Source organism: Nothoprocta perdicaria, unplaced genomic scaffold (genome assembly GCF_003342845.1).
Source record: "Nothoprocta perdicaria isolate Ctin4 unplaced genomic scaffold, notPer1 scaffold_131, whole genome shotgun sequence".
Classification (NCBI taxonomy): Eukaryota; Metazoa; Chordata; class Aves; order Tinamiformes; family Tinamidae; genus Nothoprocta; species Nothoprocta perdicaria.
In genome coordinates, this window is record NW_020454439.1 from 708,636 (window position 1) to 852,814 (window position 144,179).

At 37.6% G+C, this 144,179-nt stretch overlaps 1 protein-coding gene across 2 annotated transcripts; it reads left to right on the forward strand.

Annotated features, from left to right (window-relative positions):
- The first annotated feature begins 24,497 nt into the window (after positions 1–24,497).
- RAMP3 (receptor activity modifying protein 3) lies at positions 24,498–77,193 on the forward strand. 2 transcript variants are annotated; one of them, XM_026033702.1, is made up of 4 exons: positions 24,498–24,524; positions 43,532–43,561; positions 46,503–46,635; positions 75,886–77,193. In XM_026033702.1, exons 2-4 carry the CDS (start codon positions 43,543–43,545, stop codon positions 76,139–76,141), a joined length of 408 nt encoding a protein of 135 aa, XP_025889487.1. In that variant the 5' UTR covers positions 24,498–24,524; positions 43,532–43,542; the 3' UTR covers positions 76,142–77,193. The 2 variants fall into 2 exon arrangements, with proteins under 2 accessions (XP_025889487.1, XP_025889486.1); XM_026033701.1 differs by lacking the exon at positions 24,498–24,524 and adding an exon at positions 27,783–27,837.
- Positions 77,194–144,179: the final 66,986 nt, after the last annotated feature.

The following is a 144,179-nucleotide window of genomic DNA, read 5'->3' on the forward strand; positions in this document are numbered from 1 at the left end:
TTCACAGCTAAAGACCTGTAGCAGTCCTGTGACTTTCAGTGGCAAGTCAATGACCAGAGTTTCTGCTCTAGTTTTAGGTTCCAGTCCTCAGAATTATGGCGATTTCTGTCTGAATTAATCCCTTTAGTCTAAGATGAGTAACTTCTCTTTTGACAGACAGTCCATCACAACTAAATGTGAGGGCAATGGTTGGTGGTCTGATCGGTGGTCCAAGTCCAAAACCTCTAGGTCACCCTATGCCCCTTTTCGAATAGGACTCTATGTGGACTGAACTGACAATTTGAGGGCTCCATTGGCTTTTAAATCCCAGAACATTCACTAAGTTCAAACCACAGGAACATCCCAAGATGTAATATCGTTCCCCAATGTGGGCCGCAGTGCAGTATCAGCACAAAGTGGGCAAGAGAGGAGTCTGCAGCGCTGCCTAAATAAGATGGCTGTAACAAAACACATGAGCTTCTATTTATAGATATTGTGAAGTTTATTTCCTCATTCTTTACTGTTTGCAAGTGTGCAGTAGTAGTTTGCATATTACCAACACAAATAAGAGGCAAAATAGCATATAAAATGTACTATTGAACCTAGAAAATGCAAATTTGCTTCATAAAATAACAAGGTGAGGAAGCTGGATTATTTGTGAGCATCCTATTGAAATTAACCTTAATCATTACCCTAATCATATCTATTTACCTTTATAATGTTAATCTCACTTTGGGGTATTTTTTTCTTCCATATTTGTGGTTTCATTCTTCTGCCTTGCACTTCTGAATTACTTGAAAGAACCCAAATATTTTAAAGAGAAGATTATTGCTTCACTTTGCCAACTTGTTTTACTCTTAAAAGTTACAGAGTTTTAATATATATTATTTTTAACAGCATATTAATAGCTCAAGCAAACAGCAAAACCACTTAAATATTCAGTATTAATTCACAAGTAAAATTAAGAATAATTCTCTCCAAATTGTTATCATATAACTCAACCTCCAATGCTTCAGAAAAAGTTTGGGATTTAATTTGAAAAAAAAAATCTATAGAGAAGTAATTATATTCAGCATGTCATTGTAAAAATACAATACACTCAAAATTCTACTTTATTCATGTATTTAAAAATACTGGCAGTAGGCTTTCTGTGAAGTGAATTTGTCAAGTGGTTTGGAATAATCAAGATTTTCTGCAGAACTGCTTCCAACAGATAAGTAGTTAAAGCAGTTAAATGACGTTATGGTATGATCAAATAAGATTAAATGATAGAATAAATTCTGATGCTTCAGTTGTAAAATAAATCAGTTGAAGAATTAATTAGATAATTTAAAGAGAAGAAGAACAATAAAACTTAAAGATCTTTTCCTTTAGAGCTTTAGAGAGAAAAGCACTTTTAAGATTATCTGTGACAGGAAGACTATGTAACACACAATACCATAATATATGCAGGCTTTTTTTTTTTAAGAAGTATAGAAACTAAACAGATTTTTAAACCTACCGATTAAGTCATTTCAAAATCAAAAACACCGTGAAAAGGTTGTGTATGCACAGAAAGGAAATGTAAATGTTTGGCATAGTACTTACATACTCAAATATACATGAATGGAGTTTGCAGAAACAAAATGAATATAGGGAAAGCGCAAGTCCTTTGGGAGGAGTTGTGGAAAAGAGTTATTGTCAGATGATATTTGCATCTGCAGGCCCAAGAATATAAGCATTGAACTTAGAACAGGCTGGTGTGACAGCTCATTCTCTGCATGGCAAAAGAGAGTTAGAAGGATAGGCAAAGGCAAGCTATTTTGAGAGTTGCATATGTTCTTATTCCTATTCCTCATGAAATACTTGCCAAAACTAAATCAGATGTTTAGGTGAGAACTGTTGCTTTTTTTAATCTGCTTGAGCGTCTCATTTTAAGGCATTACGTGCCAACCTTGACATCAGGGGCTTAAGTGCAAATGTGAATGATATGCATTTTAACAATAGCAAATAGCTCTGTTTGGCCCTTTTTATTCATTCTCAAAGCTGATATGGGTCTGGATAACCCCTCTTGTCTTTTTCCTTCAATAGGCAAATCCCTAATTTATGGGGCAACATGAAAAAAGTCAAGGTACTGCTCTGTTTTTCTGCACTGATTCCTTAGTTGTTTTGTTGGAGGTACCAGGCCATTATCATACAGCCTCTCCCACAAGTCTTTATTACTCCAATCCTGAACACGGGCTAAATTCAGTAACAAGCTCTTGTAGGTCTTTCATTTCTCTTCAGGAATATTATGCCTTTACCAGCTGGTCAATGAACAGTCACCAGCTGGTAAATGAACAAAGTTGAGAGCAAAGGATAGTGGTTTTTTTTTTGGTTTTTTTTTTTTTTTTTTTAATGGAACAGACATATTTATGGTGTTATGATAATGTGAGATTCAGTTTTGATCACTGCACTTCGACATTCATGGGCCAAAGATGAATTCAGTTTATTTCTGTGATACAAAATCACCACTAGATGGTACTTTCTAACAAACTAAGCTAACTTGTAACAATTGAATCTATTTATAATTGCCTTCAGGCATGAGGAAAGACACAAAAAGGACAAATTATTTATAGACATCAAAATAACTGCACTTGTTTATATATATAAGTGTGTGTGTGTGTATGTGTGTGTGTGTATGTGGTTTTTTTTTTTTCCTGTAAGACATCTTTTTATCAGTATTGACTCTTGGGAGAATGGGGGAAAGGATATTTTATCCAATGCATGCAAAAGGTATGCCTGGTGTATTTTAAATCCCTAATGTTTTGAATTCAAATAAACAAACACTTAGCAGCCACTGCAACCACTTACTTCCAAATATGCATAACTTCCTTACAAGAGCAATATTTTGTGCTTATATGTTAACTTTGCGTTAAGCTAATAGATACTCAGATAGAGAAACTTGAAAAGTAAGGACGCAATAGCTGTACTGAAATAAATTATTTTATACTATACATTACTTAGCATTTTCCTCTGTGGTTCACAGTGCTTTGCAAAAATTGAAGTACTTTCTTCACTTCCATTGGACAAATGTACAAAAGAGCTAAGGATCTGTATTCTTAAAACTGTGATTTTCCAACTTGAGTAGATTTTGTTTATTTTTTTTCTGGGAAATTATGGAAAATACTGGTGCAGATTTACTCTAGGAAGGAGTGGAAGTGCTCATCAAGCTGTAACCAAAGAGGGTAGTACTAAATAGGACTTGCACCAGAGTTCTTTCTGATATCAGGAAGTGTTTTGAGGAAAAAAGTTGCTTCTTAGGACTGAAAGAAAGAGAACTGGGCATCCAAAATTGGTGCTGATTGAAGATAATGCACTCCCCAAGCTGTTTACACTTATATTTTATTCTGGCAGACAAACTTTGCAAAAAAAAAAAAAAAAAAAAAAAAAAAGTGTTTATACTATTGCATCTTTGATTAATCAACTCTCGTTGTTTCCCTGGTCAAAGAATCTCCTTTTTTTTTTTGTTCTTCTATTTTCATATTTTTTTTTTAATTTTTCCTTTTATTTTTAAATGAAGGTTCTATCATCTTTTGTTTCCTTTTTTCCTGTGAATTACTCTGTTCTGATATATATTTTGTGCTTTCAAAATATTGATCCTTTGAAGCACAGCTTGTCCTATAATTTTAAACCAGAGAGAATAACTTCTAAGGAGTATTAAACTATCATCCCACTAATCTTAACTTACCTTTCTGTTTCTATTAAATGTACTTTAGTATAAGAATAACTAAATTTGCTATACTTTGAATCTCTTCTAAATCTGAGTTGTAGCCCTCCACAGGCCTATTTCACCCCTCCAAAATGGCTAAGAACTTCACAATATAAGCTCTGTTCCAGAGCTTCTGGATCCCACATACGAATGCTATATTGTACCAAGTTTTCAGAATACTAATACATTAATGCCATCTGAACATGGTGAAAGTATTTTTATTTTTTATCTTAAGTCTATTCTATATTCCTTCATCTAGAGTAGAATTTAGTAAAAGATGGAGGATAGCAATCATTTGAGCTTCAATGTATGTTCACTAACAAAGCTGGGGTGGAGGGAAAGCTTATCTATATTAATATCTCTTAAAGCATGGATATTTTGAACAGAACAGAACATTGCATTCAGAAAGTAAACATTCCTGCCAAATTCAGCATGTGTGCTGTAGGCTAGGCAGTTCATCATCTTTGAGTACTTTCCATAGTGTGACTTCTACTGCTTTTTATTAACTCCTGTATGAGAGGAAATTCAGAAAGCAGCTTATAGCTATAGCTGTGGCAGACAGTTTATGTTTTTCTATGGCTGTGGTCATCCGAGGCTAACCAACAAATGTCACTAATCTTAGAGCTGGGCTTCCTGCACTCCAAACCCATCCCTGTGTTGTAGTATATTCCAGTGTCAACTGATTTACCTCACAGCAGGGCTTGCAAAACATTTTGGGAGCAATTGCAGAGAGAGAAAGCACACTGCAGTTTTAAGTGCAACTGTCTTGTTATGCTTTTGTATGGAGTTAAGTTTCACCTGAATAAATGAAATAGATATAAATCATAACCTTTTTCTGTATTTCTGATTTCATATGTTGAAGGCCATGACTTAAGCATATTTACTTTTATGAAAGGGCAGGAAATTATACATAAGTCTTCACTCTGCTTTGTGCTACACAAACAAATAGAAGTTGTTGCAGTCTTTAAATGGTATTCATTTATGTTTTCAAATAATATGAACCATATTTTTCATTATTATTCTATTTTATTTTCACTGGAACTGCCTTCTAAAAACAAAGGAATTTATGAAATTACTTCTGTTTATATGCTATGTTGGAATTTTATGAAAAAGCCCAGTTGAACATAACATCATATAATAGGCCATCAATACTCTTTATCACATTTTAGAATACATATTTAAAGATTGATTCCACAGCACACATGATTTATTATTCATTGCCTGTGGAAAAGAGCGTTCCTCAAATTGGAAAAAGAGTAACATAGAGAATATAATCTGCACTCTAAAGAAACTCCCCAAAATATTGTCTAAAAGCAAAATAGAGCAAAAATTAAATCATACCTTTAGATCTATAGATACCCACTTAATACTATTACAAGAGTACTATAAAAATGATATGCAAGTGTTTGTGGGACATTCATAAAAAATTAATCTTTGTAATTTAAGTGACTTATTAAAAATATATTTTACTTCTAATAGCAGTCTTTAAGAATTATATTTTTACTAACTGAACAAAAATATTTTTTGCTTGAATCCCACTTAAGGGAAAATCTTTCAGTGTATTGTTTAACTGAACTAATTAAAAAAATAAATAGCCTTAGTTATAACAGCTAATAAAACGGATAATTTATTCAATAACATATACACAAGATCTCTTTCTTTTTCTGTTCAAAATTACATAATCAAATTAAAATCCTAATGGCAAAGGAAGTAGCCAAAGTTGGTTCATAGACAATATGGGTCTATAAGCAGGAGATTTTGGAGTAATGCTTCAGGAGTTAAACATCACTGTTTTGAAGCAAAGAAATTATCTACTTTATTCACTGTGTGTGGGAAACCAAGGTTCTATGTCCATTATTTGTCAATAATGTTACTATCAGCGTCTAAAAATTGATTTGTTTCAGTACAAATGGCCCTGAGTGTTGGCTAACTGCTCCATGTAAAACACAATGAAGAACATGCTTATTATGAGTTTCCCTTGTTGCATTCTCTTCCTTGTTTCCTGTGTACCTTTAACTCTCTTCTGGTTTGGATTTTAAATTGTTTTAATAGTGATGTTACTGTATTTTAAACTATGTTTTTATTAGATTTTGTCAAGCCTTGGAGTCAGGGAAAGCAGATAAGATACTTTATAAACATGCTTAGATATACCAAATAAGCAGAATCAAATGAGAAGCACATGAATGAAAGAATATAACATTAACTGTATAAAACTTTAATTTTTGGAAGCTTCATTTTTTTCTCTATCCTGTAAATGCTGTTGTTATTGAATCACTATTTCTGTCATCTTCATCAGCAGACACATGCCAAGTTTTTTAGAGGTAGGGACGAGATACCAATGTCAGTGTCTGGCCTCATCTTTTGGTGTCAGAAAATGGTGATCATATGGAAGCTTGTGTCTGTATATGGAGTTTACTTATCCTTGCATTTAACTCTGTCCATACGTTGAAATGAATAATTTATTTTTCTTTTTTGGGGTTTCTGCATGGGGATGAGGAGAGAGGAAGACCATGATGTTAAGTATTCTCAACATCATGTTTATTTTCATCCTGTGTTCTTAGCTTCCTCTGGCCAAGTCTAAGGCAAAAGTCATGAGAGAGGTCGTATTCGTCCCTCCGTGGACTCAATAGTCTGCCTGTGAGTGCCAAAGGGGACTATGTGTCAAACAGAGTTTTTTTGTGCAGCCAACATTTCAGCATTGCTGAAATCTTAATGTTTTTACTCTTTCTGACCTGTGGTAAGTTGCTGCCATAGCTCTCACATGAAATGACTCCAGACACATCAGATGAGCTAAAAATATTACTGATTCACTGCTTAGACATATAAATATCTTTTAATTTTTCTTGTGTGCACTTTCATTACAGACACTAATTGTGTAAGATAAAGCTACCTGTAGCAGATATATCTGTAAACCCAATGCCAATCAAAGTCATAACAGAATATACTAAGGACTTACATATGCTTTTAAATAGCGGCACATTACAAAGATCAATCTTAGAAATCATATAATTGAATAATAATACCAGGTTTGCCAGCCTGTTCCGAGCTCACCTGGCACATCTACTTAAATTAAAATTATCACCTACAAACTGGTGATAACTTCTATGGATTAGAATTTAAAGTGTTTGTGTGTGGACGTTTTAAAACATTTTTTTTTTTCCTGCTGAGGTATATAACACGTTTCTCTGATCTTTTCAATACTGAACATAAGTGAAACGAACCCTGAAGCGCTCACTGCCCTGTTCAGCCTTCTTGACACTTCAGCTTCCTACTACTTATTTATCTAAAATTGAAGAGATTTGAAAGCATTAGAGGTCTGAGCATAGAAACTTTTGACCCTAACTCTGGTTTATTGTTCTAAAATATGATTTTAGGAATATTGAGGGAATATCTAATTTTATCTGTCAAAAATGACTAGAAAATGGTAGCCCTTTTGCACTTAGTTCTGAAAAAAAAGGTGTCCTTACTAAGACAGGGTCTTCTGCCTGCTTTTCACTTCTTTTTCTTTCCTTCTCCCCTGAAACCAACCTTTCCACATGCATGCGCGTGGTGTGTGCTGTCTTCCAAGCACTGACATTTGCTGAGCTGGGGCTGCCAGCCATTCTGGTTTCATGAAAAATCTTTCTTTCAGTTGTGTAAAATGCAGGAAGGAGTTATCTCTACAGATTCATGTCTCTGAATTTTAAATAAACCCGTGAGGACCTGGATTTTAGGCATTTGTTTTCTAGCATTCAGTATTAGCATCAGTATTTTAAATCCAGGAAATCCATCACCAAGACAAAGAGGGTGAAGAATCCTTTTGCAAACCTATATTACCCACATCAGCATAGCAATTTTAATATCTGATGGACAGAATACCCTATATTTGCAGTTTGCATACTGTAAAAGTTGGAATATAAACACCAAATTTCTACTTGAAATTTGGATTTGTGCTTAAGTTTATGAACCATCTAAATATTCCCTCTTAAAACTAGTTGAGGAATGTTTCTTGCTGTGAGTGTTTTGGCTGACTATTTCCTACAAGAAACTCAGTATTTCTGGTTTGCGCTTTGTACAGCCTCCTCTGATCTCCCTTGACTTTCTGATTCCCCTTTGCCATTTTCATGGCTGTTTCAAGGGCAAAATAATCAGGCCATTAGTGTCAATGCTGGGGGCACTAATCTAGGAAAGAGCAATCCTATGTATTTAATTCAATACATAGGAGAGAGAGAGGAAGAAGTGAAAGGTCTAATGTATTTACCAGAAAAATAAAAGTCTTATTAAATGAGGCAGTAGACTCCTTCAAAAATTACACACAAACATTAGATGGTTGAAGCTAGCATAATATTTATTGCACTTGAGCTAAATATATATTATTCTTTAGTATGGCCACTTGTAGACACCATTTTCATTCAAAGAGTTACAACATTCCAAGCAAGAGGTAAAGAACAACAATAATGCACATGTTTTTGATGATGCTTTTCCTTCTCAGGGTCTGTTTTTCAATTAATTTTTCATTTGGACACACATTTTGCACTATCACTTTCCTACTTCAAATGAGTTTATACTAACAGAAATAAGTATCACAAACTGCATTTCCCTGTACAAATGCATTTGACTAATTTATACCACACTTCTCAAAAAAGCCATCATCTTATTCCTATAGTATAGGAGTCAAGAAGTCAAACTGCATGCTGATATCAAGCCTTGCTTTAAACATCCATTTATTTAGATAACTACAGAGCTGTGCATTTTTTTTATGTTTGACCTTCACCTACCTCCCCATCAAACAGAACACTATTTTTAAGAGTTTTTTTTCCCCAAAATCTGTTCATTTCAATATGGAATGGGCACCTCACTTGTGACAAGAATGAAACTGTCATTACAAACTTCCAAATATGCTACAACTCAGTTGTTACCCATTTCTGGCGGTAAGAGACTGCAACAAGTTGGTTTGTGCTCAGTTTTCTCACAGGGAATTTTTGTACTGTGTTTGAGTCAGGAAGCATTTTATGAGCTTTTTTAATCTACAGTTTACCAAGAAGTAGGAATGGTGAGGTATTCCATGGAAAATGTTCACAACCTCATCTAAAGTGACCTTAACTTCCTCACACCCATTTCTTACCACTAACATTGTCAGTGACACGGTTTTATAACATGTTTGTGACATATTTTTGTGGGGCTTCTGCTGGAGTTTCAAAAGACTGAGTAATCTTAATTTTGTCCCTCATGACATATTGCTTGCTATTATGCTTACAAAATTCTGTCAGGAATAAGCACATTCCACCGAGTTTTACACTTTACAGGAATTACAGATATTCTGAAGCTTTTCAATTGAAAACAACATCATTGCATATTCACCTATGAATACAGGCATAACTTTACAGGAGATGTTTTGTTTTTGAGATGGTTTTAGGTAGACCAAGTCCAGAGAAATGAGATTTTGCTCAACAATATCAAAAAATCAGTAAAACCTCCTTGAGTAACAAGAGCACCATCTTCTGGAAATAAAGAAGAGAGGTAGTAAAAAACTACAAGTGGCCTTAGTACCTCCTGAAGGTAATATCCAAAGACTGCTCCTTTTCTTGCATGCAGAATCTTTTTTTTTTTCTTTTTCTCTAATCAAAATAAAGATAAAAGGCAGGATTGGAGAAAAAAATGATGAGCCATATTTGCGTAAGAGAAAAAGGGAAGAAGGAAAACAAGAAGATAAAACCCAATTGGGCTTGGGGGATGCCAGTAGAGATGTGAAAACTTCACATGACAAGGTCTGCAAGGGTCTACAGTTGAGATGACTTGTTTAGAGGGGCTGTGAAAGCAGCAGAGCCTCACAACAAGTGAGAAAGAAAAGACATTTATTATATTGCTCTTCTCTTTCTAAAATGGTTCCTCTGCAGAGCTGTGAGAATTTTAAAAACTCCTTGTGACATTCTTCTCACCCTGCCACTCTAGTAACAATTCGGTTTATATGAACCCTGGATACATACCGATGTCGATGTGTTTATACTTTGTCTAGGACTGCTATATACACATTTAGTCTGTCATGTTCTGGCTTTTAAAATAATTCCTTATCCTTTTATGTAGGTGTGATATACAGCATTTAGCAACCCAGTTTGCAGATCAGTCACACCTGTTGAGACTACTTGATTGGCCCTCCATAATTTGTGCTTCGTTGCAGCAGTTCCACTTCTAAAATATTGTTTTGTTTGTTTAAAGTATCTTTATTGCTTATATTGTCTCACACAAAACTTTTTCTTTTTTTACCACAGCCATATCTGTGTGGATGGATGTCACCATGACATTTTGCTATTAAAACCACAAATAATGAAGAAAACAATGCTGATGTTAGTAGCTGAGCAACTGCATCTCAGTTTTCTATTGTACTTTCTTGGGTTCTTAGTACATGTTTATTTTTCTGTCTTAAGGCAAGCTCAGTTTTTACAGGATTGCAGAATTTCCAGGCTATGTAATTTCTGCATTCTCGTCATATTTTTCCCCTATTGCTTCAGTACTTTCTCAGCCAACACTTCTGTAATGCTTAACCCCATATGTTTTGTGTTCTGAAGCCCTGTAGAAAATGAGGTCCCTAAGCCAATTCACTGCCCTTGAATTCTGTGATTATATACATGGTGTTTTTAGGAAGATGCAGACAAAATGCCATACTTAGTGTAGTTGTACGGCTTCGTGATTGCCTTGGAGCTTGAGCAGAGCAAATTCATGTCTGCTTGCAGAAGATATCTTGCAGAAGACTTGCAGAAGACTGCAGATCTACAGGTTGGATCAGCCTTCCACAGGATCTGGAGACAGTTTCTTCTAAACTTCCAGCCCAGGCTTTACTGTACAACTTGTTCTAACAAATAATTTTAAAAAAAATCATGTGGACTATTTGTAACAAAGGCTTTCTTCTTCTACTTTTGTCTGCTTTATCAGCTTTTCCCCATGCTTAAGATGTTGTCTCCTTAGTCTCTTTTGAAAATCTGTGTGGTCACTATCCCAGAATGTCCAGCACTTCTATGTTCAGTATGTACCAGCTTTTGGAGATCTTTAAAAAAAAAACACAGTATCACCTAGGAATGATGTAAGTATTGTGGGTCCTGCCTTTGGGCAGAGAATGAGTTAGATCACCTCTGAATTCCAGAACTGTGATTTTACTGCTTTTTAGAAACAAAATTTCTGTCTTGTTTTTGTTTTTAAGCAGTTAGTAGTTTTACAAGGAAAAGAAGGAGACAAGACTGTGTTCACTGAAATTAGGTTAACTGTATGAGTGCTGCATAACAACCTGTCCTAGCCATGTTACGCAAGTTATTTTCAAAAGCAGGTTAGAAAAAGGTTTGAGACTTCATGCTGGTCATTTTGAGGTCATAATCTGTAAAACAATGTTTGAAAAGAGCATTTTGACCGTTTTCTCAGGATGCAGCACTCTTTGACAGCTGGCCAGAGCTAAGCTCTTCCTAAGTATGCACTCTCTGGATGTATCTGTGTTATGAAAAAACTCTGGAGCAGATTTTGCTTACAGAAAAAAGTCTGAAGTCTTCCCTGTCAACCAAAAAACATATGCTCCATCTTGCAAATAGGTCTGCTTTTCTTCCACTGCAAGAACTAACCATACTGAAAGTAAAACAGTATTTTTTTCTTTCATTTACCTTATATCAAGGTTTACTTTTACTTTGCACATTATTAATGGGATGTTTAAAATGCATTTTTAAACATACTTGATCTTTATGGCTAGAGTGAAGCAGATGAGAAAGAAGAGAGTAAGTCTACTTGTTGACAAATGTGGTGGTAAAGTTGTTTGGGTCAGATCTTCAAGGTGGTCTAATAATTATTTAATGTAAGTGCATCACTTCCTAATGTAAGCTTGTTTTCTTATTTGGATTTATTGGAATCAAGTGTTTATTTTGTGGAGCTTTTTTTGTGTTTTTTTAATCTGCTTATCCGTACTAGGTGAGCAAATCTTGCTCAACTAGAATAAACAGGTAAAAATACCTTCAAGTATTTCTTCTTGCAAAGTGCAGTGAGCTGCTAAGTCCTACAAATAAATCATGATTTTTACCCTTTTCTCCTTGTAAGCAAAGCCTGAACTCCCTCTGTTGAACACTGCATTTTTTTTTCTGCCTCCTGCCGTATTTGATTCTTACTAACATTCAAGGCTGAGGTCAAGCTCTGCAACAACTAAACAACTCTTTAGTCAGATGTTTTTAGAGATGTAACAGAAAGCATTTTCCATCAAGAGGAAAAGGAGTTCTGAGATGCCACCCTAGACCACATTTTAAGAACTGTGCTTGAGGTAGGGAACATACATTTGTCGGGTGTGTATATTAAGCTTATATTGTTAGCTACCTTTCTTCTAAGCCCTTCCCTGGTGTTTAGTAGAAAATATCCTTGGCTCTATTTAGGAATGTATTTCATTATCCACTTCTTCGTAACGCTAATGTAAATGTGACGTTTGGGTTTTGAGAGGAGAAGCCAAAGTGGCTGTGAAAATGCAAAAGTTGAGTAACCTTGGCTTAGCGCTTCAAGACTGACACTGGCAGCCAACAGGAAGCAAGAACTTAGACAAGTTTGTGGTAACTCAAATACCAGACAAGTGAGTTTCTTAGAACTTTAGTTCCCCACAGAGACATAAACTCTCTTGGTTCCCAAGTGAAAAAAAGAAAATGCATTGTTTTATTTTTAACTGTGGGAGGCAGGGATGAGTTTATTGAGGAAGGTTATAAGATGGCCATGTTGTATTTAAAATTTCAGTTGTCATTGCTTATATATTGATCATATTTTTGCACTAAAAGTAGAGATTATTTGAAGAACCACTAGGTCTAGGTCTCTGAAGCTGCTTAGAAGGAAGGCTTTCGACTCTCACCATCTTCAATTTTAAAGATTTGCTGTATGACTCAAGGACAGTTGTATGACTCGTCTGTCAGAAAAATGGATGTAACATTAAACTGTAAGAACATAATATTAATTTGAAGCTCAATCACTCTTTTTATTAAATGTCTTATGTATTTATTAAAGTATTTTGAAGGAGCTGTACTTCCAAATAAAAATGGTCCATTATTGTCAGAATTCTTATATCACTAGAGGGTTTTTTTGTAATACATTTTTTGTCCTGTTAGGAGAGTTGTAGCTTTAACTGCAGCATGAGTTTTCAGATCATAAAACTGTTCCTTAAATAATTTATATCCTTACCTTAATCTCTTTTACTTTTTGTTCTCCTTTCAATATACTCTTTTCAAATTTGAAATTACATAAGATTTCAAGATCTCTAGGTTTCTGGCCATCTGTGAATGTACTGTTTGATAATACATGGGATTGAATCCTTTCAGTTCTGTCTTCCAGTGCTCTACAGACTGATTACTTCACTGATTTCTAGCATTCTTTCAGTTTGAAACAGATCAAACAAAAAATGAGTACCTTCCTGTTTTAGCCACTGAATGGTACAGAATAGTTCTGGCATTCATCACCTTGACAGCTATTTTTTGGCTTGTGTAATTAAGTATTGATAGGACCTCCAGACATGTCACAGGAAACAATCATATATGTTTTCTGTGATAAAATTCTTTTTTTTTCTGTCATTTAGTTAAGGGAAATTTTTCTTTTTTTAGAACTCTTGGTAATTCTGTTTGGTTTTACTTCTTTCTATTAAATTTGCTGAGGGGTTATTTTGACCTACTTCACTGCATAGCTAATTCTTTCAAGCTTTGATCACAATGCTTTTTAATGTAGTAGGTATTTTCCTACACTTATTCTTGCTTTCATTGTTATCTTTTCAGCTTTCTTTCTGAAATCCAGGCAACATTTCCTAGCCACTTGCTCTACTACATGTCAGGATGCCCGTGAACATCAGTTAAACAGAAAAACACATTGAATAATTTTACCAGCTAAGAGAAGAAGAATATAGGCCACCTGTGAAAAGAAGCACTTTTTGCTCTTCCTTTACAAGCCACATGATGTTGTTGCTCCAAATTCACTTCTTCAGTTAATTATGGTTATTTATTCCAGATGGATGTGCAGTGCCGGCTGTTGGAAATAATGTTCCCATAGAACACAGAAATCAAAACTCCAATTTCAAACGAAGTCTTAAGACATCTTAAAACTAAGTCTTAAGATATGTTTCCAAATGTGCACAGTTATTAATAATGATTTAAAAATGAAAGAAAAAAGTGAAATAAAAATATTTTTGCTGCTATTGAATGCTAAGATGTAACTTATGCTTAACATAAGTTATGAATTTAGTCTGAGTCTCAAGTCAGTCTGAGACAGTGACTAACATGCTCAAACTCCTAGAGACAATAATTCAAAATTTATTCTGTTTTGGTTCATTTCTTTTTTTTTCTATTCTGTTATTTTGTTTATAAAACCATTAGAGTTACCATAGTTTAGTCAGTTTTGAAAATCCATCAATTTTACATCAACTCACTTGTTTCCATTATATTGATTTGTAAGGCACACATAATAGCTTCCACTGCCTTCTGCTCTTAACGCATGATTTCTGTTGACTCTCTTCAACAGTTTGTATGGTTTTTTTAAGATATGAGTACAGCCTTTTTTCTAGCTCTGACCTTCTTGCTCTTACCTTCTGTATCCTGCATATTCTTCCTGCCAGACTCTGTTCAGAGTAACCTTGGCTTTTATTAAAATGCGTATCACAAAAAAGAATAGAAGTCACCTAGATCAAATTCCATTTGACTATTGTGGACTCATTTCCTACCCAATATTTTTCAATACTTTCAGTCTATTTTTAAACATCATAAGATAAAAAGATGTTAGCACTTTTTACTAGAGACTTATAGAGTAACTTTATAAATCTCCATCTTACAATCTTCATACTCAGTCACTTTTTGTCTCATTAGTGCCATTGGTATGCAGTACTTTCCAATTTGTAAGAATGGCAAAAATCTCTTTTTTCTTCCATGAAGTTAAAAATGCTCTTCCTTGACCTTTACGCTATAGTCATGATGTCATGTCTGTTTCTTACTTCTCACTTGCTTTAAAGTAAGTGCTTTAAAGTCTCTTATCCCCGTAGAATCTCACTTCTCATTTTAACTGGAGCCTATTATCTATTCCCTTCCTGCTATCTAATAAAATATCCTTCTTTTCAAAATAATTCTTTATCCAGAGTCTTTGCTCAGTAGTTCTTAGGCTTCCTTCTGGTGCTTTCCTCCTACAAGGGCACAAGGAATGCCCAGGATGGGGAAGATCTGCAAATAGTCGGCACTGTTTATTCTTAGCAGCACTGGACTGAAGTGGTAGGAACTCGGTTGTGATAGAATGTGTATATATTGAGATGCATTATTGAAGATTTCTTCTATTATTAAAGTAGCTTTAAGCCTTTGTAAGATTCTATCATAGGACATTAACAAATGATATTCTTGCAGGTTGGCCTGTGTTTAGTATTCTTTAGTGTCTTGGCTTAAACTAATTTTGTTGTTTGGCATAGTTAAATTTCTGCTCTATTGCACTTTAAAGGAGGCTGGATTTCACGTCATACATAGTAACTGATCATGAAATTAAGTTGACTTAATGGGAAGAAAGATGTTCTGAAATGGGATATGTGAATTCAGAATAATGAAATTGTTCATTTCTGTGGGGAAAAAGAACAATAATGAAAAAGAACAGGAAGGAAGAGAAACTTTGGTATGTCCCCAATACACATGAAATTTGACTTGTGTGCTTTATCTAAGGTCTAGTGTTCGGTCCACAGAATTTTTGGAAATGAGAAGACTTGTCTTTGACTAGAAAAATACCTTGCCAAAAATTGTCTTGCTACTTGGCTCCAGACAGCATTTCACAGTGTAAAATGTGGTTCTCTCAAGGAATTTGTACACCCACTTATTGTGTAAGGTCCCCAAAAGAATCCACTTGTAGAAACTATAATTACTTTGGAGATGAAATAGCTGAAAAAAGAGAGAACTTCCATGACTTCGCTTTTATAGGATTAAAAAGATTAGAAATTATTGATTCATCAGCCACTTGGTGGACTTTTAGGGGAAGAGATGCAATAACACAAGCACTTCAGAGCAGGTGAGGTCCGTAAGCCGTGTGTCACATTCTGCTCTCAAGTAATGCCAAACTGGCTAAAGGTGCTGAAGGTGGCATTGCAAATGGGTTGGGACAGGGACCTAAAGTTAAGTCAACTTGCACTTCTTGATTTTTCTTCACACATCCTTCACTTTGCTATTTGAAAGCAGTAGTGATGGGCCCTACCTGAGCCTACCTGAAAGGCTTTGGGATTACATTTGGATATTTATCAGAAGCTCTCATCTTTAATATTGTCTCTGTCACTTATATGGCTTACTATACCCTAAACAACTACGCGTCTGCCTGTTTTAACCTCTTTCATGCAATTTACAGGTGGTAATTTTTAAGTAATAGCTTCCTGACCTCTTTTTCTTGCCTTATTTGTCTCTTTGATTTCATCATAGACACGACATCTTCATCTTTAGATGACTGAAGAGATGGTTTTTCAGCAAATTCTTGATTTCTTTAAAAGGTAAATGAATAGTTTATCCATCTTTCAAACATTCTCTTCTTGGACCATACATTTTTATGAATCATCCACTTGAACAGAGATGTTTTGGCTTTTCATTTCTGAAGCAATGATGTAATTAATGTTCATTAGCAAACAAACTCTGAAATGTTTATTTCTCTGTGGGATTGTCTCCATTTGGAGCTATTTGGTTTTTGTTTTGGAGTTTTATTTTATTTTGGAGTTATTTGTTGCAGCAGAAGGTTAGTTCTGCTCCTCTCTTATTCTACCTTAATTATTTGTTCAGCAAGAAGAAAATAAAGGAAAAGTACATTAAAGCTAGTGTGTCTGAGACAGTACTGCACAGATGCCCAAGAGTTTTTCCAGAAAAAAAAAATCTTAAGGACAATTTAGAAATTGAGACTTTATGCAGTAATACCACAAGAAGGTAAGCATGATTGTTCACCCAGAGCAAAGATTAGTTTTGCTCCTTTGCACAAAAGATGAACCAATGTCTATTTCCTTCCGAAATTATAATGGAAAGAAGATGGTGACAGTTTTTTTAGTTTATTTAATTTTTAGTCTTTTTTTTTTTACATTTCTAGATTAAGTGTATCCAATCTGAAATATCATTTCTCCTAATGCCCCCTCTGTGGATTGTGCAAATCACTCACAGAGTCAGTCCCTTCTCTTTTATTCCTTTGTATTTTTCACTTTTTCATTGGGTTGAAAATTCTTCTGGGGTCTGAGATTCAGAATTGCTTTAACTTTTTGGAGATCCTTTTTTTTGGTAGGAGTTTTTGCAGAATAGTTTTGCTTCTGATTATTGTTGTTCTTTTTCAGTGTGAAATAACCCACTCTGAATGAAGCAGAACCACAGGTCTCATTGATGCTCAGTAAAAAGTATATTCATTTTTCTTTTCCTAAGTGATTTGATACGTAGTACTACTATAGCTAACGTAGCTGATTGCATATACAGTGAGTGTGTTCATGTTTTCCATGAAGATACTTTAATACTGTTTTTCAGGGTTAAAGTCTGAAGTTATGTTTCTCACAGGCTTTCTATTTGAAGTGGAAAACAACAAGGAACAGAAGATTTTTGACTTGCTCAAATTTGTTTTTACACCCAGTAATTTTAAAATAAGATTCTATATTTTATGCACGCCTATTCAAGCAGAAACTTTAAACATTTCAAGGATCACTTACCTGTAACTGTAAAAGCTCCTTGATTTGACCCATTTCTGATGGTTCCCAGGATAATTTCCCTTTTAATGGATTTGGGTTTTCTCTGATCAGTATCAGTTTCAGACACTGCACACAAAACTCCTCCAAGCAAAAAGGTAGAATAAAGAATAACGCAAGAGATTGCTGATAATATATTTAAGTGTTAAAAAGCCTATGAATTTCCTTCAATGCCATAATACTTCAAATACTTCTTTTTCTGCTATATTGGCAGAAAAAAATATGCAAAGGAAAGGTAGGCATGCCAACCACTCTGCAGACTGATAGAAAAAACAAATGAAATATAAAGATAGTAAATATTACTATTTTTAGTAACTTATCGCATTGCTATCTTCTTAAAATTTTTGTATCTCTATAACAGATGTTGGGAGGGAAGGAATAAAGAGAGGTGGTTTGTGATCAGAAAAATTAATGATACCTAATAAACTCCCCAAAATGCAGCCTATGTTGCTGGAACATCATAGTCCCTCCTTTTGTTAAAATTTGTGGATTAAATCAGTGTACAGATATAATAGGGACAGGTGATTTAGGAATTAGGGGTTTCAAGACTCATGAGATGGACGAAATAGTTTTGGCATTAGTGGCCATTATTGGTTATTCTAGCCCAAAGGATCCGTGTCCTTAGCCAAGCAAAGGAAAGCTTATCAGTACTGGACTTTTCTTAGTCTGTAATTCTCTAACACAGAAAACACGTTCATCCCACCCCTTCTTTCCCCTCCCAGACTGTCTCTTCTCCCAGCCTGGGAGGTCACTATTTCTGGACCCTTCCCTTTTGGTATTAGCTCAGGACACTGCATTAATCAGGTACAGACTGTTCCTTCACTGCTTCCCCCAGCTGCTTCCTATCTTATTTGCTTGTTAACATCTCTTCCAGCAATATTTCTTCTGCTATTTCTAGTCTGTCATTGCTGTACTCAGACTGTAGATATGCTGTTTCTAACTTGTTTCTTAGTCATATGCAGTACAGGATGTATATACGCAAGACATATGTGTGTAGATATAAATATATATATATATAGTGTGTATATATATATAAATATATTCCCCCACCTGGTCTTCTCTGAGAGGCGATTAGGCTTGTTTTGTAATAGAAGTGGGCAGAAATAGTAGCATTTTCTACTGTTGTTGTTTTTAATGTGCACAATGATGTTTTTACTAAAAGAACAGTTTGTTCAGATAAACACCAAGAAATTCTCATTTCAGATAGGAACACAGCTGGGTCTGTCTTCTACAGCCTACAGTAATATCTATAATAACAAACTCAACAAATTCCCCTTTCCTGTTATACACCACCCAAGAAATGAGCCTTATAGTAAAAAAAAAAAAAAGGGGGGGGGGGGCGTTATTCTGAATTTCATAGACATGAACTGATTTTTCATGATCGTTGTATCTCCTTTAAATTTGACTTCTGCTTTGTTATCATTGTTTTCTTTGCCATGATCAGTTTTTAGCAAACACTCGCTTAGCATTTTTTTTTAATTTTGATCTAAATTGATGCCCCACTTCTGGGGAAGAAAAATTTAATAAAGTGGCTAAAAGTAATGCTTGCTCATTCTCCTATGCTGATGGCTAAAAGATATCTGAAGGCCCATTGTGTCTTTAAGGAACTTTAGTGCATGAAGCAACCTGCTCTGTATTTGCTTATTCTGTTTGGCACCAGGTGCCCTGCCCTGTGCAGAGCATTGTCAAAGCAGAGATGACTGCTCTAAAATAGGATTTGTACAAATGTGCAATTTTGCTCATTTTGCCCTTAACTTTTTTTAGGGAAACTCTTACACTTTCTGGAAAAGGGCTGATATCTTGCTGACGAGATGCTGTGCACTGTACAAGAATATATCTTGATGTGCTTGCTGTCCTTCAAATAATTCTCTGTTAATAAAATACAAATGTCATGATGGTATCATATATGATTGCTGTACAAAGCACAACATTTGGGACTCAGTGTATGAAAACTTGTATTTTTTCTTGGCAGATATTTGGAGAACTCTCCTTACCCAGGAACCATAACCTAGCATGGTAGGAAGCAGCGTGTCTTCTTCTTTGTTTTCCCTTGCTTGCTCACTTCCATGTTCTCAGAGGTGGCCCCGGCACAGCACAATTCCTACCTGCAGCTTCTCTAGGTACTGATGGCTGCTTTCTGTGAATGCGGTTTTAAAGATGTATTCACAGGCACTAATGAGTCTTGGCTTGTTCCTGTGGTAGGATGGTCTGCTCTGGATTAATCGGAGATTAATAATCCCTATTTGCTGGATATTACGCACAAAATAAACTCAAAATCCAGCTGTTCAATGCAAGAAAAAAAAAAGTGAGAAAATAGTTCTGTTTTTTATATACATATATGTTTTGTTGTAAATCAGAAAACTTGAGATTTAAACTCACTCTAACATTATTTTAAATAATGAAACATTGTGTTTCTATTTTTTAAATGCTTTGCACAGTAGAGGGAGCTGGAAGTTAAGATATATATTCAGTGTGGTGTCACCTGAAAAAAATAAAAATGTGAGTGGAATAATATATGCGGTTTTAATATTTCAGCTCGGAAAGATGATGGACATTTATTCCAAGCTGTTAAGAGAAGAGAGTCAAGGGATGTTGTCAGTGGTGCTAATGGTCTTACTTGGCAGTATTACCAAGGCAGAATGTAATGCAACAGAATAGAGGCAACATGCTGCTCATCTGTATGACTTGCAGTTCATTTTATTAAACTACTGCTTACCTGAATGCTGCACAAATATCCATTTAATGCAACAATGTACGATTACAAACCATTTTAGAATTAAATAATCTTTCAGATACTCTTTGTTTTGTTTTCTTATCTCGGAAAATATAACTGGCACATATGTACTATGAAAATGACCGGGTTAACCTCTCCTCCTCACAGATTTGTAACATTAAACTATCATTCTAAACCTGTCCTGATACAACTGGGCAAAGGGGAGGCTGTGTATTTAGTTGGTCTGGGTCATCTGGAAGAAAGTATGAATCAGGCTTCTCTTTTGCTTGCGTGAAGATCCTAGTAATACAGTGAGAGAGAGAGAGAGAGGCAGAAAAAGATCAATACAAACAGAAGCATGAAGACAAACCTGAAAATGGTTGGAGGATGTGCAAGGGAAGTTGGACAGCAGTGCTGCCAAGATTGGCAGAACGTAGGGGCTTGCTGCACAAGCACCCAAGAGAGGCCTTTGGAGCAAGTTCGTCTGAAGCTAGTTGTAGGAGATCTCAAAGGAGACATCAAGAGGAGAGGCTCAGAGAGACAGAGGTCAGGACCACAGAAGCAGGTTGGAGTAGAGAGAAAATATCCAGAGACTGTGGGAAATGAAGGAAGCCAAGGAAAATGAAAAGAAGAGAAAGACTCTTTAGAAGATGATAAAGTGACATTTTGAGGTGTGTAAGGAAAACTAGAAAATTTTCATGAACAGCACAAGTTGTCAAGCTCCTGGGTGCATGGACAGGCTTTAACAGCCATAATAAGCCTCATGGTGTTCCCCCTCCACAACCCTTATGGACCCACCTCAGCTCAGACCGGGGCACCTCGGGACCTGCCCTTTGAGGGCTCAGCTTGGGCACTGGAGGGGGACGCGTGTTAGAGCTTGGAGGATGAGGGAGTGCATCACAGGCAGAAGTCAGGGGTGAAAAATGACTTAGGAAAAGGATTATGAGGCAACACTCTGGAAAGAGAATTTGCTGTTTGCATCATATGTCATTTGCTCTTGTGGGTGTCACCTGTATTACTAGAATTTATTCTTTTATTATCTATTATTTAGCCATCATAAATCATTCTGTTTCATTCAAGGTAAATACAAGAGTGACAGTTTACTCTATCACCACAAGATGTCTCTCACTGGTAGCATTTGATGTCCTATACTATTTTTTTAAGACCCTCATCATCTTTGGTCTATTAATATTCTCTCATTTTGTCCAGATAATTCACTTCAAAGTTTTTCTTTTTTTTTGCTTTCTTTTTTTTTTTTCTGATTAAGAAAAATCCATTAATATTATCTCTAGAGCAAGTAAGGAAATTCATTGCTTTGCTTAAATATTCTCAGTTACCATTTGAATAGGATATCCTTCTACAGCCAGTTAAGGAAGATCACCTCTTTTGAAGTTTAATTTGAATGCAAGCCTTTCTCTCAATCAATTCATATATGCTAGGTTTCAGAATGAATAAATTTTAAAAAGTAAATGATATGTTATTATTGCCAGAAACGTCTGTGCCCACATCTTGTTCCCTTCTTCTGACCATCCATTTGTTCCTTTAACAGGCGGGATTACTGTCGCAAATCATGGAAATTCTTTTCCTCACAAGATCAATTGTAGACCCATATTTTATTGGAAAACAGCTTAGCAATTGAACAGTAACTGCAAGAGTAATAGTAAAATGAGATTCTTTCAGTGGAGAAGTAGTTGGGACACATGCACAGAAAATGCGCAGGAAAAAAAAGAGCAAATTTTAAGTATTTTGGAACAATAGTATCTTTTAAAACACTTGCCTGTATGGTGTGCAGGGGTATATGATTTTGGTTAAATACTTACAATTTTTTTTTTACACATGGCCATTAAGCTTTTTTTTTTTTCTATTATTTAGGAAAGTATCATTATATTTCTCTTTTGGGGATACTCACATTGTTTTTGAAATCTCTGATGGATGATTGAGTCAGAAGATACACTTGTGACAGCAATGCAAAAAAAGCCCACTTTACATGTGTTTGCCAATCTTGATTTTACTGCAGACTTTAAATCTTGTAAACATTTTAGCTTTTGGCCTGGGGAGATTTCATGACGCACTACCTTCTCTGGGAGTCAATGAAGTTTTCTGAGAAATCTTACTACTTTTAGTACCATGCTGTACCTTCCCCATGTAGCTCTTTTACACTGGGATTTACTTGAAGTATTCATATTATTCAAGCCAACATCAAGCAGTAAATTCCACCTGCAAGTCATTGAGCTGCAACTAATGAATCAACCAGCTGATAGAGTGGAAGGAAACCGTGTGTGTGCATGTGTGCTCCCGGTGCAGCACCTGCTGTGCCTGTCATCTACTTACTCATATCCTTTCTCTGATTTAAAAATCTCAGGAGACAATGTCAAAGATAGCTCACTTTTGAAATATTTTACATCTACATCTACCAGCAAAATAGCTCAATTAATCTAAGTTATTTGAAATATTCACGCTCATTTGTATTAACATTTCACTTCCTTTATGTGCAGGGATTTAATGTGCAGTAAAATGGTTACGGTGACTGTTACCATCTCTTGTTTCAAATCTTGCCTAAGTTGGAAAAAGGAGTGGTGAGAAGATGAGATCCTGTTTAAGACTTTGCTAATATTTCTGTAATGTGTTAATAAATATGTTAAATTACTAGATTAAATAATGTTAAATTACTAGATAGAAAACTGTGGAGATTTTTAAAGCAAATCACTTAAGAAATATGAAGGGGTGAATTTCCTTTATGAAGAATAAAACCTCTCATAGATTGTGAACATTTGAAAAGAGAATCTTCCTTCCTTTCTACTGTATTTTAAAGCAATACTTTTATTTAAGGATGGATTTTTTTTGAATATTAACTAACACATAAATACATATTATTAATTCCCTTATTAATAGTTGAAATTTCTTTAAAATGTGGAATAAGTCTCAGTGAAGCAGAGATTAAACACAGCATTTTCAGCAGCACACGCTGCTGTTTGATATAGAATGGAAGTAGCAAGTGCTACTAAAATAAACCCTGAATTCATCATTTCCGTCCATGGCCTATTCCCTTTCTGTACTTCCTGAAATGTTTGAAATGCATATTTTCTTTTAGAAGGTTAATTGTATCGTGATCTATCTTACGGCACAATAGCATAGGCACTTATGCCAGCACTTTGGAGGGGCAGCAAAAGGACAGGAACAGGTAGTGCTGCGCTAGGAGAGAGCAGGTTTTAGGTTTTGCCAGTTTTTGCCGGTTGATGAGATGCAGTAATAAATCAGCACACTTACCTGCTTAGTTGCTTGTGGCCAGAAGGACCTGGGCAGATGCTAAATTCCCTTATGTGCAGTAAATTCAGAAATGTAACTGTTGCACTAGTCAATGCAAGCAGTAGTTTCACTTCTATGTTGGGAAAATAATTGTTCTCCTTTATTTAATGCATTCAGAGGGAATCCTAATCTTTGCCAAATGGAAAATACGCCATCAAAGGATGACAGGGGAATAGTATGTTCTAGATCTGTGAAAGATCTGTGACAGGGATAGAAAATGGGAGCATTGAAATGCCTTTGTGGCTCTTGCTTTTCTCCCTTTCCCATTTTCCAATGGTACTGACAATCTCTGATATGATCTTAGGCACGCTGTCATTTTATTTTTTTCTGAATTTCCTGTTCAGAAGTAAAAGATATCCTATGTACCATTTCTTAAGCAAGGGACAAGAACGTTATGTATAATATTTATATATAACTAAACTCATGGCATTAGTAAAAGTCTCTTTAGATCTTATCTTGTCCTCAGATGATGGAGACCACAGCTTTGCACAGTTGCATGGCAAAGATCTGGGTTGCCTGGATGGCAAAATAATCTTTTTCCCTGGGCTCAAATTTTATGCCATTTTCAGCAGCTGCTCTGAGATATGCTTATGGGGAGAGGTATTATTTGTCTGTGCACAAACTGTGGTTGCCCTGGGGCTGTAAAGATTGCATGGTTAAAAGAAGATAATGTATTACAATAGAAATATAACTCTATGAATGTATTAACTAGTCAGACTTGAAGAATTCATGTGGGTTTTGTTTTCTATTTTATTTTATAAGGAGAACTGCAATAGTCCTATAGGAATTATAATGGGAGGAAAAAGAAAGTTAAATGTCCCGCCTTACACTCATTTTGTGCCTTTAAATAACCTGTCATTTACTATAGCAATATTTTACATTTTATGTAACGCTACAATTTAACCATGCTTTTTTTTTTCTTTTTTTTTTTTTTTGGAGGCGGGAGTGGAGATCTCCCATGTCAGCAGTTTTTGAGGATCTCTTATTGATTAGTCTTTCATGCACCTACAATGGATAATGAGCCCGTTTTCATACAAATATGGCGTTGGCTGAATCACAATCTTGTGGAAGAGAGTCAGAAATCCTTAGGCTGAACTAGGATAATGTCACAGGTAAGTTTATTGTTACTGTGGGCTGCTCACCAGTCACTGCAGAGTCAGCTGAATTTGAAGGATTACAAAAAGATCTTTTAATCTTTCTTTCGATTGCCATGGATAACTTGATTAGTATGAGATTTTAAGTTATAGCAGCATTATTATTTGTAACATATATATATCTCCTTCTTTTATCTTTTCTTTCCTTTCACAAGCCTTTCTTCTCTTATTCTGAGAGAAACAACCATGTATGGAGACTATGTACATATTTCCTGTTAGCATTTCCCAAGCTTCTCAGACAGCCTGTCAGGAGAGAACTTAATGCATTCGCTGTGTGTAGAAATTCAGGGCCCTTAAAACATACCTTGCAGTGAAGTGTTTAAAAGACTATAAATTAATATTGGCTTTATTTGGTCTGGAAGGAATAGAACATTGTGCGTATTTTATTAATATTTACATTGAAAATGAAGCATGATTTGTTTCCTAAGCCTGGGCCAATTTACAAAGGCTTTCTTTTACCCTAGCGCTGCTGCCCGATGTGCAAAAAGATAATGGGCAGCACGCAACAGGAAGAAAAGATCACAGTGTGTATGACATGGCTCAAGAACAATCTTAGGATGTTTCTTATGATAAGAGTTGAAAATCATGCATGTCATAGCTCAGCTACAGTTTAGCTCTATAGTCCCTTGAAGAGATCCTTTAATTACCATAGACCATAAAACAAGCCAGATCGGATGGGATAAAAGTCGGGTGAATAAGCGTGTTAGCCATCTATACCTGTCACAGCTTTGTGCCGTGAGCCGCGTCTGCGTCCTACGGCCGCTCAGGAAACCGGAGCGGGAAGAAGATAAGTCCGACAATAGCTCAGCTGCAGACCAGGGCAAGAGCCCTACGGCCCAGCTTCCAGTCACGTACTCTGAGCTGTCCTGCCGTGCTCGAGCCCCCACGTATCAACATACATGAAGGGGAGGTATCGTGGTGGAGGGCCCTTGACTCTGGAATTTCCCCTCCCATTCTTCTGCTAGAAAAGCAGAGATTGTGGTTGTTGACTTTCAAGGAATGTTTCCTACCTTCATTATGTATCTTGCGTTGGAAGTAGGGAGTAGGAGCTGGAAGGCCTCTGTCTGGAATCCTTTCTATTGCTGCCACTTACTATTTTGTGTAATTCATTAACAATACTACTTTAAAAGAATCTTTCTTGTTTCTAGAGGATAGGGTATGGTGTATGCAACCATAGAGCGAAATAGAGGGCATCACCTGTCACAGCAAATAAAATCCACATGAACTACCTTAGTTTCTGCAAGTAAATTCATTTATATGTCTACTCTACCTTGATGTCCATCATGACATTTCTGAAGCCATTTTTACTAGCCATAAAATTAATCTTGATGGTGCATGATAGTAGCTTGATCTTTTTATTTTTCCATTTCTCTCTTTTTTCCTTCTTTTCCCTTTTTTTTCATGAATGCACTTTTAAATACCAGAAAACTAATGAAATATCTGAATGTTCCAATTCCTCTAAACAGAGTACATGTTTTCTGCCCATGGGAGCGCTGCCAGGTTAAGAGCTGGATAGCTCAGCCTCTCAGAAAATGAGAGCATTTTGAAGTACCTACATATCGCTTAGATGCTTAACTGTCAGCATCAAGGATCCCTCTGAAATCACAGAGCAAACTCATGTGTGTCTTATGTATGTCTTAGGTCACATAAGTGTGTGTGTACATCGTGTGTGTACTCCTCTAATCCGTGTCTGTTCTTATGTGAAAAACAAGATCTAGTTCTAATGCTACGATTTTGTTCAGGTGTATTTGCACATCAGAATTACTAATTTTGGTACACATTGCTGAAAATACAGGCTAGTATAGTTTGCTTGTGATTTACTATCACTGGAGCTTTTCTAAATCAGTGCATTTGTCTATATATTTTCGCTATTGTTCTACCTTGAAGGTTTTATTTGCATCCTCATTTGCAACTGCCATAGATATAAAACGGGAAGTGCTGCCTGAATCTCTTTGGTAATGTACACACATCATTGTGATATACACACTTAAGCACCTATGGAGGTATTTCAACACATTGGATTCTAAACCTTCTCTGTGGTTCCTCACGCTTTCCCATTGCTTTCTGCCTAGATAAGAGAGTAAATTAGATGGCTGCTTTTAGTCTGTGCTTTGAGTACTTTGCCCTCAGATACACGTGCAAAGCATAGGATAGTTGCCAGAGAGTTTGGAAGCTGCTCTTCCATGGCGATGTTTAAAGTCAGTGCAAACAATTCAGTTAGATACAGAAAGGTGCATATGCTCTCATCTAGGCCATTAGTTTTCTTTAGAGTTTACAGTTTTGAGGTATAGCTGGCCTTTACCAACAGCAGTAACGTCATGTTGTGCTGAAACACCGTTTCTGAGGCTGAACTTTCCTGTACCTCGAACACCCTTCTGGCTTCTTGCTCAAACTTAGCAGTGCAGATATACTCAGCCCAGAAGAGGCTTCATCAGGAGCTTCTCAGTCTGGTGGTTCATTGCTGGGGAAGGTGATTCCTCGAGGGCGAGCTCCAGGAACGCAGCCCCAAATCCTGATGAAAAGCAGGAGCGGTGCCACTTTCCCACCGGACAATGCAATACAGCGCTGAAGCAGCATTGGGAAAACACACTAAGTGTTTTCTTTAAGCTCCCGGCTCTGCTGCGCTGGCATCAGCAGCAGCTTAGGAGAGCTAGAGAGCAAATACCAAGGAAGCTGCTGTGTGGGTGCCAGCACGCCCACGGGGCTGTGCATGGGGGATATGCAGAGGGGACAACCCCAGTGGCCGCCAGCCCTTCACGCGCTGGTCGCCACCGCCAGGGACACGCGTGGCAGCAGGCGAGGGGAGGCAGCGCGGGCTGCAGGGCCCGGGGGTGCGAGTGCTCCCCGGCTCCCCGCAGCGCCCGCAGGCGGGACCGGCCGCTCGGCGCGCGCGCACCTGCGCGCCTGCTCCCCGTGCCCGCGCGCGCACGCGCTTGCACGGCCACGCGCACCCGTGCAGAGCCGGCGCGCACGTGCACGCCTCGCGGGCGCGCTCCGTGCACGCGCTCGCGCGCAGCTCCCGCCCAGGCCGCTGCCCTCCGCGAGCAGCGGCGCCGGGAGCCCGGGGGCGGGCGGGCTGCGCCCCCTCCGCGCCGCCCCCGCCGCCGTGGGGGGCATGAGGAGGAGCCCCCGCGGCGGGGCCGGGCCCTGCGCGCCTGCGGAGCGGCCGCCCCATGCGGGCTCCGCGCCCCGCGGCCCCTCGCCGCCCCCCGCGCCGGGATGGAGGCGCCCGGCAGCCGCGGGCGGCAGCTCTCCGTCCTGCTGCTGTGGGGTGAGTGCCGGCACGGGGCGGAACGGGACGGAACGGGACGGGACGGGAGTCCTGGGAGCATCCCCGGAGCCGCGGCGAGAGGGGGGCTGCGCGTCCCGCGCGGGCCGTGTGGGGCACGGCGGGTTTGGAGGGTCCTCGGTCCCACATCCCGCAGGCAGACGCGGCCACGAGATGAGCCCAGAAATGCCGTGCGGTGCCTTGACAGCCTGCCGCCTGCCACGAAGAAAAATGATCTCCCCGCTTTTGGGCGTTATTTAGCAGAGGGAACCCGAACGTGCTCGTGGGAGGGCAGGTTTCGCCTTGGGGGCAGGCTGCCTTTCTGCTGCGAGTGAGGGCTTGGGGGAGCCGCGCTGCGTCCTGCTGCCACAGGCGCTGGGAGAGCGCAGGTACCGCGGGAGCTGCCGCCGTCCCCTCGGGAAGCAGCCCCGCTCTTGGGAGTACTGCGCTGTGCTCCTGCCGGGCGCCTTGCTCCGGGATGGGATGCCCCCGTCTGAGGTGCTGGAGATGGGGCTGAGGTTGCTCGGAGGAGGCTGTTCTCACTCTGCAGCAGACCCAGCGATGTGACTCACGGATGGGGAAGGGAATCAGGCCTTGTACGTTTTGGAGGGTTATCTGAGGACTCTCTGACTTTGCTTGCTAACTTAGACCCAAAGTGCAATGTTGGCAAACCTGGGACAACTTTGAATGAAAAGACCTAGAAATAAATGGAGAGTTGTTTTGAAGAGGAGACAGTGATATGGTCTGCAAAAAGATTGACATGTCTCGTGCTTACATTTTGTGATTCTCTGTGGCTCAAGGATTGCTAAAATCTTACTTTGATCACTCAGTTTTTTTGTTTGTTATTTCTTATCTTGGAAAAAAAAAAGGAATAAAAAGGCCAACACCTGGCTTGACACTTGATTTATTTCTTCAGTGTTGAATTTAAGGAACCCAGCAGTCATCTTTTTGAGTGGGGATCAAGATGCTATTGTGGCTTTTACAATACGAACCTGATTACTGAAGATTTCTTTTCAGGGGATGAGTGAAGTGAGGAGTCATGTCCCTTGTAGCTCAGAAAGCTTGGAAACATTTTTCACCAGGGAGACACTAGCCAGTAAATCACTTGTGTTTGTTAGGCACTTTTGCCTGTGCTTAGTTGGTTTCCTAACATAATGTTGCAGAAGAATGAGGTACCTGTTAACTATTGAGGGTACCTGTTAACTGATAATATATTACATTTCATTAAGTTTGAAAGAGTAGGTGCACTGAAGAACAAAATGAAATCAGACTAATTTCCTGGTGGAAAAATCATTTAGGAGTTCTGTAAGTTTTCTATGTGAAACTGATGCTTATAAAAGGAATGCTTCAAGTGGCAGAAAACTAAAATTGTTCTTTCTCAAATAATATAAACATGCTGTTATGTTGGGAAGGATTTTCTCTTGAATTGACTGCATTTTCCTCCACTTTTCCTAATGGCTTCAGTGATTAACTGGAGATCTGCCTTTAGAATGCCGCCTTTAAGGTAAAAATCTTGCCACGATTCCTCTGCTCTTACTGATTTTGGTAGGAATTCTGTGTGTGTAGCGACTGTAGTTTAGACTTCTTTCTCTAAACTCAGAATTGCTGCTTTCTGCAGATCTTTCTATCTACAAGCTCCTCAAACATTACTACTCTACAGAACCATCTGCTGAGTGTTATCACTCCTCAGCCAAGATGGCAAAGCAGGCAGCGTGTTTGCTCCCTGGGAGCTCCGTAATTGCAGCAGAAGCTGGATTTGCTGTGATGTGTGTGTGGGTAAGCTGTGAGCTGAGGCAGCTGCTGTGCAGACAGATGATCTGCGCTGATTCCCTTCTGAAGTGCTGATAACGTCCCAAATGGGGTGAGACTCTCAAATGGGGTGAGATGGAGCTGGAGACTTGAGATGTCAGATGAAAAACTCATCCTTTGCTTAGCAGAGTCTTAGGTGCTTAGAAGGTATCTGCTTCCAAATCAAACTCATAATACCATGTAAGATTCTGTTTTTATGTGTGGAAAGTGAGGCAGAGCGAAACTTCAGGGCTTGGCCGTAACATTTAATGGAGTAAGTGGTTTTCTACACAAGTGGCTGCCGTTGTGACATCCTTATCCAAACATTTGCTCCTTCATCCTTTACGTAATGTCTGCATTTCAGTGGTGCTATTGTATATAAACTGAAAGATGCTATCAGATTAGAGCTGCTTTTTGAAAAAATATTACTTTTTAATTTAAATACTGAAGGAGTTTTTCTCCATATATATATATATATATACACACACACACACACGTACACAGAGGCACAAACACACACCTCTAGAAAGAGACAGAGATTGCATGATAGATACAGTCTCAAAAAGTTTTCCTGTGAAGATTTCATAGATTTTATGTGGCTGTTCACATTCCATAATCCTGTATTTCAGAGGATGGGAAGCTTAGTAGCTCGCTCAGAGCTGGAAAACCAAGCAATCGCAAAATTAGGAATGAGATCTAGCTTCAGGTTGCCTTCTTAGCTCCTTTTTACGATCGTATCTCATCACACAAGTCATCACGGAAAAAAAAAATGAGTACTAAAATCTGGAGTCTGTAAAATCTCGTGTTCCCCCTGTGTGGAGCTGAGTGTTCGTAACTCCTGGGACGTTTGGACTCTAAAAAGAAGAAACAAATGAGAAAACAGTTTTATTAGGTTGAAGTTTGGAAACCAAAGCAAGCATTTTTTTCCTATTATTTTGTTATTGAATCTGCCATGCTGTTCTGCAGCTGCAAAGGGTGGAAAGGAGGAAGGGAAACCCAGTGTGGGAGTGCTGGCTGTGGTAGACCCCAGCGTGTGTGTATGTAAGGCAGATAAACCTTTGCAAGGCACAACATCTGATTTTGAAGCAGACCAGACAGCCGTAGCAAAGAAAGCACTCTACCAAAGCAAGGCTTTATTTTCCAAAGATGCACAAGGTTTTTAGATGCCAGACGAGTGCGAAGATGCTCAGCAGGCCCTGTCAGCATCACAGATTCTGCAGCAAAGCTACAAGTGCAAATGCAACCTCTTCTTCCAACTTGTTCCCACTATAGTTTGCTTTTTCTATTAGTCCTGAATATCCTCTTTTTGATGACCTTTCACCGAAGTCTGCCTGGACAACAGGCATTGGATTCGTGCTGTGTGCACTTGCCAGGGAGAGCGGCAGCGTTTTCTGCTGTTTCCAAGCTAATTATCGGAAATGGCCGCAAATGGACTGTAGGTGGTAGCACAGAGCATGAAATGGCCCGGAAATGGGGAAGAATGACATTCACCACCTTTGGAGTGAGCTCCAGGTTGAAGATAGGACAAAAGTGGGCTTTGTGATCCTGATTTAACTATGTCAGCACCATTTCATTAAATTCAGTGGGTTTGCTGCTGGGTCTTGCCAATGTGAGATCCAAACCTGAACCATGTGGCCGTAAGTGCTTGCTAGTACAGCAGTAAGGTTTCCCTGCCTAGAGAGCAGACTCTTTGAGGTCGTAGGTTTCAGCTTCTAGAGTTATTTTAGCCAAACGTGGAAGTTAAACTTTCAGAGGCTGCAGATGGAAGGTAGATATCTGTAAGTAGATAGAGAGGAAGTGCTACATGTGCAGATAGGTACAAACCACAGCGTTTGGGGAAGCAGCGCTGACGCTCAGCTCGAGGAAGCTGTGGGGGTTTTTGCCATTAAGCTGTATTTAAACATTGCAGCCTCAGAGGTTTTTGTGTGATTCGTTATTTCAGCTTCCCCCACCTTTACTGATAACAGAGATGATTCATGCCTTGGATTAGTGGTGAAAACATCAAATATCTGTGTCTTCTGCCATGGAAAGAAGTGCAGTGAGAGGGGCCTTTTCTAAACACATTTGCTAGCATCTGCGTCTTTGCTATTAAAAGTATTACTTGACAGAGAGCTTTGAAGAAAGCAAACTGGGTGCCCATTTAGGTTTGTAAACAGATTAATTTTCACTGTAATAATGAAGTCTGCTTTAATTTGCACCTTTTTATTTTAGCAAAAGCTCTTGCATGAACCATCTTCAGTGTAAAAGTATCTGTCTATGCAGTTTAGGAGAACAACCTATGTGTTTTTTCTAAAGTAAAAGACTTTGTGAAAAGTCTTGCATTGAGATAAACTGGAAAATGTGAAATAAAAGATAACATTATTTTAATGTGACTATATATGCAGAGTAGCCTAAAAGGCTGCATGAATAACTTTGATTAATCTGGGTGGGAGGACCGAGCAGGTAAGGAAATGTGGATATGAGGAAAGGCTTGAGCAGAAAAGTGGAGTCAGACAAAACTTTCTTTCCCAGAACTTTCTGGGCATGATCTCCATTAATATATTGACTCCCTGAAAGATTCCTGAAGAGAGGAGACAGCCTCCTTGCTGTTTTAAAGCATTAAAAGAAAGGCTGATGGTGCTATTAGAGATGGTCTGAAGGCTAGAGAAGGTCCGAGTGTTTGTCTTGAGAACAGCTTGACATGACCAATCGTACTCGCTTTGACAAGGGCCGTGCCTGAATAAGAGCTTTAGGCCTATATTTAGCCCTGGAATATTGAGTTTTATCCGTGGGAAGCCAAGATTTATGGCCTTTTACACACAGTCTTTTACAGACTTGCTCCACCTATGCTCCAAGCAGGACTCTGATCTGGAGATAATCTGAGTGTGTAGCACAGTGCTGGATAGACAGCAGCACATCTTGTTCACATCTAACCAGATTCAGCTGAGCAAGCAAGAGACTTGGTGCAGAAACACCACGTCCTGCAATAGAGCATCTGTCTTATTACTTTCACACCCTTGTAAATGTGACTTTGCCCTTCCTTGCCCTTCTTTTGGAGAGCATCATCTGGGGGAAAATGCTTTAGGCAGTGTGAGAGCCAACAATGTGATTGATATTGGCCAGTAGTGGCTGTCACTTCTCCTGGGAATTCAAAATTTTGTTTCCATATGCAATATGCATCCTTATTGATGATAAAGATTCTAATCTTCAGAAAATATTCTTGCAGTTTTGTTATCTCAGATGCATTAGATTTGGGAGGTGCAGGATGTGGTGTTCTTGGTCTGTATTGACTTCATGCCCTCATTATAAAGGAAAATTGAGTTGACAGCCATAGGACATTCTAAACAGGATGGGAGATACTTTGACAGAAACGACATCCTACAGAAGTCATTTAAGTGCACATCAGGAGGACCTGAAGTTCAGGTTTCTTGCAAGACTTAAGCTCTTGAACTTAACTTTAGGGAACTGGGATGAAAGGAACCTAAAAAAGTTAAAATGTTAGCTCTCAGCTGTACTGTTTTTCTTTTGCTCACCCTCTGTTTCTACGTCTGTGCACTAGAGAATGCTTTAAAGCTTGTGAGCAAGATGTCCTCCTGCTCTGGCAGAAGGCCTTGCAGGTGCTTGCCGTTAGTCTCATTATTGAAAGAGATTCAGAGCACACGGATGTGTTCTGTGTCAAAAGGAGAGTACCATGTACTCTAAGGTCATCTTCACATTTGCGTCAGGTTGCCACTGGCTGGTGGCAGGTCTGATGGACCTGCAGAGTGATTTTTTTTTTTTCTTCAGCAAGGCAATGGGGGCTGTACACAGCTCTTTAGCTCTTTCCCACTTGTCGAGTGTGTGAGCAATTGCAGCTTTACTCTTAATAGATCTTCACATGCTCACGTGAAAATGTAACTCATTTTGGTTTTCAGGCAGGAAAGATTGAAAACTAATGTTTGCAGGATGTCTTTGACGATTGTACAGTATGTATGACATCTATCCTAATACTAGTTTATTTTTAGAAAGGCAAATGAATGCATGGTTATATGACATGATAAATACATGCCTTGCAATAATAGTTCAAATTTAGGACTTAACTGTGCCATATTGAAAACTCTATGAAATCTCCTTCTCACTTGTGATCAGTGACTAGATTTATGTCTAGAAAAGCCAGCCAGCATCATTAGATGCTGGACACGTTTCCAGCGGTCTGTTTGCTCCAGTGTGGAAAGTGTTCTACCATTAAGTATATAGTGATACGCAATGAAGCATTGCTAGTATTGCTGCAACAGCAATGGATCTTTTTTTTTTCTTTTTTTTTTTTTTTTCTCACTTCTTTAACTAGCTCTGGTGTAAACCAGAAATACTAAGAGAATCAGAGAAACGTGAAGGAAAGGTCAAAGGAGAATAAAGCTCCTCAAAATACATATTTATTATTTTTTTTTAGAATAGCAAAATAATGTCCCAATATGTAACAATGTTAGATTTTAAGTCTGAGTCTTTTATCAGTGTTTAATTAGAATAGGTACCAACTCTATCTTTTTATTGTCTTTCTTGTGGAGCAAAATGGAACAGGAATGTTAAAATATGCATTGTAACACCATAAGAGTGTTTGATCCCTTAGAGATTTGCTCAAGTTTTTGGCCCTTGTATGCATCAGTATATTTGGGTTTATCATACTTTATGTAGTGTTTTTTTTACTTTATATATTTTATCATACTCTATCATGTAACAACATGTAATAATTGCAAAGGCCTTAGCAAAGCATTAAAAGATGCTCCAAAATGAGAGAAATTCTTCTCCACTCTCCTTCTTACAACTTTCTCTCATGAAGTCTTTCCTTACATTTCATGAGAGAGAGCAAAAAAAAAAAAAAGGTTAAAAAGGTTCAGTCCAGACATGGAAAATTTCCAGCCATGGAAAGTTTTTGAGACGGTGAAAGCAGGCAGATTGAGATAAACTGTTTTGAAATATCAACAATGGTAAACAGATTTACAGATCAATAGAGAATAACTAATATGTGTCAGATTATTTTTCTGATTCAATTTTAATTGTTTTCTGGACTGGAAGTTCTGAATAAACAAATAATTTGCTGCATGGTACATGGAATGCTCTTTTCTTTAAGCAGCAGAGAGTTAAAGCTGGACCTGGACAGACAGGAGGACTGAGCGGTGAGAAACCTCATGAGATTCAAGAGGGGCAAGTGCAGGGTCCTGCACTTGGGGAGGAATAACCCTGGACACCAGTACAGATTAGCGGTGGACCTGCTGGAGAGCAGCCCCGCAGAGAGAGACATTGGTGTCCTGGTGGATGACAAGATGACCATGAGACAGCAGTGTGCCCTGGTGGCCAAGAAGGCCAACGGGATCCTGGGGTGCATTAAGAAGAGCGTTGAGGGAGGTGATCGTCCCCCTCTACACAGCCCTGGTGAGGCCACATCTGGAATACTGTGTCCATTTCTGGGCTCCCCAGTACAAGAGGGATGTGGAGCTGCTGGAGAGAGTCCAGCGCAGGGCTACGAGGATGATCAGGGGCCTGGAACATCTGCCCTATGAGCAAAGGCTGAGAGAGCTGGGTCTGTTCAGCCTGGAGAAGAGGAGGCTGAGGGGGGACCTGATCAGCGTGTATAAATACCTCAAGGGAGGGAGAGAGGAGGAGGGGGATGACCTCTTTTCAGTGGTGGACAGGGATAGGACTAGAGGAAATGGCTTCAAACTGAAGCATTGGAAGTTCCACAGGAACTTAAGGAAGCATTTCTTCACTGTGAGGGTGACAAAGCACTGGAACAGGCTGCCCAGAGAGGTTGTGGAGTCTCCTTCTCTGGAGATCTTTAAAACCCGCTTGGATGCAGCCCTGTGCCACGTGCTCTAGGTGACCCTGCGTGTGCAGTGGGGTTGGACTCGATGACTTCTGAGGTCCCTTCCAACCTTAAGCATTCTATGATTCTATGAAAGCTCATTGCTTGCTCCTCGAGAGTATGAGTTATGAAAAGGCTATAACGATGTGATGTTAGTTTTATGTGGAACTAAGCAGTCTGCTCCAATGCCTCTGATTCACATCCCCATTACAAAACAGAACAAAACAGAAGCCCTAGCGGAGATGATGGTCACACAATAATACAGTTAGATCTGGTTCTCTTTCTGAATAACAAAATAACAAGGCATAACTACATAACTTTTTTTTTTTTTAGTAGCCAGCTTTATGTTGATGTTTATTTGTGTAACCTGCCCTCCTTGGAGGAACTTCTGCTTTATTCTCAAATTACTGAAGAAGTTTTTATTATTCATAGGGTGAAAGTATGAGGAAAAGCTTATGTGAAGAAGGCCTGGATAGTGAATTCAGGAGTGTTGCGCAGCAGAGAACTTTGTCAGAGTATCAGTCATCATGGAGCACAAACACATGCGATCTCAAGTTCTTTGTAGAAACCTGCTGTTTTGTGTGGTCTCTGTTCACTGTTTCAGTGTGTTTCCACAAGTCATGACGAGTTATTTCTTGTGTCCTCCTAAGCAGTTCTGTTATCTCAAGGGAGAAAATGGAAGATAGAGTTTATTTTCCCATACAGAGTTTACATTGTTTTTTGATTTTTCCATACTTGTTAACATATTCTTAGCACAGTCCTTGTTTTCCTACATATGTAAATATAAGTGCTGCTGATCTACTGTTATTATAACATCTTCTGATCTTAGCCCAGTCACATAGAGATTATTATTAGACTCTCTTTTTTGGAACATACTAGTAAATGCTTCATTTTTATTACTTAGGCATAATTGTAATAAACATTCAGTGTGGTGCTAATTTATGAAGATAGAAGATAGGTGATAGCACCAATAGAAGGCTTGGGATGCTTAAGTAAAATGTAACTCCACCCTCAAACATTCAGACCAATTTATTCTTTTGTAGTAGGCATAAACTAGATTCATTGAAAACATGACTCCCGTATAATCAGATTGCTGTGATGATTTGGCACTGGTTAATAATAGCAGTAGGAGCCTGAGAGAGAAGTATGTGTAGCATCAAGAGAGTAGATTTTCAGGGTAGGAATTTTTGTTGTCTAAGCAGAAAAGGAAAAAAAACCCATTTTCACATGCCTTCTGTGCTGTCATTATGTTGATTTAAAGTTTCTGCCAGTCAAGGGAAGAAGAAACTTTTAATGTCTTCAAGTATCACATGATTTTACACATTTCCTCAGGAGGGAGTGTGCTGTGACCCTTGTCTGTGAAACATTTGTGGGTCATTTCCCCTTCCCAAGATATATTTAAAAAAAAAAAAAAAAAAAGGTAATTTGACCTCCCCAAGGTTTCTCCAGATGAGCAGATTAAAGTCCTTATTTGTCTCAAAGGGCTGGAGTTGTACATCCCATTCACAAGTGGATAGGTAATAGGTATTGAGTAGAGCCAATAATGTGCTGACCTTTGGCTCCCTTAGCATAGGTAAGCCAAATGCTGTATTACAGTTTCTTGTGTCTTTTCCTGCTGCTTTGGCCAATGACAGGCAGCTGGCTTGTGGTAATGAGCACTCATTGAATCAGGTATGTGCTTTTGGGTAATCAGGTGGAGCATTAGACTCTGCGGTCCTGGATTCACTTGAACAACTTCTCTCACTTGAGTCCTGAGTTCGTGGGGCTTTCTGCCTAAGTGGTGAGCTCACAGGCCTTCAGTGGGGAGAAAACGTGAATGCTGGGGATCTGCTGATGCACCTTTCCAGTGATGTTGCCCAGCAGGTACCTTTCACCCCATGCACTGGGGTGAATACAGACAGGGGTGGTTTGTGTTTGTCTGGGTGGCTGCCCTGCTCATCTCTGCTAGATTTATACTGGAGCACCTCCTGACTGATTTAATTATCTGGAAATCTCTTCTGGCTACTTTAAATCAGACTGAGGTCTCTCTGTTATTCTTGAGTCATCTTTAAAGCTTCTAATGCTGTGACTTTTTCTTTATTCTTGAAACAAATGTATTTTTCTTCTTCAGTTCTTCTCTATGGAAGGATCTTAATTGGCTTTTCCAGCAAGGAACCCATTTGTCTGTGCCACTCTTAACAAGTGTGTAGAGAGTTTACTTCAGACAATGGATTCTGTTGTTAGAGCATTTACTTTATCCATTGTCTGAAAGTCAAGTCCGTGGTTATAATAAATGTTATATTTCAGTTATACACTGCTGTGAACAAAATATTGTTTGATAGTTCAGGTTGAACCACAGGACTTCCGCTAGAATACAGATCTAAAGGTTAGATCTAAAGGTTCAGTCAATTCCTGAATAACTGCCTAAGTTTGTGATTTAATCAGTAGGACAAATTAAAACATACTGGTCTCAAGCAAAGTAATAGAAATCTTATCCAGCAATTCTGGAGTTAGACATAAGGTGTTCAAAAATTATCAAATACTGTTTGTACACCACCAACAGTGATTTAAGTACTTTACAAAGGAATGTGGAGGACAGTAATTTGTATTCCTGCTCCGAAAGATTCGCAGTGGAAGTCTGACTTCAGGAAAAATTGACAACTTCTTTGCAGTTGCTTTAAAGTTGAGGAATTCTGAACCAACATGACACTGACCAGTCAGTGCCTTCAGTAATGTTCCCTGTTGATTTGCACTGATGGGATAAAAAAAAAAAAAGCTGAAATTGCTTCCTTTTCATGATTTTCTTGCTCTGCGGGAAGAGGACTCTAATATCCAGAGTTGTTAACCACCTTAAATTACCTTACCAGTTCAAAAGCAATAGCATAATACTTAAAACTGTAGTACAGTACAGCACTGAACTCCAGTTTTAAAGTATTAAATTTCCTTGGCTAGTATCTGTCTTGCATATACAGGAAAAAAAAATGAGAAAGTATTTAAAAGGATTCACCCTCAAAGCAGAGCATAAGCTCCAAGACGTCTTTGTGTTACTCTAGATCTCTAGAAACTTCTTGGACATAAAGAATCCTCTTTCAATTCCCAGGTTGTTCCTTAGCCTCGAACAGCCATGTCAGTTATTTGCATCTCTTCTGACTGTGCTTGTTACAGAGACACTGTTACTGTTAACTGTGATTAAAAAAAAAGGACATTTTCCAGCATTATCATCATTGTCAGCACTGAGAAAATTCATGAACTTTTGAGTTCCACTGCTGCAAAAATAACTTCCCATGCGCCGCGTTGCAAATTGATGTCCCCCATGCGTGGCCTGTTGGTGTTTCCCAGACCAGACTGCCCGGTAGCCCAGTCCTGACATGGAGCAGGAGTCCTGTGGAGCTGGGCTGATGTTACAACCCACTGATGCAACAAGAGGTCCTCACCCCTAGCCTCCAAGTCCGCCTTGCTTCTGCCTGTTGACCTTCTGATGTAGGCGTGTTTTTTCTGGGCCAGCTTTGAATGCAGGTGTAGTATTTCTATTGAGCCCTGTATTTATTGCCAGCTTCTGTTCATTCCCCGCATCCTTCCTCTCACAGGTTCCTCTCCTGTGAACTTGGGTTGCCTCATTTCCCATGCAGCTTTTGCATCGCGGCACGGTCGCGACTGCCTTCCTGCACATCCAGGCTGCTCCCACCGCCAAGGCGAGCATGGAAAGCACGGCGAGTAACGGAAGGAGGGATGACCTTCCAAGCCACGCACATTGTGGCCAGGGCTATTTAAAGAGCAGCAGGTGGGCATCGAGGTTTTGTTCCAATTATGGTATTTTTCCGTTCTGGACTTTTATGGCAGCCTTTGGAGTGGAAAGGGGGTTACTGTGCTCCTGGCTGAGGCCCCTGGCAGCGCAGCCCCCTTGTGCTGCTCCCTGTGTGAGCAGCCCCACAAACCTCCCGATGGATGAGCTCTTGCTGGGCGCTGCCCGTGACAGCTCCCATCAGAAGACACTATTGATTTCGATTTTTGCTTTCCTAAGTGCATTACAGTTTTTCTTCTTACTAGAAGTTGAGACTTTGCCTAGCTACTTAGCAATTTTATGCTAAATTAACCTTTTGTTATCTCTGTTGAGGGGTTAGTGTCCTGGTGTGATTAGTTGAAACAGGAGTTCGGCTCAGAGAAGCAATTTTAAAAAAATTACTTAGAACTACAGTTTGTAGTGATATGAAGTAGGCCTAAAAAGATGGTGAGGGTAAAAGCATCCTCAACACAGTTTGTGGCAGGGGCAGGGCCACTGAGTTTCCAAAGTCCTCGCGGAAGGTGTATGGTAACTTTGTTGGGAAGTAGATAACTTAACACTTCCAAATCCATATGTTCACCTCAAAAGTGCAACAGTAACACAGATAACCATAAAGAAAAATGGGGCAAGATTGGTGAATTTAACACAATCTTTAACACCATCTGTGCAACTAGTAGATTTATCTATGCAGCACTTAAATGCCTGCAGAAATACAGATATGGTTCGGTAAGATCAGATTTTTCAGTATCTAAGACTTACAAACGAAATGTGGGTAAATATATTTTATCAATATAGCCAAATGATATTAATAGAATTTTAATCTCTCTACTGCTTCTCCTACAAATTGTAGTATGATTGCAGAACAACAACTTCTTTTCAAACTGTGATGTTTCTTAGTAGCTTTTATGAACTGCGTGAAAACTGTGTGAATGTGAATCCTGGGTTAAGAATGGCCTTTAGATTCTGTAGAAGGACACGGGTGTCCAGGTTGTCTAACTCGGTACTGATCTGATGTCCTGATATGCCATTATTAGTTGATAGTGACTGGCAGGCCTGTTTTCAAAAGAAGATGTAATAGCTTGGGCTTGAGGGTTAACTTGAGATCACTAAACTTTCTTTTTCCTGTGAGAAATATGATTGAGAAGCATGTTTTTGGATTGGATAACACAAATTTCAAAGCTGACTGTACAAGGCAAAGTACACATGAGATTACACTGTTGTAGCTGCTGGTAAAAACTGCATGCGGAGGTCAGGTAAAAACAAGGAGACTTTCTGTCTGTGTTCTGAGGAAATTTTGCAGCCTTGCAATCTTGCCATCAATTGTAGCCTGCTGAAGAAATGGTCAGATAAGGGAAAATAGGATACCACCCTGTGCCACATGCTCTAGGTGTCCCTGCTTGAGCAGGAAGGTTGGACTAGGTGATCTCTAGAGGTCCCTTCCAACCTTGAACATTCTGTGATTCTGTGATTCTGTGAAAATAATGTTCTGGTAGTTTCTTCTGGTGTGCAGGGTTTCAAAATAGTTATTAAAAAGTGTTTTGAAGAACATGTAACAACATAATACAAAAGTAACACCTCAATCAAATGCTGTTTAGATTTATTAAGCAGGTGCAACCACTTTCAATACAACTGTTTAGCCTCTGGTGGGAAAGAAACAATAATGTGTAAAAACAATATATTAGGAAAATAAGCATTGAGGTATATTTACACATCTTACGGAAAGCAGAAGTTTCACTATACTTGAGTGAAACTTAAAGACAGTAGTTGAGTAAATTACAAAAGCTTCCTTCTCATGCATCTCAATGGTAGATTTACATATTATTGTAAGCCATTCTGAATTTCCCTTTCAATGTCAGGAGGGTTTCTGATCACAAAAGGAGAATACAGGCTAGGCAGAGGCTGCAGTAAATATCTGGATAATATTTTCCTTTTTTTTCATGCACAAGACTGTGGAGTTAGCTGATAATAAAAGCTTGATTTGTGTCTTGGTTTTCATATTTTGTGTTATTTTTTCCTCTCTTGCTTATCTTTTATTTTCATTTACAATACCTTTGCCAACCCATTTTTCCCCTTCTTGCCTTCACTGTCGTTGTACCAGTTGCTCCAGTTTTAAATTGGCTCATCCTTTAGTATCCTATTGACATGATGCTAAGGGCAGTCATTCCTGCTACTACAATGTGTATAAGATAAATAAAAGTTGAAGGCAGTTGCTCTGATCTGGTATTAAGATGCCTAAGCCTGCAGGCAATTGGCACAGTTAAATTGAGCCTCTTCTTTACCCTCAAATATTGGTTCAGATACAAATGCAGGGAAATGTAGCTTGGAAATTGCTTATTATTGAATCGGGACAGCATCTTCTAGCAGCTGTGACTGCTCTTTGCTTCACACTCATATGCTTCTTCTAATGAGATGTGATGCTGTAAACATTTCAATGGACTGGAAATACACCAGACTTGCCCCTTTTTAAAAGAGATGACCAAAAAGTCCTGCTTTTTGTGTAAACTACTATGACCAGAAATGGTTTGTTGTTAACAATCGTTTTGAGTTGAATATCTGACACCACTGTGAGGGGTGAGTGTGATATGGATGGCCTGTATGATTATCTTACCCTTATCTGAATATATTTGCACTCTTTTGGTTGCAGATAGGTAAGAAACATCCTGTGTTATTCTGTTTTGATCAGAGCAGAAAATGCAAAGAACATGTTTTCCTTTGCCTAGAAGAATTTGCGATAAGAACACCGATCTGAGAATCAAGAGTTGTTTATTCTGTATTGGCTGATCATGGCTCCCTGATCATGGAGGAGTAACTTCATCTCTTTCTCTGACATTTTTTTTTTTTTTTTTTTTGACCTCTCAGTGGTCTTGTGAGGAATAGGACAGAAATATTTACAAAGTATTTAGAGATCAGTGGCGGGAACCCATAGAATAAGAATTCCAGATGCACTCTGCAGTCATCAATGAAGCATCTGTGGTTGGGCACTCAAACTTTTCTTGGAATACGTGGTTTTAACTTCTTCATTGAATGTGTACTTTTAATCCCACCTTCAGTTTTATGGAATTAATGAAGCCGATTTTCAAGTGCAGATTAAAAAAAAAATTCTATCCAGAGACTCAAGTGTATTTATTTGTATAATAGCTAATAATTTTGAAGAAAAAGAGTTGCTTTATTTACAAGAGTATCAGAGTGTATAATGGAATTTTAGCTTTTGTTTGAATGCAATAAAATATTCTCATACACCTGTTCCTGCTCTTCGTAATTTCAGTATATTATTCAGGTTCATTACAAATAACAGAGATTAGTGCTTGACTGGAAGGAAAATATATTCTTAGGGGGATCTAAATTCTTCACAGATGTATGTACACAACAGATTGCACTTAACTCAATCAGTAGTTTGGCATATTTCACTGAAGGCAGGACTTAGATCAGTGTAATTGAGGCTGATATTTTATTCCATATATTTTGGCTTATTTTCTTGGAGTGACACATAGGGTATAAACAAGGAGCAGGAGGTACCCATCTGTGTGAAATTCCTTATTTCTGATACAATGTTAGCATTGCAAAGATTTGCCAGCATTTTTTTTTTCAATAGGAGATCAAAAAATAATTGAAGTCACATCCTTCTTAGCTGTGTTTGCAAAATGCTAAGTGTGGTTGCAGCTCCACTTGGACAGGAGGCTGCTGCTAATTTCCTCCATCTGGAGGGACTACAAACTGCTAATTAGAAGACTCCTTCTGTTGGCATATTCCATGTTTCCATTAGGAGACTGGTATAACTTCCATATCAGACATTTAAGGGTTTTGAGTTTATGGTATTCAAAATCTATGAATTCACTAAGGAAAGATGGAGGACATAAAACACACTGTATTCATTTCCAAATGAATAGAGTATACATTATTTATTTTTGATTTTGTGCTTGCTCAATTTCAATAAGAAAAGGATTTGTTTTGCACTTTAGAATGTGTAATCGACCTACATTTCATGTGAATTTGTTTACTTCTTGAACTAGGGTAAAACTTCCCTTATTTCTAATCCTTAACTTTGGAAACTACAGGAAAAAAAACAGTGATGTGGACACACCCATGAAAGTCTACATGACTCATCTGCTTAAAAGATAGATAAAAAGCAGTTTTAAAAGAAACATTTCTCTGAATGCTCTTTTTTTTCAATTCAAAAACCACATTCTACTAAAAATGAAACTAATATTCAAACAAAGTGTTTTGTTGAAACATGAGGTTTGTTCAAGTTTGCTTGTATCTGCACTAACTTTAATCATTATGGAATAAAGTGAAGATATCTAACCAATCTCTTATCTCTTTTTTCCCCCTAGTTAATGGTCTAATGACACTTGGATTAACAGGTAAGCCTGACCTCTAAAGTTCCAACATACATTGGAATATTGGTTCCAAAACATACTGTTTTGTTCATGATAGCTACTTAAAAAGCACTTCCATTCTATCTCATTTCAAATGGTCACACTTCATGCATATTTTACAATTGGTCTATCCACTAGTTATTTGAACAGAAAGTGGTTAAGAGAGTGTTTGTAAAGAGAAGTCTCAATAGTGTTGGAAAATTTGCAGAATTATTCATAAATTTGTAAATTATTCAAAATGAATTCATAAATTTGAAGAATTCTTCATAAATGTTGTCTAGCATTTTAGAAATTCTTATGTCATCACATTGGCAAATCTTTATCATACTAGTCATGCTTTTAATCTTTCAGAACTTTTTTTTCCAGCCCTCAAAAATATTAAAGTTCTGAAGAAATGCAACCAAAAATACCAAGGCCATGGAAAATCCGTTTAAACACCCTGCTGAGTCAATAGTTGGTGCACATTCTGTAATGAGAACAAGCTTGTATTCTATTGAATTTATAGGGTTATAAATCAAGTCATAATTTGTTATTTAGACTACTCAGCCAGGGCAGCCAGCATTGCTTAAATTTTTTAAAAGCATCCCTGCAGAATTCAAGTTACAGGACATGCTTCTATAATATTTGGCATACATCTATTAATTCTGCTCAATTTTAATGTTCATTTGCCCATCTGCTATTGAAAGGTATAAATTATGACTGCTAGATAAATTTGTGGGAACACTTTCATATTCATTTTTTTTAACTATCATGTTAACTTCCAAAGGACAAAATTACATTTCCCCAACTTTAGTTTTTACCATTTCTATTACTGGTGATAAATTGTAGTTCTGAATTTTTCTGATGTTGCTGAAGTCTTAGTATCAGCCATGGGCACCGACATTGAGATATGGTAAAATAGGCAGGGTTAGAAGTAATGGGTTATTTAGATGGTCCCAGTTAATCTGCTGTAGGCCTGAAGAGATTTGTAGCCAGTATGGAATAATAGACTTAGAGTTGTGGATATGAAATAAGACTGTCCAGTTGCAGTCCAGCTGTTGTTTGAAAGTGTTTGAAAGCAAAGTATTTTGTTGATCAGATGCTCTTAGTTGGCAGATGACATTACTGAGTCGGTGATCTCTCCAGCTAAAACAATCAGCTGCTATAGCCTGAATTAAATTGGCAAGACACTCCTGCTCGAGCTCTGAAAGAGCTCTGAAGAGTCTCCTTCATGGATTAAGCACTGTAATGTGCACCTGGTGCTGTTTTACAATCACACATCTCATTTTGAGTGGAGATATTCCAGTTTGTAATCAACAACTGCATCATGCTAAGAAGTCTGAAACCAATCATCTTGCCTGGGTTTATTGGACTAAGTAATAAGGAGCCGAACCCTGTTGAGATCGAGGGCTCTATCTGGATTCTCATCAAATGAAGACACACTTCACTCATTTTTTTTTTTTTTTTTTTTCTAACACAACATGGAATTAGAACATAGGAAGGGAGGAAAAGTTGGGAGGAACCTTAATTTTGCAGTAAAATTTCCTGAATGACAGCCACAGATTGTTAGCACTTGTTATTTATATAGCAGCTGTGAATGAGGTAACTTTTAGATGCTGGAGAAAGAGTTTGGAAAAGGACAGGCATAGAGCAGCTCCTCCCTGCCTGAGAGGAAGGCAGGATTTTAGCTTCTCTGGAACAATAGACGAAGAAGATCAGGTAGCAACAAAGTCACCAGCTCTTTTGAGCAGACAGGATCCTACTCAAAATGCAACTGATATAAGCAAAAGAAATATCTCCTTTCTGTAATGCAGATAGATAAAAAATGTTGGTTCAAAAATTGTTACAAGACTTGGTTCTCCACAGACTTTGACATGGACAAATTTGTCTGGTTTTCCTCGCATATCTCTTAAAAGTAACAGAATTTCTACAGGGAATTGTTTGGTATACAGATTTGTTAGGACTCTAGGTTTGTGGGGATGGATTTTTTTTCCCCTCAGATCTCCTTTAGATTAAAAAGAAGAAATGTTAATATTTTAACTATTGTAATAATTTAATTTAGACATTATATTAAATATGTTAATAACTACATCTGTAATAAAATTTTAGTATTATCCAGAATGTATACATTTTGCATGTAGAAGTAGAGTCAAAATAATGGAAATGAAAAAGGTCAAGGAAGACTTATTCCAAATCGGTTTACCTAATCAAAAGATAATGTTTCAGCCTTAGCAAAACCAAATACCTCACTCAGAATAAAATTTTGACAGATTTTTAATTTTATTCCAGTTCAGATGTGGGCTGGATATAGACATTTGACTTAGATTCTAAATATTGTTGTACCATTGCCATTACATACTGCAAAAGGTACAGGCTTGCTCATGGCAAGGTTAATTCCTTTCCTATGGCTGTGTTTGTAATATTAAGATCAGATAATGGCAAATAATTCCATTCAAGGATATACTAAGCAGAAGTCTCTATTCTGACCATATGTTTTCAAATTTTTAGTTAATAAGTTGTATAAATCTTTCTGACAGAAAAGTATATTTATGGTGATACAGATAGTCCAGTGGGACATGTCTGCTTGAGCTGTACTTTCTATAGTAAAGGCTGGGAAGCCTATGACTGCTATTTCCAGTTAGCTTTTAAGTAATGGTGCACATTTAGTAAAGAAAAGTAGTAAGGTTAGAAATTGAGTAAGATTAGAAAAATGACTAGGTAGATTTCTCTAAAAGGTGATCTGGTAAGATGTAGTATTTTATACTGAGCTGTTTTATATAAACATTAGTTTTACATATAAACTCCTCTAAAAAGTTAAATATTAGATTTACAGCAATTCAAGTGGCAGGTAAAATTATGTGAATGAGTTTGTGAAAGATGCATTCATGCTCCTTCTCTTTCAGTGTGTGGGATTTAACGTGTTCTTTTTTTTTTTTTTTTTACCTAGGTGCACGTCAACAGTCTAATCTCTGCAATGAATCCCTCATGTTAGAAAAGTTGCCTGCTTGTGGAAAATCCTTTGAGGAGATGATGAAGAAAGTAGACTCTCGAAAATGGTGTAACCTGACAGAATTTATCATGTAAGAGTTAGTTTTGGTTTTGGTACATTTGCATCTTTTTATAGTGACTGCCCTTTAATAAAATTGTCTCCCTCAAATGCCAAGGACATGCCAAGGACATGCCTAGTAAGGACGTATGAGTCCTCTAAAACGGAATAATTTAGACCTGTCTTTATTTTCCTCTTACGAGCCAGGTTTGATTTAGCAATTCTGTTGAGGGAAAGATTTTGCCCCACTCAGTGCAAAATGTTTGCTATGTTTAGAAGTTGGTGAAAGGTGTGTTCGCCTCACTTGCCTTCAATTCTCCTTTCACTTACTACAATAGTGGAAGTGAGAGCTTCATAAATTAATAATTCCATTAACAATCCTTTCATTTGTGTTTTTGTCTCAGAGCACCTTTCAAACCAATTTATATTCAATACTGGATAGCTATTCTGTCAATATGTAATAAAAGCCATGGTTTACCACTATCCTTAAAGCATGGAAAATGTTCCAGATAAATTGAAAACCTCTTGGATTTGGTTCCCACTGTAGAGGGCACCTTAAGCCCCTCCAGTTCAACCTCACGCTCACAGAGACCCAGTTCTTGACTCTGAGTGCACAAACTAAATCATGTTAATGGAGATTAACCTGGTGGCTATTGGTATTGCTTTCACCTTATTGTGCTTGTATTTCATCTGTATTTCAATATATTTTATGCAAATATGTTTTAAATCCATCTTTTTCTGTGAAAGCACGAAAGCAATGTGACTGTAGAATCACCCTACCTTGCTTTCTTTGTTGACAACAATGCAATTTCCTTCTCTGTTTTCTTTTTCACAAAGAGGACAATAATATTTTCTAGGGCACAGTTTCAGAAATCTACCTCTTCTGTGAAATTATCTCATCCAAATGTAAAATTATCTTTTATACTGATGCCTTGCAGTTCATTTCTATGCCTGCCAGATAGCAGGGGGAGAGTAAAAACCACTTTTCCTGTTTGAAGGACTGAAAAATTTCTAGACTTGAAATAATGAAGGAAGCGTTATTATTTTCTTATCTCTGTTTTTGCTTTGTCTTACTGGAGGTATTTAAACATCTTTCCCTAAAGCTGCACAAATCTAACTCTGTTCTGGAGGAAACTCCCAGTAATGTGAGCTCGTGTAATTTGGATTTTTTTTTGGCTTCATGGAGCATCTGCTTCTTCAGAGCCTGTACGCTCGTGCATAATGCTTGGTTTTCGGAAGCGCCAAGTACCCTCTACAGCAATTGAAATCAGAGGAAACTGCAGGTGTTCGGCGCTTGAGAAAACTAGGGCTCAAGTGGATTAGCTCTGCTGAAATATGAGCCATTCTGAAACGGAACATCCTCCTAGATTTGAAACTGCACTGATGCAGTACTCTGCTTTTGGGGCAGGTAGCCTCAGGCTAGCCCTCACCACGCTGGTGATAATATCTGTTACACCCAGATATATCCTTGTGTGTCATATGAGCTCTGGTTGTGTCCTCTGACTATTATCACTGCATGCTTATGGAGACTTGACCTTGCTCATCGGTAGGCACAACAGGTGATGAAGCATTGCCCCTGTGTGCTGTCTTGCAGCAGTGCCCAGTGCTTCTCTGCTACTGACACCTGCATTCAGTTGTCCCAAGTGTTGATATTTTTTCGTAATCTACAAAATATTAGCTACTTAGATCCTGTTGCCTCTTAACGATTTATTTCCATGTGCTGAATGACACTACAACTCAGGTTTTAAAAGGTAGTCTTAAACACACAGCACTAGTGGGAAAGATGCCTATATACATCCCTTGAAATGTAGAGAAAAGCAAGAGGAGGTAGGTCCTTGTTATCCAACTGGATCTCTTCTGTGCCCTAAGGATGACGATGCATTCTCGCTCCTGGCTCTAATCCATGACTGGATCTAGTTTGATTGAGCTTTCAGGATCAGTACAGTGCATTGAAATCCTCTTCCTGCAAGAGGTGGAATGGCTGAAAAGGGCACGTTGGCCACCTTTCATTGAAAAAATTTCCCAGTCCTGCCCTGAAGGCTCAGACTTATTTATATACATAAATATATATATATATATATATAATGTGTCTGAGTAATATAACAGGCATTTCTGTCTATTGTACTCAAAATAATTTCTGAACAGAGCAAACTCCTAGTCACTTCTTTCTTTTCTTGGGTAGGTAGCAGAAGGGCGCAAAGAGCCTGCAAGTCTCAAGGGGTGTTATTCTGATTTTCTAGCACTTGGCAAATATTTTGAGATAGTTTTGGACTTCTGGTGGAAAAGATATCTACTATACTCTTATGCTAGAAAATGGTGAAATTGAATGTTCGACAACACAATTTTTCCTCATCTGAGAAGAGATTTAAGAACAAGGGGAAAATGAGTATGACACGTTCTTGGAAATATCATTATTACAGAGCTGTTGAAATTCTCTTACTGTACTGAAAACATATCTGTTTCTATAAGAGTGCAAATCGTAGAGCAAAGAAAAAAATGTTTGTAATACATGGAAAAACAGATACCACAAGAAAGAAGATGTAGATTTCAGAGTGCATGTTGAGTTGTAGTACAGCCTTTGGTGTATTACTAATTTCAGATTTTGTACTGTACAGAAATATTGAAACAACAGATTTAACAGAGTCAGCTGTACTAGAGTCTAACTTCTCTGTGATGATCGTTGTAATTGAAAGTCAGCACTGGGGGAAATTATTTCCCAGTGAGCTACCAATAAGTCAAGAGCAAAATAGGTAATCCAGATTAACTCCTTCAAAGAGGAGCAAGTGACCTTTCACACAATCAGTGGAGAATAAGATGCTTGAAATGGAGAGCTGCTGGCTATCAGGTACTGTAACTTCCACCTGAGAGAAGTGAGCACTGTGTGTCGCAGCGTTGACATTAAGCCTTTGGATATTATGGAGCTCAAATGATTATCTTTTAAAGCTAAAGGCATACTGGTAAAACTAACTGCATTTTATGGGAAAAGCAGGGCCTGGGATTTCCATTCTCATCTTGTATGCCTAAACTCTTTTTATTCTATTTTCCTGTATTTTCTCCCTCCTATGTAGCTAGAAATTGCACTGAAATATGAGAGATAAATATATGTGTACCATGAGAAGAAAAGTCTTAGGATGCAAGTGCTACTACATTTATATAATAAATATTTTAAATTAAATTCTAGATGTTACTAGAAACAATATTTTTAATACTGTATGGAACACATTTAGTTGCAAATTATTTTCCTCATTTTGAAGGAAGCACTGCCATTTCCCCCAACACGATCTTCTTCATAATTGTGCTATAATCATAAAATTGAATTCATTGCTGATAATCTTGCACATACTGATAAGAATCCTCAACTAAGGAGATTACTGGCAGTACGGTTAAGGGTACTTATAAGAATCAAAGTATTAGAATCTGCCTTTGCTTCATGTAGGTGAAAATAGATGCAGCATTTTGCAAGCCTTGTGCTAAATTAGCTTTGAGAGTTGAAATACTCTATTGGAAGATACTTCTAATGTTTAAAGGTGAAGGAAGTCTCTTGAGTTCTCTTGACTTTCAAAGAGTATTAATAATTCACCTTGTCTGGTCCTTTCTGATTGCTCTTCCTCCATTGTGTCATTTTAATTCCTTTTACCAGAAAATTACTATTTGTAGAGATTGTTTTGGCTGAAGAAATCTGCCAATGTGATAACATTTGTTTATAGAAATGTAAAATGAAAATGCAACATCTTAGGTAAAATTATGTTTGTTCTACCCCATATACAGCACCAGAAAAAAAACCCCAGCCTTTTCCAAATGCAACAAGGAAAATATTTACATTTTTTCATCATATAAAGTTATTTTTTTAAACTCTTTTCTATCACTTGTGTTGAAATTCTGTTTTAGAAGAGGGAGAAGAGAGAGAAAAATTTGTTTGGGATCGTGCATTTCTTGTCCAGATGACAAATTTATCATTAAATTTCATCATACTGTAGAAACAACACATTTAGTTCTATATTTGGAGACTGCTTTTTTTTTTTTTTTAAGAAATTCAAATATTTAAAAAAAATCAAATTCAAATAGTTAAGCTTGGTAGTATGTAGTTCCCCCTGATTTTAAGTCTTCAGTAGTAAAAAAAGGTCAGCTTGGAACAGGAGGATAAAACTAATGCAACTTTGTATGAAGAAAAATTCTTCATAAATTAATTTCTGCCCGGCAGAAATTTACTTACAGTCTTTACTTACAAAGTAAGTAAAGGGGGGGAAAAAAAAGTGTCTTATAATCTTATATCAAAATACAATTGTTCCGGGAGCTGTCTTTTTACAAAACTATATTTTTATGGAGGAGTTTTAGCTTTGCCTGCTAAATAGCTGTCCTTCATTGTGGAATTGTAAATAGCAATTATCTGCTTTCTTTCACTGCTGTCATTAGACAGCTTTGGGTGATTTCAATTTGCAGTAACTTAATTAGACTCTCAGCTTTTCTGACAGCTCTGTTATTTGTTTCTAAACTTTACTCTTAACAAACTTCAGGGCTAATTTTATTCTTTAAAAAAAGCAGCCATTTGGTTGATTTTAAGCAGATGATGCTGTCATGTATGGCTACTAATACTAAAAACCAGTTTTTAGCCACTACAATTGTTCTTGGCCTTGTTAGAAATGTATATAGTCAAATATAAATGTAAAAATTCTGCATGAAATTTTAACAGAAGCTCTATCTGGAAAATATTTCTGTATTAGTATATACATAATATTTTCATTTTTTCTCTGGGGAAATTAAGGCATAAATCTGCTAGATTAGATTGTCGAAGTTTTTGAAAACTCAAGTGTTTTGGGGTCCAAATGAGATTTTCAAATATGATGAGCCATTTAGACAACATGAGTTTCAGTGTTTCATGCTTGGACACCAGAATATGAAGGACAATCAGAAATAACTAAGTTAGATAGACTTCAAAATACGTCTGAAAGTCCTCATGGATAAAAGAGCAGGGATCATTTGTTCATAGTTTTGCTGATACTTTCAGGTTATTCAGAAATAGCCTTAAAGTCTAAAATGTGTCTAAGTAGTTTAAATGTCAGGAAAGTCTCATAGGATGCAGTGGTTAAACAAGCCAAGACTGAAGTGTGGGTGAAGACTATGAAGGCAGTTGGCCTTTTTGCTTACTAGAAGACTGAAAATTGCAGAAGGCTTTTTTATTCCTAACATGTTATGTTTTTATTATTAATGTATTGTGTTCTTAATATTTATTAGCTTCTAAGTAGATGAAATCTGCATTTTTTTTTACCACTGTCCACATACCCAAGACCATTATTAGCCATCAGGACGTTTTTCATCATGCCCTATGTGATAAGACTGGGTCTGGTTATAATGGGACTGTAGTTAAGAGGCCAGCTATTAATTCCTTCAAGGAAGGGGACCAAAAGAGCAGTTTTGCCTGTTCCTTTTTGTTTCTTATTGTAATTTCATAGATCGTTTTCAACTACAGGCTAATGAAAGGATTTTCCAAATAATTTTAACTAGAGCTTGGAAACAGTTTTGGTAGAACAAATAGTCCCCAGGCAAGTCGCTCAGCCTCTTGCTGCCCTTACCTTCATGGAAATACAGAATGGCAGTGTGCTAAGGTTTGCTCTGAGTTGCATGTTAAGCCTTTGGCCTGCTCCTAGGCAACAGTGTCTCCTCTATATTCCATGTTAGCACTTCCCAAACATTTCTGACTATTTTGATTGGCATTTCAGTAATTTTGAGGTCAGGCTGTGGTCATCTAGTCTGCACTTCTGAATACTGTAGGCCACAGAATTCACCCAGTAATCACTATCTTACAACCTGTAAGAATGTCTGAATTAGTTACGGGAAGACATTGACTGTAAATTTATAGGTATCAAATGAATGCTAATCAATTACTTGTGGAGGTATAGTGTTCCAAATGCTAACTGCTTTCACAGTTAGAGGAAAATGCATGTCTTATTTCTCTTCTATTTCAGTGTTTGCCTAATTTCAGTTTGCTGTGACTCTACCTTTCCCCTGATAGAGTAAAATTGTTACTAGAAATTCCCCCCTCTGTTTTCTTTTTTCCTCTTTTTTGGAGGAGTAAATTAAGATAAATCTTGCAAAGTCTCTCATGATAATATTTTGTTTCAGGCTTATTTTACCCTTGTCAGTTTCAGCAGCTCTTTTGAAAAACAGAGTCCACTGTAGAATTGAGTGTTTGTTCTAGTGGTAGTTTTCTTAATATTATATTCAGACTTAGCATTTTTTTCTCTAATCCTGCTGGGTATTCATCATTTTTCTTCTGTCAGAATGTTTATTGCATTAGCTACATAATAATACCAGTAATACCAAGGATAGATATTCTACAACCTATACATGATATTAAGTTCTTCTCAGGGTGACTGGTATGATGTATGTTATGTGTTCTTAGTTTATATTTTAGTTTATATTTTAGTTTATATTTTAGTTTATATTTTAGTTTATACAATGTTTCATTTCCCAATGTTGCATCTAAATAAGTCCACACTCCCATGTGATCCAAATCACTCTGTGTTCCTGTATATCTTCTTTTCTAAGGTTTCTTCTAAATAAACTGCCAGAATGACCTAATTTAGGATTCTGACTGATCAAAAGATGAACACGGCGTGCCGGGGGCACTGGACATCAAATGCCACTAAAGAATATGACCCTGCTCTAGCAAATATATCAGGAAATCGAGAAAAAACAGGCATGATACTGCTTGTTTCTGGGCAGTGATACAGAGTGAGAGAGCATTGTTCTATGTATGAATAGAGCTGACCAGTTTCCTTCTGATGACGTTCAGGAGCAGCAAGCCCAAAAGTACTTTTCCTTCGGGATATGCTTTTCAATTAAGAGAAATGGATACCTGCGTGTTCTGTACTTCTATTCTCCTGCTGCACATTTATTCAGTGGTATCCTCACACATCTGGTCATGCTGTCTTGACTGGAGTGACCACAGACCGTGCCAATCTGCAGATCTTTGTTGAAGGAGTCCATCCCCAAACCAATTTCTCACGGGAACAAAGCAAACTATGGCATGCTTTTCTGCTGCTAATGTGATAAATGCAATAACTGCTAATAATTCAAAATATAAAAAAATAACGCTGAGTTGTGATTCCCAGTGTTTGAGTCCAATAATCAATCCCTTAAGGGAGAGACCAGCCCTAGAAGAATATGTCTACTATTGGACTGAACTTGAGAAATGCAGGGTTTTGCTGTTATCTTTGTCCTCTGATTTAGTTGTCTCTCTGTGAGATGTTCTGTTATTTCAAGGCTACACTGCTAATGCAACAGTCATCTTGCAAGTGTGTAAAGTCACATACCTGTTACTTGGGGGAACTCCCAGGCAATCAGTCTGCATTTGACAGCCAAGCAATAGCTGTGAATTGAAAGACTGAGAGTGAAATGGCAATTTAAGTTTTGGAAGGGAGTTCTGGCAGAGTAATGCATATAATAAGAAGAACTTCCTTTCTCTGTTTTAGTGAAAGAATAAACTGTAACATTTTTTCCTGTGGTCTGTGAATTTTCTTCTATCTCTTCCAGCCTGTCTTTGTGTCTCAGATCATCTCTTATTGCAGTGGGTGAATGGCTATGTAGCACTCTTCTTTAATGCTTCGAAGATGTAAGAATTTTTATTTCTTATACACATTTAAATTTGAATCCATATCAGTTATACTAGCTGTATATCCTAGTTGATTCACATCACTGTAAGTATTTGTGTATCTGTTGGAATTCTGTTTTATGAGAATAATCTGAAAACTTGTTGCCATGCCAATCAGTCATTTTATTTTTTTGTACGGCCTTAGTGTAGCTTTTCCAGAACCGTTTACCCCAAAATGAATTATATAAACGGAAGCTTCACTCATACTGAAAGTGATGAAGGAGATCCACCCATGTTCTGTGCAGATGTTCAAGATTTGAAACAGAAATTAACAAAAAGATATGCATGACTAGAGCCAAAATTGATCTAATCTTCTGGAAAAAATATCCTAAAACTCTTACTCAATTTTAAAGTCAGTGGGAGTTTTGCCTGTGTTACAATTTTACCTAACTAAAATAAACTAATTATAAAAGTAACTAGTTTGCAGAGGAGCGTGGTCAAATGTTAAAGAAAAGAAAGCCAGATGTCATTAAAATTAGTTGGAAAGTAAACTGTAAAAGAAATGCAGTGCAAGCCAAAATTAAATTGTTTGTCTCTCATTTTTAAATCTTTGAACTGATAACCTCTGAGGGCTGACTGTGTTTTAAGAGCCCTCAAAACTGACTCATTTTCTTGGTCAGTTGTATAGTCTTTTTTTCCTCTTCCCCATTGACTGCCGCGGGAAATCTGATCTAGATTCTCATCGTTGAATGCATCCAGCTGTTAGTATCTGAACATCTGTAGAAGAAGAAGAAGAAGGTACTGTGACAGTTTTGGAGAAACCAGTCGGTTTATTTTGTAGCTCAGGTGAGGCTATGGTTGATGTGCAGACTATTCTTTCCTCTTATGACATACATTATCTCACATTATTTAAAAAAATAAACTTTGGTTTGTTTTTTTTTAACATTAGCAATGAAGCCTTAATTCTGGCTTTGGCATGTGATTTTCTGTCATGAGAGACAGAAGGAAACCAAAAAGAAGTTTGGTTAAAAAGCAGCAAGGTATTAATAAAGATGAGCTTCTGAATGCAGTGTGCTCCTTTCTGTGTGGAGTGCTGGTCCTGATCTGACACCTCCATGCCTTTCAGGTTAGCGAGACCGTCTGACTGCGCAGATCTAGTTAACAGGCAAGGATAGCTACTGGTCCTGAGGTCCAAGTGGGCCTGCCAGGAGCTGTACCTCTGAGTAGCTGGCACACAAGGATTTCAGATCCAGAGTGGTATTAATTGAGTTCCACTCTTCTCCATAGATTCATAGAGCCATTATGGTTGGAAAAGATCTTCAAGATCATTGAGTCCACCTGTAAGCCCTTCAACACCAAGCCTGCTAAACCACATCCCTAAGCACCCCATCTACACATTTCTTGAACCCTGCCAGAGATGGTGACCACTTCCCTGGGCAGCCTGTTCCAGTGTTTCACCACTCTTACTGTGTTGCAGATTTTTCTAATATCTAACCTGAACCTCCCCCGATGCAACTTGAGGCTATTTCTGCTTGTTCTGTGGGTAATTATTTTGGAGAAAAGACTGATCCCTGCCTCACTACAACATCCTTTCAGGTAGTTGTATGTGCCATGTGGGACATGTATGTGTATTTGCACTGTGTAGGCAGGTATTTAAGTAAGAAACTGTGTAGGCAGGTACATTCAAGTAGGCAGACTAGTACAGTGGTTGTGCTTCGACTTAGACAAAATCATGAATGAGAAACATGCTTGCACAGGAAAAGCTTGTTTTGTTGTTGCCTGGTCTCCAGATTATTTTCTGTAACGTTTTTATTGATCTTCTGTATGTGTTTGTAGAATAACTTTTTTTTTCCTCTCTCCAAAATTTTAACACTTACCTTGCTACAGACTCTCCTAGAATTGTTCCTGGGTGTGGTGAAGCTTAGAGCATGAATCCTGCACATGTCAGGAACAGTGCTGACTTTGAGAAGGACTTTGCCTCCTCTTCCTTTTGGGTCTTCCAACCACTCTTGGCATAGTGAACCCACCTGACATCTGTTTTCCTTGGAGCTTCCCCTATAATTTTAGTAGCTGTCTTTTTGAAACTCTCAATTAAGTATAAATTTTCATCTTTTATCCTTTCTCTATACCTCACTTGTGTTCACCTCTTCAAATATTAAAGCTTTCAGCAATTTTGTATTAAAAAAAATCCTTCTAAGAACTCCTAGAGGGCTTTGCAGCAGTGGCAAACACAGGCTGGTTCTAATTACCCCCAAGAACCTATTATTTTCCCTCTGTGATTCATGCTTTTCATTTCAAAAGCAAAGCTGCTTATAAGTTAGTTAGGTGCTAGCAAGTAAAACAATGGCAAGAATGTCATATTTGAACAATTGTGCTGCCATCATGCTGGTGGCTGACAATACCATTATTGCAAGAGGAATAATGTTTGCCATCTATTATTTTAAAAATTGAAAATAAAAGAACCCTACTGCTTGTGAAATCTCACCAATTTGCTCAATGTTGGGCCTTGATGAAATTATGTACGTTCACCTGCTGCTTGGAATTAACCATTACAGCTACAAAGTAAATGTGAAGTTCATGGTAAGATATAGCTTTTCCCTGAATGAGGCTGGGTTAGAATATTCTTAAGACACGTGGCATTTCAGGTGAATCCTTCATATCATCACATCAAATATACCTGCTTAGTTTTATATTGTACAGATGAGAGTATGTTCGGCTGAATTCAGAGGCCGGAATTATTTATCAGACCAACAGCACGAGTAGTCTATTTATTGCCACATAATTGTTTTCATCCTAATAGATGCAGGGGCTGAAATATGGAGTGACTTCCCAATGACACTTGGAGGTCTCTCAGCACTTGAGGGTGCATCCCATCAGGTAATACTCGAGCTAGTTCCACTTCAGCCCCATTTTGCTGATGAAGAGCGCACTTCGGCTTAGATTTACCCCCCAAATCTCTTGCCCACCCACTTCACGATTTCCTTCTTCGCTCATTATCTCCGACCCTCATCATTCCTGGTTTACATAGAATTCAGTTACCAGTTTTCTTATAGAAGTCCTTGCTGTGAAAATGAAATCCAAGTTTGATAATTCAAGGTGAGAGACTAAATAAACATATGGCTTTGGACACTCGTTTCTGTTTTTGTTTAATCTTTAGTACAAAGTTATGGTAATGCATACCTATATTGGTCTGCTATTGCTGCATTATAGGATGTAGAAATGTAATAAAAACATTTATGAATATTAAATTTTTAGTGATGTATTCTAAATATGACTTCTGAATCTTAAGGCTGTTTTAAGAACATTGCTACTTGTGAATCTCTCAAAACCTACAGACCATTTTAATTATAAATGCAGACCATCACTTTGTTCTGCAGCATGTTGTAGAAATAGCTATATGGATTTTGTAGGTTCAAATGTTGAGAATTTTTTTTTTTTTTTTAGAAAGCTTTGAAGAGTTTTTTTTGGGGCTCCATTAAATGACCTGAATGGGATATTATCCCTGATAAAGGGATATTGGACAATCTTTTGGGAGTCTGTTGAATTAAACATGGGAGATCCCAAAAACTCAGATTCAATGAACCAAAACAATGTTTTTAGTTATTTATAGCACAACACGTGTTGTAATTCCAGTCTACAGAAGCCTTAAGTCAAGGATACTGCTTCTGAGAAATGGAAAGAAAATTATTGCAGTTTGTTCTTCTTCTAAGATAACTGTTTCTTTCTTGTTAAAACTGTGGAGACTCTCAGTCTGACAGTGTGATAATGATGACTGTATCATGTCAAAACAGGTTCTCTTGATGCCTGTTTTCAGTCTCTCCAAGGTTAGTGAGGAATCAAACCTTCCTGTTCTTCCAGTTACTTAGATTTTTGCAAGTTTTTGTAAACGGTTTAACTAGTAACTAATATGAGAAACAAGAAGGATCTTCTGAGTTTGCTACTGAGCAAGGAAGAAAAAAAGACCTCTTCATCACTAATAACTGAAAGCTCATCAGCTCTTAATATCAGATTCCAGTTGCTCAAGTGTGTGTTTTTTTTTCCCCCCAAAATTTTAACATTTGTTACATTTATTTCGTCACTGTTTAGAGAGAGGGGGAAAAAAAAAGAAAGCAAATTCTGGTACTTGCTGTTTACCAAAAGGTCACAACTGTAAATATTGGTAATTCCTTCTGAAGATACTGTGAGGGTTTTCAATACTGGTCAAGTTAAGGTCAGAAGTCACCATTTGTATTTCTGTATTACCCAGACTGCTACAAAGCATGGTTATGTTTGCCACCATAGATGGTCTAATTGTTATTAGCTTGCACCTGCAGAGCTCGACCAGTATTCTGGTGCTTTCTTTACCAAACTAATTAATAGTTCGGGGTGGAACAATATAGTAATCCTAATCAGTAGAACTGTTTGCAAAGAAAATGTAAAGCATCTAGGACTGATGCTGGAAAGCACTTCCTAATGAAACTTCCCCCGTGTCAGCTAGTATGCCCTTTCAGCAATTTGCAGGGCCTGTTTGAATTTTATTATAGCAAGATCAGTAACAGAAAACAATCTTTGCGGAGAGTGTTATGAAAGATCATACTTAAATATAAGCAATGTGTAACATGTTTGTCTAAAGTTTTGGTGATAAAATAATATGGCATAATTGATGGACTGGTATCCATTAGGCGATGCAACGATCAAGCACAGTTTATTTTTAGGGGAGCGAAAATGAAAAAGAAAATAAATCTATGTTATAAAAATGAGTACTTGATACAAACTTCTGTGGTTTTTCTGTTTTGCATTGCAAGACAGTTTCTACGTTCTTGTTTTCTAAGTGAATCAACCATGAATATATAATAACCCAGATTAACTCAGCAGAGGAAAAAAATGGATTTTCTTGCTTCAAGCTACATGTGGTATTAGTCACGTGGTTAACTGCTGACAGCATAGAGAGGTATGAATTAATACTACCCATTTGTTCTGTGTTCAGGGCCTTGTTTCAGTCATAAAAGTTTATTATGTAATGATACTTTAAAGAAGTATTTTACATTGATTGATAAGGCTCTTGCATTTCTATTTGCCCTTGCAGAACAATATATAATTCAGTGTTAGAAAGTAGTTCTCAGACGAGAAATGTGGTGTTCTTCATTCTTAATGAGATTAGTCACCTTTTTCAGAGTATTCGATAGTTTGCAAAATGAAGGTGATAGATTCACTCATGAACTTGATGACAATGTAATAAGTGGCTGAAATACTTAAGAAAAATGATACCAAGGGTATAGCGGTTTCATAAAATAAAGGTTTTTTTCCATGATTGGAGCAGAATGTCTGAACAAGAATAGAAAGGACAAAGGAAGTGTATTTTTGCATTATATTCTTGGGAAGTACATACCCCTAATACATAACTTTATGGATGTGTAGTATACAGGTGTTAGGTATTAATGTTACTTATAAGAAGATAGATACAAAAGTAGGTGCATCTATTTTCATCTATAAGTAAGCCTGATCAAAGATGGAGAAGGGGAAGAAACTTTTGGTCCTGCAATCTGCCTCAGTCTGTGTGAGCTGTTAGCACAGGATAGAGAAGCCACTCAGTGCAACATGAAGTTGCTTAGGAAGGAGGCAGATCTCTTTACTACCATGAGTAACTGTTTTTCTTGCACTTCAAATAAACTGGAGTGGGGAGAGATTGTGATAACTGGAGGGGAAATATGGATAACATCAAAATGATATTATTGTTCTATAAAGTATTTGCTAGTGGGTTTATGTTAAGTACCCTTGAAAAAACAGCAAAAATATCTTCCTTGGAGGTTAAGGTGTACAACTGTACCTTCAAAACTCATGTTCAGATATAACATTGTACTTACATGTATATGTACTTCCCCATCAGATTTTTATGCTGCTCGTTGAGTTCTCATAATGTTATTGCTACTCTGGTTCTATGGATAATTTTTCATGAATTTTGCTCTTGTTTATGAATAATCAAGGGATAGGTTGGAATCTTTTAGAATATATTTGTTGATTAAAACTGTGTAAATCATCTGTTTATTAACAGTCTAGTAAATTATATGATTTGAAGTTTAAGATCTATAATAAGTCACCTGATTCTTGACTGTCATTATTTCATTTCTGATTGGATCAGAAAACAACTACTGCTCCCGTCCCCAAACAAATACATTTTATCTGTGTATGTGAAACTAGTTTTTCCTTGAATAATCAGACAAAATCTCCAATTTTGATATATTAATTTTTTTTTTCACTCTATGCATATACACCAGAAATATCTAATATTTCTCTAAGAATAAACCTTTTTGACATGTGATTTATATTTCACTGTTGGATATCATCATATGTTTCTCTTCCTGGTTTCCTCTTTAAAATATGAAGCTGTGGAGTTTTAAAGGGTTTTTTCTACTTCAAGCTAAATAGAGTCTAAAAACAGTTTCCATTCCACCAGATGATTCTTTGATATCTTTTTAAAAATAGGATCTGAAGCTATTGTTTTTAAATGAAAGCTAAAATGAATGAAAAGGATTCCCACTTATTTTATTATTCCCTCTCTGAGTTTTTGACTTTTGCTTAGAAAGATGACTGAGTTCACAGGTGCCTCTTTGGAATTGCTGTTGGGATTCCTAGCTGTGTAATACTGATCTGGAGAAGAGCCAATGTTTTCTGCTTGTGTGTCCACTTGGCTCAGCTGTGTGGAAAGAGGCTGGAAATGACTATTTGAGAGCTGCACTGCGCTGGAGACCACTCAGATATTACTTTGAAAAAGAGGGGGAAGTTTGTGTTAAAGATACCATAGCTTCACATAGAAAAGGTTGGTAAGCTTGCACCAGACAACAGGAAAGTGAGATACTAAGGATAAATGGAAACAGGAAAGGCATCTGATGAGAACTGGAAAAACAAGACATGGATCTTGACAGAGCTACTTGATAACTCTGTGCAAACTGGAGTATTTAGAGCTCAGTGTTAAAGACTAGTAACATGGATGAAGCCTTGCTGCTCGTCAAGCATTTGGGAAAGCAAAATGCAGAGTGGAAAATAAATCTCCACCTAAATCAACTCATTTGAAGCAAAATCTATGTGAAACTGCGAAGATTCTGTAATTTATTTTTACAGGAATTGCATGTCAGCCTTGCAGGTGTGCACATGAAGGTCTGAAACACACTGTTATCTTCAGGATCTCTTCAGCTTTAGAGGCAAAATAACTTAAGTGGATGCACAAAGGCCCTTCAGCCTATGTGAGATGTGACTTCCCGGGAGATTCTTGAAGTAGGCAGAAGCCTGAGAGCCTTCCCCCAACAACTCTTTTCATTTTCTTAGTTCTCTCTGAAGAAAGAGTTATATCTCTTATTTTTTGTTTAACAAGAAATGTTGCTCTTGCTACCATCTCCATTGGCTGCTGTGCTTGTAGACCTCTATTTTTACAGAGACATTACTCATCAGTTGAAGCACTCTTTTATTCCCATGCATAGTGAGAGAAGGCCATCAACTAGTAGGTCAGCTAATCAAAGAGATTTTTTTTCTAGCAGCAGTCTCTCACTTCTTTGAAGGAAATAATGTTTCTTGACAGGTGAGCTTTTCTTAACTCAGACTTTTTGGTTACTGTTAGATAGTCTTGCCAGGCTCTTTTGTATTACCTGCTCTCCCTTAAAAATATTCCATGGTTGGAAACTGTTAAGTGAAAGACGAGGCTTCTACAAAAATCCTATTTGCCGTAAGCTCTTCTCTTTATTGGCTCTTCTAATTCCTATTTGTTAAAAATATATCTTGATAATAGATTGAATAAAATAATAAATCTACATACTCTCCTTTCTGCTGAACTGCAAGTTATTCTGCTAACTATGCATTGAAGATATTTGATACTGGTAAAATTCTCACTTTCCAGAGAAGGCAAAAACTCTTAGACCATTATTTTTTAATGTTCTTCAGAAATCTTTTTTTTTTTCCTCACAAACCTGTGTTCTATCATGCAGATTTGGAAGTACTCAGCATTTCTCTAGTATTTCCTTGGCATTCAGACCCATGTTACCAGATTCAGACAGATTAAGTTTCAAAGTAACATTCTAGCATGAATTAGTTTGATTTTGGAATGGAGAGTTGTTTCTTTCTTTTTTTTTTTTTTTTTTTTTTTTTTGTAAACAAGAATAAACACTGAGTAGTATTGAGACGGAATTGCTTACGATAGTATCCTTGGGTCAAGAAAGCTTTGTGCTCACGCTAAGGATATTTAATTATAATACTTATAAATAATTAAATGCTTTTCACCAATGAGCTATCTTGTACTTTTGTACATTTTCTGCTTTCACCTGCCTTCCTAAGCAAATACCTGTTGTGTGCATGAAAAGCTCATGCATATGTGGCCTGCTATTTGATATTTCACCTGGGAGGTAAAGAACAAGGTTGAGCAGGAAGTAAGTGACAAGTGTAAAGGGAAAGCAAACGTTAGAACAATATGTATTCAACAGTTAGCCTTCATGAAGGTTGGTTGAGATCCTTTAGTTTTTCTTGTCTCTGGCCCTGCACCCCAGAGTGTTGCGGGAACTGGCAGATGTCATAGACGAGCCGCTCGCCATCATCTTTGGAAGGTCCTGGAGAACGAGGGAGGTGCCGGAGGACTGGAAGAAAGCCAACATCACTCCGGTCTTCAAAAAAGGCAAGAAGGAGGACCCGAGTAACTACAGGCCGGTGAGCCTCACCTCCATCCCCGGGAAAGTGATGGAGCAGCTCATCCTGGCTGCTCTCTCCAGTCACATGGAGGAGAAGAAGGTGCTCAGGAGTAGCCAGCATGGATTCACCAAGGGGAAATCCTGCTTGACTAACCTGATCACCTTCTACGAAGGAATATCTAGCTGGATAGATGAGGGCAGAGCGGTAGATGTGGTCTATCTGGATTTGAGCAAGGCTTTTGACACTGTCCCTCACAACATCCTCCTGGGCAAGCTCCAAAGGTGTGGGATAGATGTGTGGACAGGGAGGTGGATTAGGAATTGGCTGGATGGCAGAGTGCAGAGAGTGGTTGTCAATGGTGCGGAGTCCAGCTGGAGGCCTGTACTTAGTGGTGTCCCCCAGGGGTCAGTTCTCGGTCCGGTCCTGTTCAACTTATTCATTAACGACCTGGATGAAGGGCTGGAGTGCTCCCTCAGCAAGTTTGCCGACAATACCAAACTGGGTGGAGTAGCTGATAGCCCTGAGGGCTGTGCTGCCATCCAGAGGGACCTGGACAGACTGGAGGACTGGGCGGTGAGAAACCTCATGAGGTTCAACAAGGGCAAGTGCAGGGTCCTGCACTTGGGGAGGAATAACCCTGGACACCAGTACAGATTAGGCGTGGACCTGCTGGAGAGCAGTCCCACAGAGAAGGACCTGGGTGTCATGGTGGACGACAAATTGACCATGAGGCAGCAGTGTGCCCTGGTGGCCAAGAAGGCCAACGGGATCCTGGGGTGCATTAAGAAAAGCGTCTCCAGCAGGTCGAGGGAAGTGATCTTCCCCCTCTACTCAGCCCTGGTGAGGCCACATCTGGAGTACTGCGTCCAGTTCTGGGCTCCCCAGTACAAGAGGGATGTGGAGCTGCTGGAGAGAGTCCAGCGCAGGGCTACAAGGATGATCAGGGGCCTGGAACATCTGCCCTATGAGCAAAGTCTGAGAGAGCTGGGCCTGTTCAGCCTGGAGAAGAGGAGGCTGAGGGGGGACCTGATCAGCGTGTATAAATACCTCAAGGGTATTTATACCCTTGAGGTGAGGAGGAGGGGGGCGGCCTCTTTTCAGTGGTGGACAGGGATAGGACTAGAGGAAATGGCTTCAAACTGAAGCATTGGAAGTTCCACAGGAACTTAAGGAAGCATTTCTTCACTGTGAGGGTGACAAAGCACTGGAACAGGCTGCCCAGAGAGGTTGTGGAGTCTCCTTCTTTGGAGATCTTTAAAACCTGCTTGGATGCAGCCCTGTGTCACGTGCTCTAGGTGACCCTGCGTGAGCAGGGGGGTTGGACTTGATGACCTCTGAGGTCCCTTCCAAACTTCGGCATTCTATGATTCTATGATTCTGAAAGATATCAAGAAGAATGTCAAGTTCCTCATCTCCGTTTCACCTGTTTCACTTTTTTTTTTTTGTAAAAAAGATGATGAAAAAATGATAAAAGTTCCTGAAACAGAGTGTTGGTAATCTCCTAAAAACGTTGCTATGGCATTCCTTAGACTATTGGTTTGAATACAAATGAGATTGGACTTGATTGATAAGGAAACTTAGCACCTGTCTAGATGATGTGAGCCTTGCTCTTCTTGTTTCCAAGAGGGGCTGAAAACAGGTGACTCTTTGCAAAAGTGTGAAAAACATGTTTACTACTAAGATGAGATGCTCCCTGTTGACACAGTTCTGCAACTGAGATTTGAGTTAGTCAACTGGGATGGATTAGCTTGTTCTGAGGAGCACATGGGTAAAGTGAAGATGCTTCTAATATTCAGGGTGGCTAATTTAAAGTTGCCTTGGTCTAACTGTATTTTACTGCATCAATTTACTGACTTAAATAGAAACTGACCTACATTAAGAGGATCTTTCTAATTCTCATAGCTCTATGACTAGTAAAATTGCTGTGTTAGAGTTACTTAAGTTCTTTTCAGGGAATGGTGGCTGAGAAACGGTATCTTGCTGACTGGATAGATTAATACATTTTTTTCCCATGACACTTCATTCATGGTACTCATGGTAGGAGTTATTTGACAAAAAGAGCTGCATTGTTCACAGTTAAGGTTTCTTACTGCCCTGCCCACTAGCACACCACTTTTATCTGGATAAGGAAGTGATTATTTAAATAAAATATTGCTGAGGAATTACATTTAAGGTGTGTCATTTAGCTATAATGTCATTTTTCCTCTGGTTAAATGTGAAGGTTGTGATTTTTGAGAAATGTGGTTGTAGGAAGAACTGTGGTCCTGTGGAAACTTTTTATTTCATTAGGCCTGAATTTTTAGCAGTTTGTTGCTACAGTTCAGCATTGACTGATCCCACATTGTTTTGCCAGTAAAACAAGTAACAACCTTTTCATCTGCATTTTAAATAGCTGGGGTAGGATTAATTCCTGAAGGAATTTAGGCTAATTAAGGCTAATTAATTGAGTCTTTAATGTTTTGACAGGACCCATCTCTTTAACACCAGTGGGTGTTTTGGGGGATCACAGTGTTTTGGTATCCATTTATTTCCTTGTTGAGGCTTGGCCACTCCAAAGACTTGTGCTATAGCAGCACAGTATGTTTTTCCAAAAGCAGAGTTTGTTTCTGGATTATGGGGGGAAAAGGAAAAGCTCTTTGCCCTTGAAGAGAGTAGAAAACAGCATCCATCAGTAACACCTGCTATAGCATATGACCTTAGGTGTCCTGAACTTCTGAAAGATCCGCTTGTTTAGAGCAAATAAATTGTATTGACCTCTGGCTCACATTCAAATAGGAACATTTCCAATTCTATGTATATAAAGAAGATGGAGATTTCCTTTGTGGGATAGAACTCATATGCCTGCTCTGTTGTTAAGGGGAATTATTTTCTGACTCATTTTTTTCTGTCCTTGGAGGTGACCATTTTAAGGGGAAATTGTGAAAGGGAGAAACAGTAGGTGTAAAAATTAAGTTTAAAGTAGCTGAAAAGGTATTGTGAATTCTTCAATCTATTTAACTTCTTCACCTTTATGAACTTATTTGTATCAAGCTTTCAAGCTTCTGGAATATGCAAGCTCTGCATTGCATGAATTTATTACCAATAGCTTTCCCAGAATTGTAAAGAGCTTAAAATTGGTAAGTTGTTTGTTGAATGTAGAGAGGTTTTTGATCTGTGGGTTAAAAATACAAACTTCTTATGTTTTCAAGGGAATTAATGAGATAAAAGCAAAATTCAATGAGTCCCACCTCTACTTTTTGGTCAAATTCCTGGTACGGTAGCATAGTTTCCCTGTTGTGCATTGCTCCGGGAGCTTTCTCTGCTAATAACCCACATCAGGACTCTGCTAAAGCATGTTTGAGACCTGACTCATTCATTTCCATTTAGGAAACCAAATCTCTCAGGACATGAGAGTACTCAGGACAGAGTGACAGGGAGTGTGGTATACCTGGGAAATTAGGTGAGTTAAAGGTAGTAGTTCCTCTTTTCTTATTTTCCAAATGGTCAACTTCATGTCTGGGTTACCACTGGAGCTCTTTCAGTTTGTTGCAACTTGCTTGTGCCCTGAGATCCCTGCTGAGGTATAACTTTGTGTTCACCATCAGGAGAGTATTTTTCCTTTCGTATGTATGTCAGTCAGGTGCAGAGGAAATAGCAGAAGGAAGCTTGGGGATCTTTTCCTTCCCCTTTGGCAGATGCTCTACAGCTCCTTTTCTTTAATAATCCCCAAAAGCTGAAAATGGAGTTTTTTTGAAACACCACCTTCTCTCAATAAAACACTACTTTCTGCCAACCTCTTGGTTTCCTAGGGGGTTAAGCCATACGTAATTTTGATATGTGAGGGTATATGAACATGTATGCATGTCAGTGTGCCAGTCCCTTCTAGTAGTATCCCAGTTCCCAGCTACAACTGCATGGAAAGAATCAAACCTCGCATTTTATTAGATAGACATGAGAAACCTTAATCCTTGTTTAACAGTGCCCAGCATTCATAGCTTCACTGCTTATTGAGGGCTCTGAACTTAGCTTCATTTTTGCATTGTGTTTGGCGCTTCAAACTCTCCAGATTTTTCCAATCCACATGGTTTACTAGGGCTGCAATCTGGAGCTTTGGTTCAGTATCCAGGAGACCCTTGTACTGGGCCTCTTCTGCCGTTAACTGCTGTGAGAAAGTCGTGATTCCTTATTAAGACTGAGTTTTCTCCATCTATAAAATAATATGCTTTCTTTGTAAATTAATGTCTAAAAGTTATTAGCTGATAAATGGGCATTATTAATGATATCTTATTTGCCTACAAGCAGCAATAAAATCCAGTAGCTACTAAAAGTGTGTAGAGAAGTCAGTTTCTGAAGTAGCTCTCTTGCATACTTCTTTGTTTTGTTTTCCCATCGCTATTTAGAAATCAGTTGTTTTATTTTAGCTAGCATTTTGTAACAGCTGTCTGACATTGAAATCAAAACTCTACAGTCACTCAAGATGATTTTATCTGTATATTCTTCCTTCAGTGGTATCAAGTCTCTCACTGTCACTGCAGGGATATTTCCATGTGTGCATGAAGATGTTGTATGTGAAACTCAAAATATACTGTATTTGTATGGTTCGTTTACAGTGCAAATTGTGGGGGAATGTTTTCTGTGCTTTATAGTAGGGTTGAGTATGAGAGACTGATATAGCTATTGTATGCTTCATTTTAACACTTACAAGGCATATCAAATTACATAGGGATTTTTGTCTTATATTTGAGAGGTTTTAAGACTTCTAAAATAGATGCAACTATTTATATATGGTGTGTATATATATGTGTGTGTGTGTGTGTGTATATATGTGTGTATACACATATAAACGCATATATATACATATAGATATACACACATATATACATATATATACACACACACATGCACATATATATATACATATACACACACACATATATATATGTATATGTCCCTGTTAAGGCAGTTGTTAGAGCCCACATTGTGTTCTGTTGCACAATATTTTTGTGAGTTAGGGAGTGCTAAGCCTCATGAAGGGCAGAGCTATCTAATTGATAAGCCTACGGAGATTCTTTTGGCAAAGAGTGTGGATGTTGGAGCTGGGCAGCAGGGAGGAATATGACAGAGAACAGAGATCTTGTAATTTGCCGATCTTAAACCTGCCGCTGTTTTTCGATTGTGTGACCTGAATTCTCAAGTAGTGTTGAGTGATTGTTTCTGAAATTTAGCTACAAAGACATTAGTGATCACTCAAAGAGGAAGGAAAGAGGTATAGAAATACTTCATAGGGAATTGGTATGTGTCCAGGCATCTATGCAATACTGATTTCAACATAACAAACTTCAAGGGCTTTTAGAGTCTGTCTTTTTGTATTTCACTAGTTTTAGAAATCTGTCTCTAATTTACATCCCATAATGGCTTGTGTCCTTCCAGATCCAGATTGCCTTTTTAAACTCTACTTCTAATTTGAAGCAAAAAAATTTAGACAAATCTCAAACAACCCATTAATGGGAGTCCAAGAAAAAGAAAGAGTGATAGATATAGTAAGAAGTTGTATTTTAATGAATCCTGTTTCTCCTCTACATGCTGCTCGGTCACACTGTCTTTTTAAATGTTGTTTTTGTGGTTAATGTTTCTTCAAGATTTGGGAATTTAGATGCATTTATTTATTTATTTGCTTACAACACTAAAGTCTACTTTTAAAAGTATTTGCTTTCTGCTTTGCATGAATAATAAACAGCTTCTCATTTTCCCCTTGCCATTCTGTTTTCTGTCAAATACAAGCGTTACTACAACATTTGGGGTTGTAGGCCTAGGACAGAGAGCAGGCACCAGAATTCCTGAAACAGAAACAAATCCGACCCTGGTTGCAGTGTTTCATGTTAGGCTCATTAAACAGACAGCAGATTTGCCACTGCAAAACTGTGGGTATCTGGTTACAGCAGCCCTTGCTAACAAGCAATTCTGCTGTTTTAGGAGTTTATGCAGATGGAACTGTCCTCTCTATCATCAAAATTGTCATTCAAGTAAACTTTAGAAATGATTACTGATGATTTAAAATCATTGTGTCACAGGAGACTCTATTGTTACAGTAAGAAATATACTATGTTAACCCAGAAATATCAACTCTCCAAAGTATATGTATTTGAAAATCAACAGCTTAATATCTATTGTATCAAAATGATGACAGATTTGCCTCAACTTGAAAATTTCCCACAGCTGTTGTTCTCCTCAGTGATCCTGTTAATATTTTCAAAAAATAAGAAAAATATTCCAGTAAAATCTGTTGGAAAAAGATTTAACTTTCCATGGCCACTAAAGCTAAATTATGTGAATACAAATATATGTACATACATAGAGACTCCTTGACAAGAGCATTTGTTTCATAATGAAAGAGAAATACATATCTTTTTTTCTGTTCCCTCTAAATACTGAGCACACTAAAATAGCACGTGCATATGTTTTCCACTGAAAGCTGGTTCTAGGAGGGTTTCTGTGGAGTAGTTCAGCTGGCTGCGCTTTAGATCGCCTTTCTCCCAGGAGAGTTTATGAAGAGTAATGTGTTCTGACCTAGTTCATTGTTTATACAACAGCATAGTATGTAGTGCTGTAGTCAAATTAAGTTGAAACTGTAGTTCTTGAGCCAGATCAGAGTGAAGAGGGTGACTATAGTGTTGTAACTATATGATCATCTCTAAGGAGCAAAATAAACTTTATGTGGATGCTGCAGTATATGACAGCACATGACGACAATCTCAGCACTTACCAGAATTTCACCAAAGCCAGTTCGATGTAGTTTTGCTGTCCTACGTTTTCCTTTATCCTCCCTGGGATATTCTCTTGATCTCTGTTTCTGTGAGATCTCATGAGGTGCCTGTCAGCATCCGAGACCCAATTTAGCTTTTTTCAGTACATTGAATACAGCTTTCTCCACACCTCACTATTGATGGTGATGGTCTCTTAGATGGTGATGTGGTACACATAAGAAGCTGGATACATATACTTAAGTTTTTGCAGAATTAGGGTTTGCCTCCTTCTACTGTTTTGGTTTCTGTCTAATACAGTATGTTTATATAGGACTGCTATAGCTATGGCATAGTACTGGCTGCAAGGAATACTCCTCTTTGGAAATGGCGTTCCCTGAGGAATGGGTTTTGTTTAACACTGGGTAATCATTTAAAATATAGCTCAGAAGTGCTACTAAAAACTTGGTAGAAGTCCTGTGCTACTAAATTTTTGATCATTTTGTCATAGAATGAAATGTCAAGCTACATTTCCTTCCTTACTCTGTATTTCCATAATATAGTAAATTCTGTTGCTCTTGGGAAATACATATCTAAACTGTTGCTTAAATCTAGAGTTGTTCTTTATATTTGCCTATTTTTCCTTTATCTTTAAGAAGTTAAAAAGAGTTTACTAATAATTGTGCATTTTGGAGGTTCCAGTTAGGGTTATTCAACCTTTTTTCATTTCCAGAAGGCTGTTGATGTGAAGCCAAGGGTGGAGTCCTGTAATTATATCAAAGGACAGCAGAATGTATTTATTGTTTTCAATCCAAGTGAGTAATTTGTCACAATGCCCATTATGCAGTGGCGTGAGAGTAAACTATACTTTATAATACTGTCATTAACCCAGCAGGGGATTTTTTGCCATTTTTTTTTTTCCACAAGGATTTCCTTCCTTGCATTTCGTAGTATATTATTTGCTTTGGCTTAATCCTGCACTGGCAAGAGTCTGACTAGGGCAGTACAAGTGTGTCCATGAGAATGTTCCTCTTGGCAAAAGATAATGTGGGACTAGAGGAATGGTAAGATGTAGCCACAAATTTGTTTGAAGAGACATTGCATGAAAAAAGGCCTGGAAGCCTTCTGTCATATTTGTAGGCCCATAGTTGATCACAAAATTAAAGTTGCACTTTTAAAGTGATGGTGAAGCATCAAGAGATAGTCATGTTAAGGTTTAGTTGACTATTTGAAATTCAACCAGGCTGGTACACCCTTAAATTCTATAAATTTGTCTGGTTATCACAGAAGAGTAGGGTTTTTGTTGTTGCTGTTTGTTTGTTTGTTTGTTTATTCGTTTTTTGTTTTTGATGAGGTAATTTGGTACTCTCTGCTTCCACTTCAGCTGGAAATGCTGCAAGAAGAGCCTTTCTTATGGTGTGAGATTTATAATTGTTATTATTTCAGTATTTTTCATTCCATACCTGGTGGAGGCTCAAAGTACCAAAGACATGCTAGAATGAAAAAGTAACATTAAAGGGCCTTTATCTGAATGTTATTTTCAGACGAAGTTGATTGCCTTTTTTTTTTTTTCCCTGTGTCTATGAATGGTAATTTGGCTTAAGATGTATAAGCTTTCTTCTTCTGAGAACTTCAACCTTTTTCTTGAAAGCAAGTTGGATAGAATTAGGTTTCCATCTTTAGGAGTCCAGTTACTTAATTTCTTTATGCTCTTTAACGAAGAGTACATTGCTAGCTAGACTCATATCAGATATAATTCCAGGGAAGCAAATAGAGTTATAACAGGGCTGATCATTCATTTAAAAATGTAATTTAATAGATGACTGCATATAAGAAAATTTCTTTGTTGAACCTGTGTTTCGAGGATGCATATGTCTGATGCATGGGGGCTGGTGCTTTCTACAGGGCCTTGTGGTTTTGTGACCAATTGGGAGGATTTCTCCCTAGTAATAAGGAATTGAAACAAAAGTTTGAAGCCTACAGGCATCAGAACAAGGCAAGAATGAGGATCGGTATCATATAGCAAAAGAGGAATCCTATCCCTTCTGAGAAATGCAGAGGTTCAAAATGTGTTGATTTATTTGAATATTCCACATATCTTGTGGCATCTTGGAACAGCACCTCTAGATTTTTCACCAGTAGCAGAGGTGAGTGTCCCTGGAGTATCTTTTGCCAGAGTTGCATCAAGCCTTATTTATGCTAGGGAGAATTCTCTTCCCATGTTTTTGAATACTCAATAGCTTAAAAATAATAAATATTAAATGATAATATATGCAGTCTTGTTGTTTGATAGCAGTAACTTTCTTTAATTACATTGTATCACTAATCTTGTAGCTGATAAATGTGAAAGGAGGTTGTGAAATTATGTTGGCCTTTATTATTTTAATTCTTGGCTTCTCTCCTTCAGCCATGATAAAAAGTTAATGGCTTCTAGTAGAGAAGAAAGAGAGTCTCTAACTTGTCTACATTAGTGCTGGGTAGATAGCAAATTCCCTTACTGGAACTGCTGGTCAGGAAGAACAAGAAAGAATTTACCATGTTATCTCTTGTGGGAAGTTAGGGTTGGGATTCAGATCTCTGCTTAGCCTGACCTGTGCCTTAAGAGGTAGGTGATGGGTGCTCTGAGAAGGGTGAGATGAAATACATCCAGCCGTTTCTCTGGGTGAAACACTTCTGTCAAGGCAGATGCGTCTGCTAGCATCTCTGGTCATTCCTACCCCCTGCCCATGTTCTTGGTTATATAAACAGGTATAAATACATTTTTCGATAGGTAAAATAACTCACAAAGTAAAATTTCCACTTTTTTTTTTTAAACAAAAAATGAGCCGCAAGGCTGCTATTATCTGGTTTAGTGGAAGTATAAAGTACAGGTGAAAAGGTGTTCTCTGAAAATAACAGCATGCACTGAAGTACTGTAAATAGTCTTTTCAGGCAAATATGTTACAGCCTAGAGATTGCTTCAAAGGGGAATTAGTTATTTTTTAATGTTCCTTTGACAATGAATATTATCAATAAAATGCAGTATGACTAAAACATTGGTTCCTCAGTGGTTCTTCTGAGTATACCAGTGAAGAGTAGATTTTAATGCACATTTCAGTGCTCGGCCTCTGGCTAGTTTTTGTCCTTTGGTACTGACCTACTAAATTGAGTTGAAACTCTGGACTACATTAATTTTTCAACCCACTGATCACAGAGCTTATGTGAGACTTGGTGAGCCTGGCCCCAGTATATATCCTTGTTGGCTGACTATTGACCCTTGTAGCTAGCCTGAAAGAGAGCCGAAAATTGAGCTCAGTGCAGAGAAGAATAACCTTCCTCCTCCTAATCCCTGAGGCTGAAGCACTGGAGCTTGCACTCCTGCCTCCCAATTACTTACTCTGGCTATAAGGACACAATGCCGTTTTTACTTCTTTCCTTTCACAAAACATGTAACCTTTTTTTTTTTCATTTATGTTGCTGTCTCTCTAGTCAGAGGCCAGAGCTTCACTGTGAAAGGTAATGCATTACACAGAATGAAAGTGGTTCCTTCCTTCACCTTTACAATTTTAGTTAGGAGAGTTAGGCATGACATGAAGAGAATCAAACATATGGGCATTGAATTGGCATTAAATAGCTATTAAGTGCTACCACTCTCTTAAAACGCAAACAAAAGCCTTGCAAAACAATTGATCAAGTATAAAACGCCCACATTGTAGGAATTAAAATTCAGTTGATGCCTTCTGCAGTGGATGTTATCCAGTACCAGGCAGTGGGATTTTTTTTTCTTTTTTTTTTTTTTTAAGGAGTGTTCTGTTGCAGTGCAAAATCTCTAAATTATTAAATTACATAGATATTTAAGTGAACGGAGTATTGCTTGCAGACACATAGTGCCCAAATAGTTTGGATTATTCATTTTTATCTACATTCTCACATATGCTTGAGAAAACAGTTCTAGTGCAGGTAATGTTTTTTTTCTGTTGTTTTTACAAAGTATTAAGTGAGTGTTATAAGGAATTCAAACTGTTAAGATAATATTTATGTTCTATCTTGGCTTCTAGGGAGTCAGTCTTTAAATACAGCATAACTCCATTATTTTTATCTTGTGTTTTGGAAGCATTTAACCTTTTTTTTTTCTTCTTCTTTTTTTTTTTTCTGTCTGTGCTGTACTTGAGACTTGGTATCAGGGGAAATTTGAGTTGTTCATACCATCTAACATTCTGTGACAAAACTCTGTAGAATTCCTGAAAGAATAGAAAGCTTACCAGGAGATTCAAAAAATAAAGAGTGGGAGTGGGGATTGGCCTTAAAGCCTTTTATGGTTGGGGTTCATTTATATGAAGCCGCTGCAGACCACAATGATTTTTTTTTTCCCTTGTGCGTGTTATTCTGCAGGAACAGATGGGACCTGAAGACAGCTCAGGGGGACTTGGGGAAGCTAAATGCCCATGGCTGACAGGCACCACTAGACAGAGCATGGTGCAGAGCAGAGCTGAGCAGAGCTCGACTCTTCCTGCCTCGTGTCTGTGCTGGATGGAGCACGGACCTGTCCGGGCAACGCGGTGCGAGCTCCACTGCCTCCTCCAGGCTTGCCGTTAGCTGTGTTATTCCCCAGGTCCTTTGGGACTGTCTCTCCTGTGTTCAGCTAGACATCTATAGATCCTAATTTAGTTCAGAGACAAAAAGGATGGATGCTATGGGATAGCTTGGAAGAATGGTGCTATTAAAATAACAAACTCACAATGTTTGTATTTTATTTTTAGCTTATTTCCTGTTGTTTCTCTGTGGTTGCTGCCTTTGTAACAAAAGCTTCCTTTCTAGTTGCTTTGCTTAAAATATACATATATTGTGCATATAGGCATCTGTGTGGCAAGGCATCTGGGTGTGGACTTGCCAGATCACCAATTGAATTGGCATTAAGGCAACTGAGGCATCAGTCTTTGCTAGTGGATAAAGTGCTGTTGGTGCAAACTCCCTGAGGATGAGTACACAACCGTAAGGGGGTTACTCTGCAGGCCATGTTCCTAACCTAGGTGGTGGTGGCATGGGCCATCTCTCCTCAGACAGGCCCTGCACAGTGATGTCAGTTCAGTCTTGACCCAGACACAGACTGTCTCTCCTCCACTACTTTGTGGCAAGGACTGAGTCTGCCTAAGTCCCTGGAAGTGTTTCACATAAGCGCGAGTTGTTCACTAGGCATTACTACATTTATGCATATTGAAATGAGGTAGGACCTTCAGATATTAATGCAGAATGCCATCCCTTGACACGTCAGTGACTTTTCTATTTTTTCTCTCTCTTTTCTATTTTTTTTCCCTTTGAAGTGAGGTTATTGAGTCACACAGAACTGAGCGAAACACTTAAGATGCTGCAGACAATAATCAACTTCCTTATTTCTTCGCCTATTCGTGTCCTGACCAGACAGTCCTTGTCTTCTTGATTTCCGATCTCCTCCCTCATACTAAATTCCCTTCCTGAACTTTCCTGGCTTATGATAAAACCACAAAGCCCATCCGATTACTTATTTAGGCATATTGTTTCCTTTTCTTTGTGAGGGAGAGCCAATTCTCATAACATAAACAAAAGTTATCCTTGGACAGGTAAATACCAGCAAATGATTTGTTGAACTCAAGTGTTACACATTTCAGAGAGTTTCCAATCTCTCATGAGTATTACAAATAGATTTAAGTAGGATTTTTTTTCCCCCCTGATTTTCCTGTTGGGTATTTGCTAGAGCTGGGAAAAAGAGAAAAGTTGTCAAAAGCTGACTTTTTTGTATTTATTTTCACATGGTGTTATTATTGCTAAGGGATATACCAGAAGTAGAATTATTACACAGTAATGCATGCTGTGGCTTAGGTCCAGCATCACATCATCATTTTGGCCACAGCCTCTTCTCTAGCGACAGATGGGGCATGAGTTGTCTGTATTTTGCTTAAACTGTACTGTTCTTGGCATGTTTGACTGTATATTTTGTAGTGTTGTAGCTGCCTCTATGAAGAGATTTTAATTCTGCAGTGTTTAAGTGGAATTAGGAAGTTCTGGCCATAGCATAAGCACCCCAAGGCGGGTTTTTACTCATGGCCTCCTAGGATACCTGTATTTCTGGAATCTTTTGGTCTTAGGCTTACACATGTGAGTCAGCTCACCATCTGACTCAGTGCTGAGTTTGATATCCATAATTTCTCTTCCAGATCCTCTAACAGGAGTTATCATGTATGGTCTATCATCAAATCTTACAGATTTTATATTCATTGGGTATAATGGTAGTCATGGTACTCATAGAAGCCTTCTTTGAGTTAAATACATGTGTTTTGTATAAACTCTCTTCATTGTCTTCTTTTCCTAGGTATTATGACAACTTTACCCAGTGCACAGAACGTGAAGCCAACAATGCAAGTTGCTTTTGGCCAAACCCCCTTGCAGAGGGCTTTATCACTGGAATCCATAAACAGTTCTTTTCAAACTGTACTTCTGAAAAGGTTCACTGGGAAGATCCACCAGATGAAATTCTCGTAACTCTGATCTTGATCCCAGTCATGCTGACATGTGCCATGATAACATTGGTAGTATGGTGCAGTAAAAGAAGTGATATCCTGGTTTAAGTTGCTACTCTTGGCTTTCTTTTTCCCATTTCTTTCTTCTAAAAAATGCAGAGGGAAAAGAGAGGAACAATATAGCCTGCAGATGCAGAACCTGAGAGATGCTGAGAGAGAGGATAATCTTGTGTTCAAACATCTGCTGCTGAAAGTCATTGCTTCTGAGCTGGCTGTCAGTGCTGCTAATAGAAAGCTTTCTACTAACATCAGGATTCATAATCATGAAGTTCACAAACCATTCTAAGAAGCAGGAGTGTCCCCGGAAATGGACCTGTTAGCTACAAGGGGGCTAAAATTACTTTCCAATAATTAAAGCTGATTGATAAAGTATGTTCTTGAAGACAGTATGTAAATGTATATATGCTTGCTACAGCATCAACTTTGGGGGAGTCATCTGGAGAGTCTTGAATGGAAGACCATATGTAAAGGAATCAATCATGAATGTAACCAATGGCAACTTTTTCTGGAAGCTACTAAACATCGTTATCAAGAACTGGAAATATTGGCAAAAAAAGCTATTTATATGGCCAGTGACTCTCCATATTTTAAAAGCCATGTTTTAAAAGAGTTTATAAATGCCTTTTAAGCATGGCTAGTCGGAGTTGAATGGATCACAGATGTTGGGAAGGATACAGATACATATACGGGATACATATTTCACAGAGTTGAAAAATGTGAGAGGACAGAGGATGATACACTAAGGAGCAGTGAAGAAAGTTTCATGCACCAGACTATTTTTCCTCTTTTATAATTATTATTCTTGATGACTTGTGTTCATTGTATAGTCCCCACGCTTGCTTCAGATTGCACAAGTGATGCCCTGCAAATAAACACAAGGTGTGATGTTGATTGAGGTGCCTTTCAGAGAATAATTTTGTACATAAATCAATTTTCATCATGTGAAGAACGTGGGAACTAAAGTACGAACATCAAAAAGTTGTAAACGTTGTTTGGAAACAACAGACAGAGAAGGAAAATATCTGATTAAAAGTCTTACTCAATGAAGTAATTCCTATGTAACAAATAAATATCATATGACTAAAATAAAACAACTTCTATGTATGTATTGTAAACTTTTGTTGTCTCTCATTGCAAAAAGGGCCTTCAAAAATACTCCAATTATTATGAATATCAAATATTCCATTATTATGAATGACCAAATTCTGTTACAAGTGAGTCTCCATTTTTTCCATATCCTATACCCACAAGTAAAAAACAGCTAGAATGGTCAGGAAATTGGTGTTTCATATCCATGCTGCTTAGATTTTTCTCCTTTAACGTTCTGGCTTGATATTTGAGATTCAGTTCTGTGTGTAGGAGGAGTGTTTCTAGTCCTGAATCAAAATAGAATTTGCACTTTAGAGTTAGCATTTTATTGAAAGTGCTCATGTGCAGAAAGATAAAGAGCACCTGTAGCTGCAATGTTTTGTTTTCACATCCTTTCCCAAGAGTTGAACACAGTTGCTTGATATTTTCATTACCCTTGTGGTAAATGATTCATTTTGTAAGGTGTTTCCTGTGTATTTTTCCAAAGATACTCTTTAATTCTCTGAAAACTGTTAGAAGATTGCTCTTTGCAAGAGTGAAATATATGGTAATATGTGTTAAAGATTCATTTTGTTTTTCTATTTAACTATTATTTATTGAAACAACATGTTTTGGTCCACTAAAGCCATCAGTGAGCTAAAAAAAAAAAAAAAAAAAAAAAAAAAACTCAGTCATTTGATCCAAAGGAATATTCATTCAAACATTTTGTTGGCCAAAATCATTTTTTTTTTTTTTATTTTGATGTCTTCCAAAGCATACTCATTTCAATCTAACTGCTAATTTAATTTGTTACAAATTCCTGACCAATCCTGGCTCATTTGAAACTCTATTCACCTGATCAAAAAGTCTGCAGAGTGCTCTCAGCTAGCATAATTCTTTATAACCCTGATTGATCTGGAAATTATACGGAGGGGAAAAATTGATGCAATTGTGCTGCCATGTGTTTATTAGGATCTTTAAGGAAATGTCATGTTTAAATGAATTCTGTTTAACTTGAAAATATAATCTAATGTATTGTTTTCAGCAGAGCTTAAAAAATGTGAGATTCAAACAGAGTAGATTTCTCCTTAATATGCTTGTGCTGCTGAGGGGAAAAGGAAGATTCTGTAGCTACAGTGAGCTGTGGATGTGAAAATTTATTTGTGTTTTTCTGTCTCCTCCACTCAACACAGAATCTTCCACTCTTTATCAGGTACATGCAATGCAGAGAAACTGAAACAGTGTGTGGGAAGACATCATTAATTTAAAGCAGGCCTAGTGGTTAAATGCGCAGAAACACTTGTAGTATTTGCAGGGTAATAAGCAACCACAGTGTCCCGCTCTTATCAGCTCTGTTCATTAATAGAGAACCAGAATGGTTCTTTTGATATTGGTATTGATATTTTGATATTGGTATTGATGTATTGGTTCTTTTGATATAGTCTATACTATAGTCTATATATGTGTTGGTGAGAAATAATTCTATCTAGTGTTTTTTTATTATTATTTTATTTTTTTTCTTTTTATTTCTTTACTCTTTGGAGTTACCTTTTCCCCAATGCCTCTGTGCATGGCCAAGAAAATCATGCCTGGGACCTGGCTCATTTTTTAAATGCAAATTATTTTTGTTACAACAGTGCCTCAGAGGAAAAGAATATGAGAATCAAAGAGAAAGAAAATAAGTGGTCCCAAATCATTTTTATAATTTAAATAGTGGTTGTTCTGTAGTAGTGCTTGGACTGGAAGAGCAATGACAGCTCTGATAAGCAGCTAGCAAAGACAGACAGCTGTGCTGCTGTAGAGCTTTTCTGCACACAGGAGGAACAGGGAATGTCTCTATTTCCTGTGTGGTAGAACAGCTTCAGCAGGGAGCTTGACCAGACCCTACCTGCCTTGGTCCCTAGCTACCTTGGGGAATGGGACTTGGGATCGTTCTGTCCTCTGGCTGTGTTTCCTCATACCTGCTGTAGATGATGATGTCTCTGCTGATCTAAATGGCATCTGTGGATCCTGAGGGGAGATCAATTACTGGGATCTTTTGGGAGCCATATGTTATGCTTGAATCCTTGAAGATACGAAAGTACAAAATTCCCCTGGAATGAAGCATCATGGCTAGTGTTTGCAGTGTCTCTGTTTCCAAAGGCAAAACAAATGTTGCATTTTTTTACTTAGTGTCTTGAGAGGAGAAAGGCAATTAGTGACAGTCATTGCTTCTGAATACAAGAAGACAGAAACTCTATAGATACTTAGAAACACATGCATTGTTACATAAATATTGAAGTTGTGTGCCACAACTTCAGGTTGTAGCACAAGCTATTTAATTTTAGTTAAAGGTGTTTCTACCTTCTTCACAAAGAACTTTGCAAGAATAAGCTGAGAACCCAAAATAACTTTGTGAATTTGACAATAAAATAAAATAAAATAAAATAAAATAAAATAAAATAAAATAAAATAAAATAAAATAAAATAAAATAAAATAAAATAAAATAAAATCCTCTGCATGATAGAAAATCTGAGGTATTGAGAACAGAGTGGTGCTGGTGACTGGAGCATAAGAGCTGCTGGGTATTTAGGTGAACACTCAGCAAGACATTTGGAGCTCATTTGGAAAGGAGATCTATAGTAATAGTGCCTGGAGTGCTCTGTCCACACTAACTGGGAATGGAGGTGGGGAAGTGCCTTGTTTCTGAATCCCAGTGGAGGCACAGGCAACAAATAGGCACCAATCTGCCGAGAGCTGCCTGGGCAAAAAATGACTGCTCTGAAATGTAGGGAGCTGCATTAACGTGCTCTTCTGCTTGACTTGGCTTTGTGAGGCAGCTCCTACTGCCTTTGGACAGTGCCTAACTAATGCAGTAATTACTTGACTAATGGGCTGGAGAAAAATGGAAGAAAATGTGTCTTTTTAGCATTTCCTGGGAATAAATGTATATGAGCCAGTGCATCAAGCATGTGATTGGGGTGTGTTTGGGTTGTTTGGGAACCTCAGAACCGGCAGCAAAGAAACTGGAATTATTCATTCTCATTTGTTATAGAGTTATCTAAATTTCAACTCAACTTTTCAAGGTGGAATTATTTTTTTTCTTTCTGAGTTTAGATATCCAGAGGGTAGGTATCAACCTGTGAGCAAAACTCACAGTCACCTCAGTCTAAATAAGACACCTATTTTTGGTCAGGTTAGTGGTTGGAAATGTGCCCTAGGATCCACTGACTGGCTCTGACTGACAATCTCACTGTATGGAGTCTCGGCTACAATGTAGGGTACTTGAATGACAGAGGAGATTAATCATAATCGCAAGTACCTTAGTCCCCTCTGCTTTGGTGCCATACTTGAAAGGGAGTAATCTCAGGTGTGATGAGGATGAATGCATGAATGATTATAAGGTATTTAGATCAGGTAAGTGATCACTTAGATCACTTAAATAGATCATATTTACAATAGCCGTTAATATACTAAGCAGTTGATAAAAATGGGAAAAAATGGGATTCAGAGAGACTTTTCAGCTTTCAGTCCATTTGACTGTCCATTTTTTTCTTCATTGTAGCATTTCTCTGCCTTGCAGTTACTCTTTTTAAACACTAAATGGAGTGGAAGAGAGAAATATATCTCCATTAAGGCATAGCCTTATGCACGTGCTGAAATGCAGCTGTATTTCCTCTCTGTGATCGACATTAGCATGAGTCTTTTGTCACCTTCATTCTCCTGCAGCTCCTAGCTAATTCAAAAGCAATTTTTTCCTGACAGTTTCAGTAACATTAAAGCTGCAGAGTGACAGCGGAGAGGAGGCAGTTTAGCATACAGCTCTGTAGAACTGAAATACCTTGTTTGGCTTGGAAGCTAATTAGGCTGTTTCTCGCAGAGCTCACCAAGCTAGCTCTAATTCTAATAATTCTAGAGCATATCTTTTAAATGCTCACTTAAAAACTTAGGATACATATAATGACTCACCTCCTACAATCAGCTCAGGTTTAAATATCTTGGTCATGAGCATAAGACGTTGGCTTATTTGTTCCTTGCCTCTAACAGGACTTTAGCACAACTACAAGGAGACTTGCTGCCCTTTTACAGCAGGAATAATAGTTTATCTATATGTTATTGGGAGCAAGTTAAGCTGTGTGTGAATGGGGTATCTTCTTGCTATTTGGTGCCTAAACACACACTAAAACAGTGGTCAGGGTTATATGGGTGCTTGTCACTTCAGAGAGGATATCCCAATATTTTATCATCTAAGCCACTCTCCTTGTGGTACCTGTGATGGCACAGATGCCATTTCAGCCCAGGACAGCAGGAGCACAGAGCCAGCAGCAGTATTAGAACCAATACATCTTGCTATTTAGATTTGGAGAAGCCTTTAGGTACTGATTTGGAATAGAAACTGGTTTGGAGAAGACAGGAACTAGTGTGGAGTACATAGGAAATGTCACATCAAATCATTAGTATAGTAAATGACTGAAAGACACTCATATCTGAGTGAGCTCTAGCAAATGAATTCAACTAAATATTCACATTTGAATAAAATAAATGCATGTGAAGTTATAGTTTGATTTTTAAGTGGATCCTCTTCACTGGCATGAATTTTAACCTCAAAGAAGAGAGATGGGTGAAGAAGAAAGAAAATATATTCTTTACCTTGTCATAAAGTTAATAATTTTATTTATTAGTGCTTCAGTTTACTCTGCAATGTAGAAATAAATTTATGTGAAGTGCATAGTTTCTTTACAGATTCACAGATTCACAGAATATTTAGTTTCTTTAGATCAATTTTCTTTAAGATCAAGCACATGCACGCTTTCAAGGTCATGAAGCATCTAACACTTTGGAAATGTAGGTGCTCTGCTTTCTGCTTGGAGGGTGGTGAGATGCCACTGCTGCTTGCTGGTTAGTTACTTAGGGTGTCTCTAGATAACTCTGATGGAGACAGTAGTGGTAGGTCACAGTCTCTGAACCAGCAGAATGCAGAAAACAGCTTATTTTAGAGATAATCTTGCTGTCTCTCATGGAGTGCTGTGAAAAGGGTGCTTAGTTCTGATGCAGACATTCTGGAGTCAGTCTGCAGAGTTAAAAGCCTCACTTGGGAAAGCCTGACCTGGATGGGTTTTGTCAGAGAGGGTAATTTCTAAGGATAAATTTTATAAGAAAGACCATGGTTTATAGGAATTTTATAGGAGCAACATCTTACAGAGCTCTGTGCCTTTCCTAGTGTTTTAGCTAAGAGGATTCCCATGAGCTTGAGTCTCCTAAGAAGAAAGATTTGCTTCAAATATAATGTTTATGAGGTGGTAGTAATGAATTTTTCTGTCAGCAGAGAGTGCATTGGCTTTTCTCAGACTGACTAATTTATCCCAGATTATTTTAAAATCAGAGCTCTGCCAGCAATTTTTTGCCTTTTTAGGAATTAATTTGAGCATTAAAATTACTTTTCGAAACTTTTGGATAAATACCACTATTTGGCAATCATACTGGCTGTATATTTGTCGACTCCTAATTTTTAAAATCTTTCAATTTTTTCTCTCTTGCAAAAATAACTCATTTTAAGCGTACTTTCTTTAGAAGAGTAGCAAAACTGGAACTCCAAATGTCAAAGCACCTTTGATGATAGCTAAAGTTATGATACCTAAAGAAAAAAACTCCTGTAAATCTGTTATACTAAACAATGATTTTCCCTTTGTAAGAAGTATAAAGAAGTCAAACCAGTTAGCATAATTTTTATACTTCCGTTGTGACCGATCAGGACACTTCTCCATCTGTGTGGAGTATATTATCTGAAGTAGTTATAGAACAGTGGTGAAGAATTTTGATTTAATCACAAAAGGTCAAGGAAAATGGTTCCGGCTAAATACTTCAAATTCGGCAGATTGTAAGACTGAAAGATAGGCTTATCTTATAGGCTTATGTAACCTTATCTTAACCTTATCTTATGTAACAATTAATATTGTCAATTCATGCTGTAGGGTAATAGTTTAGAAATAAAAATAAATTATAGCTAGTCTAGACTACAGACATTTCTAGTATTAGTCAACTATATTAATTAAACTGGAGGGTTTTCCTGAGGAAAATGTAATATTGTATGTTTTTGCATGGATATGTTGAAGATCCAGTATGATAGTTTATGACAGCTGAGGCCTTTTTTAGAAAAAGAATACGGAAAGGAGCAAGAATGTAGCTAAATTTGAAAGAGAATAGTCCTGCATCAACTTTCAGATGTGAAGAGTCAAAATATTTGAATCTGTCAAATGTTTTTACCATGCTGTCGATGACTATGATTGATAGTTGTGGGTTTCAGAATCTTTCGTTCTTTCATTACATTCATGAAAGTAAACACCAATATTGAAGCAGAATTTGGAAAAAATGGTGCATCTTAAATTATTTGGTTTCCAAGGACCATAATGCAATGAATTCTATATTAATAAAGCAAATTGCTGAAATTTTGTTTTTCTTTCTTTTTTTCCCAAGCATTGCTACTCACATTTCCCAAGTGATATATGCTGTGTTACAGATTTGGAAGTGAAAACTGAAAACTGGAGGACTTAAGGCCAGCCTGAGATCTGTGTCTTTAGGCCAGTTACCAACATGAAGGCGTAATCCAGTGGCTGCTTACTTGGAAAACAGTATATGCAAATGTGAAAATATTCTGCCTCTATATTGCTGCTGAGTCTGTGAAAGGGTGACTTACACACACACTGAGAAAAGATCTCATTTCATCTAGTTTAAATTATCTGAATAGATCAGCAACTGTGGAAAATGTATGAGGAATTACACTATATATCTCTGATCTATAATTTTCCCTTATGTGCTACTATATCAAAAATAATGAACTATAATAATAATGGTAATGGACAATGATAATTCCTTTTTCGTTATAATATACTCATGAAAGCAATGAGACCAATTTATAAGTCAGGCCATTATGGTTTTATGGTGACAGTAACCACTTTTTTTTTTAAAAGAATCTACATTATCTTCTAGTTGAAAGGAAAAAACAAGCAGGAAAAAGTATTTGACTCCAAGTTGTGTACACTAAGAACTCTCATAAAATTTAATTAGAAGTATTTTTGTAAAATTTTTCTCTAACAAGCATGAAAAACTGCAAATAAAGGCTTGGGATTGACCCATGCAATGTCTAATGTAACACTGCATAAATAGAATTAATAAAACCTGCTGCAATAGTATGTAATATAAATTGCAAAGTCATGATAAAGAAAGGATGCATTGAGATGTCCTTTTCCTAGCTTGATACATCCAAAAAAAAAAAAAAAAATTGAATCAGGAGATAATAAATATCTTCACAGTATGTCTCATATGAGCTAATCATGAACCGTAGGAAGTTTGAGCACTTCTCAGAGAGTATTTTGAGTGGCTGATGCATGAATTTCTGTGCACTAAATGAAGGTCTTCCATATTACCAGAAACGTGGATGCAAAACAATATATAGTATTAGAAACATGTTATCATATGGGACAATAATAAAAATATACTCTTTGGGGCTACAGTAAGCTTAATGTATAAAATCAATAAAAAATAATGGAAATACACAGACTCTCCTTAGATGTTTTCTACGTGAATTTTTCATACAGTTGGCTGCGACCTCTCCTTCTGAAAACACTCCACAATTCTCTCCAATATGTCGCTGTGGTAGTCTTTATCTCAGTGAGCTGTTTTGTTTTGTTTAGTTTTATGGTTATTTTATATTCTTAAAAAAAACCCACAGTAGTAAAACCAAGTTATCTGAATTCCAGTTCTTTACTTCTTTAATGCTACATCTCTTAACTTGGCAGAGCCCCATATCCCCATACTGAACAAGTCTGGCTTTTTGTTTTGTTTGAAAGCCTAGAATAGTATGACTGAGACATGATGCATTTTTTTTTTTTTTGTGGTCAGAGTACATCATCTGCATACTACTTCATTTCTTTTTGAAAACAGACGCTAGAAACAGAGGTTAGTAAGAATTGCAGATACTCAATACTTTTGAAACTCAAGTTACCTTTTATTTCAATCTGTCACTTTAGTCTCACAAGTGAAATTTTGATTTCACTGGACTAGTGGTGAGATAAGTATGAAGGCTGAAGGCTTCCATTAGTTCAAGATAAATAAGCAGTATTTGTATTCTGTCATATAGATACTGATATTCTCCCAATGTACTTCATGGGGAGAGATGAGAATTTGACTTGTTTGCTTTCAGAACAGCAGCAGCAGGGAGGATCAGCTCCGTCTCTGTTGTTCTGTTGTTCTGTTGTTCTGTTGTTCTGTTGTTCTGTTGTTCTGTTCAGAAGCACCAGGTGCTTTCTGAAAGTCTCCATCTCCACTGGGTGTTAGCTGTGCACACTGATACCACCCATAAAGTTCATGAGAAGGTACTCAGAGAAGTATGATCAGAAGTAACAAGTGTATCCTTTTGCATTTTTCTTAATTCTCTTCTTGCGAAGAAGCAAGTAAATATGTTTATCGATGTGATTCTTCCTCATCTTCTAATACCTTCTAATATTCAACAAATACTTTTCAGTCCAGTGATGGAGACTACAGAGAATTCAAAGAAGTATTTTGCTTTAGAATCTCAGCAAATGACTTCCTTAATGCCCTCCTTTACAAAGGCCAGGCTTCGTTTTAGCTCAACTGCTTTAAACAAATGTCCGTCAAACATTTCCAAACATCTATTCCACAATTCTCTTTATCCGCTCAGTGCAGATTTCAGTCTTACAAACTTTAGGCCTTCAAAGATACACCAGTCATCATTCTAAAATATTACTGATCTTGGTAACATATTAGCAGATAAAAAACATTAATCATCCTTTTTTTGTGTGTGTGTTGGCCATTCTTCTTGCTTTATTTTCATGGCTTTTTCTTTCTTTCTTTTTGTAGGCAAGCCAAAAATGGCAAGTTTCAAATATATTTCAAGCTGTAACATACAGTCTACAAAAAAACTGATCAGCATGACTAGCAGCTGGGATAGAGGCACTCCTGATCTAGGGAGAAGTGTCATGATCACACCATGTGAATGAGAGTGTCTGGCAGGGAGTCATAAATCTGGTTTAGGGGAATCTTGCATAAATGCTAGACTTTCATTTGTAGACAAAGTGAAAATGGTGAGGCTCCATTCCTACCTCCAAGCAAAATGCATCTGTCTCTCCTTCATCGTGATTTGTAAATACATAAAAAATGCTTATGTAGTTATGAATAAGGAGAGATAAGAAAAACCTGCTGCAAGTTATTTTGAAGAAAAGAAAATAAAATGACAAAACTTAACTTAAAATTGAAATTTTACAGCAGCTCTAGCAAGCAAGAGATGCCATACATTTTATGATTGGTGTGATTGTTCTTGTAAATTTTAATTATTTTGGAAAAAATAATTTATGCAAAAATAGTTATAACCCGATATCCAAATATCCCCAGTGAATTAAAGTAAATGTTATACAGAGGGTTTAAAATACAATTAGGACAAGCAGAATGAACACATCACATTCCCATTCAGTTATGCCCAAAGCTATTATTAAAATCAAAGTATTCAGAGGAGAAAGGCCAATGCACTAGCCAGTTGGACCACCCAGCTCACAGGCAAAAATAGAAGCCACATTCCCTTTGTTGAATATGGGCTATTCTAGCTCATGGGAATACTTGATTGGAAGGAAAAATGTGGTTGTTGATCTTCCAAATATTTTTTATAAATGGAATGTTTCACTTTTTTCATCCCTTTCAATAATACATTATCCAAAAACAAAAGAAAACAAAACAAAAAGAAAACATACTTTGGGGAAAACAAAAGGTTCATAGTGCCTCTTAGGAAATATTTTTTTTAGTGCTTCTTCAGTTCAGGATACCACCAAGAGAATACAAGCCTCTCCGTATCTTATGGAGTTTATGAAGGGTGAACATCCATTAAAAATTTGCTCTATTTTTCCTTTATATAATAGACTTCGTTAACATGGAGAATAAAACTGTCACTTATGGTAGATTACTATGGCTTTTAAATCATAAAATATGGCCTTTGGCTCATCTTCTTGCATACAAACTCCATGAAATGTAGTTCCCTACTAGTCAGTAAACATCCCTGAGATGTAGCAGCCGCAATCTCCCTGCTTCCTGATAGCTGAATATTAGGAAAACATCGAATAACCAATTACACTCTTTTTTCTTGTGCATCAAAAGAGCAATTTTTTTTTTAGTGCATATAAAACCATTCTTTTCAGAAACCCATGACTAATGACAACAGAGAGTAACTCCTGGAACATCCCTATTATGTTAAATAAACCACTACAAATCAGGATGAAAGAATGGATTGCAAATGTGCACCTCAAGAGCTCATTTTGGGGTATATGTCACTTGACGTTAATAAGTTAATGTCACAGTGAATGGTAGAGCTAATTCACCTGGTTAACCCAGGAATTTTGTAATGGAATGGAAGCCAGAGAGCAATTTGAAGGAAAGTGCACATTTCCATCCCTGGTCTGTACACGTGCAAGGATGCACAGAACCCCCTGACCTCAGATGCTTCTTTGGGCTCAAAACTCAATGTCTAAGATAAGACATTTAAATTTATAGAAGATTAATCACAGCCAGGAAAATAGGAAAATATCACCAGTATTATGCTTGAAAAAACAAAATTCAAGTTTTTTGGTAAAGCGCCATGTTTTTATGACCCTTGGCTGTAATTAAATGAATTAAGGATATGCCTGTGCACTGATGTGCCTGTGCCTGTGCACTAATAGGAGTTTTGATTTATTGATCTATTTTTACTGGATTAAATTATTACCAGAACTATTCATAAGAGCAGAAATTGGATTTAAACAAAGCAGAAAGTGAACACATATATGCAAAGCAAAGTCTGGATTTATACAAATTCAAAGAAGAATCACCTATACAAAGTGGAACTCTGAAATCAATGGAAGAGAAAATATGGTGAAAATAATAGTAAATTCTTTGATACATCAAATAATGCTGGTGCTTGAATGATGCAAGTGGATTCTTTTTTCTTTTTTTTTTTCCCTGAAAGGGCAACATACTGAAAAGAAAAGAAAAAGAAAAAAGAATAGGAAATGGATATAGAATAAAATTCATGCCTGCTAGGACAAGAAGATAACAGAAAACAGGAACATAACAATTCATGTTTGAAAACTGAGTTCACCTGAAACAAAGAAAAATTTAATTCTTAGTAAGATATGATCACAGATTGATTTCTTGTGCCTGAAGGGTCTGTTTACTCTTTTCTATATCTGAATAGACCACTAAATAGCCTAATTTTTACTTTATTTAAATTGTATAAAAGTTGCTCCTGTATTTTTGTGGTCAGCGCGTGACCAGCATATGGTCAGCAGTGCAGATACAAACCATTTGCAACAATGGATTCACATGGCCTGACTACTCAAAACTTATAAATTTTGTCCTAGTAGCTGTATTTTTTCTATAGGATATAGTAAAGTTTCCTTGTGAGGCTGACAAGGAATAGGGTTGATGAATGCTAATGGAATAGCACACTGCTATGAGGAGTGTCTGTCCCTGTATGTGTCTTGATTTGAAGCTTAGCTTTGAGATAAGGTGCTGAATGTGATCAAAGTAACAGTTTGGGGTAATACTCAACAGGTACAGATTAGCCTAAAGGTACTGACTGAGGTAGCCTAAAGGACTGACAACATATTTCCATATGTTTTTTCTCTGGGCCCAAAACTAGCAAAAAGGCACCACTGGTCTATCCTACTCACCCTTGCTGTCCCCTCTTCCAGAATTAGTATTTCCTTTACATTGATCCAGATGCCTGATGTAAGAATAATGTTGCCTTTACACTAGTTGTAGGAATCCATTTGATACCTGGTCCAACAGGTTTCCAGTCACACATCCAATACTTATTTTGAGCAAATCTGACAGGCAGCTTGAAATGAAATTGGGTCAGGACTTTGAGTCATGTGGCATTTTTCTGATTCAACAGAAAATCTGTCTTTCAAATACCATCAGAGACCCCTGTGAGTAAGTTTTTCTTTTTGCTGACTGAAAGATATTAAAAGGCAATTGGTTTTTGCCAGCTTCAGGCGACTGTTCAAAGGCAGATATTTGCTTCTTGCCCCAGTCTTTGGCGTTGTGGAAATGATTAATGTGCGCTTTAGCTGTCATCAACTCCAGACCAGTCACATGGGAAGATTTGATATTGGAGAAGAAATACATGGGATATAAAGCCAAGGAAAAGAGAGGAGTAAACAATTATATTTTCTCTTACACTTTCCTCCTTTCTAATACTTTTACAGGTATTGACCTAAAGTGCACCTGAAGTCATAGATGCAGAAGTCCAGATTAAGCACTTCTGCTTATTTAAAGAAGCACTGTGAGTTCCTGGTACATTTTTTGTATTAAATATGGTATAGCTGAAATGGGAAACAATATTGCCAGAATGGAGGATCATTTTTACTCGTAATCCATATATAAGAAGCTCAGTGGTAACTATGAAATTTGCTGCAGGTCTGAGACTGATGATCTGGGCCAAAAGTGTCCAGTGCACGCTGCTCATTAGGATCCCACCAGAGACTGCTCAAACCAGAGCACTCATTTCTGCTGCTCCCAGGGTCACACGATCAGCCTCCTTGGCCATGTTTCCATTCTCTGGGGTGAAAGAAGTGCCTGAGAAAAGAAGAAAATGGGAATATTTTTAGCACAATGTTGCATGTTTCTCTCCTAAGTCAGATGCAGTTAGTGGGATTTCTGTCTGCCCCAGTTAATCCACAGTGACAATCCTGCCCCATTTCTTTTCTTCTTTCAGGGCTGGTGTGAGGATAAGGGGTTGTCTAAGCAACTGGCAAAGGCAATGCAATTCATAAGAAATCACCTTGCTCTTACCATTACACAGCCTTAGCATTTTGGGGCTAATTTATTTATTTATTTTTTCATGTTGATTTCAGGTTGAACATATCTACCCACCATGGGCAGATATCCCATCATTTATCATTAATGTTTTTAATAAGACCAGTATTCAAGAGAGGGACACTAACTACTCCTCTCCCCAGAAGGTACTATGTTTTGGACCTCTCTAGTCAGGAAAGAGAGCATTAATGGCAAGACCCATGGGAAGTTATCTGAGCCTACTGCTTTCCATTGACTTTACAAGTACGGACAGTGGGCGCCCTGAATCACTCCTCAATGCAGATGCCATTCAAAGTATAAAAATGCATGTTAAATCCATCTGATTATATCCCTAATTGTCTTCAAAAATATTCCTTATATAAAGAAAAAAAATCTGGCCATAGAAGATTTATCATTGCTCCCTGTTTACAATGTCTCATATAGACTAATATACCTATTGGGAGGCACTGTCTATTACTGACCACAAAGTCCTGGTGTGCTCTTTATATTCCATAAAATCCTGTTTGAAAATCCTGGAGAATTTAGAGAGGTGTGTAAACCAAGATGATGTATTAGCCATGAAGAACTGTGAGGAGAAGCAAATTTGGGGAAAAAAAGTAAGAGAAATAATTATTATGTGTTGGTTATTATTATTTTAAAATAGATATCTGGGGAATTAAGGTAAGATCTTTGCTTTTCACCAGATATGGAAGGGACAGAATCAGATAGTTGCACAGTACAATGACACTGAAAAGTAAATTCAGTTAACTGATGAGAAGCATATTAGTCACTTAGAGGCTTATTAGATACTTCTGGGAGTTTAACTTGGTGAGGTCTGAGGCTGTCCTAGATCTGTAATTTTAACTGGAAGGAAACAAAAGAAGGCAGTAGACCTAAGAGTAAACAAAATAATCATAATTTGCTTCATTTTGTACCAACTGCAAATAATTCCTTTCAGTCAGAAGGAAGTACATTCATGCTGTAGGTGGGAAACCCTCCATTCATATTCTTGTCCAAGTCTTTTAAACTACTGAAGAGAGATAGGTTCCAAAGAATATATCACGGGTTTTGTGTGAAATTCAGGGTTCTGGGCAAACCATTGGGTTTTCTAATTAGGCTATTTTATTACGCATATTTTCCCTGCTGTGTTGACAATTCAGCATATGAGCTGGAAATAGGTGGGAAATTCTAATCTAATGAATTTTTTCTTTACAAGAATTGTGATTAAACTGTAAAATTCTTTGCCCCAGAAAGTTGTCAAGATCAAGATTTTAGTGGAAAGAAAAAATAGATTGACTGACTGTATTGAAATCAGGAATATCTTTTACTACCAGAGCATGAAGGTGTCATTCTTAGTTCTTAAGTTCATAGAAATATCTGTATTTAAACTTTAATCACATAAATATAATGGAGAAAGAGTTTGGATGGCACTGATGACCTCTACCTAACCACTGGGTTCTACTCTTCCGCATTAAACAATGTGCTGGGAGAATATTTTTGCAGCTCTGAGATGAATAGAAATAACATGCTTGCTAGAGAAAGTGTGAACAATATTACATATATATATGTAAGGGATTGAGTCCAGTCTCATGCAAAATGAAGACAAGCACATGCAAGGGTAGGTGAATAGTAGTAATTCAATGGTGTATGTTGGGCTGCAATTTCCTGAGCAGCTCAGCAATTTTGTCCCCTCATCTGTCAGGGACACTTGTGAAGGAAAACTGAATCTCTTTGTTATTCAGATCACTCCACTCAGTGAGACTTGTAAATCAAATTATAATATCAATTAAAGTGTTAAAAATATATTCACAGAATATATTTATATTCACAGAATATAAAGTCTTTGGTCAAATCATGAATTTATACTAAAAGCCTTTCAAGTGCTTATTCTAATTGTCTAATTTTTCTCACCTTTTTCTGCCAAGACCATCTCACAGTCCTTATCTAAGACCTTCTCAGGACTTTCTCTTGGTGACCTTCAGGGTCTCATCTTACCTTTAATGCTTGCACAAGCCTTTGACCCTGGCAGAAGTTTGATGAATGATGTGACCCAAATTAGGCCCTGCCTATGAAGAAGAATTTTCCACATGAAGCAATGCTGCTGTATGTCTTACTCTTTCCCAGGCTCTGGCTCACTAAGATTGTGCTGCTTTGAAGGAAAGCCATTTGAGGTTTGCTTGCTGGTTATGCTCAGAAGGGATGGGTTGCCTCTGTGCTGAGGTCTATACAGATGATTTTTCTGGTTTCATTTGTTTGTACTTAAAAAAACACTCCACAACATTTTCTGGTTGACTAAATGTTTTAATGAGTTAATATTTATGTTGCTGGAAAGTGTTGGCTAAAATACCCAAAATTACCAAGAGATTTATGCTGACTGTTTTGTGTGAAATAATGTTTAGAGAGGTGGTTACCTTATGATTAAAGGTAAACTTATTTATGATTAAAACAAATAAATACATCTTATATTGGTTTGAGTCATTTATTGCCTTTTATTTTAAACATTTTCACCAAAGGTTCTCAATAAGAAAAATGATTTTTTAAAAAATCATGGTTTGGGAAATCTTTTCTGCAAATCTATTTATAGTGTAAATCATAAGGAAATCAGGATGAAGGAATTGACTGTTACAGTAATTTTATGAGTGACTGCTATCCAGAATACACAAGTAGCTGTAAATATCTTGACTGTGAGCTTAATTCATCACCAAGTTACTCCAAATGTATGCTGCTTTAATTTCAATGATTCAATGGAGTTAACTCTGAAGTAAAACTTAGTAGCAATGAATTATGCTTCTTTTTCCCTTGTTTCTTTCTGAATGTAAAAGTTATAATGTAAGTAATGTTTCTTCTTCACAGAGTATGAGGGGAAGCATACTTCTCTTGAATATTAAAGATGCAAACTTGGCAGCAATTAAAAGAAAAGTATTAGACTGTAGAGGGTAGGATTGGATGGCTCTGAATTATTTGCTTTGCAGTACTGCTGTTGACATTCTTGCTTCTCTCAGGATCTCTTTGGAAATTAAACAAATTTATCTCATGGGAAAGAGGCACATGAAGCAGAACTAGAGAGGCAATTTATAATTAAATGAATTCAGAACTGGAACCTGGGTATATTTTATTCCTATAGGCAAAGATGAGCCTTCCGGAAGCAATCAGTTGTGATCTGGGTTTTCCCATTACCTTAAATTGGCCAGCGTCTCAGGGTTTGCTTACTCAGAGCTTAATAAAATTAGGGTCCTTTAAGGTTAATGATAGAGTCAAGTCTCTCAAGCCAAATTCTGGTGCCCTATTGCCTGAACTTCACTCCATTGAGCATTCAATGCATATTGCAACTAATCCTTTAACTTTGCAAGTTCTGGCCTGTTCAACTTCTTCCAGCCCTTTCATTCCATCTTGAATACAGACACATTCTTTATGTTTGAATTAAGTTTCCTCTTGTAAAATAGTTTTTAATTTTCCAAAGAAACTTCAGACTGCTTAGTGTTACTGACTTTATGTTTCTAATAACTGCTCTGCTCATTTGGCTTCTGCTTTACTTACCCGAAGACCACACTGTGATTTTGTAGGCCTGTCTATTGAGGTGGTCCACCAAGTGAGAATAGTTGTATTTTACTAGATGGCTGTGTGGATTTGGGCTCTTATGAGGGGAACATAAAGCTCCCCAGACTCCCCTAAAACTATTTACAATCAATGCTACAAGCGTCAGTATAAATAAATAAATAAATAAAAATCTGAATGAGAGTGAAAGATAAATGCTTTTAATAAAATTACTTCCATGATATAGACTGCTGGCTATTAGCAAAGGTATGACAACTAATCTCAAGATAATAGTACTAGGTAAGTAATGATGAATGCTTTGTACAGAAAAAAGAGTTACAATAACTGTGGTGGACAGATAATATTCTTCTAACTCCTATATATAGAACTGTTAGGATTCACAATTTCCCTGCAAATTGTTACAGGTAAAAGAAATCACTAGTTACTTCCACTAAGAATTTTACAGGGCATAAGGCTTATTATTCCATTAGTTGCATATGTGGGGAGATACAGGCCATTGAATTGATATTCAGCCTTTACAAAATGCTGTATATGCTAGGAAAGTGGGAGCAGTAGATAGGGGCAGGGGACTGAATACCTTGTTTGGAAAGTTTGCAGAATATTTGAAGCACAAGAGCTGCATACTAAAGCTGAACTTCCATTTTGAGAGGTTTTAAAGTGGCAGAGTACAGCCAGAAAAACAGAAATTGTTGTTGCCTCTACAATTACCAGCAATGATAGTAGAGCAAAATAGGGTAAAATTCATGAGGAAGAACCTCTGAATGCTATTTCCTCTAAAAAATATTTAAAATGCCCTCTAAAATAAAAGCTGTGTTGGGGAATTAGAGTAAGCCTCTTGATCTGTGAGAGAAACAGGAAAAAAAGACAGGAATGAGGATAAGCATCACTTAGATCACATCTCTTCGAGACATTTACTCGCCATCTGCAAACTATAATTTCCTATGGGATTTGTAATGGAAAGGCTGGATCCAAAAGCAATTTGACTATATTTCACTGTTCTCAGGGAAGTTACAGTGTCTTTCAAGCCCATTCTCTTTTAGAAAATGCTACAAAACAACTGCCTGTTTTTTTTGTTTCATAGATAAGCAGAAGTAATTTTAAAACTAAGCTTTAAATCTTGTGCTTGAATTGCAACATGGAGATGGCAAAACTGCAGTATAGATCAACTGTAAGTCTGTCATAGTGTTTGCAAAGCGCAACACATGTCTTTAAGGATTACTTTCTGGAAAGTTTGTCAGTGGCTGCTGATTATGAGATACACATCCAAAACCACAAACAAGCATGATGTATGGTTTTGCATTCTGATTATTTTAGGTAAGACTGAAGTCTGAATAGATTCATGATTCTTAGCAACCATGTGGAAAGAAGAAACATGGTATTTTTATTTGTAAATCTCATGCTGAGTTTCCTGATAAATCAATCTTTAATCATGTCCTAACTCAATTTCAGTTTTTAGATCTGTTTGTCAAAAGCTGAACACAAAAAAATACACTTTCAGTTTCAGGATCGTGTTTAAAATAAGATTCCTCTTCAGAAACAGTTCTGTGAAGTGTTGGGTTATCTCACTTTCACCTGACTTTAGAAGAAGGGTTTGTTTAGAGTCTGTTAAAGTGTCCTCATTTTGTAGGGTAAGGCTTGGAGAAAGCTCCAAAACACTTACAACTTCAAACCATTGCAGGAATAGAAAGTATCTAATTGTACCAATCCTTACAAATGCTTCTTTTTCTTTTTTTCTTTTTTTCTTTTTTTTTTTTTTTCTGTATCTGGAACATTCACATGTTCCAGGAAAATATTTTTTGCTTTCACCAACCCACTATATTATGATACCATGATCTACACTACCAGCCAGATTTCAGAAATGATTACCTCTGTGGTTCCTTGAGAATAGGAGAAGGATAGATATAACCTCAAAAAAGATGAAAAGGCCACAGACCTTTTCGGCATCTTCATTGTAAATTCCTCTCTCTCTACATTTCAGAATAAAGTTCACTAAGGAAATGATTTGGTAGCCTATAAGGAAATGGGGAAAGTTGGTTGGCACTGCAGGTGTATAGCTATAAGAGATAATATTATTACAGTTAATTACACATATGAGGAACATGATCAGATTAGAAAAGCAGTGGAAAGAGTCTGAGTTAACAACATTAAGAGAAATCTAGATTGAACTCATTAGCAGTGATGCAGAACATGATTCATACCATCTCACTATGGGATATGAGACCATGTGGCAAGGTAAAAGCAATGTCTGTCACAGAGAAGAAGATACTAAAGAAGAAAGGGGAAATCCTACAATTTCTAGAATGTTACAATGCAAACAAAGCAACAACTTGATTGAGGATTTTGAACTCTAGACTGAACACATCACATAACAACTGACAAAGGTACTCTTAAGTGACTGGAGAGCTTACTTTTTACAAAATAAAGTCTTTATGATATGGTTATGGTTAGTATATGGTTCTAGATGGGTAGAGAGAAAGGGAGGATCTTTAATTCGTCTGAACATGAATTTACTTGGGTAGTTTATTTTTGCTCCAAGAATAATTAGACATGCTCTTTTTTTTTTTTTTTTTTTTTGCTTTTGTTAACCTTTCAGACTTTCTGAATTTGCTTAACTGCAGCATACACCCAAACAGTATCCTACAGCTATTCAGTCACTTTAGAGAGTGTAAGAACTAGACATGAAATGCTTACAGCTGACCTATAAATCCCAGTAGGGTTAGAAAAAACAGCACCAAAAGATTGTCATGTGTAACATTCCAAAAGGACATTGCTACATAAAAATTCCAATAGATTTCATTAAAACGGAAAGTGTACCTGAGACTGCAAGGAAAGATATCAAAAGGAAAAGAAAACTAAACAGCGTGGAGACTAATAATTAGCTAACTTGCGTTCTTTCAGCACAAAGTTAAAAAGTAATGGTGACCTTATCTCAGTATGAAGACTTTTTCTAAAGTGATTAAGGTCCTGTAAATCTGAATATATTTTTTCTGTTTTCATCAGCATCTTCATGTTTTCATCATGAAGGAGAGATCCCTGCAAAACATGAAGTGAAATTGTATTGGGGGAACTAGGCAAAAAAACACTAACTGAAGGCAAGAGAGCTTTCACATTGTGTTGAGCTGATTTTATAGGAGATACTCAGGAAAAACTACTCCTACTATTATTCCGTTCTATTCCAGTAATTTGGCTGAGATCCTTAGAACAAAAGTTATAGTCCTGAGAAACAGACTAAGAAGACAATATATTCACTTTCTTACGTTAAAACCCATACACTTTCAGGTTTCTGTGATAATGTGTCTTCCTGGATGGCGCAATGCGTGCATGGCTGATACATGCTTGCAGTCCCTTTCCCCTTTTTCCCTTTTAAAGCTGAACTGTGATACTACTAAATGATTACGTTGCACTAGCTGAGGACTGAATTGATGGTGAATGTGGATATTCCAGGATGTACTGGGAATCTCTAGTAACTGTGACGTATTCTGGCTTTTAAGAACTGGTAGGAATATAATCAGCCTCCTCCTAGACGCATATGAAGGCAGATGCCTGTATGGTGTCCTGTGACATGTTCAGAACAAGGTTATGTTCAGGCCTTCTTTTTTAGACTCCTACTAAATTGCTCTTGGACAAGAATGGGAGATTATCCATCATATTGTCATGGTAGGGATTTTGTTTTTTTTTTCTGAGTAACACTTTCTATTTGAATCCAAATATATTTCCTGTGTAAATTATCTTTTCTCTTCTATTCAAGGATTTAGCCAAATGCTTCATTTGTTGCTTAATTTCCCAAACATACAGTCTTTAAAACTGAAAATCTTGTCTTCCCGCCCTTCTATGGGGAACATACATCTGTATTGAACAAATCTTGTAGTTAAGGCTTGCTTTTTCAATAGGGCTTGGAGAGTGCTCTGAGCAGCTCTATTTACAAGTACACAATTATTTTCTCTTGTTATTTTGATAGTCCAGATAAAAGTGGTATAAAATACAACACAATCCCTGTCTTCTGGCCTAGAAAAAGGATATGCATGTGACTCCACTGAAGAAAAGTAGTATCTTAGGGATTAATTTACCCTTTGGCTTCTGTGATGAGAACTGCTTCATAATTCAAATGTCAGTAAATGTATGTGTGTGAATATAGAAGCCTGAATGCAAAAGTACAAACTGTGCCCTGCTTGCAACTTCAAACTTACTTCATGGAACTGATGCAACAAAAGTGTAGCCACATTAGAGGTTAATTTTAATACAGTAACCTAATTTTTAAATGGAAGGGATCTTGACCAATTACTTGGTTCTTTCTAATTAGTAGTTATTGAATATTCATTAAATGTATTTTACTTAAGATTTGTAGGGGAGTAAAACAAATCCCTAATTCCAGCATCCATGTTTTAACTCATTCAAAAGGTGCTTGACGTTTAGCAGTAAATGCTGATGTATTGTCAGCTAAGACTTTCAAATAATTAATCAAAACTAAGTGATCTAGTAGTGTGATTACGTACTCGGTCATGGGAAACCTACACTTGCTGAACCTGCTTTGAGCAGAGGTTTGGAAAAGGCAGTTGCAGGGCTCCCTTCAAGCCTGAACAATTCTGTGATTCTGCTCTTTGGTCAAAGAATAAATTTCTAAAAATTAGTCCTTTCATTTGGCTTAGGTATGACATGTGGATTTAGGTGACTGAATTTATATTTATTTAAAGCAAACTGCTGAAACTTAGTTGCATAATTGTATTTACTATTTTTTTCTGAAATTGTTTCTGAAGATCTGAAAAAAGAAGTCTTCAAGTATATCAGAAAGAAGAGTTATTTAAAAAAGGAGAGGAAATGGAGTAATTAAAGAAATTGTGAGTTATTATCTATCTATACTAAATGAAACTACTATGGATATTTTGTGGACATATTATTCCTTAATCTTCTTCTAAAGTAGCTATGTTTTATGTTTCAGAATATTTCCAGTCCCAACCTGACCACTTTTATTTTTCAATAAATTAATTCTTTGCCTTTGCAGGAGGACTTTTTTTTTAATACTTTTTTATTACCTTTGCTTCAGGGAAAATGTAATAAATTTCAAAATTTCCATAATCTTCTACAAGCAGAAATGACTGTATTTGTTTTGGAAGTGTTATAACTGACAGAAACATATGCTGCAATTAAACATAAAACCAGAATCAGAGTTGTTAGGACATTATAGTCAAATCATTAACAAGGAACATATGCTTTTAAAATATGTCTGAGAATTAGAACAACATTTGCGTCTGTACTGCATATTTTGTATTTGCAATCCAAGTTTAACTCCGTTTTTAGGCTCTTGGTCCATTAAAATGTTTTCCAACTGAGAAAATTTGGATTCAAAGGTAATCTTGAAGTTATTTTCCCTTCACAGTATGACATATGAGTTGGTTCAAATGCTTAAATTGCCCAAAGCAAAAACTCATCAAAACATAAAAGGGAAGTATTATTTTCATTTGTATGTTTCAGGGAGATATTCACAGCGACAATATGCAGATAGTCAACTTCCTTATGAAATCATGTAAGTTTCTTTAGCTTGTTAGTTAGAGAACAAGTCCTTTTCAGGGGACAATGAGACCTGTTCTTACGGTCATGACCCCTGCTTGTCACAGCACACACCTGCCAGCGTGAGAAGTCACTGCACCAAAAACACCAGCAGTGGAGGAAAGCTAAAGAGTTAAAAGGCTGCCCAAGGTTTCCTGCAATGCAATCTCTTAGCATGATCTATGAGGTATAGCATATGCAAAACAGAAGTACAGATCGGAACCACAACATGCTAAGCAATGAACCTGGAGAGCGCGAGAAATTGCTCATGTCTTGAAGATACACAACTCCAAGGAGACTGAGACAATTAAAAGAGCAGAAAAGGTAAATGAAAGAAAAACTTCAAGATAATAGTAATGATGTAATAGTATTTTTGGCAACTTATTTTAGTCATTCTCTTAATACCTCAAATTGTTTTTATAAGTTATAAATATCATGTTAGTTATTATTATCGCAATAGGAATAGCAATTTGGCATCACATTTGGTATATTTCTGAAGTGAGTAATATTGTTGCTTGATGAACGTATTTGAAATACTAAATGAGCAATTAAGCAAGTTGACAGCAGGATGAAGACGGTCTTGTCTCAGGAAATACCTGAAGTTTATTTCCTGCTCTTCAACCAACTTCTAATAAAATCTACAAAATTCATCTTTTTTTGCTAATTCTGACTTTTCTGTCCATTAACTGGATGTTTGTTTATTGTACTTAATCCCAAGCACTAAAGCTATAGTTGAGGGCTGTGCATTACCTGAATATATTTTGAGTAATATTTTTAGCTGGAAACCAATGGAAGTTATTGATGCTACATACAGTGTAAGTATGTACGCTATATATTAACATAGAGTGTTACTTAAATTTGTTTACCTTGCAGGTAAAGCTACAAATGACTTTGAAAAATGTTTTGATCAAGTAGAGGTGTGAGAAATTGCAGCTTTAACATGGGATGGACCAAACAGGAGATCAGCACTGGAATCTTTGTTTTGAACTGGTACCACATATTCACATTTTTGGCTTACGTCATTTGAAACACATGCAATTCTGCCTACATATACACCTTTCAGTGATTCATGAAATGTGAAAACAAAGAAAACTCACAGATGTGAAACCTAGAGGCATGACATTTTACATCATATCTATTGAACTTTATGAAGATTTCACTTTGAAATCTAGGCTTGGAAGCACATCGAGGGTGTAATATTATGAATAAGTTCAGAAGCCAGAGATTTCTTCAGCAAGGGCCGAGTTCCTTTACAGGAAAAGATGTCTATTTTATGTTAACTATTCTTATTGCAATAAGAATAGCACTCTGGTATCAGACCTGATATTGTCACCTGCCTAATGAATTTGAAATGAATTTGAAATGCAACCAAGTCAGCAATGTTACTGCAAACAGATTGTAAATGTTTTACCACATGAACTTATGACAGGCAAAAGTGACATGCCCCATAAGCACTGTCCTGATAACTCCAGAAAGAATACTGTCCTTTCCAAAATGCTTATATAATGTTGTCTTTCTTTTGAAATCCCAAAGATTTCAAGTAGATACTGTACCAACAGAGCAGGAACTTGTCTGTGTGAGGAGTCCTGTTGATGCAACCCCCTTGGAGGCCAGTTCACTGACTTCTTGGACTTGGGTCAGCTTTAACACTTAGTGGGATTTTTATACCTTATCTCATGCATAGAATACATTGTAACTCTGTTCCTAAAGTATGTCCTGACTCGACTTCTTGCTGGGATTCCCGGACGTTTAACCAGTGCTCTCAGCTCTTCAAGAAGGGCAAATCTCAGGGGCTGCTCCCAGGCATATTGGTATATTTTGATCTGAATACATCTTTGCATGCAATAGCCTTTTTATACAGTGAACTCAGAGCTGCACATGTTGAGCTGGTGAATGTACTGAGGGAATACAAGGAATAAATAATGTTATCAGATCAGTGTTGTACTGTAACAAATGAGTAAGAGGGATTGCTTGACCTGCCTATTGATTTCCTATATGGGAAGTGAGCGGGCTTCTTTTTTTTCTTACACAAATGAAATGAGGAGGTGTTGTAAGGAGTAATATTCCAGTGATTGGGTCTCAAGGGTCTTAGCAGGTTTCCAAGGTCTACAACCATGCAGTGTTGTAGCTCTTCCCTTCCATCTGTTTATATATTGTAGGCTGTTTGGGAAATTAATGTTTTCAAAACAAATCTTTTAGCTAAAATTTTAGCTAAATCTGCATAGCAATTGTCAGCAACTGGATACAGCCCTTCTACGCTTTCTTTGCTGCAGTCAAGTTTTTCCCATCTATTTATGCAGACAATTGTTCATTGGTGATTTAATGTTCTGGACAGTCTGTGTTTTATAATATCGTTATTCCATATAATTCTCCTCACTCTTTGCCTCTTTACTGCTCTCTGTTATGCAATTTTTCTATTTGTGTTATATTGTTAGTGAGTGAGGAGAACTGCTACATGAGAAGAACAAGTTTGGTAATGAAAAAGTTCACATTTGTATTTAATTTATAATCAGTTCTTCATTTCTCCTATGCAAATAGGCAAGATTTTCTGCAATTTGGGTTAGCCAGTAACCATGGTTAGGTATTATTTGTCAATAAACTTCAATATGGACTTAGTGTATTTAAAATCTGTTGGTCTATATCAAATTTTGTAACTACTCTTTCCATATCAGCTCTGTATGGTAAAATTATTACAGAATTAATGAGTTAATTAAGTTGTCATAATTCATACAAAAAAATTGTACCAAATATACCAATATCAGATGTTTTAAAAAGATTTATGTGTGTTTTATTGGAATAGATGTTAAAAGTAGACAGCACCATGACTCTCTCTGTATCCCTTGGTACCAAGAAATAATTTTTTCCCCCACTACTAAGCCTTCTTTTCTTCCATTATTGTTTTACACAGTTTCTCTGTGGTACAAGATTCTCAGATGGTGTAGTCCATTATTTTCTTTCACTTCTATGTTTACATCCAATACACTTAAACCTAACTGATCCTGTGCAGCCCCCTGGACAAATTCTAGCAGGGAGCTTTTAAAAACATTAAACATTCTCCTTCATCATTTTCTCTGTAATACCTGTTAAAATCTCATGAGGGTTAAAGTGAAAGTGTCAGCATTTCAAACTAGAATATATATTAGCTTAGTGCAGAATGACAGCATTTGAAGTATCAATGATATTAAATATTAATCCATTTTAATTATGTACATTCATGAGCCATGGTATTTTCTTTATTTAGAATAGGATATAGTTGTCTACTGCATCACTTGTTGTCAAATGATAAATATTAACTATTGGAAGCTATTTATTACTTTTGAATTTTAGCCCTTTAGCCCTATTACTTTTGAATTTAGATTTCCAAATGAAAATTAACTGGTGGTAACTGCAGTCTATGTTAGTCTTGAAGTTTTGTCCACTAACCTTAATAACACGAACAACTCCCCATCACTTACATGTGCACAATGCACAAACACGCGGAGGTCAGAAATAAAAATGTATTATCACGAAAAGATGTATTCAAAGTTGATTTTGGAAAAAAATGGAATCACAAGACCCTCACTGATATACTGCAGCAGTTAACATTTGTCCTTTTCAAAGCTACCTGGTCTCCCTGAATATCCAAATATTTGTCTGGGGGATGCAGCTTAAGACATCTTTAAAAGGCTCAATTTTCTACATCTCAATGGCAAGCAATTTATAAAAATCTTGCAGACGTCAATGCTAGCTCCTATCTAGCTTCACAAGTCATGTAAGTTGCACCACTGCTCATATAATTTGCTGCCTACAGACTCTTGATTCTTTTGTATCTAGATTCTTTCTATCTGTAACACTGATATTTCTAGAAAAGCAATCTAAAATACTAGCAAAAAAAGATGGAAATATCTATCCAACATCCAATCTCTGTCTTCGACATCCAGGTGTTCTGAATTAGTCCTATCTCCTGAATGAAAGCAAGTTATTGTTGCATGGTGCAGCATATACTGCGCAAGGAACTCTTAAGATATCTGACTGCTAATGGACTTATCTGGAAAGTGTGAAAAAGCTATTCTAAAAGCTAGCAGAAACCTTCTTTCCAATATTTGGAGCTATTTACAGACAAAAACAGTGAGAAAGATAATGGAATTCGGTTCTGGATGAGCAGAGGCATAGACTCAGAATGAGAAAACAAACCGAAATGAGATGCTGAATAAATATCAGATGTGGACAATTCCACTTGGGTAAGCAAAAGCTTAGCATACCTTTCCAAATAACTACAGAAAGTCATCTGACTTAGACTAGGAAGCGGGAAAGTTCCTGAACATCACTTAGCTTTGTGAATCTGTGGTCAAGTCCTGTTTACGTAAGAATTTTACTTGAAAATGAGTTGGAATTGAGTACTGAATGCTATTTAAAGCAAGATTATTTTTGAAATAGTTTAACCAACTTGTACTGCAAGAACTTAGACCTGCTTTGCTGTGTGTGTGGAGATCAGGAGTAAGTCATAGTACCACAATGGACATCAGCTGGAGGGAGATGAACAGTGCTAGCCAGTGTGGAACAAATTAGCTCAATTTATCTCCAGAAGAATTAGAGTTTATCTTCTTTTTAATATCACAGAATATTCACAGAATATTCAAGGTTGGAAGGGACCTCTAGAGATCATCTAGTCCAACCTTCCTGCTCAAGCAGGCACACCTACAGCATGTGGCACAGGGTGGCATCCAGGTGGGTTTTGAAGACCTCCAGAGGTCTTCAAACTCCTCCAGACTCCACAACCTCCCTGGGCAGCCTATTCCACTGCTCTGTCACCGTCACAGTGAAGAAGTTCCTCCCCACCTGGAGACGGAACTTCCTGTGCTCCAGCTTATGGCCATTACCCCTCGTCCTATCGCTGGCCACCAATGAAAACAGCCTGTCCCCTTCCTCCCTGCATTCTCCCTTCCTGAACTTATACATGTTAATCATATCCCCTCTCAGCCTTCTCTTCTCCAGAGAAAACAGGCCCAGCTCACTCAGCCTCTCCTCGTATGGGAGATGTTCCATTCCTTTAATCATCTTAGTTGCTCTTCTCTGGACCCTCTCGAGAAGCTCCACATCCCTCTTATACTGGGGTGCCCAGAACTGCACACAGGGGTGCCCAGAACTGCACACAGTTGCACACTACTTCGAAACAGTGAAGTTCATATATGAAGTTACCTGACTAACTATAATATCAGTGATTCACCATGGAAAACACCAATTCCCAGGTTGTACAATAAAACAATAAATTATTATTCAATTAATCAAAAATATCCTTTGGCAATAAACTGTAAGGATGATCTAATTATTTTCACCTCTTACTTTTAGGAAGACAAATCAATGTTTGACTTAATCTATTGGTATTGCAAATTAATGCAGTTAGTTGCTTGATATTTAGATTAGTGCAATTATGCAGCTGCTGCTTCTTAATCCTTGCTTAGAGACTCAGAATTAAGTTATGACCTGTTCAACTTTTAATGATAAAACTTTGTTCTTGAAACTCAGTCTTATCTAAATGTAAAGCGGTTACTTTTGAACTTCTATGATCTGAACTGAGTAAACTATAGCTGAATTTCTAGCAGAGATCACTGCATATACCAATCACTACAGGAAAAAAATCCACTGCAATATTTGCTGTTTCAGTACCGGCCACACAGATTAGCTGTTTGCTTCTGGCTCCTCAGGATAGAGATAGGAAGTCAAAAGCTGTCAAACTGGAAACACTGGAATATAAAGGGTAAAGGAAAGCTGCCAAACTGGAAACACTGGAATATAACGGGTAAAGGACTGTGTCTGATCATGTTAGAGCTGTTTTCATAGGTGATGGTACACAGCACCTGACAATGGTTGCGGAAGGCTTTATCTCCACTGCCGTACTGATGGGAAAGATATTTGGAGTGAAATGGGGAAAATCCTTGTCAGTATTTATCAAGTGCAGGTAGGCTCCTGAAAGAAGTCAGAAAAAGGGGCTACAATTTTCCCTGTTATTCTAGTTTTCCCTAGATGAAGAGGGGAACTTGCTCCACAGGGATCTTCATACTCCAACAACTACTCCATACTACCATGCAACAAAGGCAGTGTGGTTCAAGTATTGTGTTTTGGGAACTGGAATCTGTCGAGGTTCCCATGAAACTAAGGAAATAAGGTCTTTTCCCCTTCTCAATAGCGTGTGTGTGCTTTGTTTTTTGAGGGGGTGGGTTACAATCTTTATTCAATAAAACACTGGAACACACTGATCTGAAAAAAAGATCTAAAATCAGTATAAACAATGGGCATGTGGCTATCAACTGATCTTTTTTTCCCCCAGATTTGCTGCAGCTTCTCTGGTAGGAACTAATATGGAGGCTGTGCAGCTTCTTGATATGAGTATTCCCAAGTATGTGTTGAGGTCTTAATGGAAACAAGTATGTGTTGAGGTCTTAATGGATAGTAAATTAAACAAGTCACCCTTGTAAATTAGCCCTGACACTCTTCAGCTCTGGCATGTGCAACTGAAAACCTGCCTCTTAGATGTACCTTCTGGGCACTGCTCCAAACAATGCCTTTGTGCCTGCTGTTCTGCCCTTTGCCATGTTGCTCTCTGGCATATATGGTGGCATATCCCATCTTGGAAGAAAAGGTCTCAGGATTGTTTTCCCTGTTCTCAAGCTCCCTGTTCTCTTTGTGAGTTGACCTGTGATCAATGTTGCCTCTCTGCTGTTTTCTGGTGTTCTTCAGGAGGCCCCAAAAGTAGTCCCTGTGGGAAATATCGCTCTGGGGTGGTTCTCAATGGTGTGGGAAGATGTGAGCCTTCTTCATGTTTGATCAAGATAAATATATGATTCCTTGGTGCACTACAACTTCTGTCAGGGTGTCCTTGGCAGACTTGGTTGGAGAAACCAAATTGATGGCTCCTGGTAATCTCTTCATGGCTCTTCCAGATTCTATAAGTCATTTTCAGTATTAAAAATGTCTTTCATTCATGTTTTTGTAAGCAAAATTTAGATCCATCACAGTATTCAATGACTTGGTAATAGAGTGCTTGGTGTTCTTGCCAGATAACTTGTAAAATCAATTTTGTTCTGATAGCAGCAATTCAAGTATGTGGGAAAAATCCAGTTGGGGATGATTAGTAACATTTTTTTTCAGTTAAAATTATACATTGGTTTATGTAGATGCAGGCAATTGTGAGTAGTTGGACATAAGGTATCCCATTTCAGAATTCCTCTGCCAGCTGGGAGTAGAACAGTAATCCACGTAATCCACTGCAGGACTAATAGTGCTGGACACCAGAGTTCAGAGCCAGAAAAGGTGCAGTAATCAACACAGGTAAGGGCAGCTTTATTTTCAATATAAATTTTGGCAAAAAAACAAAAACAAACAAAAAAAAAACACTAGGCAGTTGAAAATAAGAGTAGGTATTTAGCAGATTGAAAAATTTTATCAGATAAATCCTCTGAATTTGATACTGGCTTGCATCAAGAAAAAGTTTTAAACTTCTTTCATACCTACAGAGATATAGATGGAATAAAGCTCTGCTGCTACATTATTATAACTATATATATTATATATATAAAAACATTTTTGAAATGTAAAAGTGATACTTGATGATTTTGGTGAGAGGAAAAAAAATCATGGGATCAAATCAGTCATCACTTCTGAATCATTTCAAACCTCCATCCAAGACCTGAACATCTTGAAGTCCAAGGATGTCCAAAAATCATATAATAAGGCTCTTATATGATTACAATAATGCTTGTGAATGAAACCTAGTAACACAGAAGACTTGCACAAGAAACAATGCTCTCTCTTATCAAGACAGTTTTGGAGTTTGATGTTAGTTGTTTCGTTTTGGACTTTCAATGAAGTGTGTGATGCTTTCATATGTCTCTGATTCACTTAATTTCTAACTGAATTATATGTCTACTGACTAGTCTTTCAAAGGAATTTAAAGCCATACCTAGGTTTTGAGTCAACGACAATCTCAGGTGCATTAAAAATCCCACACCCAGCCTGTGGTTCTCTAGTGACTAAACAAATAATTGACTTCAAATATTTGAATAACTCTTGTAACATTGTGCACATTCATGTAGAATTAACATTTTAAATTTTTTTAGGAGCATGTTTTGATTTTTTTTGCAGTCAAAATGATTTTTTTCTACAAAAACAAACAAACAAAACCCTTGCCTGTGGGTTCTTTCAAGTTACTTCTTTCCAATAGGCTTATATCCTTACCTCTGCTCCACCATTGGCACTTCCTCATGTTCAACTACATTTAGTGTTTGCTTTTCTTTGTAGGTGATCCTAATTCCGTGTAGTAAATTTTGCCTAAGCAGGAATGTATTGCTTTTTTGCTACTTTCTTACTAAAGCACTTGCTAGTACAAGTATGATTGGCTCCATCTTGTACTCCAAAGGGCCAGGCAATACTGTAACAAATGAGATATTTCCATTGACCTTGGCAAAGGTGGAAAATGACTTTGGTTTGGTGGAATTTGGTGAACAGAATTTTTCTAATCAACAATCTTTTCTCTTTGTTCAGAAATATTTCACTCTTACCCTGAAATAAGTCTTTTCTTTAAATGTGATTGACAATCTTGTGTTTAAGGCTGAAAGTTACTTTGATTTTTCTCTTATTAAAAAGGATTATTTTATTTTCATGCTGCCTTTTACTTCATAATTTCATGGCACGTTACAATATTCTACAAAAATAAAGAACAGTTATTGTAACTTGTCACACTTTAAGTTTAAAAGACTTTTCTTTTTCTTAACACTTTTTTTTTCCAGTTGAGAAGGAGAACATAGAACTTTCAAATAGAAAATTCTATTAACATGTAGATGTTGAACTAATTAAACATATGTATGAATACCAGCACTTCAGAAAGGTAAACTAGTTCTTAATGGCATATAGGTAGATATGAAGTTGTTTGACTGTTTCCATTTGTTGATACTTCTAGAAAAGCTGATATTAGCACTTTTGAGATGCCTTTTTGATAACTGTGTAAGAGCTGGATGAAATCTGTTCTGAAATCTATAAGCAAAAAATAGGTTGGCTGTCTTTCATTCCCTTCTCCTAGCCTGAGTATTTGGGAATTGAGAATTACAAGCATATAAATCAATATTTGGGTGGGAAGGTATATTGTCATGCAATTTTTAAATTATGAAACTTGTTCATATTACAGATTTACCGACTTGTTTTTTTGGCTGGGTCAGACCAAAACATGGTCATTAAAGGATGGAGTGGTCTGAATTGTTATTCTAACACTATGCATACACTATTTTGTATATAATCTTCCTTAGAGAACACTTGTGAAAGTACTTTTTGATATTAAACAGCAGTGAAGAAGACAGCTGATCCACATTATCAAGTAGATCACCACAGACTTCTTATTAGCTATGTGTGTGTGTGTGCAAGTGTGTGTGTGACATCTCTGCAGATCACCTATATACCTGCTGTCAGCCCTCATGCTCTCCTGAACTTGTTCTCCCCTAATTTTCAAGAGTATCTAGTGCTTTTTCCACATTTGCTTTCTTCAAGGGTAGTTAGGGGAATCCAAACTGAGATACTTATTTAAGTATTAAGAAACTACTTAGCAATCAAAGCACACATTTGAGTAGAAAGTGCTGCTTTCAGGTTGGATTTTTTTTTCAGTACTACAAATTCTGTGTTTACTTCTGTTGCTTATTAAAATAAAAATTACTCTGGATAGACCTACTTAGACAGTGTTCCTGCTGTGTTTATAGCTTCATAGTGTTTTTTTTTTCCGCCATATGCCAATTAAAGTCTGAGGAGGAACAGACTTGATGGTTCCTGGTTCCTAAGGTCTCATCTGTCTTCCTGCATGCTCCAAGTATCTCTTTCTAATAATTTCTATTTTTTATTTGTTTTCTACCAAGTCATGGAGCTGCTATTTTTATCCTTGCACGCCTGGCTTCTAGAAACTCCTGTTATCTCTAAAAGTATTAGATCCTTTTTTTAATTATCTTTTTTTTTTTTTTTTTTCTGCATGGCTTTTAGTATGACTTACAACGGCCCGCATCCCAGGGTTTTTAGTCAAATTCTATCTCCTTATAGCAAGATAGATTTAGTTACACATTTGCTGCTTTTCCTTTTCTACTTTTCTACTCAGTTTTGCAATCTAAAACTGGTAAATTGTAATTCTGTCTTTCAAATGCAGATGCAATTTTGTCATACCACAATAATATATTTGAATCTTCATAAACTATGAAGCTGGCTTAAAAAATCCTAGTCCTGAGGGTTAACTCTGGCTTTGTGACTGGAGCCCACTTTCTCTGCACAGGTCTAGCTTTAGCCAGTCTTTTGCAGACCTTTTCTGTTCTAACTTGCTGGTGCTAGCCAGCCAGTAGATGCAAGTGTAACCCTAACTTTGCCAGTATTTCTAGGAAACGAGGTTGCTCTTTCTAGTGAATACTGCTGATTTATAAAATGACTTGTGTGAGTCTCAGCAACAAAATAGAAATGATACTTTTGATACTTTCCTCTCAGGGCAGTAGATGGATTTTGGAAGCAAGGGACTCTTGTCATCACATGAGTAATCCTTTCTCTTTATTGAAATAAAGGCTGGATTCAAACCTAAAGGGGTTATGAAAGAAAACAGGTGCCACCTAGAAATCTGGAGAAACTATTAAAACTCTTCCTGGTGCTCCACAAGCTAATTTTCACTCTTTCTATGACTCACAAATAACCAAAAGGGTGTTCCCCCCTCAACCCATTTCAAAGGGGAAAAAAAGAAGACTAAGGTAGTAACAGTAATTAAACTGCAACAATAACATTTTCTGTTCTTTCTGGGAAGGCCACCATTAGGTCAGTTTGTTGCTTTCCCTTTCCTGCAGATCAATTGTTGTTTCAGACTGACAGGCTTGCTGTTCAGCAAGGTCTGATTAAAGTTGTATTAACTGTTGGATTGACGACTTGCTGCTGGTTGTTCCTTGCTGCTCCTTGTCTTTGCTGCTTTTGCCTACTGCCCCAGCTGTGCCAAAAGCTCTCATCTCAGCACTTCGGCTTTAGTGAATTTACAAGTGTAATACTGAAAGCTTAATGTAGCAGTCTTGCTCACCAGGCAATCTTTCAATCTTAGGTAGTTCCTTCTGCCTCTTTTGCAAGGCACAAACTTCTAACCCTCTTACTGTTTCTTCCTCCCTTCAAGTTTAGTCTTTATACCTAAATGCTATTGCCCAACTTAAGCGTAACCACTCATTCCAAGCAGCATTAATGGGCCTAGCTTTTCGTGTAGTGCTATAATTATAAACTTCCTCTACTTTATAATATAACTATTCTTCACAGAGCTATTTTCCAACCATAGCAACAATACACATGCAAAACAATTGTGTTTCAGACCTGTGTATTTGTCCTTTCCTTTTCTTTCTAATACTGTACAACACCGTGGGATTTGAATGTCCCTTTTTTCCAAGACCAGTTCAGAGTCAGTTCAGCTACATGAAAAGAAAATCAATCTTTCAAATAGATGTTCTAATTGTCCTTAAGGATTTGTATTTTCCTCAGGCCAACATGAAAAGACTTGTCATCTTCTATCTTGTATCTGGCTAGTTTAGTGGGAAGAGATTAACCAAGGACACAGGAGTATCTGCTGATATCATGGACTTGCTGAGGTGTCAGCATTCAGCAGAAAGCTCCACAGCATGTCTGCAGCCCTGATATAATCAGAAAAAAAAAAGGAGAGATATCAGTAATTGGTTTAGAAAGAAGTACTTAAATTGGAGTAAAACTAAGGGGAAAAGGAGCATTGTTACACCTCAGTCTTTGAGAAGAAGGATGGAATTTTTAGCATTTTTTATATAACTAGAATGATACTTTTCCCTAGTTTTATGAAAGATATCCATTATTTTATTGGGTACTTCACGCACAAATAAGAGGCAAAATATGTTCAGTAACAGGAAAGGACAGAGTTCATAAAGCTGATTCTTTTTTGTGAAGCAATGATGATCCCTTCTTAAGCAAATGTAGAAGAATCTAAGTATTTTCTAGAGAGGGAAAAAGTCTGTCCCTTCTAACTGTAAAACAAACAAAAATTCCTCCATAAGTGTTTGACTAATATACTTTATGAGCTCAGGAGTAGAAAAATTAGCAACAAAACCAGAAAACTTTAATTGTATTTTTGAAGACATAATTTCTAAAGCTTTGCATGTGATAGTTCACAAGTTGGAGTCTGAAATACTGAAAATGCTCTTATAAACACAATTGTTGTCAGAAGGGAAACATCTGCTCTAAAAAAAGTAAGTTGGTGAAATGCCCTGATCATTTTCCCTTGAAAGTATCCCTAAAGCTTTTTAAATGCAGAAATAAGACTTGGATTGGATGAGCAACCCAGCAACTACACTGAATTTATTGTAAGAAGAGCTTTGCTGAAATGGCAGAAAGCTCACTGAAAGAAGAGATGGAGTAAGGGCTGCAAGAGTTTATGGGTGTATTAACATTGTACAGTACATTGTGTGAAGCCCTCCCATTCTCATTTCTGTGTTATGAAGACCTTCAGCCAAGCCATAATCACCTGGGGTCCTGAGGCTGCCGATCTTCTAAGGTCCATATGGCATCCTCCTTCCTGCTTTCTTTCTGCATCTCCACTTCTAATTACCTTTCTTTTTGCCCCCCAGCTCATGAGCTCCTTTGGTACCTCCTCCCAGCCCATGCAGGAAGCAGCCACCTCTTCAGTTTCCTCTGTCTTCCAGTAATGTGTTCATGACCATCTTTACTGAATGTGTTTCTGCATGTCAGAATTCTTCCCACACAGAGAAAGGTGGCAGAATTGAATGTAGAAAGCATAATATCTGTTCTGGGACAAGACAAAAGTCCCAGCACAACTTTTAATCTTTGAACTGGAAAGGAGAAGAGATGTTGCTTGTTTGAAGATACTGCAGATGGCTTTATTGGGATGCAGATATTTTTGTATGGGAAAGAGCAAAACACCTGGTTGGAGTAGTAGTACCAATGAAAAATTTATCTCACTCCTGGAGAAGTGAGGATGAGCTGTCAATGATAGCCACAGGCTATCCACAGCTCCAAGAATTTGAGCTGGATGTTGTACATAACGGACCAGATCATGGGACTGAATTAACTGTAAAAAGGCTTGTCTGCTTTGATTGGTGCTATAAAAGTGGTTTTTCAGTATGCTTTATGATTCACAGGCACAGACACATTAGTGAAATATGCAGTATATCTGAAATAACTGTGTGATACTTTATTTCTGTAATTTGTCTAAAATAGAGGCTGGAAACTACATTCTTATTGGAAAAAAAAATCAATGCTGTTCTATTCAGTTTCTCATAAAAGTAAAAATTGTTATTTATTCTATCTAGAAAATATTATTCATACATATGTGGGGGTAAGAGAGCAATAGGCAGAACAAAGTGAAATGGAGAGTCCTTTGTTTTCACTTGTGACTCCTTGCGGTACTATTGGCAATGAGAAAACTAAACAGTGAACAAAAGGCTCTGTTGAGCACTTCCCATTTGCCTGGTTGCCTCAAAGCTGCTGGGAATTCAAGTATTGCATTAGTAGTTCTGTCCTTTAAATCAAAATGTGGAAGGACCTAAGACAGGGTGATCTCTTCTGGTTTAAATTTTCTAACATTCAGAACAGCTTGTTTCTTAGTTGTGCATTTTGAGGAGGATTATGTGAACTTAGGCATGTTAAGAGTTTTCTTGAGCAGAAAACTGCTCCTTTTTTGGCTCCTTAAAAAATAGTCTATTTTTTTTTTTTTTTCCTGTTTAGGCATTTTTCCACAAAGGCAGGTTATCAGGTAGGTTAGAAATGAAATAATCTATATGACTCCTATGTATGTCAGTTCCACCGTAGACCAGTGAATGTGTAACCCAGAAGGTTATGAACCTGAAAAGTGTTACTCTGCTATACAGTACCCAATTGCTTCATACAGACTACAGGCATGAGGTTGAATCAGGATTCACCAGAATAGTATAGTATATCCTCATTAACCCTAGACCAGGAAAATGAAATAACAGAGGGTGCATAACGGAAAGGCCCTGAGAAGTGTAAATAAGACCCGTGGTTATTTCTTTCTGGTCACACTTATAAATTCTCATGATGTGCCACTTCCCTGGTATGTAGAAAGATCAGCTGATAAGAATGTTGGTATCATACATATGAGCAAGTACTGGAGCCAGTAATTTAATCTGAAAACTGCTTCCTTTCTATGTACTGATTATATGATTCTAAGAGGGTGTGGAAGGAAAAACAGAATCAGAGCTATCCACAACCAATGTGGAGTATGAATACTATTTTCTGTTTACAGTTGTGGGTAACTGGACTTTTTATTGTAACTGAAGTATTTTAACTGCTACCAAGTGTGTATGGATTATACTTCTTGACTTAGAAAGGAGGATTCTGCAAAGTGTTTTCTGGTATAGTATATCTGCAGAAATAAGCAGAAAGAAAGCTTGACTGTTGGAGCACAAATTTGAGCAGGAATGACGGAATGTGTAACTATGCTGCAGCAGGAAAATGTCAGTAGTTACGACACTAACCTTGCATGTTAGTCATGTCTGTGCCATGTACAGCTTCAAATGATTTCTTTAGACATTTGTTACTTCATGCTGCTCATAGGAACTGTACTTCCATGCCCAAAATTAGATGACAATGTTGTGGAGTATTTGGACCATGAGGAACTCTTGCTCTTTTGATAGCAGCAATGTAGTTTATAGACAAGGACATAAATGCCAGGGACTTCTATCTGGGAAGAACAAGTCGGTATACCTGTCAGTGTTGGCTTTTAGTGTGCTGCACTTAGCCACTCACAAACTTAGTGTGGCTGCCCAAATCAGGGTGAGAGTACCTCATGATTCATGGAGGTGCTTACCTCCATGATCCTCTAAAAGTAGCTGGCTTTATCTCTATGCAGGAGCACAAGACCTGGGAGCCCTGCAGCAGTGCTACTCAAAATGCCATGCACTTGCTGGTACCCATGAATCTTCCCTACAACTAATTTTGGAGGGTTTAAAAAGTGAGTTCTTTGCAAGGGCACTTGCTGAGCTCTGTTTTGACCAAGCTGATATAAAAATAGAGAAAATCTCTTAAATTATTTAGCCAGTAGAGGACACTAATATTTTTAAGTGACATTACAGGTTTTTTTGATTACTTGCATTAATTTTAGGGATTATTTTGTTGTTTAGCAAAAAATAGTGCTTTTTTTAAATGGACCATACTCCCACTTTCTTTCCCAGTGAACACAAATAAATATCATAGACTCTGCATGTCTCCTTTTCCTGCTGTGTATGTTTCTGGGAGGTCAGTTTTCTACAGAAGTCTGTGCAAGACTAATTTAAGGTAATACATGAAACGCTCTTAAGGAAAAAGCTCCTGATATTCTGAAGTAACTATACAGACTTTCCTTGATTGTCTCTTGTAGTTTTGTTTTTTCACTCTTTGACTGGTGACTTTCTACCTTCTGTAATTACGCCTAAGTTGCTAGCTCTAGAGATCTAGCTATTTTACACTATTGTTGCAAAGAAATCTTATCATCAGTTGTGGAATGGGGAAAAGAACATAACAAATGGCCCAGTGAAGCTTAAAATCCAAAATTTGATGTCTAATTGCCCACAGATTTAGCTCAAAGCTTCCAACTATAAAAGATAGGAATGAAGTAATTTACTGAAGGAGCAAAAGTAGGTGATGGCAACAGATTGCTTTGCCAGGAGCAAGCATCCCTTTAGTAACTCAGGGTAATGGAACTAATCAACCAGCTTCTGTAGAAGGTCAAGGTCCTGATGTTGGAGAGCTTGGCAGCTGTCTCTGTGATGGCTGAGATGAGTCACCCCTCCCGAGATATACTGCACAGGACAGGCTAAAGCAGGGAGGAGGAGACTGAAGCATTCAATAGCAGTGACACAGCAAGTCTATGCACAAGATCAGTTTGGTCATTAAGACACTTCTGCTCCATGCCCCTCTGTAACAAATACAAGCTCTTCCTGGAAAACTAACTGAGCAAGTACTTAAATAGCAAATAGGAAATCCCATCCTCTCTTCCAAAATCCTTCCAAAATCCAAAATCTTTTGAGAAGGAGCATAACAGAGTACAGTTTCTTAAGGATAGTTGAAATTTTATGTGGTAGTATGATACATTATGTATATTCTTCCTTTTCACATTTGGTCTGCTGTGTCTGAATAAACTGTTATATTTCCATCAACATCAGCAAAACTAGTGTTCTGCTGTATACAAACACAGAAGCATGATATGTCACTAGTGCAAGTCTAACCCTCAATATTTCTACTGTAGCCCACAGCTATTGCTTAAGTAGCTGAAATGAAGTGGAAAAATTATTATCATAAATATAATCCATTAACACCTCCACAACCCAGTTAATGTGAGATCATCTGATTGCTTTTGAAGTAAATATTTTTTCCTCAGATTTTAATAGATGAAGGAAGAGGGAAACTTGAGGGAGTGGGGAAAGGCAAAAACACTTCAAAACTAGTTATAGTTTAGCCCTTCAGAAAGGAAATGAAGCTAGAAAAAATCTCTGACAAGCTCTTGTAATTGAGAAGAGACAGAAAGTTGTGCCCTAAAAATCGATTCGTTTTTGATAAAGCTGAGAGAATGAAAACAGCAAGACATTTCAGTCTTATTGTTATTTGCATCATTTCACTAACCACATGAAGCATACATCTGTGATTCAGCCATGTTCTATCTGCTCTTGTAAGTGATTGTATCTAACAAGAAAATAGCATTTCATCAACAGAACCCACAAGCAACTTGATGTTAATGAAATGTGAAATGAAAGTTTTTAGGCATATGCTCTCAGATACGCAACCCCAAGTCAACTGAGTCAGAGGTTTATGATGTTTTTGGTCTTCATTAATTCTCAGGGTAACCCTGATTGGCAAACAGCTGTACTTTGTCAGGCTCTACCTGAATCTTGCACTGAGCATTTGGGACCAAATCAGCAAAAAGATCAAGAGTTAGAGGTAGGAGAAAAGGGTCTTTCTATAAGTCCTCAGCTTCTGTTATCTCTATCTTTCTATAAGTCCTCTATCTCTTCTGTTACCTCTACTTATACATAGTTTCTGTAGCTATAACCAGGCGCCAATTAAAAAAAAAATAAAAATAAAAAGCTCAGACTTCAAACACATAAAACCTGTGCTTAGGTGAAAAATGCTGGTGGGAGAAGAGGCTCTTAAACTGATATATGTAGACTATCCACCTATGCACACATTTCTTGATTGTTTCATTCTGTTTTGCTGTTTCACTTGCTCTGACAATTGGCTTCTAGTAACCTCTACCTTTTGTAAAAACACTGATATCAGTTAGTGGTTTTTTTATTTTTTAAAATGCTCAGACTTAAAGGACAACGTGCAACTGATCACATTAGATTGCTTTTGTGACTGATTATACTTTTGGCACAAATGAAAATATGATTCAGTCCAACTTCCCACCCCTTGAACTTTTTTGTGCTAGATTGCAGAGCTTTCTATTATCAAATTTACATTCCCTTTGCTGATATTTAAACTGATCACAATGCCCCTTAATGTGCTCTGGTGGTTCTGCTCAAGCTTTTTGGGTCTGTCACTTCAAGGCTGGCTTGCTTAACTTTTAGGCACCCTTGTGCCTCTCTTCAGAGTCCTGTTTCCAGTTAATCAACAAGATTTTTCCGTTATTAATCAATGTCTGTTAGGTCAGAAGTTTTTTGTCCCTAATCAGTGTTTACTTTCTGTGCCTGCAAATATCATGCTTTCCTTTTTTTGATCACAATATCACACTTATATTTAGATGTTTTGAGGCCATGACAACTTTTGATTGATTATCTTTTCTGATTCATTGCTACCTAGGAAAGAATCCTTCTCTTAAAGAACAATTTTTTTTTTCTGTTATTTCTATGTGTGTATCTTTATATGTAAGCCTTTTTGAAAATCAACACACAAACAAAAATTCCATGTTGGCACCCAGTTTCCCAACTGACTATGATTATTCCATACATGTAATTAGTCTTTTTCATTAGTCAATTTTCAATTGTTGTCTCCTATAACTAATAAAAAACTTGAGTAATTATTTTAAATATTATTTTCAGTCAGTAATAGTTAAATTGCACTTAAATAGCTAAATTGCAGAGGGTCAATATTCATAATACTGAATCTACTAGAAACAGGCACTTCCAGATCACATCACTTAAATAGATTGTTAGCCCTTCTATACATCTACCAAAAATGAATCTTGGTAATACTGGTGTATTTTTTTTTCTATAACTGCATGTGATTTAGAATCAATTTTATAATATAACTTGCATAACTTGTCACTCTAGTTTTTTACCACTCTGGTTCCAGTGTCAGTGCTGTGCTTGGGTACTCTACTTGCCTGTTTTACTTCCCTCCAGGTCTCTTAAGTTTCCTTAATGATCAAAGATTATTGAAAAATCAACAACAGCAAGTTCAAAGAACTGCCAATGTTCTTAGGCTCTTAGATGGAAGGTATTTAGAATTGTTAACTGAATAATGCCTGTTTTAAGTTGTCAGTCCAAATTAGGCTCTACTAGAATAGAATATTCAGTGTCATCTTTTGTTGTGATGTGCCTCAGAAGACAAATACTTTATGTATCCTTCTGCCCTTTTTATATGATAACTGATAATTCTACCATTTCCAACTAATAATGGAATAATAACTCTTTTCCCTCTTTTGACTATATTTAAATCTTCTTACTTCTTGTATAGTCCAAAATTTACTAACTATCATGATCTTCTTTATTCCCATTTCCAGTCTGTCTGAGGCTAGTGAAAATTATTCTAAATTGGCTCTATTATTCATATTTTCATGTTTGATCTATTTCTCCTGACTTCTTAGGCTCCTAGCTGTTTCCTGCTTTGCACAGCTAGCTCTTAAATTCTAAAGCATTTTCAAATATTCACATACACTTTTTTAATGTACTGATTTGGACTTTATTCTGTTTCTAGCAATAAATTGGAATAATGGCTAAAATCTGCCATAAAATTGCCAAATTAAACCATTGTCACAGTAACCACAAGAATTTAGCAATATTTCAAAGTAAAGCTGCTAACTACAAACCAATTTCCCAGGGAATCACAAGAGCTTGAACTCACCTGGCTACTGATAGAGCTCTAAAATTTGAAGCAAGTGAAAGGTAAAGAAACAACTGACAGCTACCAGGTACTTTAAGCCTCTCTTGAACAATATCTACTATGCAGTAGCTTTCAAAGAAGCAAGTACCTTGACCAACACTGATTTCAGCTTGTAAAAATGAAAAAGCTCTTAGGCAAGAGGGGAACACATTGTGCCTGGTAGGAATAAGTAGGGCTGTCTTCCTGTGAAAAGGGGTGATGAGAAGGAACAAGTTCAATTGGTAACATATAGAACATCACTGGATGGGGATGGCATGTGATGATCTGAAGAAACAGTTTTGCTTTCAATATCCTTCATCACAGGGGATATAATTGGACAGGAACATAGAGAGGACAGAAAATGTCAAATCGATGTCTTAGGTGTCAGAATTTTTCACTATAGCCCTAGAAATAAGGAAGCTGAGTTTCCTCCATATTTGTAAACACTTTTCAACAGCTTTATTTGACACTTCTGCTGCTTTGTGCAGCCTTCACACTGGTGATGATGGATTGTGAGGTTTATTTTTGGTAGTGGTGTAACTGGAGGGTTTACTGGAAGCCTTTGACAAATGTTGCATGGTTTATGTTGTGGCAAATCATATTTAAATTAATTCCTGAGTAGATTTCAATTATCTGTCTCAGTTTTCAGCTCAGGCTTCTCAGTCCATTGGATGCTAGCAGAAGTCACACTTGCCACTACTTCATAATGTTTCTGTGTTTGTCCCTTTAGACCAGTGTGTCATACAAAGTAGTTTTGAGAGGATGTTTCATTTGAAATGTAGCTGCTGATCAAACTGATCAGGTTGAGCTTTGTTCATTGGGAGCTGTTAATTTGCTGAATCTAAGATTTCCTGTAAAAATAAGTTGTTTTCAACAGCTAGTTAGTGAATACTTAAATACAGAAGTTCATGCTGATAATTTTGAGTTAAAGTTTTAATTTAACAATTCTAGTTGACTTTTAACTGTTTATTGTTGTAAAATCAAACACTTTAAAACAAAGTCTGAACCATGCATTTCTGTGTATTTGTTTTTGTTCCAAAAACACAGGAATACTCACATTCTTGTAAGACAGGAAAATTGTTTCTGCCCGTGCATTATAGGCTCCTGCATTTACTGAAAGAAGGAGGGATTGTCTAAAGAGTAAGAAAAGGAAGGATTTTATTGCCTTTTACCCCTTAACAGTCAGCAGTACATGAAAAAAAAAAAAAAGGTCTAGATTAAGGATATGAAACAAACGACTTGTGGAAATTGTCATTAATGATAGTAGGATGATGGCATTAATAAGTCAAAATAGGGCGATCATGCTTACTTTCCTGATGGTGAAATTTATTACGTTTAAGAGCTTTACATCAAATTTCTAACCCTGAACAACCAAAACCTCAAAGTAAATCAGAATGACCTAATGGGGCTTTTATATTACTGTGAACCTGTTGACTGCATTTTCCTGTCTCACTAAGAAATGCATCTTTCCTTTCATGGCTACTAGGCTTCTTTTTCTTTTTGTAGTTCTCTGTTTGTATAGTACACATTATTTATGTTGCTGTAGCTTAATGTGCTCTCTCCTAAAAACTGATTTAGATGAATGGTTAAAGGCTTGAGCATTGGAATGAAAAGCAAGTTTTCACTTCTAACTAAAACTGCTTTCTCTTGGGAGATGCACTAAACGGACCTGAGACTGTCTTCAGAAATGCACAAACTAGTTCATATGAAAAGATATCTCTACGGGCATGGGTTGAATAGCCAGAATGCGAAGGGAAGATGTAGGAAATGAAGGGTCTATGGCTCTCAAATCAGGCACAGTTTCAGAGACTGTGACTGTTTTCCCCAGGGAATACCTTGAGCACCTGAATGGTACTTGTTCAGCTCAGATTTCTGGGAAAAGTGGAAGTTTTTTTGTTGAATAAAAAAAAATTGCCAATGATGTCCAAGTTCAAGAAGGCATGTTGATCGTCACAGAGAGCAGACCCCAGCTATATTTGGCTGAAATCATCATTTTCAACAGCGAGGTTTCTGAGAGTATAAAGATGTCAGACAATCTGGGCAATGCAGCACAAAAAAAGTGAAAATGAATCTGCAAAATAAGCTGATGATGCCTTTGTGAGAGAAAGATCTGATCATGCTAAGAAAACAAACATGCCAAAACTATAAAATAAATGGACAATAAAATCAACCAGTCCTGGAAGGAATTAAATTCTTAAACTTTGTTTAAGGCAAGACATGAAACTTCTCAGCTGAGCTCAGCAGTCTAGTCATACTAAAATACGCTCTAGTGTTTGATCCTAAACACATGTTTGAACACATTTTGAACTCATTTGACTTTTGGTGTAGGCATCTGTTCATAACAACTCCATTTGTACGGACTTGTAATAAAAAGTCCAATCAGTATTCATGCTGGAGATCATTTTGAAGGGATCTACATGGACCATCCTTCGCTATCTCCTCCCATCCTTTCCCCCATCACTCCTTAAAGTCAAGATGCTTTTAACATAGAACTACTCCAATCCAGATCATCTTCTGAGGAAAAATGAAATGCTAAGGAGAGTTTTTCTTCTTAGATGACTCATATTGGGAGGAGAAAAAAAATTCTGAAAGCTCGTTCTCAAGAGCTGTGATATTTTGCTCGAAGTTTCTCTGATTATTCAAAATCATTAGAGAAATTACAAAAATACCAACTTTTAGCAAGTATATTTTTGTGGCTATCTTGGGCTTTTGGTTTCTGGCTGGACTTTGTGTTCCTTTTTAGAAAACACTGATTCCAGATGCTTCAATAAGTTTATATAAGCTACAGAACAGTCATTAAAAAAAGCCATCTATTGCTTAGATCCAGATGTTAATAGTGATTTTTCAAACTAGGATTATTCCTCTACTTATTTATTTCTCTCTTTTTCCTTTCTCTGTTGCTGAGATTTCCCTGATTTTTTGGCTTCTCCTAACCTACCCTGTGCAATGGAAAGAAAAGTCGGAGAGAGGTTTTGTTGTGGTCAGATCTTAAATGTCAGATGGGGAAATTATATTCCTTTTCTGCCTATTGGATTACCAAATCTTGCTAATACTTGTTATTTTAGATGTTATGTCAGTGAGAGGGAGCAGAATTATAGCCTTGCGGAGGCCATACTTATAGTTGATGTTGTTCCATCGGACTCTGGAAATGTGAATAGTTAGTCTGGAAAGTGAATAGTTAGCAAAAGGTAGAAACAAGAGGGTCTGAGTCTTGTTATTGCTATCAGACAAATCGGGAGAAGTGACAACTTATTCCTATTATGTGCCAGACTAGCACTTGGGTCTATGTTAGATACAACTTCCTAGGATTTTATTTTCTCAATTTCGAAGCTCTATGGGAGGCTCTCCATTGCTTCTTAGGTATAATATAGCAGTGACACTAAATCTCTCTCATTTCTTTCATCTCTTTCAAACTGAGGTTCCCCTTGTGCAGCAATGCCCAGGTAGCTTTCACTTATCACCAAATAAAAGGGAGGCTCTATTACGTGAACTTGCTTTGTACTTTTATTCATTCCCTCCACTTTACTTGCTCTCTTGAATGTGGTCTAATGTGTGAAAGCAGTAAAAGTTGCAGTTGCAAAGCATAATGATTCCTTGACCAAAGTAAAATACTATTTTGAAAACTCCAGTGTGTTATCCTGGTAGGAGATGCCAAGATAACTTGATGGAGAATATGATAAGCATTTGCTTCAGCTACTTCTGCAGCTGTGGAAAGGAGGACATTGTGCAGCAGACACTGAAAGCATTGTTCTGAATATAATGGAGAAGAGATTAAAAAAAAAAAAAAGCCAGTAACTGTAAGTACAAGACTTGTGAAGATTGGGAAACAGCCACAGAACTTGGGAAATGCTTGATAAACTATGAATAAGCTACAGCAGCATAGAGGAGAACCTGAGGTAAAAACACATCCTTTTTGCTAGTAAGGAAGCAGTAATAATTGCAAAGAATATTTAAAGTTTGACTAGGAAGAAAATATATTTTGGTTGCAAATTAGCTAGATTTTTCATATTTAAATTGGACTGAGTGTTGTCTCCTACTAAAGTTTGTTTTACTGTAAAGCAAAGGTGAAAGGACACATTATGCAGCGTTCATTATTGCATCTCTAGTATATGATTCATCTCTTATCCTGAGCATGTAGATGTTTATGGAAATGGTTAGAGGGGATCTCTTGAAGGACCAGATGGTTTACTAGCAGGCTGCTGAGCATTGTGGAGAGAATCATGGCTTCATTCTGCAGTACTTTGGGGGAAGATGCTGGCGGCTGTAATGGTTTTACAACGATTCTGTTTCAATCACAGCCGTAAACATAAGTTGGAGCACTGGGGGTAAGGCAAGTGGCCTGGGCCAATTTGAAATCCCAAGTGTGCTTTATTCAGTATCCTTTCTTCCCTAGGGCCATGTTTATTCCTTTTATTATTTTTGGCCAAATGTCTGAAAGTGCTGATGCCAGGTTTATGCTGTGGAATAAATGCCAATTGCAGCTGCTGTCAGTTCCAGCAGTTCCTACTCCTTCAGTTCCTAGTAAATTAATAAATATGTATTTTTTTCTCCTCCAGTGAATTGGTCAGCCTACTTTGAAGAATCTGCATATTTATCAAGCAGTGTGTGAATGCCTTCTAATTTCAATGAGCACAGGCCTAATATTATCTCTATGGCCTGCACAGACTTCCAGCAGGCACTAAATAACAGATGAGATGTATTCCAGCTGTGATCTTATCCTTGAAAGCTAATGGATGAGACAGTCATGGATTTTTCTAAGGAAAAAAAAAATATTTTTGATGATGACTATTGCTTAAATCCATGTAAAATCTTCCTTGTAAAAGGAAGGAATAGAATCACCATTCTGTGATTCTGTAAAAGGATTACATGGGTTTATCTTCACTGGAGGCTAGTGAATCACTACTAAACTATCTCAATACAGGTTGTAAACTCTTCAGGAGAAGACCCAATATTTTTGTTATGCCTATGTCTGTGGTTTGTGTAATACTAAACCCTGATCCACACCAAGCTTGTGACTGCTAACATGCTGCTAGGGGTAATACCAGTGACACCAAATTGCTTCTGCTGCCATAAAGACACAAGAAACCACGACACCATGTTCTTTTTAAGATTTTCACTGTTAATCCAAATTTGGAACTGGGTATAGCTGTTGAGCCTTTTCAGTTTGAAATGAAGTTATTCTTTGCAAACTTTTTTGCCTGCCAAAAAGCAGATATATATTGCTTGATACATACCCAAACTCATTAATAGTCAATTAAAAAACACTGTATCTCACCCAAAGTCTGAGGAAATCATGTCTTTTTTTCCAGTAATGATAGGTCAGACCTTTCTACCTTTAAGAAGAGTCCTTCATTTGTCTTTGAGCTGAACTTGATTAATAGATTCTCTTGCTTTTCTAATAGAGAAGATGGCATTTTATAATAGAGAAGGTGGCATTTTGAGAACAAAATCTTGAGTTTTAATTCAGTGTGAATTTTCCATAGAAAACTATTAATTATGAGTTTGCTTTTACAAGTTCTATAATTTAAAAGTTCTGAAGTGTCTCTTTTATACAAAAAAAAACTTTTTCATGATAAAATTATGGAAGTTTATACCTTCTTAGTTGTAGCAGTAGTACCTTAAGTGCACAACTAAAAGAGTCTGCACAGGTTGATACTACAGCAAGTGATGCATAGGTTATCCTTGAGAGACTTTGTTTACTTGAGAGACTTTGTAAATAGTAATGAAAAATCCTTTAAAGTAAGACATAGAAAGAGTCTGCTTGACTTCCAGTGTATTTAGACTATTTTTCCATTGTTTATCGGGAGTTATAGTACAGATGCAATAAGAATTTCTGACTGAAAATTAGCAATGGAAAAACTGATTACTAAAATAAGCCTACAACTTTGCATTATATCAAATTTTTTCTTTTTTTTTTTCTCCAAATTTCAGATCTGAATTTCTTACTTGAACTGCTATGGCTGACTCAATGCTTGTCTGTAAAACTTCAGTGTTAGGTTTGAGATGTATGTATGTCTTCTACTTATTTTTTTTTCTAAGTTGGATTCCAAAATAGATCTTGTCTCCCTTTTTGCTTTCTGTGAGTAGATGGTTCATGAACGCACAAAAGAGCTTCTTCAATTCAAATTTCACTTGAGATCCCATCATCACATGAAAGTGATGGGATGTTGCTGCCAGGCTGATAACATTTAGTGCAACAAAGCGATCTATTCTACAGTGGAGATGAGAGCCATGCAGTCACTACTAAAGCAGGATAAAGGAAACTATAAATTCTCTCTATATTTAATCTTGAAGTTTAATCTTGAAGCTCCTTTGAAGTTTTTTTTGAAGACATTTCCACTCCCCAGATAATCTACCTTTCTTCCTTCTTCCCTTTAATGCTGTGGTGTGGTTTTTTTTTTGGTTTCGTCGTCCAACCTACAGGTGACCATATGTTCCCTTGTTTTACAGCAGAGAAAAAAAAGGAGATTCTTCTATTGTTTCTCTACTTTCCTAAGGCTTAAATTAATAACCCTCTGTCTGGTACTGAAAGTCTTCATTATTTCTCAACTATGCTAAATTGCCTGAATAATTATATTTAAACTGAAAATGACGTGTTCTTATCAAATTGCAATGGAAATATTTTCAGTTACAAGAAAACTGTCATGGCATTGAGAGCACTAACAGGTCCTAATGGCTCTGACCAGACTCACCTGGGACTTCTACCTGCTTCCCACAGATCTCGAAGTCCCATTCAAGCACAGTAACAGGCCTTCTTTTTTTTTCCCAAGAGATTGCATTTTCCTTCTGCAAGACCATTTTTTTTTTTTTTTTTAAATCCCAGGCAGCTCTTTTGCAAACTTTCTTCTGTCTACTGCATAGAAATATAGCCACTGACCGACTGAATCAAATCAGTAGTCATTTAGCAAAGAGCCTCAAATCAAGCTGCATTGGGAACCAGCTGGACCGTTTCAGCAGGTGGCATAAATAAACTATCTTGCTCACAGCTAAATTCCTGCCTGATACTTTCAATTAGAAGTTTCTTTCATCTCTAAAAAAAAAAAAATCTAAGGTTTGAGTTTGTAAAGAGTATTAGGTACCAAATTCATTTAAAGGCTTCTTAAAACTTGATTGGAAGCTTCCTGGCCATTCTTAGTCAACTATTTTATTGCTTTGGAAAGCCTGATATATAACTAATAATTTAGAAGCTTGTAAGAGCTTTGGAATTAGCACTGTTCTAGTAGCCCAGTTTCTAGGAGGAGTGTAGGTAGCCTGTTAGCAGATTTGAAAAGCCTATGCATGTTTGGATAGCTCAGAAAATATAAGTCGAGATTACTCTCTTTATATTGGAAACATCATTTTTGGGGTGGTGGATTTTTTCACTTACACATATTCTTAAAAAAATAAAAATAAAAAAATCCAGGCTATTGTAACTCTGCATTGTTCGTACATATAAATGTACAGGTCTTAAATTTTATTAAGTGATTTTTTTGTAGTAATTATACAAAGAACAAAGTACAGAAGTTTGATAAATGTAAATAGGCACAAAAACTATTTGGGATATGAAGCTTTGATCAAATCAGCCTGAAGATCACATTGATTTTATCTTGATGTGAACAGCCAACAGTGTACTTGCAATTGTTCCTGAAGACATGAAGAATGATATCCCATTGTTACTTTGTTTTATTTTCATGTTTTCAATTTTGAGCCTACTGGGATGTTTACATGACTTGCTCATCTTTATGGTATGCATTTTGAAATCTGTGTTACAAAACAAAAGTACAAACAAATCATTATTGTATCTGGAAAAGAATGAAACTCTTGGCTTACACAGGAAAAAAACATTTGGGACAGCTGTGCCAGCGCGTGTTTTGGCTCCAAATGAATGATTAACCCCTCCTCACTTCCAAAATAGCTCCCTAGGACCTGCCTGTGGCTTTTAGCACACATATTCAGAAAATAAAAAATTTTCTTTCTGATTAATTTACTGGGATCAGGAAGCTGATTTCACTTTCCAGATATTTTCCTCAAGTGAGCATTTCAGATGAGCTGAAGACTTGAGTATTTGCACAAAGCTTTGGAAGTTCTCAGCATTACTTTGATCTGTGGATATGCTGGGCCAGAACATGTGCTGACTGCATGACTTTGTCTTGCTGCTCACAGAGAAGCCTATGATAGTCAGTGGGGACAAACACCAAGTAGAAGACTGTAGAAAATAGATTTAAAAAATGACAGTGGGGACAGTGGGGAAGGTGATGTGATGAAGATGTGGATGGTGATGGGGAGTGCACAAAGATGCAGGTGATAGAGAGGGAGCAGGATGCAGGGTCAACGGGAAGGAAAACGGAGGTGATAAGAGAGAGGATGGAGAAATATTTAGGGTAAAAGTGAGCAGAGAAGCAAATCAGCTGAGGGAGAAAAATACTTGTAGCTAATAGGAATGGGAAAGTGGTAGATGTTGTGAAGCACTTTGCACATTCGAGATGGAAGCATTATAATCAGCTCACCTTGAAACTTTTATTTTCCCACCATGTGGCAAAGCTGCTGCATCTGTGCCACTTCCAAGATCTAGAGTTCTTGATAATTCCTAATTTTGCCTATCCTTAAGGAAAAATATCACTATTGCTCTCAGCTTTTAACTTCAGAACTGCAGTTAAATACCACAACTAAAATGTTCCCAGCAGGAAGCGGCAATATCTGTGGTTCCAAAACCCTGCAGAGTTCCTAGGCTGTCTTGTCTGACAACAGGACAAGATGGTGCACAATATAATATTTCTGAAGATATAAGGCTCCCACTGTGAAAAGACACTGATTTTTGTTTAATGCATAAACATTATTCTAAAAAGAAGTGTGGAAAATTTTAAATATTTCTCTATTTAAAAGAACATATTTACATTACAACTAGGGACATGGATAATAGTTTGTGAAAACTGAATAGTAACCAATACTGTCATCAGTTTTGGAGTTGTGAGGATGGATAATAGAAAGTGTCATAGGAACTTGTGGGAAGCTCCCTGCCTAAGTGGCAGAATTGGATTCCCTTGCTCCTTCATGGAGGGGGTTATCCACATAAACAGAGGGACAGAGGGAGTTGGTAGTGAAGGCTTGAATATGTATGAAAGAACCTGGTTACATCTCAAACTGGATTGACTTCTACTTAAAAGAGCAATTTGGATTCAAAAAGCTAAGTTACAAGATTTTTTTTTAAACGCCATTTACTTCTCTCTTGTTTCTCAGAAACAGCATCTTTTCAATGGTTTTGGTATGTGCTGTTCATAGTATTTCATCATGTTTCCTTAATATTAAAAAATGCAGCAATTAAAATGAACAACAGGCAAGGTCTTGTATAAAAGAGTGTCACAATTCTTAATTTTGGCTGATACTGAAGATGTCTCTTACACTTTTAAAAGCAACCTCTTTGGTTGTGAGTAGTTCTTAGTTTCTATTTTATAGGGAGGGAGGGCTTTCTAGCTTATCCCTTGTGTGACTTTTATCACGTCCAAAAAAGGCCACAGACTAGGGTTCTAGTCTTTACTGGGTAGATCTGAGAAACCTATTTTACTCTTGTTTACTCAAGTACTGTCTTGATTGGTCTCTTAAGGAGCGCTAAAACATCAACTAAGCATATTATTAAACACACACCGTCTTCTATTATGCTATATCACTCTGGGGAACTGAAAAGGAAGCTAAACGTACTGTGTTTTTTCAAATGTTACACAAGGCAAGACTTCCAAAGACTCAAAAGAACAGTTCTAGAAGTGCAAGGCAAGCATAAGTCAAACCATTTTGCTGTATCTATTTTTTTTCCTATTCCACTCAATGAATCTCTGTTTGTTTGTTTGTTTTTTAAAGCACTTCTGCCTCCTCCTGCACAGCTGAGCAGGTGTTGATACTTCTATAATACAGCCTTGGACTTCGATATTGTATTTCTATCAACAAATTGCTGTTTGCTCTCCTCGAAAGATCTCAGTCTCTGCAACTTATGGGCGGGCTGCTTTCCCATTCACAACTGGGACTTTACAGCTCAAACATCTATAGCCTCTTACATGGTAGGCATAGGAAGTACACGGTGATATGTGCTGCTACATACTCTACCAAATGATACAGAAATGATTGGGCAACAATGTCATTAAAGACACCGATATTCATGTTATTTGTTTTTTTGCCCTCTTCTGTCATCCTGACAAATTCCATGGTGCCATCTGATCCCTTCCCCAAAGCAGGCATGAGGTTTCAATAATCTCTTTGTATAAGCTAAGGACATGGAAATGGAGGGGCCAGACTTTGATTTCCTCCCACTCCTCCCATATTCCTCTGTTTCTATAGTAAAGTGGGAAAGCAAGTTAAAATTCTTATAAACACATTAAAATATGAAAATTCTCTGTGAATCTTCCTGTCAAAATTCCTGCTGAAGTTAAAAGGAAATTGAGGACTTTCTAATATGACTGAGTTAGAATGCTATATGCTTACCTTTGTTTTCTTATTAAGTTGTAATTTAAAAATAAAGGCTCCCAGTGGGACATCCATATTTAGAAGTAAAGAAAATGACCCAAATAATCAGTTCTTCAGGGTCCAATTCAGGAGCTAAAAAGGGATTAAGTGCTTAAACTGAGAAAAGCTTGAATAACTCAGCTGTGATGTTTTTTAATGGTGACATTATTATTGGAGTTAATCTATTAAAAATAATTTACTTTGTCCAACTTTAAAGTATTGTTCTTAATTTAGAGAAATTTCTTCAGTTTAGTATTTTTTTTTGAAAGAACTGATGAATGGAAAAGAATGGGATTATATTTGGAAGAAATGAATCTCTTGTGACTTAAACCTATATATATAAGCCAACAAATGCCAAGTTTCAGGTTAGTTGTACAGCTTGCCATAAATATGCTGTTATATTTTATTGCCCTGTAGTGAGTAATATCATACTGAACATGAATTTGAAATTTCTTTTCTGGGTAATCATGAGCAATTATCTTCTACTATATAACTGTTATTTCTGGAAATTCTGTTCTGTTAACATCTATATGGGAACTATATATTTGTGTTTATATTATACTATATTTAAAAACTGAAATGCACTGTTTTTGCCAAGATTAGGAGATGTTTAAGTTTCATCAGCTGTGTCTTTAGTGCCTGTAAATTGTGTGTTGCTCTGGGATGGTGTAGACTAATGCTGAACTTCAGATAAAGGACTTGAAAGAGTTTGCAAGCATGTGTAAATTTTCAGTTTTCTTAAAGTTTCAGACTTCGTGTGAGTAATGGACTTCGTGGCTTGTTCCAAACTGTACAAATATTTGAGGACACCAAGAAGGGTCAGGATTTCTTCCATGAGCATGAGTATCTCAGGTCGTCCTTGGTTTATGCAAAGCCAATCAGGAAAATAGCTACTATCATTCTTTTTTATAGGCAGTAAATTAAGTGGCTTGCATCTAGCCCTTCCTCTCCCACATCCTGCCTTCTAATTGAGCCTGTGAGGCCCAGATAGTCCTGGACACAGAATATGCACAGCCTGTGAGTATTTAAAAACTGTGTTTGCAAGAGTGCTGAAAAAACTATAATTTATTTTATGGGTTCGATATATTAAAAAATTTGCATGAAACTCAAATGCTGAACACATTATTTTCTCTGGTGTTGAGCTGTGTGAACTGCATAAGCTGCACGCAGGGTTTCTGGGACTGTATCAGCAGAGCTTTTCCACTGCAATTGCTTTGTTTACTAAGTCTCCAAATCTCATCAGGTGTGTTCTGTCAAGCTGAGCAAGTCCTGGAGGTGCCTCTGTGAGATACAGGAACAGACTGCTCAACTCCAAACAGAGCTATTCAAATATTCTAAAAGTAACTCCAATGCACTGGAATCCATCTGGGACTAATAAACAGAGCTGCAGAGAAGTTTTTGATTCAAGTCATTTTTGAGATCTGACTCTATACTTAGTTTTCAGGAAATAATGGCATCTTTTTTTCCCCCAAGATCTAGACTTAACTCAGATTACTGTAATATTCTCCATTTTCTCTTCTGATTCAATATGAACCCCAAGAAATGTCATGAGCTACTCAGACTAAGTAATACAAAAGCTCTTATAAAAAAAAGCTGCTAACTATAGTTACTGTATTGTATATCATATTTTAAATACTTATTAAATTTTTTGTTCTTTGTGAAGAAACATTCATAGAAGCTGCATTTCTAAATGGCAGTTAGACATGTGGTAAGGATGCTAAACCAGTTACGCTGCATCTTTCTTGGTTCCTTGTTCACACCTTCTCTTCTGTTCCCTTCATTAAGTGTGTGTTTGTGTGGCCATGCCACCAGACAATAAACCAGAACAAACCAGAAAAGAAAATCTTCTCTTCAATTGGCACAGCTGGCTGTCCAGTTGGCCATGTAGCCACCCCAACATCTTGGCTAGAGCAATGGATGATGGTGTGGAAATAGGAGGCTGTTAAAGCGGAAAAGGCTTTCTTATGTAAAAGAAAGACATGATGTGGCTTCAGATAACGTGAACCTCCCTTTCAAGATACGCTTAAGCTCTGTATTTGTTATGTTTAAGAGACTGTAAATGTTCTAATCCAAATGTTCCATTGAACCAAGCATGTGAGTTTTCAAGGTGAATGAGTGAGAAATTTGGATTATAGTAATGCTTTTTTAGCTGTAATCAGCAATCAAGCTCTTGGTTTTGCTGAACTGTTGTTCATTTCTGTTAATCCTGTGGTCAGTATTCATTTAACTGTAATAATTGCTTCACAGAAACAATGTTATTTTACTTGATCCTTTGAACGTGGGATTGCAGCTGTGTGATGCGTGGTGTCCTGCAGCTGTGTAATATACTTTGTCCTCTCATTTGTTTATCAACAGTTAAGGATTCAAGTTATGTTTAGTTTTGATTTCTGTTGTGGCTCTGCATGAACAATAACCAGACAAGCTGTGAGCAGAGTGAAAATGACTCAAGCATTTAGTAGAAATGTCTCTGAATATATATTGGGGAAAATCTGTCAGTTTGAGAAGTGTTTCCTTAGTAAGGCTAGCAAAATCACACATATTACAAAATTTATTGCTGAATCAAAGGGTACATCTTTTGTGTTTCTGTCTGTGAGTATGTTTGTGCATTTTCAAAGAACTTTTAGGTTGCAGATGTGCAAAACACGACAGTTGCAGAGATATTAATTTTATATAAATTATACAACTTGATTTTGTAGGTAAAAGGCAACAGGAATTTTGTAGTACTCCCAACAGAGAGGTAGATGACAGGAACTTACACTTCCATTATAAGTGTATTATATAAAATCGATAAGGAGGAATGATAAACTTGCATTCTGAGTAAAGGCAGATCATGTTTAGAGGCTGCCTATTCTCAGTCTGCAGTATTGCAGGAGTTGGTTCCATTGCCAATTTTTCCTTTTCACTTTGCAAAAACACTTCAGCAGGTACTCTGTCACGACATCTGCATGTTACTTTGTCCAAGGCTTGTTATGCTTCATTCAGTTTTAATGTTGATAAATAAGTATAAGTTGCTCTCTTCTTCAGGTTATTTTCTTGTTTTCCCCTAAAGTAATACTAATTTGTAGGAGTGAAGAATTGTACTAACAGTTTATAATAGCTAAACAGAAGCAAATACCAGCTGGTATGCAACTTCTAATTAGCGGATATTAGAAGGCCTAACCTCCTCACTGCTTGTGATAGTTTTTTTTTTTTTAATATCTATATTAAAATAGTTATTTTCACATTTGCTCAAGCTCATTCCAGTTAGCTTTAGGGACTTAACAGAAGCACTTACATTAAGTGTATAATTCCTGATTCAAACACTTAGTTTGGGATCTGGGGAACAAGTCTCAGAAAAAAAAATCAAGCACGTACCTTGGTTTCATTTTGCTGCCACTCTCTGTGCACAGTGTAAGATACTTGCTCAGTGTGGTAGTTTTGAAAGATGTGAGAGGGTGTAAGATCTTGAGATAATAACAGGAGTCTAGACATACACATACCTCTAATGGACACATGAAGAGCATGACTCTTTCACCTTCTTATTTTCATGCAGACACTGTTTCCTAATGTGATTACCTGTATAATTTCAGCCCCCACACACTAATCTAAATGGTAATATATATATATATATATTTTTTTTTTTTTCTGTATAAATATATCCTTCCTCTCTTCGTATCACCCTTCTATCTATCCAACAGTGTGAGTATGGACTCTGACTTTAGTCATTCCTATTTTATGCAGAAGTGCAAAATAATTAATTTGATGAAGAGGAAGTAGAGAAAGTAGGACAGTACCTACCTAAGAATATTTATATATTCTTATACAACATTTCATTGTGTACTGCATTTTATGGATCAGTCTGTTTTTATTCCTGCTTTCTAGATTCAGCATCACCTTTAAAAGTACCATAGAAATTTACAGAAAATAAATTTTAAACCACTAATTTATTGTCAGATATGTACCTCCTCAATTTCATAGTTACAAACAGCATAGAGTTATAAACACAATAATGAAACACTTTTTTAGTGTTAGATATTACTGTAAAATGGCTATAGATTTTTCTAAAATGAGCAGACATTTTACAGAAAATGTTGTACCTACTTCTCTGAGGTAGAATGGCTCTTCTGATCTCCAGGCTTCTGATCTTTCCGTCTCCAGGTGAGGAGGAACTTCTTCACTGTGAGGGTGACAGAGCAGTGGAACAGGCTGCCCAGGGGGGTTGTGGAGCCTCCTACTCTGGAGGTCTTCAACACCGCCTGGATGCCGCCCTGTGCCACATGCTGTAGGTGTGCCTGCTTGAGCAGGAAGGTTGGACTAGATGATCTGTAGAGGTCCCTTCCAACCTTAAATATTCTGTGAATCTGTGAATCTCAGCTGTCCCTGATCTTACACTCCTGAATTGCACTCTTTGTGGGGGCAAAAATGTTCCCTCCTTGAAAGTAAAGATATCATAGGCTAGAGGATTTCATTCAAAGGCAGTTATGCTTTCAGTTTTAGTAGTTACAGGGAGATTTTGCTCTCTAAACTACTGAAACCTGAAGACACTGCACTGCTATAGAACTAGGGATACCTAGGCTAGCGTCCTATGCCCCTACCGCCAGTGTGACAGCCTAATTCTCACTGTCATGCTTCCTCATCACATCACCTTTCCTCCCTCAGCCTCACGATGCTTTCTTTTCTACCCCTTTACCTTCAAATTTCTATCCACTTAAAAAAAGTGGAAACACTAAAAAAAAGGAAACACCAAAAAAAAAACCAAAAAATCTTTGGTCAACAGAACATGCTTGCTTTTGAGTAAGCTGTTTTGGGCCTTTTGCCTACCTCTAGCTACAACTCCTTCATGACACTTAGTCTTAGAGCCATCTCTCATCTTTTTTTTTTTTGCAGTCTGAAAATGGCCTATGGTTTCAAATGTTTTCAGGTCCGTATTGTAATATTCTTTAGCAACATGTATAGGTATAAATGCCACATCTTCTAATTAGAGAATAACTTCCCTATCCTATCACACAGAGATGAGCTGTTTCTCGAAAGACTCATTTTAACATTAGACAGGCACTGTGTTTTTCAATAAAGCACATTTACTCAGAGGTCATAGACCTCATTATCAACACAAACCTGAACAAAAGCCTGTGATTAGTGTTGAAATATTAATGTTCTATGCAAGTCCACCTTTTGTGTAGGAACATCTGTCTTTCATATGAATGTACTTTTATGTTGTTTCTTATCCAATAGCATGCCTCTTAGATGCCTCTAATGCCTTAATAGATGCCTCTAATACCATCTTTAGAAGTCACTATCCAAACCTTGAAAAATCCTTGGTGCAGAAACTACATTTGCAAATTAGTGTTTACCATTCCATCAGTACTTGTGCATCAGTCACATACATCCATCTGGCATTTGCCAGATTTGTACTTTTTTTTTGTAATTTGTACATTGGTGCATTTTTTAAGAAAATAAATTTGTATTTTTTTTGTAAAATGTGTACATTTTAGTAGCACAATAGACATAGCTGTGTATTTTGATCAACTGGATTGCCAGTAAGTTTTAATTTTTACCTTTTCAGTAACACCTAAAACAAGGCTTGGAAATATACACAGGTTTAGTAGCAGGAAAGAATCTGAGGGAGAATACCCAATATGTTGGAAAAAAAAAAAGAATATTAACTTGTAAGAGCCGTCATCTTTCATTTTAGTCTTATGGTACTAGAACTGTTGGTGTCTCTCTATAGTTTGTCTGTGACACTCAAGTCGTGCAGGATCTTAAAAGATCAGCCTTTCCTGTGAGATTTTGAGGAATAAATACTTTCTTTGGTACTGAAACTGAAGAGAAAAAAAAGGCAAGTTTGAAAATAAAGGAAAGAGCAGATATTAAAATAAAGATTTAGTATTAAGGTTGAGACTGTCTTGAAACCTGGGAAAATGCTGAGGAGCACAGCAAAGCCTTGCACTACAGCTAAACCATGCTGTTCAGTTTGCTGTCTGCAGACTGACAGTTTGCAACTGTTGCTGTGTAAGCTGTGATTTAACATTTGAAATTGGGCCAAATGTTTGCTAACAAATCATGAAAAACTTGCCTTGTTTTAGGTTAGGTTTGTTAACATATTTAACTATTTTTTTCTATAGGGGTTGTTAGGGTTCATGGAACTTTTGAACAAGCATGGATTCACTTTGTTGAAATCATGTGAAATTCATTATTTTAAAAGTTTTGGTTGCAAAGCACAAAGGAAAAAGATCCTTTTAGGCTGACTTTGCTCTGACTTATTATTCACTGGAGCATGAATCTCTAGATGGGGACCAATATGAATCTAAACCAAATGCCTTGTCCAGGTCTGTCTGTGAAATGAAACTGTAATGCTTGGGGTAGCTTTGGCACGGGTTTGCCTGTGCTGCTTTGCCATGGATCACTGATGCTGCACATAATGCATGTGATGTCTGTACACCCACCCAAAAGGAATGAGGCAGTAAAATTACCTAGTTACATGTTTGTAATGTTCAGGAATTAGCTAATAAGACTAATGAGAATTGGAAGTTCAAGACAACATCTCTTTGTTTTAGATAATTAAGCCCAGATGGTTTATATAATAAATATAAAAAAAAGAAGAGAAAGGAAGGGGAGAAAATCCTGTCAGAGGTGATAGGTAGACTGAAGAGTAGAAAAGCTGAATTTGACAAGATTTGATCAGAATGGTATTTCATTAAGGAAATCAAAACTTTTTTTTTTTTTTTTTAAATGAATTGTTTGCTTTGCTGAATTACAGAACTACTTAGCAACCCAACAATGCCAGGGGTTGCTAGCACAGATTAGGATTCTCACTTTAAGGATTATAAAACTGCATGGCAATGGTATCTGCTATGTTATCTCAGTCTTCTATCCTTCCTGTAAGTTTAGAGGCTGACACAACTTCTTGGCAGATGCAAATAGCAGATGTTAGTAACCTCAGTTCTTCATCTTAGATTTTCCTCATCTCTTGTCCAAAGAGAAATATGTAAAATGGGTGCATTAACACTTAGCTGAATTTTTGTAAGAATTCTTTCAGGAAAAGCTGATCAAACTGTGCTATGATATCTTTTGTTTCCTTCTCTTGATCCACAACCTACAATAACTTGTTACTTCTTACTCATTTCTGAGACTGTTATCTGAGGTTGGTTACATTTTCCCTACCTACTGCAATCATAACTCTTAAGTTTTAAGTTAATCTTATGCTTAAGTTTATGCTCCCTCTTTCCTTCCTAGCAGTTTCATTTATTTATGTATATTTTTTATGTATATATATAAGTGTGTATATATATATGTATATATTTCTCAAATCATGCAAAAGTCTTTCACTGGTTCTCAAGAAGGCTTTATCCCCTGCCCCTTTGAGGTTTCATCACTGCTGGTCCTTCATATTTCATCCATTAAACCCCTTCACCAAAGACAGGGACTGAAGACCAGTAATGTCAAATTGGGAGCCTGGAAAATGAGGGGAAATCACTGACAATTTTGAAAGAACTGTAAGGTGACTAGTTCAGTGCTCACTGTAGCAAAGGGATGCTTAAACTATGGGATTATTCTGAGTCCTCTTCAATCATCTTCTAGATTTTAATTTCCTATTAGACAAATTACTGGTTAACAAGTAACAAGTTTATGCAGTTTGTAGTCCAGACTTTCTTCCAGAGTAGTCCTTCTCATAAGCAACTTATCTGGCAGTTTTGCATTTGAATTTGCAACATTAATATCTTTTAAGATAATTTTCTTGGGTTATATAAACACACATTTATGTAATTGCATTGGCGTAGTTACAACAACATGAAGGTAATACAACTCTTCTGCAAGACTGTATCATATCTTCCTCGACATTTTTTCAACTTAGGATATAAGCCTGCCTATAGCTTCTAGGATTTAATGTAATTTCTTCCTTTGTGGGGCAGTGAAATAGATGCATATTACAGATACACATCTATGAATCTAGAACTAAGAACATTCAAGAGGGAAAATGTATATTTTATAAGCATAGAATGATTCTAGAGAGTATATAGTCTATGATGTGCTAACAAACTCCTATTTATTACATATTGCTGGGTTTAAATCATGTAGAATAAAAATATTTTGTGAGACTGAAAAAGCTTCCACTCAGAGAGAAGAATCAAATTTCATAGCAGTGGCAGTATTTAGGTCTGGTGGAAAATGTATACAATATCTACACTACAGATAAATATGTTCATGTTTATAAATATGTACAAATGCATATACACTAACATAGATATTTAGATTATGACTTAATTGGAAAAATCTCCTGTGAAAATCCTTTTTATAGGTTAACATGTTTTGAGATATAGCAGCATCTTTTTGCATATGCAAGATCATAAAATGTTGAAGGTTTTTGAAGGTGTCATTTCAGTGACACACTTATTTTCTTCAATTCTAAGAGATTTATAAATGTATTTGCTGAATAGCCTTCTCCTCTGGAATCTCTTGATAATTTGTATAATTTCAGTCAAAGAAGAAACTGCTTTGAAGTACAGGATGGGAAAGTACAAGGATCTGCAGTATTATGGAACATGATTAGAAGAGGCTTTGACAGGAGATGGAAATTGCTGATTGTTGAATAACTGTTATCACAAATATATCTATTATTAATCATTTTTGAACCTTGTTAATATTTCTTGAGTTCATTGAGGAATTTAAATTATCTGACAGTGATTTGAGATGTTTATAATAAGTATCTGTTTTCCTGCTAAACTCTTTATTGGGTAGCAACTCATTCACTGGTGAATATATATTTATAAAATAGAATATCCCAGAAAGGAATAGGGCAGACTCTTGTGCTTAACACTTCATCTGCTTTTATGTAATTGTATTTGATTTTTGGAAAGGATGATGCATTATAAGTTGCTCTTATCACAGCAGCTAGAATTTTTGAAGTGAATTTATATGCAAGAAGTTGTACAGTTATCATATGGGAACAATTCACTATTCTGAAGTGGAAGTTCACACACATATCATTCATATATACATATAAAAGATATGCAAATACTTTATAAGATGCATACAGATTTGCTAAAATCAGAATAGTCTCATGTCTGAGAACATAAGGTTGACACTAGGATAGACCAAGTCTTGATGTCATTGCATTAAGAACAGAGTCGAAGGTATCAGCACAAGTTTGGATTTAAAGCTATTGCATTCCTAGATTACATTTCAATCAATCAACATTATTGATTTGAGAGTTAAAAATAACCTTCAGCAATGCAGGATATCCTTCACCAGAATACTGTGTTTCTATCATGTCAAAATTGAATGATAAATTCTGACTATTTTTTAAAAACTATTTTTTTTACTAACTGTTAAGAAAATACAACTGATACGGAAACAACTGCTGACCTGGGTAATGCTATAAAACGAATAAACAGTTCTCACTGTTCTCCTAAGACTCTGAACAACCTTCCTAAGCAAACAGCTAACACTGTGTATGGAATACAAACCTCAGCTGATTGTTGGCAGACTGAATGCATTTAAATAGGTTCAAACGCTGTTTTAGCTTTCCTATCCATGCTGATTTACCTCCATAAAAATGCAGAATAAAAGAATAGGAAAGACAAAAATATGCATGCATGGAATAATCAGAAGAGAAGACAGCATGAATAAATAAATGAATATACAGAATGGGAGAATCACAGTCATCTCATCAAGAAAGTACTGATTCATGACGAAAACTAGTTCCTCATTTATATAAAAGGCATTGTGTAACGATAATATCGACTTAGGATATATTAGTGAAAGCACATTCATAGGGGCAAATCTTGCTCCTTGTTAGAAGTTTTTTCTTTTAATTCAACAGAATTGGTATTTGGTCCACAGTAAAGAGCCTCTAGGCTTGTAGAACAGTTGGCAGTACTCAGTAATTAATTGAAAGATTTTTCAATTAATTAGAAGAATAAGATATTTTTATGACTGGCTTTTGGATGCAACTATGAATTTAAATCACATTGAAATTTATTTCATTTTTAGGAGACACTTATGAGAAAAAGTCTTTGTTTCTTCTTCTAAGGTTTGTTTGTTTGTTCATTATTATTGCTACCTGACCAAAAATATTGATTGTAGATTATTTTGAAACTGCAGTAAAGTGCTACTAGTACTGGACTTCTTTTCCTCCCCAACCTTTTGACACTTGCAAGGGAAGAGCATTCTTGGGCTGCCAGGAGTAGAAGTGCAAGTCTTTAGGAAGGAATTATCCATTGCCATCTCTGGCAAGCGAAGCAGGAGAGAAACTTCTTGGTTCTCCCTCTTTTGAAACTACTACTTTTGCCCCTTGGTGAGCTTAGTGACACGGAAAAAAATCATGCCGCTTTGCAGATTTCAACACTTGTCCTGCCAATGGTGGGATAAGATTGTTTTCTAGAAGAATGGTGAGCTGAAGTGCTGCTTGAGCAAGACATACCATGCAATGGGCTGCTAGGAAGTTGTAAAGCCACTTTTAGTTGCAAGTCCTCTTGGTTGCAATGGTGTCTTGTGATCATTTAGTTGAATAGTTTGGAGTCCTCAGGTATTCCTTGCTTCTTGCAAGGGCACCAAGAGTGATTTCTGCAGTAGATGAAGAGATCTGCTTGTGCTGGCTATGAACAGTCTTGCTTATGCATCAATGTATGTTTACCCGGGACCATTTGAAAACCCATCTACAACAGAATAAAGGCATCTCCATAGCTTGGCAAGACTGTAGATACTGCTTCCCTTCTCTGCAATTGCTTCAATTGCAACACTGAAAGGAGCAAAGGCCTTGGAAAGGATGATTGATAGGAATTCACTTAGTTTTTTTTTTTTTTTTCCCCAGAAATAACTAGTTTATTATTTTAGTGGCGTTTCATGAGATCTCCGTCTCTTCCTTCATCTTCCCATCCATTTTTTTTTTTTCTGTTCACTGCTGGAGGTTTTCTGCTTTCTTCTAGCACAAATAGTGTCCACAATGGGAATAGATGAACTGAGGATATGGTAGGCCTCCAGCAGAAAGAAAGTGGCTGAGTGAATTTGATTGGCTGCTAATAGAAAAGTGATCTTCCTGGTTAGCAGCACATCTGCTTCTGGAGGAGTGCACGCCTATGTGGGGCTTTGTGCCAAAACCACTGGCTGCATGGTCCCAGCCAGCACCCGGATGCAGCTGTCAGGAGAAGCAAGGGTGGAAGCCTGGAAAGCCAGGATCATCTTTTTTACCTTTCTAGCTCTTGGTCCAGTCCCATTCAATTTATTCATCAATGATCTGAATGAAGGTCCCTTCAGAGAGCAGCTCTGTCAAGAGGGACCTGGGCATCATGGTGGACAACAAGTTGACCATGAGGCAGCAGTGTGCCCTCGTAGCCAAGAAGGCCAATGGCATCCTGGGATGCATTAAGAACAGCGTCTCCAGCAGGTCAAGAGAGGTGATCGTCCTCCTCTACTCAGCCCTGGTAAGGCCACATCTGCAGGACTGTATCCAGCTCTGTGCTCCCCAGTACAAGAGGGATGTGGAGCTGCTGGAGAGAGCTCAGCGCAGGGCTACGAGGATGATCAGGGGCCTGGAACATCTGCCCTATGAGGAAAGGCTCAGAGGGCTGGGCCTGTTCAACCTGAAGAAGAGAAGGCTGAGGGGGGAATCTGATAAGCATATGCAAAAATCTCAAGGGAGAGAGTGAGAAGGATGCGGCCAGCCTTTCTTCAGTGGTGGCCACTGATAGGAAGCACTAAAAGCTCTGCAGGAACTTAAGGAAAAAGTTCTTGACAGTGTGGGTGACAGAGCCCTGGAATGTTGGGGAATTCTTACAAGATAATGGGCATTTGGATGGGATGTACCTGAGCAACCCAGCATTTCAAATAGGGCAGACCTAGATGAAGGACACTCAAGGGCAGGGAAGAGAGGAAAAAACACAAAGTAACCAATCCCAGATGCACCAATCAGAGAGGAAGTACCCAGCCAGGCAGAAACTGCAAGTCGCCCTGTGGGCAGCTTGCACCAGCCTATCAACATCGGCATATGGTTAAGTGACATCTGGCTATGCACCACCAATCCCAGAATGTTAGCAGGCGTGGGACTAGCTCTGGAGTGTTTAAAAGATGTGGAGGTTTGCAATAAAGTGGCTCATGCTGATCGTATTGGTCGTTGTGTGTAGCCCTTTAAAGAGCCCTCATCATCATTCGGCGCCCGAACAGGGACCCAATCAGTGCACCTTAACGGGAGTAGAACTCTGGATTGGGCTGAACAAGGAAGCTGGCCGAAATATCCTCACTGCCACGGTGAGAAGACTGAGCGCCGACGGAGTCGGGAAGAAGATTGTTAGCCATCTGCAGAGACGAAGAGAGAATCTTACCCTGGTAGGTGAGCGGTTGGGGAGGAGATGGGGTCAGCCACCAAGGAACAAGAAGCAGGTGTAAACCTCCTCCAACATATCTTCTCTAGGAGAGGGTTAAAAGTGGACAGCTTCGGTTTCAGAGAGTTTATAATCTGGGCTTGGAACCATGATCTGATCCCAGGAGTGGGTGTAGGGGCAAAAGAAGCACTCAAGTACGTGACGCTATGGCGGACCTTGCGAAACACGCTGCAAGAAATGAAGGAGGAAAGAAAGGCGGCTGCTGCTATCTGTGCCGCCCTTTCCCCAGGGCCCCCGACTGCATATACCATCTTAACTACTGCATCCACTTTTCAACAACCCTCAATACACCCCCATCGGGACCTGTTCCACTCGCAGAGGTGTGACAGGAGCAAGCCCAAGGTGACCCCCCCTGCTTGAAGGAGGGTAACAAGGCAGTTTATGATGATACCGAGAGAGAGGGAGCTGCTGCCAGACCAGAAAATGACCTCGTGCTTGACACAAAGCGGTCAGTGAATCAAATGGAAGAGCTTATGGAAACCTAGTTTCCACGATTCAAGGCCTGACCATAAATGGTCCATGGGAGGGAAAGATGGGACCCAAGTCACATTCATTTGAACGGCGACCACTTACCCCTCCAAGCTACCTGTCATGCTGTCCGCTCCTCCGGAACCACTGAGTGGGGAGGGAGGCGGTATAGAGGGAGAGGTTTTGGTGAATAAGGGATCCCTTACCGATAGGTGGAAGGGAGTCATTAAGGAGGCACTTACAGAAGGAACTATATTACCTCAGGCTTTCCCTGTTGTAGTAGAACATAATCAGGCTAGATAGGAGCCATTTAATTGGAAAATTCTTGACAAACTAAAGTTGGCAGTTAGCCAATATGGGCTGAGATCCCAGATGACCCTACAACTGCTGTCATATATCTTCTCGTCGGGTATGATGGCCCCCTCAAATATCCATCAAATAGACTCATATTAATGCCTTTGGAGCAGTTGCTATTCACTGAACAATGGGAGGCGCTGTGTGCCAGGGCACAGAATACTCCCAGACAGTAGAACGATCCCTAATCTGGTGTGACGGTGTAACAGCTAATGTGGATTGGTCTATGGACTGACCTGGAGCTCCAAGTCCGGTCGCTCCCACAGGTCCATATATTGAGCCAAACTCTGGCTTATGAGGCATTTATGACCATGCCGGATGGGGTCCATAGCGCTGCTTTTGCACAAGTCAAACAGGGCCCTGATGAGCCGTTTTCCAAATTTGTGGACAGATTACATAAAGCCATTCATGATCACGCAGACTTAGACCCTCCCATGAAGGAAAAATTTTTTAAGGTTTTTAAATGCAAAATGCATAATGCAAATTTTTTTTTGCATTTGACACCACCAATGAAAGAACCAGACAGCAGTTGAGCTCCCTATCCAAAGATGCAGGGGTGGCAGAAATATTGGAGCTCATGGAACGTGCTGCAGAGACTAAGCGAGCAGCTTATGTAGCTGCCGCCATTCACAGCGCTATGAAATCACTATTAAAGCAATCTGTGAAACCGCGCCAGGTCAGATGCTTCAATTGTGGTAGGCTTGGTCACATACGAAGCCAGTGCAAAAGTACTGTGAAGTGGTGCTCCTATTGCAAGGGAGACACCCACAACATGATGGAATGCCGCAAGGGTCCTGCAGGGTCCTGCACCTGGGGAGGAATAACCCCAGGCATCAGTACAGATTAGGGGTCGACCTGCTAGAAAGCACCTCCACAGAGAGGGACCTGGGAGTCCTGGTTGACACTAAGTTAACCATGAGTGAGCAGTGTGCCCTCGTGGCCAAGAAGGCCAAGGGGATCCTGGCCTGCATCAGGAGGAGTGTTGCCAGCAGGTCAAGGGAGGTGATTCTGCCCCTCTACTCAGCTCTGGTGAGGCCGCACCTGGAGTACTGTGTTCAGTTCTGGGCACCCCAGTATAGGAGGGACGTGGAGCTTCTGGAGAGGGTCCAGAGAAGGGCAACCAGGATGATTAAGGGAATGGAACATCTCTCATATGAAGAGAGGCTGAGTGAGCTGGGCCTGTTTTCTCTGGAGAAGAGATGGCTCAGAGGGGATATGATTAATATGTATAAGTTCAGGAAGGGAGAATGCAGGGAGGAAGGGGACAAGCTGTTTTCACTGGTGGCCAGCGATAGGACAAGGGGTAATGGCCACAAGCTGAAGCATAAGAAGTTCCGTCTCCAGGTGAGGAGCAACTTCTTTACTGTTAGGGTGACAGAGCAGTGGAACAGGCTGCCCAGGGGGGTTGTGGAGTCTCCTACTCTGGAGGTCTTCAAAACCCGCCTGGATGCCACCCTGTGCCACATGCAGTAGGTTTGCCTGCTTGAGCAGGAAGGTTGGACTAGATGATCTGTAGAGGTCCCTTCCAACCTTAAATATTCTGTGAATCTGTGAATCTGTGAAGAAGGGAAACGGCCAGAGCAGCATCAAGGCCCCGCACACGACGACACAAATCCAGGGGGCGTGGGCGGTGAATCAGGATATCTCAGCAACCTCCAGTCTGCTACAGCAGGGAGTGGATGTGGAAACCACAGTTGATAGAACCCTCGCTGATTCCAACATGCACCTAGTGGACAGAAATGTTCGAGGCCCACTAGGATATGGACTTTGTGTGCTTTTGTTGGGAAGATCGTCCATGACTAAGCAAGGCATATTTGTTGTTCCTGGTGTAATAGACTCAGATTTCAAGGGTGTTGTTAAGATAATGCTTTATGTGTTCAACCTACCTGTGTCCATTCCGAAGGGATCAAAAATTGCACAATTGATACCTTTTATGTCCAAAGTGCCCAATCCTGGTAAGACCCAGAGGGGGGCAGGGGGATTTGGTTCTACAGGCATGCCCCTAGTATACTTTGCTATGGATATAACCTGCGGAAAGCCAGATAAAGAAGTCTGCCTTTTAGGACCACATGGCACTTCAATTTGAAAGAAGCTCACCATCGATACGGGTGCTGACGTCACAATAGTATCGACATCCGTTTGGCCAAAGACATGGCCTCTGACAACACTGCAGTGTGGAATTGCTGGAATCGGGGGCACTCAAGCCACAGATATAAGCAAGGACCCAATACAATTCACATTCCCTGACGGTGCTACCGTGGCCGTTAAGACCGTATGTTATGTGCATCCCACTTGGCCTATTTGGTCTTATTGGAAGAGACTTGCTTAGTCAATTGCGCACCACACGTGTAACTCACCGTTTTTAGTAGCGGTCACT

What these genes read in the sequence shown, in the direction of transcription:
- RAMP3 (XM_026033701.1), top strand. Translation starts at nt 27,786, where the DNA reads ATGGAGGCGCCCGGCAGCCGCGGGCGGCAGCTCTCCGTCCTGCTGCTG. An exon ending in CTCCGTCCTGCTGCTGTGGG is followed by an intron (nt 27,838 to 43,531) that starts GTGAGTGCCGGC and finishes TTTTCCCCCTAG; the next exon opens with TTAATGGTCTAATGACACTT. An exon ending in AACCTGACAGAATTTATCAT is followed by an intron (nt 46,636 to 75,885) that starts GTAAGAGTTAGT and finishes TTCTTTTCCTAG; the next exon opens with GTATTATGACAACTTTACCC.